The following is a 144,179-nucleotide window of genomic DNA, read 5'->3' as shown; positions in this document are numbered from 1 at the left end:
TTATAAATGGGGATGATTTTCACAGGAGGATTTCAGTTGAGGCTACAGTTACTGGATGTACATAAGCATTTCTGTCAGTTATAATGATTTTCATAGGATGAACTGATGAAGTTCATAACTGTTATTGGATGGCTTACAAGCTATATTTTCAGGTGACTTTCCCACAAGCTATACTTTTTTTCCCATAAACTGTAGCGTATTTAAGTTGATGTCTATGAGAGCATTAGTTGTGAATTTTGGACAAGTTTAGAAGCTATACGTTTTATCAATCATGCTATATGATCAACTAATTAAGCGTTAATTCTGTCTCCATTCTAGAATATTAATTTCCTTACAATTAAAAAGTCAACAAACACTGTTGAAAGCTTCAAACAAGTTCACTCTTGAAGTAATCTCTTTCTTGGACTTGTCTAGTTGATAGTTATGGTCTAGCCATCTTCAAAATAAATTAGCAAATCTGGCCATTGTAGAAGTCATGATTCTTCTTTCATAGTTCTAGAGAAATCAGCTGGAAACATACGGGGAGACTATGTCAATCTTGGACCATATTACCTAGTTGGGAGTCCAGTAGGTGCCATTTTGGCCTTTATTGTATACTCAAGAGTCCTTTAGATTGGATTTAGAGACAGGGTCTATTGTAAAAGCATTTCTACTTGCTCATGGAACAAGTTTCACAAATTGACAAAAGAGGATTATTAGTACCAAAAAGATCTTCCTTTCTACATAGTTGCCCCCCCCCCCCCCCCCCCCTCCTCTCTCTCTCTCTACAACAATTTATTCATATTCAACTTGATCATAAACTTGAATATTCCAAGACTTTTTAACTATTTCAGATTAGAATAACTGGTGTCAAATCTATATTTCATTAGAAATGGTGGCAATTGAAATGTGCTAGGCTCGTAGACTAAACTGGTTTTGAATGCTTAGTTGGATTTTTATAGATGTTTCAGGTGTCAAAAGCTAGAAAAGGGATATTTGAGGGAGATTCTTCTAGCAGATAACATAATACAGAGAGAAATTTGTGTTTGTTTTGAAAAAATAAATTAAAATAATAATAATAATAATAATAATTCTTGGCCTATCTTTTTATCAACATTATGTGACAATGTAAATGATATTATTATGGTGCAAAGTAAATGATGATTAATAAAAGATCTTGCAAGCATTGGTACCTTTCCCAGTTACTTGTAATGAAGCACATATATAAGTGGTGTGACAGAGGGGACTTTTATATATAAGCAGTCACCATGTGGTGATTGAATGATATGAACACTAGTCACTAGATGTCCAAAATGATAGTGAACTATAGCAGTTCAAGTACCTTACAAACTATAGCCATATCAATTAAGCAGTTATCAATGTGCGTATACTAGATTAAGCTGTTTCTCAAAAAAGAAAAAGAAAAAGAAAAAGAAAAAGATTAAGCTAATTAGGAATCATGATAGATTGGAAAGAAATCACTTGCTATCACTTATAACAAGGAGAGGCTAAAGTGGGTTAAAGTGATTTCAGGCCTCTTGATATGGAGAGATTGAAAAAACTATAGCATTGATGTGTAGGAGGTGATCCTAATAGAATTGACGTGTGGGAGGGTCTTTGGATTCGATGGGTCCAGGGATTTAAAGCCAAAACAATTAGTGATTTGGATGAAGTGGCCGAACATGGTTTTGGTTCGGTTGTCTCTCTCCCTTAGCTTCTCTCTTCTTTCTTTTGGTTCAATAGTCTCTCCTTGGATTAGGACTCAGTTCACTATTCTCCTTTTTAACTTTTACTTTTTACTTTCCTTAATTTTTTTCTTAACTTTTTTGAACCGATGGTTGAGATTGAAAGTTGCTTTTTGCAACTATCAATCTCAACCATTCACAGGAATTGCATAGGTATTGCACCTGACCTCAATCCTCTCTTCCTAAAGATTCTCTCTTCTTTCCACATGGGTCTAGAGGATTAATGGTTTCATGTGTATATCACATGTGTTTCCGTTAGTATATTAACGATAGACCAACTAATGTATTAATTCGGTTAAAATAAAAGTTTAGGGGGTGTCCTGGCAACTCTTCTAAAGTTTAGGGTGTGTATAAGTATTTTTCCCTATAATATATATAATTTATTTTCTAAAATATTTTTAAGATCATTTATTAAAATTAGTCAATGTATTTTTCTAATAAAAGTATTTAATTTTAGGTGTATTGAACTATTACTTTAACTAGTCGCAGACCCACGCGATGCGTGGGAATATATAATTATTTTGTAATATGATACAATTCATAATTTATTCTCTAAAATTTATTGAAGATAGTTTTCTCCTAAAAAAATGAACTATTTCTAAAATTATTTTCCAACTCTCTATCTCTACAAATATATCATTATATTATTATTATTATTATTATTATTTAGATATGATATTTGTAACCCAATAATGGAGGGACATGCCAACACAACATTAGATTTCCTATTTTTCTTCCCATGATGAGACTGTATCATATTTTAATTCTACTAAATTTTGAGCTGCAACCTTCGTACCAGTTGCTAAATTCTTAATTCCTAAAAGTAATGTCTAGTTAGTTGCCAATAGAAAAGAATAAGACCACAAAAAAATAAAAAAAATAAAAAATTTAAGTGAAGTTTTATAGGTTAGAATCATCATGTACAAAAACTTATTTACAATAAGGTAAATAAATAAAATACATACTAAACAAACGTTACTTCAGCAAAACAATCAAATTTAATAGACCATCACTTATATCAATTTCCATCAAAGACCAAATTGTCAAATAGTAATGTGCCATTGATTTCACCCATGTCCACTACAGACATTTATCGATGTGTCCATATATAAATCACTCAATTGTCATTGTTTTGAATTCTCAAAGAAAATCAAAATAGTGCGTGTATGAATTGTAAGTAAGTGAGTCACTTGTATTGCCATAACATGGTCAAAGTTGGTGGCAAACTTGCTAAACTCGGCCAATTGTTCTTACCTCGTAGAAGATGTCTATTAACATTCCAGGTTATGAATTTCAAATGGCTACAGAAAGTTATTAGTTTGTATCAGTTGCTATGCCCCAAGAATAGCAACTGCTTCTGCCTTCATTGGAACACATTAGCTATATCATATTGTGTTTAATAAGGAAAGGAATAGTAAAATCCAAAAGAAATAGTATTGTTAAGTTTTGTCTAAAACTCATGTACATAGTATTCTAGATATTCAAGAAGAGAAAATTCTAAAAAGAAAATCAAGTTGTTGAAAAAATAGCATAATTCAAAATTTAAAACTAAAAACCCAATTATTGTTCATGTACACAGTATTATAGATAGGTATTCAAAAATCAAGAACCAATTAGTTTTTCTATCCACACAACAATTAGCATAAAGCTAGGTACTAATGAAATTTAAAAATAATTCAGTTTTTTGAATTTCGTCACTCTTAAAATACCAAAAAATTTCTCCTAAGCTAAACAATCCCCAAAGTTATTCGTCAACCAAATTGGCCAACTAAGGTCCCAAACACAAAAATTTTAGCCACAACACAACAATCTACTTAAGCTAATGTACTTTGAAGAATTAGAGTTTTCTTTAAAAAAATTAAGATAAAAGAATTTAAACTGTTACATCCCAAGTTCCATACACAAAAAAAATTTAAGGTTCAAACTCTACTCTCTTTTCTCTTCCATTTTCCCACAATTTCTGGGACACCAAATAGTCAAATTAAACAATAAACAACAAATTATTAGTATAAGGAAATGAAAATCTAATATAGCTGATGTTTATTGAACCATAAAAAGCAAATTATCAAGAACCACCCAAGAAAAGCAACAAATTTATTCCTCTTTCCTTCAAAAGGTTCTAAGAAAAGAATGGTTACCAATTGATTAGTATGACCTTCAATAGATTAAAAAGCCTCCAGTGGTTGTGAGTCTTGATCATTGACATCTGTCGAGGAATTGACAAACGAAACAGAGATAAAAATGAAATTTAGTTCAGCATATAAGATGACTGGAAAAAGAGAACAATAGCAATTTCTCTTTGATGAAAATGAATAACACTTTTACTATAAAACAAAGACCAAAATTAAAACATCACATTGAAATTAATTATCATACATTGTAGCAAACATATTGAGAGTAACATTTTTACAGTTCAGAGAAGGGCAACCATAAAACAATTTATAACAAACATGATCAAATGCCCAACTCAAATCAATTTAAAATATATATATATATATATATATATTTTAATAGTTTTGAGACCATGAAAACTCAATCTTGTTCATAATGAAATCCCAAAATTGAACCACGTTTTTTTTCTTCCTAGTAATGAGATGGGAATAAATAAATAAAAAGAATAAGAATAATGCAAATAGCATAACTCATTTTGAGTTTATACTCTTTGGACCTGGGCTACCAATGTTCACCTCTCATTTGCTTCAGTTTCGTCTGCAAGCTCTAGAGTTATTGTCTGTCTCTTGCACTCATTTGATTGGGTTTTGGTAGACGAACTTGAGTCATGACCAAAAGAACGGAAAAAACACTCAAGAAACTATCGCATTGAAGGCCATACCAATCAATTTGAAAAAAGAGAACAATTGAAAATTTATAGAAAAAAAAAAAAATGAGAGGTGAGGGGGTGAGGAGGTTGCGATCTATCGGTGACTATAAGAATTCCATATAATAGCAGTATCTCAAGAGTTTGGATTAATGGAAAGACACACAACAGATTTGGAAATAAAGTATCAGTGACTATAAGAATTCTATATAATCGCGGCATCTCAAGAGTCTCTATATAATAGTGGCATCTCAAGAGTCTGGGTTAATAAAGAGACGCGCAATAGATATGGAGATAAAGTAACACCTGAAATTAAGAAGAGACTCAATAAATGGCAATTAGCAAAACAAAAAATAAAAAAGAAAGAAAGAAAATAAATGATGACATGGTGTTGATGTGGCTTGACTGGAGCGTAACAACAATAAATGCTACGCTTCAGCTTTTAGATATATATAGATTATTTACAAAACCTACCAAGAGCACCAATTTTTTTTACTAAAATAAATGATGCTATATTGCTTTCTTTGTCAACTAATGAAAATTTTAGTGTTCGCTAAAAATAAAAAATTATATATAATTTTAATATCTTTCTGTTTAAATTTTTTATATAATCCTATTATATGCCAATAAACTTCAACTTGTGGTCCTAAATTGTGATGCTGTTTTTAATCCCAAACGATTACTGTAGGGATAAGGGCCCAGGATCATGCGTTGGGCCTTGGGCCCTGTCCGAGGACGTTACGGTGATCCGAGGAGAGATGAATAGTTATAAGAAGTTCCAATTTGAAGTATCACAAGGAAGGGACGAATGGAGGGCGGTTCGAGGGTGAATCCCTCCTCGGACCTAATCAACGCAGTTCAAGCGTGTATTCTAGCCACTAAAATAGCCCTCCAGGAAGCTCCATTGATGGGAACGTGTCGCACAAGCACACCAGAGAAAAGGAAATCCAAAATATCTAAGAAAAGGCTGCTACCACCGCATTAAATGCATTAGAGCTACTTTTATGGCTGCATTTATGTGGAGAAGACCTCTGAACAGTGCTACCTTGGCTACCGCAACTCATAGAAAGCTAAAGAAGGTATCTGATAGGACAAGTACTTAAGTAATAACTCAGATGATCAACAAGTGTAAGATCAAGATGGTCCAGGAAGAGTTATATAATGTGAGAGACCTACCACGAAGGAGAGGGAGGAGAAACTCTAGAAAAGACACTGTAGCACTACAATATGTAAGGATACTCAATTCCGATTGATTTTTGTATAAGGAGAACCTCTTCGGACTAGGAACCTATACATATTTGTGTCTATTGTTATATTAAACTTACCTCTTAGAATCATACTAGCCATTGTCCAATTCATAAAGGCCCAGTTCTTCACCCCACTCTCTACAAATTTATTGTTTTGGGCTCGTTGGGTCAGCATACCCCATATTTTCGGGTTTGGGCCACAAACAGAGACCCTACAATTGGCGCCGTCTGTGGGAAGAGCTTGTACATCAGTGAATGCAATGGTTAAACATGGCGGGATCAGGTCCACACCAAGCAGAGCCTGCAGGTTCTCAACTGCAGGACAATTTTCTTAACCATGAACGGGAAAGGGATCGGGATAGATATCGAGAGGGTAGTGTGCGTACTACCCATACAAGTAGAAGCCATTCCAGGGTGGGAAGTCACGTGTCCCAAAGGTAAAACGGTAGTAAAGCCCTACAGCAGGAGATCGATGATTTAAAAAAGAAGTTACGTCGTGCGCAACGGAAGCGGTCCCCTTCTGGTTCTGATACGTCCTCTAATGATGAAGGGACCGACAATTATAGGCAAAGGTCAAGGACTCCACCAAGTGAAACCTTTTCTCATGAAGAAGAGCACCACTATAAACGCAAACATAAAAGCCCGTCTCGTAAAGGCCTAGGAAACAACGCCATGAACGTGGCCTTGGATCGGATCTCTAAGTCACCCTTCACACGCAAGATAGAAGGGGCTAAGCTCCCTCGGCGATTCCATCAACCTACGTTCACAATGTACAATGGCCGAACGGACCCCGTAGAACATGTAAGCTAGTTTAATTAGAAGATGGCCGTCCATTCCAAAGACGAGGCTTTGATGTGCAAGGTATTTCCGTCCAGCTTGGGACCAGTGGCGATGAGATGGTTTGATGGCCTGAAGCCAAATTCCATAGGTTCCTTCAAGCAGCTCACCCAGGCCTTTGTCTCTCGCTTCATCACATGCAGCAGGGTTCCTTGGCCCTTGGATTCTCTGCTGTCCTTGTCCATGCGAGAAGGGAAAACCCTGAAAGCGTACTCGGACAGATACTATGAGATGTACAATGAGATAGAAAGTAATTTTGATGACATCGCTATCAGCACTTTCAAGAGCGGCCTCCCAACCGAGCATGGTTTAAAGGAAATCCCTAACAGGAAAGCCTGTCACCAATCTGCGCTAGCTCATGGATCGGATCGACAAATATAAAAGGGTTGAAGAAGACCAGCAATTGGGTAAAGGTAAAGCAAAGATTGTCCCTTAAGAGAGGAGGGACTTCAGGTCGGACCGTTTTAATAACAATAATCAACCAAAGAGAGACTTTACAGGGCAATCCGGACCTGTTGACGCGCATGCAGTCAATGTCGTGTTCCGAGAGCCAATACATCAGGTTCTGGAGAAGATCAAGAATGAGCCGTACTTCAAATGGCCAAATAAAATGGCAGGAGACCCCATGAGGCGCAACCAAAACTTATATGCCAATACCACCAAGAACTGAGGCACACCACCGAGGACTACAGGAACTTAAGGAATCACTTGGACTAGCTGGTCCGAGAAGGAAAATTAAAGCACCTCTTGCCTCATTCCAGTGGTCAACAAAGACAGGCAAATCCGGAGTCTCGGAGAGACACCTTCTTAAGACCTCCCATAGGCACGATAAATGTCATTCTTACTGCTTTGGGAAGGATCGGTTCTTGTCCTTCTAGCGTGATGTATGTGGCTCGGCCATCCACCGAGGATGACAATCGAGGGTCTAAAAGAGCCAAGAAAGAAGCCCCACCAGTGCTGGGCTTCTTGAACGAAGATAAGGTCGGAACCATCCAACCTCAGGATAGGGGAATATGACGTAAAGAGAGTACTGGTAGATCAGGGCAGTGCTGTGGAGATAATGTACCCCGACCTGTACAAGGGGCTGGGTTTAAAACCTGAGGACCTAACGCCGTACGATTCCCCTTTAGTAAGTTTCGAGGGAAAGACTGTTACTCCAAGAGGTCTAATTAGACTGCCCATACAAACCGGTTCGGATGTGGTGGAAATGGATTTCATTGTGGTGGACGTTTATTCACCTTACACGGCTATTGTGGCTAGACCTTGGCTTCATGCCTTAGGAGTTGTTTCTTTTACCCTACACAAGAAGGTGAAGTATTTGTTAGAGGGCCAAGTTAAAGAGATTGTGGGGGATCAGTCCATGGCCAGACAGTGCATGGTGGCTACCATCTCACACCGACCCATTGCTGAATTCTCGGTCTCTGCTGAATGGGGCTTATAGCAATCAACAACCCCAGCATTGCCAGGTACTGGATCAACTGAGGAAGCGAGATGCGAGAATCTAGAAAAGGTTGCTGTTGGCAATGATCCGAAAAAGTTTTTTCAAGTCGGTTCGGAATTATCACCCCAAGAAAGAGAACAGCTAATTGGGTTCTTCAGAGAAAATGTGGATGTATTTGCGTGGGACGCCTACGAGGCCTCGGGGGTTGACCCGAACTTCATCTGCCACCATCTAAATGTTAACCCATCCATTACTCTCAAGAAACAACCGCCTCGGCTCCGTCGAATGAGCACGCTGACGCCGTCAAAGACGAGGTGATGAAACTTAAAAGAGCAGGAGCTATCAAGGAAGTTTTTTATCTTGAGTGGATGGCCAATACTATAGTAGTAAATAAGAAGAGCGGAAAGTGGCGAGTCTATATAGACTTCATGAATCTGAATAAAGCCTGCCCAAAAGATCCGTTCCCTATGCCTTGGATAGATCAGTTGGTAGATGCGACTGCGGGCCATCCTCGGATGAGTTTCCTGGATGCCTTTCAAGGATATCATCAGATACTACTGGCCGTAGACGACCAAGAAAAGACAGCTTTTGTCACTCCCATTGGAAACTACCATTACAAGGTGATACCTTTTGGTTTGAAAAATGTAGGGTCCACCTACCAGAGGATGATGACCAGAATGTTCGAGCCACAGTTGGGCAAAAACATTGAAGTCTATATAGATGACATGGTAGTGAAGAGTAAGGTGGTGTCCGAGCACGTGAGAGACCTCGGAGACATCTTCGAAATTCTGAGGAGACACAAGCTGCACCTCAACGCTTCCAAATGTTCGTTTGGGGTGGGATCAAGTAAATTCTTAGGCTATATGATAACCCACAGGGGAATCGAGGTCAATCCCAATCAAATCAAAGCTGTCAACAGTCTACAACCGCCTCGGAATCCCAAAGGGGTCCAAAAGCTTACTAGAATGGTTGTTGCCTTAAACCGTTTTATTTCTCGGTCAGCAGATAGGTGCAGACCTTTCTTCCTCTTGATGAATAAATGGAAGGGTTTTGAATGGACCGAGGAATGTGCTTTAGCCTTCCAACAACTTAAAGAATATCTAACTCGGCCACCGATCATGTCCAGTCCCAAGGTCGATGAAGTCTTGTTCACCTACATTGCTGTGGCCCCTCATGCAGTAAGCCTGGTACTAATCCGAGTGGACAGCGGCGTGCAACGATCGGTTTATTACGTGAGCAAATCATTGCATGAAGCCGAGATTCGTTATTTACCACTAGAGAAGGCCATCTTAGCAGTGGTTCAAGCTACACAAAAGCTTCCCTATTACTTCCAAGCACACACAGTAATCGTCCTAACCCAGCTTCCACTCAAATCCATACTTCGGAGTGCTGATTACACAGGGAGAATTGCTAAGTGGGGGACAATTCTGGGGACTTTTGACATCAGGTACATGCCTCGTACCTCCGTCAAAGGCCAGATCCTCGCAGATTTGATGGTCGAATTCGCTGAACCCTCGTTAGAAGAATTAACGGAGACACGAGACATGAATGGAAAATCAGTTGGCACAATCTCTCTGCAAATACCTGCATCCTGGAAAGTATATGTTGATGGGGCAGCGAACTAAAGGGGCTCCGGAGTGGGGCTAGTTCTGGTTTCCCCTAAAAGCATCACCATCGAAAAATCGCTAAGATTGGGCTTCTCGGCCACAAATAATGAGGCCGAATATGAGGCCCTACTGGAGGGGATGTCCATGGTTCAAAAACTGGGCGGAAAAGTAGTAAACATGTTCTCGGACTCAAGACTGGTCGTTGGCCAGGTGAATGGGGAATTAGAAGTAAGAGACGAAAGAATGCAAGGATACCTAAGCCAAGTTAAGCACCTGCAATCGCATTTCGATTCTTTTAACTTATTGCATATCTCTAGAAGTGGAAACACACATGCCGACTCCTTGGCCACACTTGCCACCTCTTCAGCTTAAAGTTTACCATGGGTCATCCTTGTAGAAGACTTATGCAAACCTTCAGTTACGAGGAGAGAAGTGATCAATGTCCACCAAGTCAGGGTAGGGCCTAGCTGGATGGACTCCTTAGTACTGTTTTTGAAGGACGATATCTTGCCCGAGGAGAAGACCAAGGCTGACAAGATATGGAGAAAAGCTTCGCAGTTCTGGCTATCTAAGAACCAGAAGCTGTATAAACGCTCTTTCTCTGGACCATACTTGCTCTGCGTACACCCTGAGCCTCAGAACTAATCCTGGAGGAGCTACACGAAGGGATTTATGGAAACCACACTGGAGGCAAGTCTTTATCTCATAGGGCCTTCACGCAAGGCTACTGGTGGCCAAACATACAGAAAGAAGCACACGAATATGTAATGAAGTGTGACCAATGCCAAAGATTTGCACCAAACATACATCAACCAAGAGGGAACCACAATCTGTTGACCAGCCCTTGGCCGTTTGCTCAATGGGGCTTAGATGTTGTCGAGCCATTTCCCAAGGCAGTAGGGAACAAGAGGTATCTGCTGGTTGGCACCGACTATTTTACTAAATGGGTTGAAGCTGAATCTTTAGCGAACATCAAAGATGTCGACGCTAAAAAGTTTGTCTGGAAGAACATTGTTACTCGATTCGGGGTCCCGCATGCTCTCATTTCGGATAATGGTCTTCAATTTGACAGTAAGGCCTTCAGGAGGTACTGTTGTGAATTGGGAATTACGAATAGATATTCTACCCCAGCGTATCCCCAAGGGAATGAGCAAGCCGAGGCTGTTAACAAGGTTATAGTGAACGGACTCAAGAAGAGGTTGGATGATGCAAATGGAAGATGGGTGGAAGAACTGCCACATGTCCTGTGGGCGTATCGAACCACACCTCGCAGATCAACGGGGGAGAACCCCTTCTCGATAACATACGGAGCCGAGGCTGTTATTCCATTAGAAACGGGTTTTCCCATGCTAAAAACCAGCTCATTTAGTCCGAGCGGCAACGATGAGCTACTAGAAAAGAGTTTAGACCTTATTGAAAAAAGAAGAGAAAACGCAATGGTCCAATTGGCGTGCTATCAACACAAGCTCAAGCAAGGTTATGATGCCAAAGTAAAGCTAAGGCCACTAGTGCCTGATGACTTGGTGTTGAGGAAAATTCTGGACACTGCAAAAAATCCAGCATAGGGGAAGCTAGGACCCAATTGGGAAGGACCATATCGCATTACCTCAGTGGTAGGTATAGGGGCATATTTTCTAGAAGATTTAGATGAGCATGTAATACCATGCCCTTGGAATGTAAACAACCCGAAAAGGTATTATTACTAATAAAAATTTCCTTTATCAATTAGTTCTTTTGTGGTGTAAGGTTATCGTACTTCTTGTCACTCAATCTATTCAAGTATTAAACAGAACCTAAGTCCTGCATGGCTCCTCGGACCACAGGCTTAGGGGAAATTAATTACTTCCAACATCTATTCAAGTATTAAACAAAACCTAAGTCCTGCATGACTCCTCGGACCACAGGCTTGGGGGAAATTAATTACTTCCAACATCTATTTAAGTATTAAACAGAACCTAAGTCCTGCATGGCTCCTCGGACCATAGGCTTGGAGGAAATTAATTATTTCCAACATCTATTCAAGTGTTAAACAGAACCTAATCCCTGCATGGCTCCTCGGACCACAGGTTTGGGGGAAATTAATTACTTCCAACATCTATTCAAGTATTAAACAGAACCTAAGTCCTGCATGGCTCCTCGGACCACAGGCTTAGGGGAAATTAATTACTTCCAACATCTATTCAAGTGTTAAATAGAACCTAACCCCTGCATGGCTCCTCAGACCACAGGCTTAGGGGAAATTAATTACTTCCAACATCTATTCAAGTATTAAACAGAACCTAAGTTCTGCATTGCTCCTCGAACCACAGGCTTTGGGGAAATTAATTACTTCCAACATCTATTCAAGTATTAAACAGAACCTAAGTCCTGCATGGCTCCTCGGACCACAAGCTTAGGGGAAATTAATTACTTCCAGAATCTATTTAAGTATTAAACAGAGCCTAAGCCCTACCTGGCTCCTCGGACCACAGGCTTTGGGGAAATTAATTACTTCCAACATCAATTCAAGCATTAAACAAAACCAAAGTGTTATGTGGCTCTTCGAACCACGAGCACTGGGGAAATTAATAACTTATTGTGTCCATTCATCCTCACATAGTTATCTAACAAAACCTAGGCAATGCCTGGTTCCTCGGATTGCATACTTAGGATAAATTAACACATGTTGACCTCTTCTCTAAGTGTCAAAACTAATCCGAGATGGCATCCAACTCCTAGGACTTATGCAAGTATGGAGTAGGACTCTCTACTGCTGATTCCAAATTCAATTATTAAAGTACCAATGGGGCGTTGTTTCCAATTTGCATTAAGGTTAAAATAGCAACAGCTTCCTTTTTATTCGCTATAGTAATGAGCTCGGAAATATTTAAAGTAAAAACACGATATACAACCAGAAGAGCCTTTTCATTAATCAAAAGAGGGTTCATTACAATCCATGGCAAAGTACCATTACAAAAAAAAAAAAAAAAAGAGGGGAAAGCATGCAAAAGGAAACTCTAAAGCTTATGTCTTCGCCGGTGGAGGGTCTTTTAGATCATCCTAAGATTTCAGCTCCGCGTCCTTGGCTTGCGAGACCACGTCCTTGATTGTGAGGGCATCCTTGGAAAGATTGGCCTTTGCCGAGGGCTGAACTTCCTTATCCACTCCAGCCCCTTTCGAAACTTCACTATCAGGAGGGGGAGCTTGGATGGTAAGGGGTTCCCCAGCTGGGGGACCGTGTTTGTTGTCTCTCGAATGTCTTCTGGGAAAAAGATATTCTCAAGCCTCTTCAGCTCGAAGTCTGTAGGAACACTGACCCGGTCCATGGCAACTCCCCATGATTCCGAGACGTAATCCTTGCACACTACGGCCACCTCCTCGGCCAGACAGGTTTCTGTGTCTGCCACCCCATGATCGTAGGATGCACTCACCGCGGCCTTTGTGGCTTCCCTGGCCACCCGAGCTGCTTCCCTTTCTTTCTGCAGCTCTGCCTTAAGGTCTAGGACAGCTTGCTTCTCGGTGGCCAGATTGATCTCAGTCAAATGCAATTTTTTGCGCTGATCTTCCATTTGCTTCTCCATAGTCTTTAGGCCCGCCTCAGCGCTCAGCCGCGCCTTGTCTGAGTCCTTGAGCTTTTCAAACAGCTTGGCATGCTCTTTCTTCAAGGCTCCTAGAGACTTCTCAACCTCAAGACGGGAGTGGGCTTCGGCATTGATCTAATCATGAGAGTCCTAACCCACTCCTCGGTGACATAAACCTATTAGGTAACATGCGAACCAATAATACAAAGAGTTGTAGGGAATATACACATGTGTGAATAAATGTGCATCAAGATATTTAAGGAAAAGGATTGTTAATTAACTTACCAGTGCAAGGTCCCTCTTCAACGATATGAAGAGGTCAGGTTGCCTAGTGCGCCTAAGAGCCTCCATGTCCCTAGGCAGGAGGAGAGGTTGCTCTATGGCCTCAACGAGAAGGTTGGCATGCCCCCTCTGAGACTTCCAGAGTGTGGCGTCCCATGGAATGGGAGCACCCTCTACCTCCAGCCGAGGAGCCCAGGATCGCTGGCCTCGGCGTAGCTCGACCTCGTCTCGACTCTCGACAGACTTAGTCCTCTTGTCTTTGGGCTCCCTGGCCTTCTTCTGTTGCTTGGCCCCCTTCTGAGGACCTACCTCACCCTCCTCCAAATCCTCGGCTTGCCTCTTCTTCCTCAAATCAGGATTGACCTTTAGTCCAAGGTCAGCAGGGAGCTGTGGGAGAAGAGGGGGAAGACTGGCAAGAACTTGGGCCTTGGGGACCTCCTTTGAGGTCGAACCCTTGTTCCTATTGGCCATTAAACCCCTTAGGCCAGTCCTTGGCTTTAAAACCATGCCTTCTTCTTCTTCTTCTTCTTCTTCTTCTTCTTCTTCTTCTTCCTCCGAGTTAGCACCAACGTTGGCAACGGTTAACTCTGGAAGACGAGCTACTGAAAGATGGTCGGGCTTAGTCTCAGAATCCAATAGCTCTACAGGCCTCTCTACGACTCCTTCTTCGTCTTCAAGACAGAATTGGTCAATCTCGGCCTCAAGGGACAATTGCATGGAGGCTGTCTCCTCTCTCGGAATCGCTACCTCTTGAGGCACATGTCGAATAGGCAGCTGAACGGGCGGAAGGTCTCTCCGAGCCAAGAATCCCGGTTTAGAAACTTCTATGCGAGCTAATCTGGAACTACCCGCCCTTAATGCTTGGCCCACGTCTTGAAAAATACGAGATATTGGCTCGTAGTCCAGAATCAGATGAGCCGCCCTAAGCTGTCCATCTTCACTAATGAATATCTCTGACCTCAGCAAATAGTTGAGCCCAGAAACGTTAACAAGACTAAGCTTCGAAGAGACGTGTTCTTTGTCTGCCAAAATATCCAAGAAGAAAATTATGATTATACAAGCAAAACCGTTATCCGAGGAGGTAAGATGTTAAGACAATTATGAAAAACATATAGTGCGAAAGAAGACCGAAAATCCTTACTAAAGGACCTAATCCTAGGGTATCCAACCGGATCTCTTGCCTGTGTTTGGCAGTGAAGACCGTCACTCCACTCCACAGAGACAATAAGGTAGTCATCCTTCATGCCCTTGTTTGACTTAGGGAGATAGGATATCAGTCTGACGACGTCGGACTGAGACTTGAGATAATACCCCGCGCTGCCGAGCTTGTGGCACTCGTACAAGTGAACCACATCATGCCAAGTAAGCCCCAAGCCCATCTACTCGTTGAGAGCGTCCACACAGCCCAAGACCCTAAATAGGTTGGGGGCGCACTGATGGGAGTCAATCTGTGGTTACGCAGATAATCCCTGGTTATCCTACCCATGGGAAGTGTCATTCCTCCCTTTATAAAAGCAATCATGGGAATGATGACTTCACCCATTCTTCTATCTGTGAGTACTCGGTCTGGGAGACAATATTCTAACACCACCCCTGGTGGGATACGGTATTTAGCCCTAAAACCCTTCATACCAGCCGGAGAATCCACTAATTGCTTGAACCTACCCATCTAAGCAGAAAAAGGTGACACAAAAGGAATATCCTAAAGAACAGAAAGAAGGGTCGAGGAGACTAACCGAGAAGGGGAAGAAAAGTTTAGAGAGATAGAAACTTACAATAGTAGGTACGCTAATCCTGATCCTTTTGAAAGGACCCTAGAAGATTTCTCAGAAAAAAGTTACGGAGATTTAGAAATTTAGAATGCTTTGTGAGTGGGGACGCTGGGTTCTCTGAAGCGCTTAAGAATTTGTGAAGTAAAGAAGAGAAATAGGTTCCTTGGAGGCTTTTTATAGAAGGAGAAAATGAGAGGGAATAATCCCGCTCAAATCTCTAGGAGAAACATCAGCCGTTGGATGGGCGCTTCACCGTTAGATGCGGGAAACATAACGCCACCTGGAGCAATTAATAGCGCCTCGTAGGCTACAAAGCGTCAGTAACAATTATGAGGCATGTAAAACTGCGCCCCCACATGTGTCGATCAAGGAATCAGTTAGTTTTATCTCCTAAGAATCAAAACCCCACTTTTTCTCCTTGGATAAGAGGGAAAAACTGGAATTTTGAGGGGCTATTGTAGGGATAAGGGCCCAAGATCATGTATTGGGCCTTGGGCCCTGTCCAAGGATGTTAGGGTGATCTGAGGAGAGATGAATAGTTATAAGAATATCCAATTTGAAGTCTCACAAGGAAGGGACGAATGGAGGGCGGTCCGAGGGTGAATCCCTCCTCGGACCTAATCAACGCAGTTCAAGCATGTATTCTAGCCACTAAAACAGCCCTCCAGGAAGCTCCATTGATGGGAACGTGCCGCACAAGCACACCAGAGGAAAGGAAACCCAAAATATCTAAGAAAAGGCTGCTACCACCGCATTAAATGCATTACAGCTGCTTTTCTGGCCGCATTTATGTGGAGAAGACCTCTGAATAGTGCTATCTTGGCTACCGCAACTCACAGAAAGCTAAAGAAGGTATCTGATGGGACAAGTACTCAAGTAATAACTCAGATGATCAACAAGTGTAGGATCAAGATAGTCTAGGAAGAGCTATATAATGTGAGAGACCTACCACGAAGGAGAGGGAGGAGAAACTCTAGAAAAGACACTGTAGCATTACAATCTGTAAGGATACTCAATTCCGATTGATTTTTGTATAAGGAGAACCTCCTCGGACTGGGAACCTATACATATTTGTGTCTATTGTTATATTAAACTTACCTCTTAAAATCATACTAGCCGTTGTCCAATTCATAAAGGCCCAATTCTTCACCTCACTCTCTACAAATTTATTGTTTTGGGCTCGTTGGGTCAGCATATCCCATATTTTCGGGTTTGGGCCACAAATAGAGACCCTACAATTACATTATAATCTAATTTTATAGTTTTATTTCCATTATTGAATACATTGCTTAGAGCATTAATTTCTCTCTCCCTCTTTCTCTCTGCTAGACAACCCGTCCTTCTCTCTGCTTCTTGCCGCTCATTGCCACCACCATCTCGATGGTGGTACTTTTCTCTCGGTATCATGGGTTTGCGATTTGGGACTAGATTCTCAACCCTCCTACACGATTTGAAAAGAAAAAAGTGATGTTAGATATTAAAGTTTGACTTGTCATTGGCAAAAAAAAAAAAAAAAAAAAAGAAAAAGAATATTTATTTATTATTTTATTAATGTTGGACTTGATTGAAAAGTAGAGAATTTCAGTGTTTAGAAATTTTAAAACAATAGTCTAAATCTCATAGTGGAAAATCAAGGTCAATAACCTCTCTTGTTTGATGGTTGCCATCTGGATAGTGGAAAATCATTAACTTAAAGATCCACTCTAGTGTCTAGGGATGGCAATTTAAATCCGATCCGTGGATACCCGGTCCGGCCCGATCCTAATGGCCCGGATTTTACCCGGTCCGATAAAGAATAGGGTCGGGTATGGGTTTTAAAAAAAAAACCCGAAGCGGATCTGGGTCAGGTTCGGATTTTATCAAAAAAATCTGAAACTCGACCCGAAACCCAGCCCGGATATGACCCAATTAAAAATGAAATTACCAAAAAAACCCTAGTATATATATAAACTTATAAACCCTAACTTATTCATTCTCTCATTCACCCAGCCCTACCCTAGCCACTCCTCCCACTCTCACTCACTCTCCTCTCATATCTCACGCCGTCGGCCATCGAATGTCAGCCGGCCCTCTCTCATGCTCTCAGCCTCTCGGTCTCACTCTCTTTGCCGAAGAAGACGAAGACGAAGACGAAAATCTAAGATTCTCGCCGCAAAACCTCTCCGATCTCACCTAGTTTCGTTCAATATTGCACCCTATATTTGCTTTGCACCGAGTTTAATGATAGCTGAAGCCAACGACCACAACCACGGTGATTACGGCAATGATTTTTGATGTTCTTCTTCCATTTTTTTTTATTTGATTAGTGGGTTTAGGGATTTAGGTTCTCTTTGTTTAACCTGTGGGTTTGGGATTTAGATTTAGTTGTTAAGATTTGATGTTCCTTGCACGTGCTTGTTTTAGATTTCGATTTCAAATGTATTTGGTTTCTGTGAATAGTTTGATTTTAGCTAGAATAGGTGCTAATCAAGAGGCAAATTTCCTTTTGTTTTCCAGTCCGCCTGTGGACTTGCTTAAGACCTTAGAGGATGACTGTAATGGAGTTTATTTCAACAGACTTTGTACTGATTTGGATGTAGTTGTTTAGTTTAATGATATCGTCCTTTTTAATCAAAAAAAAAAAAAAGTTTGATTTCACATGTATTTGGTTTCTGTGAATAGGAAATTTGAATGGGTATGGTGGATTTGATTTAAGATATACTTGGATTTGTTGTTTGTGCTCCTATGATTTTTTTTCTCAGGAAAACATAATTTATTTTTTTGATTGGGCCCCGGATTGGGCCACTATTAGGGGCTGAAGATTGGGCCCTGAGGTGGCCTGGCTGGGCGGGGCCCGATGTTGCGGGTCTGGGTCCCCGAAAAAAAATCCGTTTAATAAACGGGCCAGGTCTGGGCTGCGGGTCGGGTCCGGGTATGAAAAAACCCAGCCCGAACCCGACCCGTTGTCATTCCTACTAGTGTCTTTTCCAAATATAAAAATAAAGAAGACCATGAGTTCGGAGGTAGGAGGGAACCAGTAAGGGAGTTAATACTATATCGAAGGCTATTTCAATTTGACCTGGAAAACGAAATATTTTGATATCGATTAATATCAATGTACCATTTTGCGATTATTACTTTATATATATGCGTGTGCACACGCGTGTGTGTATTTATTTCGTTATGTCCACCACATTTTTACGATTTACGCCTTGAAAAGAGTTGCATTAATGAAAATAGTTGTAGTACATATTACTTACAAAACTCTCCAAGCTAAGTAGTAATTATGTACTAGAGCTTTTGACTCTTGCTAGCAACCGGTTCCATGAATATTTTCCAAGGGAGTCGATTCCATACCGTACCGGCCGGTACGGTCGGAATATATCGTACCGGTCAGCAATCCGGTATGTTCGACCCCTCTGTTTCGTACCGAAAAAAATACCGGCCGTACCGGCCAATTTCGGGCAATACCGGTCGGTACAGAAAAAAGTTTTTTTTTTTTTTTTTTTTTTTTTTTAAAGTTTTGTAATTTTTGAATTTTTGTTAGGGTAGAATGGTAACTTATTTGCATTAACTTATTAGTATTATTTATTTTCTTAGTATGCAATGGTAACTTTTAAGCTTTTTATTTTTTATATTGTGTTTTTATTTTTTTTTAATTGATACTAAAGTCTAAAATCATGAATAATTAGTTCTGAATTGAGGAAATGTTTTATGGTAAACTTTTATATTTATTATAATACACACACACACACACACACACACACATATATATATATATATATATATTTATTTATTTATCTATAAATATAAAAAATAGCGGTAAATCGGAAACGGTACACCGGTATTGACCGGTATCCGAAATATATCGTACCGCTGGCCAAACCGGTACAACCTCAGATACGGTATTGACTCCCTTCATATTTTCTCCTCATTAGTCTTTGGATTCGCACTTGAGCCTCCAATTGCAAATTACTAGTCTCCTTGGCAAGTTTGGGTTGCTCCAATGTTTTCCAAGCTCCAATCAATACTCAAACTCTTCAACACTTCCTCTCTTGTTCAGACTCCAGATAATACATGTAAATTGGCATGGCACATAAGCTAACAAACAAATGAAACGGACTACAATACCATGTCCGAGAATCAAACCTAAAAGCTTAACTTTCCAAAGTGAAACCAGTAAACAAACACCCAGTCCATCATTATTTAACAATACCATATAATATTGTATATCTTACTCCCATTTATTTTGGAGGCCATAATAAACTTCTACACATACATCAACAATTGCTAAAGAGATAGAAAGTATTGGTGAATAAGACAGAAAAGTAAATGACACAATAGTAAGAGAATCAACAACTCGCAACGCCGCTCTGAGTTACATTGTTTTGGATGGCAATGGAACACACTTGCGGTATTCTGCAAGAGCCCACAATGGGAAAACATTTCTGTATGCTGAATAGTGCAACATACAATTCTTCATGTGGACTCCGGTGGTTTCCTGCCACAACAGAAAGTAATAAATGGTTAGAAAGTACTGGAAGTAAAATTAAAGCATGATATAGAAAGTCACTTTGCCTTTCTCACTTTTCTGTCTGAAAATAGAAAATCATAGATCAATTAGTTGTCTCTCTATGCAACCTAATGTTCAATAGACAAGGCCAAAAATTGTGTTCTATAACACAATAATGAGTTCTGAGAAACACTAGTTTGACCCCAATTATGGCTAATTACCAATTGAAACACACCAGTTAAGATCCCCAATTACCACTAATTACAAGTTTTAAGAAAAATTCAAAATTATCCCCAATTAGCTAATTAGCCAATTGATTAAAATTTTAATATTACTTATATGGGAAATATAAAACTGTCAACAAATCAATGTTTTTTTCCATAAAAAGTTTCTAAAAACATTTCCTAAGTGAATGTTCATAGAAATTCCGTTAACGAAATCCATTGAGTAATTGCAACGATATACTCAACAAAATAGCAAATCCCACAAACTCACAAACCCAAACACCATGAAGTGGGATTTACATAGAGAGAAAAATCCACAATGTGCAAAAAACTCTCTGAGGCCTATAACACCAAAACCAATTTACTAGTAAGAATAGTAGTATACATTACACATACAAAACCTCCAAGTTCTAAGAGTAGAAATACCCAAGCTCCCTGCTCTTGCCAGCAACTGATTGCACCAATCATTTCTCCTTTCTGGCTTTTGGTTCAGAAAGTTTAGCCATCAATCACAAGTCCAAGCTTCCTTGGACATTTCAAGGCATCTTGAAAATCTCTAGAGATTACTCCTATGGTTTCGAGTGTCAAGCTTCAGCAAATATCACTCAAGGAATCTATATGAATGGCTTGGGTCTCCTATATATCTATGGATATGGCAATTTAAGAGATTGAAGGTGTGAGACTACCATAGGTTTTGCATTGAGGAACACTCTTTAATTTAAGAATTCTTAGGGTAATTTCATCGGCACTGCAAGATGTATAAGAGGGGTAACTGGATTGGAGCTTTAGGGAAGGAAAGTAACAATTTTTTCTCAAGTTACAATTTTCAATCAACCAAATTACTCATGCATTTCTCATAAATATTTTTTAAAACTATACTTCCGTTTGAAATTCATCTGACATTCCCATTTTTGCTGTACCAAAATCCTCCAACCAACTCCAATTTTCAGCATTTGACCCTCTGATCTCATATGCGATACAACTTGATTAAAAAAAAAAACATGTAAATGCTTGCACGTACAATAAAAATTGACTCAATATCTGCCTACACTCGAAATTCCGAACAAACTCTATGTTCATGCCATTTTTCGTATTTCTACTTAGTATCATTTTCCTCCATTTTGTTCTTTGAAGCAATGTTAAATAAACAAACCTGTTGAGGAAAATCTCCATCTTCCAATTGGGAATTGATTATCAATTTTGCTGAGCGGTGAAGAGGTGTTGGGTCTCTTTCAGCCTATTACAAGTAAAACATTGTTCTTAGAATTATTAAAACCAAAAAAAAAATCATACAATAACTTGATATGTGATGACAATTTTCTAAACCATAAACTAACCTGTCCAGCATGAATAAGGCCCATCATAGCCCAAGCAATTTGTACCAAATTCGATTGGTTTCCTTCAAGAGGTATGTATTCCTATATAACCCAGCATTGAAAATTTGTTAATTTACTTTTGATCAAAGAATCAACACATCATCCAGAATCTCAAGAAATACAAAGAAAGACATTTCTTTGATTAATTGATCTTCAAAAACTTCATTGAACCAAAAATCATACAGAAATAACTATTGATGCAATGGAAGATGTTGAATATGAGAAGAAAAAAAATCAAAAGGCTTACAACCAATCGATGGTGAAACATTACCATTTTTGGGCATGAAAGATAGCTCTCTCCCCAACCACCATCACCTTTTTGTGTTTTGAGAAGAAAATCAACTCCTTTGCGCATGGCAGGACAATTGTAGTAAGTTTTTCCAGCTGCAGCTAACCCGCCAAGGGCAAACCATGTACCATACAAAAAACAGATTCCCCAGTTTCCATTCCTACGACAAAGACCCGTCATGTGATTGATTCGTAGTAGTACACTATATATAACCATGAAAATAATAATAATAGTAAAAATAATAATATATTCAACATTCAAACTTATTTAGAGTTCATTTGAAAATATATTTTTTTGTGGAAATAAGGCAGTAAAAACTGTACATAAGTAAATAAGTTAAAAATTTCAAAGAAAAGGACTTTGCCAAGCAAACTCCTAGTAAACCAGTAGAAAAACATACCACGAACCATCTAACATTTGCATGTTTTCAATGTATCTGACAGCATTTGTAATGAAATCCTCAATTTCTTTCTTCCTGTGCTCAGGGTACAACGTCTTAAACAAAACTAAAGCTTGGATTGCTGACGCGGTGCATTCAACATATTCATGCTCAATGATAATGTCAGCATAGAATTCTACGGGATTAAGCATCTAAGAGAGACAACGAAAATGTTAAAAATTTTCCACTAATATAAGATAGTTAATATATAATATATATCTATTGATAATTTTCGAGTATTTTCAAAAGAACATGCCAACGCCTATGTTAAGGTACTAACTTCCAACCATTCTTGAGCTCCTGCAGGCTCCCAGGCAGCCAAACCACCATTTTTACTCTGCATTATTGAAATAAACGTAGTGAAATACTAAGGAAAGAAACAAGACCAAAAAAAAAAAAAAAATGAAGAAGAAAGAAAGAAATAAAGAAACATTAACAGAGTTCCTTTAGAGTGAGTATCAAAAGGCTATGAGATGTGATTATCTCTGGATTTGGACAAGTAATTTTCTTGTTAAATATTTATGGATCCACAATAACCAAGGGTAGCATTGACTTCCTATTCTTGCGTACATGTAAAATAAGCAAACATAAAGATACAACCTTATGATGGACAAAATGGTTAAAAATCTCATGTATTGGTTCCTAATTCTTAAAAAAGCTCTAGGTCCACATCTGAGAGGAATGTTAGAATAATGGTTAAATTGTAAAGTTCATCTTTTCTTGAAAGCTTAAGCTTTCACTACAAGTGGTATTTTTTTTTTGATAAGTCACTACAAGTTGTAATTATTATGCTAGGAAAAGTTAATCCTCACCTGTAAATAAAGTATGATATTTACAGCATCAAACAATTGCTCAGGTTCCATTTTCTCACCAACAATCCCAGGTGGCATCCTTGACAAAAGCAAGCAGCACTGTGAAGTATAAGAGAATATATTGTCACAGTGATTATGGACACAAAGCAACACTAAAATTTGAGGAAGCGCTAAACAGAGTTAATTACCCTCAAACATTCTGCAGTGCAATCAGAAACTTGTAATCCATTATCTTGATCAGAGAAAGTCCATGATCCCTTAGAAATGTGACGATACATTCTTTTAAAGTCTCCAAGAGGATTGTCCCTGACCTTTACATTGTTTAAAGGAAATACAATAACTCTAAATGAAAATTGGTTAATGAATTTTTTTAATTAAAAGTGGAGACTTTTTCCATTGCAAAAAGATGATTTAAGGATTGAAAATTGAACCTGAGATTTTTTTAAGAAGTCGTGCCCTCTCGCCAACACAGGGCCAATTTCATTTGTGAGATCACTAGCAATAAGAGCTTGAATAGCCAAACTAGCATCCCACGATTGACTACCAAAACTCTGCAAACAAATTGCATATATCAAAGTCAACATTTCCTTTCTTTTTTCTACATAAATATATAAAGCTAGAAAATCAGAATTCTGGGCTTATACTCAGTTTTAAATGTATCATTTGGTCAAATATATGTAAGTCAACACAGTTCCATCTATATATAACCAAATCTATAAAAAAATTATTTTAAGAAGTATCAACATTAATGGTTCAACATTAACTCAAATTTAAGTATTCAATAGATAGGTAAAAAGTTCCACAATTGTTTTGCAAAACAGGTGTACTAACTTGCATCTTGATTCCATCTTCAGCAACCCATATGTATTCTTTCAACCTAGCAAGATGCTTCTTGAAATAATCCCCATCTGGATCATCAACCCAACAGCAAAGCATAGATATTGCCTGTTCAATGCAAATGGCATTCGAAGTAATGTTAAACATGTCTATTTCTTTTCTTAAGTATTTTAGAATCACATTACCTTTCCAACACCCCCAATGGTAATGTATCTACTAACTTCATCTTCATAATGAATGTGCTCCATTGTTACTTGAAGTGCTTTCTCTCTGACAAACTTATTTAATGGCCAACGAGTAAGAAATGGCTCAGCTAATATGTATAGACTATCCCAAAGCATATCTTGTATCCAAAATTTGGGACAATAGACATCCTCCTGTAAAAATAGTTTTGCACAATCAAGATGACATAGTTTTTCATAAGTATCAACCATGAGGAGAAAATTAAGGTAAGCTCACCTTTGCACATAGATTACGCACTTTTCTCCAATTAACTTCACTGTAAGGTTGAGTGTAGAGTTCTTCCCTTAATTGAAGAATAAGAGATGTGATTGGCCCAACAAACCTTTTCCCGTATAAGTATGAAAAAGGCATGTACACCACCCGACAGTAGACCCACATTTTTGCTACATTTTAGGCACCAAAAAATTGATAAGTTTTATATAAGTAGAATTGGTTGTATTATCCAAAAAAGAAGTAAAACCTCTATAGTGACAGAGGCATCAAATAGAGTTGCAAACCCTGTTTCGACATTGGATTAACTGATTTAAAAAAACATTCCACTATGGAATAAGGAATTGAATACACTAAACTCTATTGATGTTCAACGAAGAAGTATGCAAATGTTGTTATAAACCTGGATGAATGGGAAGAAAGGTGGGAAGGAGCCAAAATTCTGGGGGCATTGGGTTGGTTCCACTCCATTCAAACAAACCAAGTATCTGAAATTTAGGATCATTGCATACTAGCATTAATTCTCAATAAATGGTCATAGTTAATGTGAATTTTTGAAACTTTAAAAATATTCCTTTCCCAACTGGTGAAAGCGATATGATTAGAATCTTCACAAAAAATGGTCATACCGAAAGCCAAGCCTTTCCCCAAGAAGGTATGTGTGTTGCACCACCATGATCAAGGATCCATTTTCGTGCTCTTACACAAGCACTGTCCTGACCACCATCAGGTCCTTCCCCAAGCATACGCATGCAAATGTAGTTGAAAACTGTACAGAACATGATGCTATGGCCTTCTATGTGAAGTCCCCAACCACCGTCTTCATTCTAAATATATAAATTTATAGCATAAGTGCTACACATGAAGTTTGAACTAAAAAAATTTAAAACAAAAGACACAAGTAAAATATTCGTCAAAACTCTAATCCTATTAGTGCAATTGACATGTAGAACTTCCGAGAATAAGTACCTGATGGTTGTATATGTAACGAAGTATTTCTTTTCGATACTCAGCGGGGAAAACCATATTAATATGTCCTGTAATGTACAAACAAAATACCTGCATTTTTTTGAATCAATTACATGACCAGTACTAGTAACATTGAGCTAAAAAAACAAACAACTCACTGGCCACGGACATGCATATTATGAACCAATTATAGTCTATTTTTTTTTTTAATGGATTATTGTCTAGATAATAGTTTTATTTGAGTAATGCTACATTTATAAAATTTTGACAATAATTTTACAACAAATTTTAGGTGGTAAGCTGTTACTGGTCCTAACTAGCGGATGTTCCACACGATGCACATATTCGTTATTAGTTATTTTATAATAATCATATGTGTTATAATGTTTGGAAAATCAATTTTGATTATATATTATATGTCACTAAAATAATGAAGAAAAAAAATTGTAATGCAATATATCCATTAGTAATCATAATTAATTAGACCCTAAAAATGTCACCACATGCCTTTTTTTATTTTATTAGGCGTACATGTATATTTTGTTCTTAGATTTGACATTTTCAATATTTAACATCTTATTATTTCTTTCTCTCTTTCTTAGAAGTATTTCTTTATAATAATAAAAAAGTAAACTTTTGAAGGCTGAAAATCAAAGATTTAAGTTTTTTAATTTTTAAAACTAAATATAAATGTTAAGAGACTTAAAAAATATAACAACAATTGAACAGAGAAATATAAAATTATATTATTTCATATCTCAAGTTTAATTTTACATACATCAGAGTAACTTATTCACTTACAAAGATTAAGCATTTTTCAAAAATATACTAAATAAACACACACAAAAACATGTATAAGGGCTCGATGTCTTTATGCATGCACCCAAAACCAAAGCCAATCTCATACTATTGATATTTTGTGAAATTGAAATATATATAAAATAACATGAAAAGCTAACATTGAATTGAGAAAACCTTTCATTTTTGATATTTGTAAAATTAAAAGTGAAAGAGTTCAAGAAGTTGGAAAAGGGAGTGGAACCAAAATCTTTTAATCTTATGCATTTATGGCTTAAACTGATCACTAATAAGAAAATGGAGGTGAAATGCTAAATGAAAAACTGCTCATACAACTGCTCATATATATTGACTTAGGCTTATCACTGACATCACTTTTTTATCCACCAATAACAATCTACAACCTTGAATTTGTTGTGAAATTTTTTTGAAACTATTGTGAATGTAGCATGACACTTATTACTTGTTTATGTTTCACAAAGAGCTATACTAATATATGCTGGTTTTTTCCTGCACATATTGTCAAAACAATATCTATTTTTATTAAGCATAAGATCACAGTATTTGGAAATGATCACAACGATTTAACTTACAAAGGGAGGATGGAAAAACATTGGGCCAGCATTTTCAGCAGGCCAATGGCCATCACAAGACTGCAAGGCGGCATAGAAATGGACAGCCCTCCTCAATGCACTCGTAGCCTTTTCATATGTGATTTCCTCTTCATCCAAAATCTTTACTGGGGGAACTGTTTGCTTGAAGTTTTTCTCTCTCAAAAACTACAATCATTTCAACAATTTCTAAAGTATTAGCTATTATGGATCCAATTGTTTGGTTGGTTGCTTTAAGGGAACCAATAGCTCCAAATTGATAAATAGACTACATCAGGGAGCTCAAATCTACATGTTAGATTAACTAACTATTTAATCATAAACCAAGAGCCTTGTAACTTAATTGGCACATCTATATCTGCAAAAAGTGCTTGATGATCTAGGGGGGAAAGGGTTCAAGTTACAGTGTTAGCAGTATATTGTAACTATCTAGATAAAATAAGATAAATATTTTCCTATCATCTATTAGTAAAACTAACCATTATTCAAACTAATTTACTTGAATATATCTCTACCATCATTTATCCAATAATCCAAATAAAATAAGCACATAAAATTTGCAAACTCAATTCTAAGAAATTATAATTTTAGTATCAAAAAGTGTAATAGTAATAGAATTTCATCTCCTAAAGCAAATTGCCAAAACAATATTTATAACTTTAGGCACCATATTATGTTAGAAATATAGTCCACTGAACATTGAGCAATGACACTTTTTAATCAGTTCACTTGAACACTAAAATATTCAAGGTTGTGTTTATTTTGGTGTAAAATATTCAAAATGTTCAATTATTTGCAAAACCGCCAGAATGATCAAAATATCATTAGAATATCCAAATGACTAAAATACCCCCAAAACATTCAAAATTATCAACATAGTCCTTGAACCACCAAAATGACCAAGGTAGACTTTTGAACCTCAAAAATGACCAAAATTTAACCGAAGTCTATTAAATGACTAAAATGCCCCTTAAAATGTCCAAATTTATCTAATAAACCCTTGGAAGTTGGAATGAAAAAAATGATCAACATAGCCTTAAAACCTCAAAAATTGCAAAAATACCATGAAATCCTCTAAGACTTGCTATTGGGAATTAAATTAAAATGATCAAAATATCAATTGTATCTAGTCCAAGTAACAATATTATGAAAAAAATTGGATTGGCTAAAAGGTCTCTTTAAGGGACTAAACTAACATGCTTGAAAGAATATAATGAGAATTCACTATAAAATTATTAAGTTTATGTGATCCTTTAAAAATTCTTTGTCCTTTTAGTGGTTCTTGGGCTATTTTAGTAATTTTTGTGATTTTAGAGGTTTTGAGAGTATTTTAGTCGTTTTTAGAGGTTCAAGGAGGTTCTGGTGGTTACAAATGTATTTATTAATTTTTTTTTAAAAAAAAATAGACATTTTAGGAGTATTTTGGTCATTTTCATGGTTTCAGGGGGTATTTGGGTTATTTTGGAGGTTTCAGAGATATTTTGATCATTTAGTTAGCTCCTGAGGTATTTTGGTCATTTAGTGTCTTTAGGGCTATTATGGTCATTTAGTGTCTTTAGGGCTATTATGGTCATTTTACGTAATACTAAAATTGGAAAAAAAAATTCAATGCATTTTTAGGAATGCAACCTAACATTGAAAAATAAAATGTTTTCTTTGAAAATGTTTTCAAACCAAAAAAAATTTTAAGCCAAAACGAAGGTGGCAAAAATGATAGTAAAAAGAAATCTAAATCCAATTTTCCATTTGAATTTCATCTTCGGGTAATGTATGGTGTACTATATGTTTGATTGAGTTTTTTATTTATAACTTTTTAGTCTTTATGTACAATTTTTTAAACCAATATTTTTTCCAGTATAACAGTACTTTAGCCACCTTTCACCAAATAACTAAATTGGGTGTTAATTATATTGTTGAAAAGATCACCATAATGCAAGTCCAAATGAAAGTACAATTAGTGAAAATGTGATGTTAGGGATAATATAAATTTTACTGCGCAATTCTTACAAACTATCCATTTTTAAATTTAAAAAATAATGTAATTAAGAAATTTATTTATTTTATTTTTGATATGGAAACAATCGCTTTTATTGTCACGTCAATTTGTAAACTTTTTAAAAATAAATGTAGTAGTTTAGTTAGAGACGCAATGGGGCGAGACATGGCCGAAGAATGGGGTCTTCACCCCTACCTCACATAATGGAGAGTTTTCCTGTCCCATCCCTACCCCATGGGGCCCTACAAAGTCCCGCTCCACCCCGTAAAACTCTATTTATTAATTTTCCCTACAACTATTACAATTTTTTTTAATAAAACATATTTTATTAATAATTATATACTTGAAATTACAACTAAATTTATCCCATCAAATCAAAATAAATTTTAGCAAAAACTAAACAATATTATCCAAGTGTTTAACAAGACAATATCACAACAAAAACAAAAATTTCATAATATAACATATGACAAAATAGAGGCAGAGAGCCACTTTGAGTAGAATAAAATAAGCTAATATTGATATGTTTGTTTAAATAATAGGAATTTAGGGTATAAAAAAAATTTACAATTATAACTCTTATCAATGAGGGGATAGGGTGGGGTAGGTCTAAAAAGTCTAAACCCATCCTAGCTCTGCCCCATGATGCGAGACTAAAATCTCGTCCTAACCCCGCCCCACCACCTTTGAGAGGTAGGGAAAACCCGCGCTAGATGAAAAAAGGAGGAATTGGTCAAGCGAGGTAAGGCAAAATTGCCATCCCTAGTTTTAGATTTTCCTTAATGTAATATAAGGCATGATCAAAAAATGAAGTAAATCACATTAATTATTGATGAATCACCAACAAAAGAATAAATATATCAATTAAAAAGAAAATTGACATATTACTCAACCAACTAACAAGTTAGGTCATACGAGTTTATGTTTGATTCGCTTAGCTACAAGTCAAATTAGGTATGAGTCAGAAATTTATTGTAGCAAATTGGATTGCTATATCAATGCCTATTGTACGAGTCAAACATTTATTGTAATGAGCCAAGAAAAAACTCAACTCACATTTATGTCATATCCCAAAATAACTAATCTAAGCACAATTGAAGTTCTTTATAGTCAATAAATATATATATATATATATATATATATATATAAGCAGAGACCTCATACAGAAGTGTATAAGGTCTTGTCAAGTAGCGCTCTAATTTTGCATTTAGTATTTTTTTACCTCTTTCATTAATTTTTTTTACCTCTTGCATTTAGCACTCATAAGAAGTTAAATCAAAATCAAACCACAAAAATCATATAAAAATCACCAAATTAGAGTTTAAATTATAATTAAAATTTTAAAAGAAATCTAGGCACAATTGCACAAAAATTCCATGTAACTAAGTCATACTCAAGAGTAATAGACCTTTTTTCCTTTGTATAAATAGGGGGGCCACAATGGGATGGGGGGCTAACAATTTTCTCTCTAAAATATTTATTGTAGGAACATAAAAGTTTTCCATTGTAAACTTTTCACGTTTAAAGAACATGACTTGCCAACTAATCAAACTAGAGTTTTTAATACCTACAACAATTTCACAACATCAAGAACAAACCCCAATGTATATAGTGTCAAATTCCATAGTCTCCTGTTACATCAAATGAGTGTTTAATTTTTCTCACAAATATTGAGTAGTAAAACTTCTGGGCCATAGTCTCAACTACAACTCTCAATCATGTTGGACTTGGATGACACCTTTCCACAACGTATCATTATGAGATGTAGAAAAAATTTGGAGTGTACGCAACGTTTAGTGTGGATGGGAAGAAATTTCATCCTATTCCAATTGGTTAGGCCAGTAAGGGACCTATTCCATTTTAATGATCCTGGAATTTTGTATACAAGTAATAATCAAGGAAACTTTTGCCTAAAATAAGTCGGACTTTTGGCAAGAGAGAAAATTGATGTCTAGACAAATCAAGCTAAGGCCAACCAAAATGGACCATATTCTTAATTTCTTATCTCAATTTGTTCCATGTACAAGACTTACAATCAATGCTTGGTATATAAAAGTTGAACATCTTATCTAATGTCTATCCTCTGAAAGCTTGAGAAAAAATTCATTTAAACCAACACAATATATAAATTATAAAGGAATTAAAGAAAAATTGTCAAAAATAATGAAAATTTAATCCGTGCTTAAATTCTTATAAGGATGAACACAATAGCAATATCCTTTAAAAAAAAAAAAAAAAGATAAAAAAAGAATCTATGCTTATTTTGTACATATGATAAAGTCCTATCACAAAGTTTTTTTAGACTCATGCTGATTAGTGATTGGGAGTTATAAAGGAATAATCATCAATATATATATATATATATATATATATATATATATAAAAGCAGAGATCTCATGCGGGAGTAAATGAGGTCTTGCCAAGTGACGCTCTAATTTTGTATTTAGCATTTTTTTTACCTCTTTAATTAAGTTTTTTTTTTTTTTTTTTTTTTTTTACTGTTACTCAAAAGTTTACATTAACTTATTTTACTGTTATCTCATTAATCTCTCATTTATTGCCTAAGCTTACATCACACATTTCTCTCTTTTTCATGTCTTTTAGCATACCCACCTTTTTAATATTTTTAACAAAAAGCAACAAAAAAAAAAAAAAAAAATTAAGGACTAATAGTAATAACTAACCAGATAAGGCTTTGGAGAGAGATAGAGAGACATAAAAATATTGTGGATTGTTAAATAAACGTATTGTTTCACTACATATTTCCAAAATAAAAGACCTGAGACTAACAAAACATTTGAAAAAGAGAGAAAGAGAAATCTAAGGGGCTACCGCCTCCATCATATTGGCCTCCCACCACCATCAAGACGCCGAAACCCCAATGGGTATTTTTTCTTCTTTTTAAATTAGGGGATTAAATATGATTTAGATTTGGGTCATTTGGTTGGATAATTTTTGTTTTGGGTATATAAGTAGAGAGAATACTTGGTATGCAATGTAAAGTCATATTCTACCATGTTTTTAAATCATCTATAAGACACATGCATACACACTTGCCCACACCATGTTTTAATGTCGCACTATTGATGAGTAAAAGACAATGAAAGGGTTGGACATACTTTTTGTGGGGGCCATTTTTTTTTGGAGTGGAAAACTCTTGTACTCCCATTCTTTTTTTACGTGCGTCCCACATCGAAGAAGACTCCTTCCCCCTTTTGCCTTATAAGTGTGAGCTCAAGAGAAAAAAGTACCATCAATTACCTTTTCACGCTTATAAGGCAGAGGGGGGAAGGAGTCTTCTTCGATGTGGGACGCACGTAAAAAAAGAATGGGAGTACAAGAGTTTTCCACTCCAAAAAAAAAATGGCCCCCACAATAAAAGGAGAAGAAGACTCCTTCCCCCCTCTGCATTATAAGCGTGAGTTGAAGAGAAAGGAATACCATCAGTTATTAACTTCTTCGATGTGAGACACACATAAAAAAAGGATGGGAGTACAAAACTGATGGTAGCTCACGCTTATAAGGCAGAGGGGGGAAGGAGTCTTCTTCGATGTGGGACGCACGTAAAAAAAGGATGGGAGTACAAGAGTTTTCCACTCCAAAACAAAAATGACCCCCACAATAAAAGGAGAAGAAGACTCCTTCCCCCCTCTGCCTTATAAGCGTGAGTTGAAGAGAAAGGAATACCATCAGTTATTAACTTCTTCGATGTGGGACACACGTAAAAAAAAGATAGAAGTACAAGAGTTTCCCACTCCAAAAAAAAACGGCCCCCACACCTTTATTTCATAGTATTAAATTTGTGAACACAACACAAATTAGTTGATTTTCATGGTGCCGTTACTCTTTTGCATTTATTTTTTGTTTCATTATTTAAAAAATAATAATAATCTTACACGATAAATATGCAGTGAAACTACTAAATTAATTTTTAATACCTTAAAATGTATATGTTTCTTTACTCTAATTTAGTTTACCTTTTTTTTTATAATATATGTACAACACTATCCAAAACCGTCTTATATAAAATATTACGAAATTATCTGTGTATCGCATGGACAACTTACTAGTTATTTATAAATCTCGGATTGACCTAGTATATGCTTAATGTGGCACTTAGCACACACATTGGGCATTGGCTTTAACAAATGTTTGACATATTTGTTATGTGACTATTGGAACATTTAAAAACTTTTATGTCAGTTGTAATTTTTAGAAATTTCTTTTAGCTATTGATTTATTGAACATTATATCTGTTAGTTGTAATCTTGGTTTGTCAAGTTTTTTTTTTTGGTTTATGAGAGAATATTCAATGAAATTCATATTTATTACTAAGGGGTGTTTGTATAAGTTGTTGTAAAATGGTGTTTTGAGTTTAAAATGAGTGTTTGTAAAAAGCTAGGAGAAATTATAATTTAAAAACACACTTTTAGGATCCCAAATTGTTTTTCCAAGTGGACTCTAAATCCCTTTTACATGATAATTGTTAAACTTTTGTGTGGCCCTGCACAATTGTAAAGTGAAGTTTCAGGTGTTCAGCTCTTAATTAGGCTTGGGGTGCGAAACTTTTGAACAGGGGAAAGTTTGTGACTATATGACAAGAAAAAGAAAAAAAAAAAAAAAAAATCAATACCTTTTCTGTAGAGAAAGCTATATTAATCGATATAGAAGGAGAAAGAAGAGCTAGTGTAAGAGGGTACCTTCATTCGCCATAGAAGATCACTGCTAGCCCTGACTTGACGTCGATTCTTGTAGAAATTTTGGCGAGCCTCTTCAACTTCAGCTCGCTCTTCTGGGGTACCAGCCTCAGGGTCAAACACCCATGTTTGTCTTCCGGTAAAGTTATTTGTACTAAAGAGGTAAGGGTCATTGCTACCCTCTCCTATCTTCAACCTCCACATTCTTTTTTAGCTTGAATCCAACTGCACAGCAACTAGCTAGTGATCACGACGACTAAGATAATTGATTAATATAGCACTCAACGCTGTATATATATATGTATATATATATATATATATATATATATATAAAAGGCTACCTCTGAGATATTGTGGCCGTGCACTTATCAGTGCTGTAGAACTCAATGCTGAAGAATTGACCTCAAGGCGAACAAAAGGTGTGCTGGGGCGTTGTGGCTTTGCAAGACCTGCGTAGTTTTGTGGTCTTCGACATGCATGTTGAAACTCCCCTTTATATAGAAAAAGCTACACGCACTTGTTACTCTCTCTCTCTCTCTCCCTCGTGGGGTTAAGCTTGTGATCCAGTGCATGAGTGCACGGACACGTTAGACTTGGACACCTGTTTAGTTCACCATGTCCACTGGACACAAGAATGCTGATTAGTTCTCTTTCTCTAAGCAAGCAAAATTAAAATATAATTAGTTACTGTAATCGGAATCCTATGCTTTCGTTTTTTATGCCAAGTCAAATGAGACATTAGATAAAAGTATATTTTAACTAATTAAAAATTAATTAATTAGTATGATTCATATTCTCGAAAGAAGAGTTAGTGTGACGAGGCTCGTTTATGTTTTTAAAGTGCTGTTCAACGTGACACAAAAGAAAAGTATTACTAGGAGGATTTTTTCTAAGAATCGTACCTTATACGATTTTGATAAATAATAAAATTTCATTAAATATTTTTTAAGAATCGTAACTTGGCTAATGAATTATGAGTTTCCAGTCCACCCAAACACCCATAAAGCTATAAAAAAATTTTACATAAAAAACTTTTCACCTGAAAGCCACAGCCACTTCAGCTTTACCCAAACAAGAAAGAGCAAGAAAAAGAAATGTTGATAAGAAGACTTTCTTCTCCCCTCTTCAACTCAATCCACAATCACTAAATTAACTCTCTCGGCCATGGTGGTTCTTTCACAAATCTTGGATGTTTATGTGTAGTTAGATTGCAAGAAAATTTAAATTATCAGTAATTTAAAATATTTTTTTTTTAGAGTTTTTTTTTTTTTACTGGCCTTTTTTTAATTATTAAAATGCTGAGTGGCATTTTTTAATATTATTTTGTAAGTTATGTAAGCTTTAAGTGGGCCAATAATGCACACTACTTGCCACATAAGCATTTTCCGTTAGTGACTAGTGAGTTAACAGTAGGGATCAAATTGAGTACATATTAAAAAAAACAAAGACCAGATTAACTACTACTAAAATGTAATGATCAAATTAACTGTAACTCCAAAATGTAAGAACCAAAATTATATTTTTATCCATTTTTATTTGAGTTTGAGACTTCAAATGTTGCAAATGTTTTACAAATGTCGTCAAGCTACTAAACACAATGCATTTACAAATGTTTTGCAAATGTTTTATGAATGTTTTGCAAATGTTAGAGATCTATAACAATTGATTTGCTAATTGTGATACTTGATTTAGTTTTATTTAAAAAAAAAAAATTATACTCAAATTCTCTAAAAATTGTTAAATTTTTGTTGGATTGTTGTTGGATCATAATGAGATGTTGGCTACTTCTTCATCTTCTTCCTTCATAACCAATCTCAAGCACTTTCTGGCCTTAGACTCTCATGAAGGCTATCTAAATATTTTGAGATTTCATTCTAACTTTCGATATTTAATGTTTCAAAGTTAAGGTTTATGTTGTAGCATTTTAATATTAAATAATTAAAATGAATAAAATTGGCATCTTAAATGTAAAGATATTTGAGTTAATATGAAAGATAAGGAGTTAGTCAAAATATTTAATCCCACGTTGAAAATGAAAAAGACTCTTTTACTGTTTTTAAGTGTGGATATTAATGAGTTAAAATGTATTGGAGCAAATATTGGATTAGATACATTCATATTACATATATTTAAATCATGTATCATAATTACAAATTTGTTCACAAATAAATAATTATATTTAAGATTGATTTATTCAATACTCAATTTCAAGACTAAAACTAGGCTTGAGCTTTACAGCCTTTACTCTTTTGTTTCTTGAGCTAAACATGAAATGTTTAACCTTATACCCCCTCTTTTGTTTCTTGAGCTAAATATGAAATGTTTAACCTTATACAAGTATTCCGTAGTCCGTACATAAATTTAGGACTCACTTGCAAGCTGCATAGGTAAGGTCTACCACTAAGAGAATTTGTAGTCCGAACGAACTTAATAATTTCACCTACTCTCCAATGCTTAAGGAAAAAAGTCACCAAGTCACCCACAAATTACACTTTTCAGCAACTTTTTCATTAAAAATAGGTCCCACAGTACTATTTACACATTTAAAAATTATTTCGCTATAGTGTTTTCAGTTTTAGCAAAAATAAGCTCAATCCAAACGGATTGGAGTGAAACCTGATTTTCATAAATCTCGATAGATAGGTTATCTATCGAGTAGCTGTCGAGCATCGGGAAAAAGCTGCCTTTTAAACCTCGATATATGCTATCTATCAAGTTAGCTTTCGAGCTTTAAAAATCCAATACTTCTTCACTTGTTTTTTGGACAGATTTGCATGGCTTTAACACTTGGACTTGAAACCTTGTTCCTTGAATTATTAAACACATCCTAGATCTACCTAATTACAAGTAAAGCGCGTTTTGTCAAAGGATTAGCCAATTCTACATTGACATATGTTCCTAACATGATTCACATATGTCCTAATATTCCTAATGAAACTCAACCACCTATTTACCATGACCAATAAAACACAAACATTATTTTCATTTTCAAGAACAATTGTGTTTAATTGGGGAATTTAATATGCTATATGAAAGTTTTATCCTTTTAGAAAAAAATATATGAATCCTTTTTCTTTTTTGGATAAAAATGATTTAATCTTCTAAATGGAACTAAAACTAAAAGTTAGAAGAAGTTAATAAAAAGATATGAGATATGGCTAACTATTAAGAGAAGGAATGGAAAAAGACAAATGGTGAAAAATTGTGATTTTTTGGGGATCCAAATTTGGTTGATGTGCTGCAGGAGAGGGGGGGGGGGGGGGGGGGGAGAGCTTTATTATTGTGGGGGCCGGCTATTAAAATAATGGAGTGAAATCTAAACTTACCAACTATCAGAGGGTTTCTAAAAAGATTTGGGGGGAGCCATGCCGCCCCCCCCCCCCCCCCCCCCCCCCCCCAACCCATATTGTACCTCTGCCCCTGTTTATAGGGGACACTTTTTATTATTGAATATTGACGTGGATGGTGATACTTTCTTTTTTGCTTTTATGTTGATGTCTATGATTTCTTAAACATTGTAAAATGTATTTGTCTCTTTTCACTTCTTACAATTCATGACAAAAGATACCAACTTTGGAATCGGAAAAAAATGGCTCGAAAAAATGGCTAGGAACTAGGGTTATGTTTGAATTTAGTTTTATTAGCAAAATTCTAAGATTAATTATGACTAACAATAATAGTATTGATGAACCCAATGGTTTATAGGATAATTTCTTACAATTTTTTGGGGCCTAGGGATTGTTAATTATAATTTCCTAGCCATATGTTAACAATCTCTATACAAAATTCCCCTATTTTTTGGGGCCTTTATTTTACGTGAGGTCTTGTTGAATTTGCTAGCATCTCTTAGTTGTCATATCCAATTTGCTTTTACATGTAAATTTAATATGTTGGGTTATAGATTGACCCCGGTTAATTAATTCAATCATCAAGTTGATTAATTAGGTCAAATTACATGCAAATCGTGGAGGCATCAACAAATCTACAAATAAATTAAATTCAGCGGAAAATAAATTAACACAGTGATTTGTTGACAAATGAAGAAAACCTCTCGCAAGGCAAAAACCCCACCGGGTGAATTCAAGGTCACCACTCCCAATAATCTACTAATAAATAATCAAGTGGTTACAAGTATGAGGAATCTTACCACTACCCTAGCCTATCCCAAAATACTAACCTATAGTTGAACCTTCACTTTAATACCCAATTGAACTTGATCTTGTAGCAGATCTCTTTGCTTTGCACAAAACTCCAATCTATGACTAACTCCTTTGCACGGGTCCTAGTACATGATTAACTCCAGTAACTTGATTGATTGTTATTGGCTGTAAAGTTCTTCATTTCATAAGCATTGAAGATCAGGAAACATTTGGTTACAAAACCCTAAGACGCACAAACGTAGTAGCTTCACACAGAGTATATGAGTTCTAGGTCTCTGATTCCGTACTTAATGACTTTTAAAATAAGCCTTATATATGACTACAATTGTAAAGAGAGAAACTCTAATCATTCAAGTCATCATGGCCCGAAATTCAAATCTGAGAATTCTGAATTCGTAGTTCTCGACAGATCGAGCTTGTGTTGAGTTTTAATGAAACAACTTTTCTTCACTTGTTTCTTGAATCAAAATTCATGTTTTTAATGATACCAATTGATATATTTGAATAACATACTTCTTGATACATTAAACCCAACTTAGATCAACTCAATTATAAATAAAGTGCATTTTGTCAAAGGATTAGTTAATCACATAAAAAATATGACTCTAACATAGTAATTGGGTGTTTCAAGTGTTAGCCTCTTTTGTTGGAAGATTAATATATCTTCAACAATGTGTAAATTCTAAAAATACAACTAAGCTCTTAAAAGTAAAAAAAATCAGTCGATGGAAATTATACCAAAAACACAATTGTTTCTATGTTCTACTACTCTTTTGACAAAGTATTTAAGAGTGGGTTTTAGTTGCAACTTACATTTGGGCTAGCCCATTAGAAGTGTTATGCACACTTGGATGGACTGCCATAGTCACATCTAAAAGCCCAAAACCACCATTCGTTGAACCTGGACACAATCAACAAACAAGCAGCAAAGGCTCTTCACTAATTTTCCCACCAGAGTTCAGAGTAAACAAACAGATTCACAGAAAAACAAACAGAACAGTATAGAAAAGAACAGAGCATAACCATGTCGGAGACATTCTTGGAATTCCAAATCCCACACCAAAAGCTTTTCAACGGAATTCAATTCCCTTTAATTCTATCACCCAACCCCAAGTCCCAGACCCCTCCTTCCTCTCTGTCTCTTTTCACCAAAGCCATCAAAACCGAGAAAACGTTTCTCGACTCTGTGCTTCACAAGTCCGGTGCTGTACTCCTCAGGGGCTTTCCTGTAAATACAGCCTCGGACTTCAACGACGTCGTTGAGGCCTTTGGCTTCGAGGAACTTCCTTACGTGGGTGGAGCTGCCCCTCGGACCAACGTTGTGGGTCGGGTCTTCACCGCCAATGAGTCCCCGCCAGATCAGAAGATTCCTTTTCATCATGAAATGGCTCAGGTATGTTCCGTAATTTCATCCTTTTTTGGGGGGCAATTTGCTAATGACCTTTTATATTGAAGGTGTTGTCGTTTTTATATTAACAACGCTGAGTTTATATTCGGTTTGTCGTTTCACCATGTGGACGACATGTCGTCGTTAACATTAAACTATATCATTTTAGGGTGAGTGTGGTCCAAGGGGTTTGTCATTGCCGTTTTTACGGATTAAAACGGCACATAGTTTTCGTATCACCTTGTGCAAGCAAAAGGCGGTATATAGTGGTGATAGTTACACAGTTGTTAGACACATAGCTAAAATTGTGAAATCGCATTTTCAAAATAGGTTTCAGCTAATGTATAGGATAGTCATGCTTACATGCTGTCAAAGGATAGTCCATATATATTCGATGCATGAGATACCTTCCTACATGTAAAAAGGCATATATATATATATATATACGAGCAATGCTCTGGAGACAACTTTTTACTATCTGTTTTACAACTTGCTAAGGTGGCAAGTTTTCATTGGATAACATCACTTTCGCATAATCCACTACTCTTTTTATTTATTTATTTATTTATTTATTTTAGTTAAATTCATTACGAAAGAAATGGAACACAAGTTCTACAACTCAGTGCAGTTGAGCACCATACAAAACAACACCAAACCATACAGCAGTACAGGACAACAAACCCTCTTCCACACTGCACAATCAGTACAAATAGCAGCTCTAATACTTATTAAAGAAGAACTGCACATAAATTAAAAAATTTAAAAAAAAATCCACAACAGCAAACCATCTTCAGTTCTTGAAAACTTTAGAGGAGATGCGCCAATTTCATAAGACTTTGTTCTGCAGTGACAACTTCACCTTCTTGCAAAACTCAATTCGAGTTTTAACATCCCACTTTATGGAGGTGACAATGGCATCTTCAGATTTAACATGCCCTTTCTATACCCAAGCATTTCTTTGAAGCCAAATATGATAAACAGTAGCAGCCATGATCAGTTTACATAATACAGCCTTTAAGAGAAATTTTTTTTTTTTGTCAACTCTCTAGTACCCCATTCAATCACAGCATCACATTGACACTTTGGGTTCTTAACCAAACACATGCACATTATTACAAAAGGTTATGTATGCAACAAATGTGAAATATTTTGTGTCACTAGATTTATTATACATATGGAATCCTTGAATGTGGGATTTACACGTGAGTGTTGCATACTTCATTGTGTAAGATATTTTTATCAGCATATCTTCTTGAGCTTTGTTTAGGACTTGGGTTTATTAATAGGTTCCTACATTCCCTTCCAAGCTGTTTTTCTTCTGTGAAGTGGAGCCTGGAAGTGGGGGAGAGACTCCTATAGTTCTTAGCCATCTTGTCTATGAAAAGGTGAAAGAGAGACACCCAGAATTTGTTGAACGACTAGACGAGCATGGATTGTTATATACGCGGGTATTAGGTGAAGATGATGACCCGTCATCTCCGATCGGGCGTGGGTGGAAATCAACATTCTTGACCAAAGACAAGAGTGTGGCTGAGGAAAGGTTTGTGATCTGAACTATTGTTTGATATTTGAAATGATTTTTATTCCAAGCATTTGTGCATGACAAGCTGCAGTTCCTTATCTGGTAGTTGATTCTTGTAAAACATGAACAAACCAGACATGCTCCTGTTTTGATTGGGAATACATGCAATGAGATAGGTGAAACAAGTTAAAGCAGAATCTACTTTGGACACAAATTTAGCTCTCATTAATATGATCATAGTTCCTACACTATAACAGCTTATTAATGTTCTTTACAATAGTGTTATTCCAAGACTAGTTGAAAACAACTTCAGTATATGTTTCTTTTGAAATCACAAGTTGTACGGTGATGAGGGATAAAAAGTGTCCATGTTGCAAGCTGTGATGGCATTTTTTCAGCAGAATTATTTGTATATGACCTGCTATATACCTATGATATGCCAATGCTCTAGATTTTATCTTTATGGTGTTCAGGTTCACTGTAATATATGAACAGTATAGGTGAACTTCTTGTGTTCAAACTCATTAGAGCAACAACTATATTGTTGCACACGTTCTATTTGCTGAACTTCTTTTCTTGTATAGCTTCTACTTGATAGATATTAGCAGACTCAATGCCTTGCAAAAAGTATTGCATGAGGCCATTGTTCAGGACATTCAGGACTAATCATCTTATAGATGTCCCATATATTCAATTTAAGTTCTTGCACTATCTGTATAGCTAAGATCATCTTTTCATACGATGGCTTCAAATTAGATTAGTATATACAATTACAGAGCATTAACAGGTATAATATCTATTATTTGGACCTGGAGATAATATGGCTCTTCCAACACATTTGACAGGGCTGCTAATTTGGGGATGAAGCTGGAATGGCTGGAGGATTCAGTGAAAACAATAATGGGTCCAATCCCAGCTATTAAATTCGACAAGACAAGACAGCGCAAGATTTGGTTTAACAGCATGGTTGCTGCTTATACAGGCTGGGAGGATGCCAGGAATGATCCTGTAAAAGCTGTTACCTTTGGAGATGGCAAACCGTTGCCAGCTGATATCATCTATGACTGTCTAAATATCCTTGAAGAGGAAAGTGTAGCCTTTCCTTGGCAGAAAGGTGATGTTCTTTTGCTGGATAATTGGGCTGTCCTTCATGCCCGAAGATCATTCGATCCACCTCGCCGTATACTAGCTTCACTTTGCAAGTAGTGTAGGTGCATCTTCACCCTGCAAATGGTTTTATTGGTCGAAATTATACAATTTCAGGCTGCGTTATGGAGATGTATAAATAAAGTATTGTAATGGCGTACAAACCATATTTGTAGTTTATGCCACGTTTGTGGAGAAGTATCAACAGTACCAGTATACATAAACAAAACAACCTTTCTAGTTAGACCCAAGCCATACGTGAAACTAAATGCATACCCTTTTTTTGTTTGTCTCCACGAATTCTTCTCCTAGGATATATTAAATTGTCTCGGTGCCCTCGTCTCCTTACTTTTTGAAAAAATACTAGTTTTGTGGTCAAATGCACCACCTCATGAGAATTATGGCAGATTTTAGAAAAATGTTTACATCTTAATTTAAGCTGGGCAACCTTCTTTACTTTAAGCTGATATCTTAGTTTAGCTCTCTTTTCGTTATCAGCCTTTGATGCATCTTTTGCATCCCAAAATGCAGATCCAAGCAATGCCTTGCCTCCAACTCCAATGGCATGTTAGCTTCAGTTCTGACTGCAATTGGTGTGAGCTTCTTATAAAATGAGAATATTGGTGAGGTTTTGTCTAATAGCTAGGCTGAACCTCTAGAGAACAATGAAATTCGATTAGGGAACCTTTCAACTTCTCAGCCTTGGATCTAATGCTTCTTGGGTTGTAAGAATTGCGTTTCATCAAGTTGATTATTCGGTTAGAAGCTGTATTTTAATCGTTAGTACAACGGATATTTCCTGATTTCATTAGTATTCCTCAATTTTTGGCTAATAATTTCGGGTTTATTTGTCAGTGTTTGCTGAATGCTTTATTTGATGACCAACGACAGTTTGCAACTGTCATTACTGTATTCCATGGAAAGAAACACTGCACCTAGATATTTAAACTCTATGGAAATTCACTACGGGATAGCTTCTGGCCTTATGCAATATGACCTGAGCAGTTCTTGGTGATTTGAACTAAAAATATGCTTTGACGTATACATGAGTTGTCTTGAACTGTATACTTTTTCTAGTTTCTCTTGGGATGTTGTTTCTAATTTAGTCACCTCAAACAAAGATCACGTAGTTTGAGATCAGACCAGATAAAAAAGCAAGGAGTAAATGGAATAGAGAAAGAGACCAGAAAAATGCCAAAATTTATGAGGTACTGCCCTCGTTCACAAAAAGCACAAAAAGGAAAAAGAGAGCAGACAAGGCCATTCAAAGATACGACAGTCAAAAGAACTTTGACAATTAAGAAGAGGGCTGCGGCAAAAAAGAGTTATACACCAGTGTTGGAGAACACTCGAGACCACAAGAAGAGTTAGTTTTTGGTGGCACGAGTGAGGCGCAGCATCCTGAGCACACAAAGAGTGGAGGAACAGTCTCAGTGTCCTCAATGCCACAACAGCGAGTGTGCTGCCAGACCTCACAAAGATCACATTCCACCATCCTCTCCCCATCATCATCTTGAGCGCCACATTCGCATTTCACAACCCAATTGTTAGCCCCACCTTCATACCTCAGGTGATTCTCCAAGCCTATCCCGGTCCCTCTCACACATAGCTCTGCACCTGACTCAACTGCTCCAAAAAGCAATTCCTCATCCTCCAATTCCCAGCTCTGAAATCTCCATCAACACAAATTCATCTGTTATACAGTACGTGTCCTTTAGTGCATTCTCCACTGCTTGCTTCAATTCTCCAACTGTTGCATGCATTGGAACTACAACGATTTCACCAAATGGTAGCACCATTTCCATTTCAGCTTCTGTGCCACACAATCTTGGAACTAATCGGCAAATAAATCTCAGATATTGATCCTCCGCGTCAACAAACGGCCATTCCTTCGCAAAGTGCTTACTCTCCAGAATAGCCTGAGTAGCCAATTCCACCAGATGTGATCCTCTGTAATCCAACAGAACATTGTTATACAGATATCAACCAAATCATTGTAAACATCAAGACCTGGCACCAGAGATGATACTGTAAGAAGCTTTCGAGGTGCTTCTTTTTGCGGCTCAGAAACGTTAGCCTCATTACCAACCTCACGGATGGAATATTCCAAAATTCGAGTGACTGGGTCACTGTGCGACACACAACGTGATTTCCTACAATCACATTGTTCATTGCTTTTAGAACATGATCCAGCAGACCTGTATTACCTATATGAAGCCGAGCTGCATCTCGCAAATCTTGTCGTGTCATGCCGCCATGTGCTTGATTCTCTTTCAATGCGTCCACAATGACTTCTGCTGTAAATTCCAGTCTTCTTGTAGGCCATCTACTATCCATACACGCAACTACAGTAGAGAACCTCCTATAAGCTGTTGACTTCTCTTTTCTCAAAGGCTTGCTCTGGGTGGAGAGTCTGCTAGGGGGTCTCGTGATGGAAGATGGAGGAGCTGAAGTCACTTTGTTAATTAGCATAGGAGCACGAGATTTTATAGTTAGCATAAACCTGAGTAGATCTTTGATTGTAACTAGCTGGGTTTCACTCATGTCTCTGTAATGACGAATTATCTGCTTGATTTCTCTGCCTTTGTCAGTTTTACCAAAATCTTCAATGATCACTTCAAGTTCCAACGAGCTAAGCAGTTCAATTGCACTGATATAATAGTGCTCTGCCACTCCAAAGCTTCCACGGCAGAATCTGTAGCCCCCACCTACCAAAGCAAGAATGTCCATAAGCAACGCCATAAAGCAATCTAAGATCCATTGACCTTTTCTTTGACACATCCTCGACGATCTTCCCATCGAAATCAACAAGAGCAAGTGTCCGCCGTTACATTATTCATAATATGAAATAGGCCCAAGAATTATGGTGCTTTTGGTTACCTCGCTCGAAGTATTGTGCAAATTCTATCCCATAAATCCATGATTTATCTGCCACATATGTACTTTGAACCGCCTTCAATGCCATTGATGCAGACCAAATGACCAAACCCGTTGCAGTGAATCAGGCCATGCAACAGATGGGTCTGAAGTTCCATAACATCATCATCCAGAGGCTTATTCCACTCATCATCCGTAGGGATTCTCAAATGAGACTTCCGTTTAGACAGAAAATGATTGCTCCAACGTCAACAACGAAAAAACCAAGTCCCATCCTCTTTAAGGAGCTTAGCCCTCTTCTTATCCTAAACCCCCTAGAACTTGTTGAGAAAGTAGCTTTGAAGATGGGCACCCTTTCCTTAGTCTAGGAATTTTTTTTTCAGGGTGGTCATTAAGAAACTTAAATTATATAATATTTAATAAAAAAGATAGTTATATCTCATTATCAATGCTGCAAGCTTATCTCTTTCAAAATTTTTGTTAAATAAAATTTTTCTTGGATTTTTCTTTTTGTTTGTAAATGCCCAATATATTGTTAAAAGGACCAAAGTTTGACTATAAACTTAGTTGTAGCCTAAGACTACAACTTTCACTAAACAAATTAACATGACTACATATTTTGAAATTCTAACGGTTGAATTGTATGTTTTTTATGTTCTTAAAACACATGTCAAGTTTCATGTCAATTGAATGTTATTTACTATTTATCCATAAACTTATTTTTTGCATATAATTTTAGATTACAAAAACTCGAAAATTAAACATTTTGATTGATGACATAAGCTATTTATCTTTAATCTTCTTGAAGTTTTGCAAGCATGGAGGATATAAGAAAAAAAAAATGTAATCTAATTGTGGAATTGTTAAAATTCATATCTAACAAAAAAATATTGAGTGGAGTTGTAGCCTTAATCTACAACCAAGTATGGTTCTAAACTTTGTCCAAAGTTTAATTATATTGGACCTAAAAAAATTGAGGGTGGTCACACATTTCTTTTAAGTAAAAAAAAAATTATAAAATTTTTTAATTTTATATATAATAATGAATTTTTTTTTTCCAGGCCAGGGTGGTCCTGTGACCACCCTGTCTCTAACTTGGAGCCACCAATGCCCACTACACGAATGTGGGCCCTTGTTTCTACAATAAGGACCCTATACCATGCAGCCACACGATTAGTGCTTCCCTTACCTTAAAATGGGGGGCAAAGTCTGCAAAAGAAGGAAAATAGGGTGTTATATTTGCATTTGGATAAGAAACAGATGAAACAGGAGTTAAAATAAGGTTCCTGACTGGTGACATGCACACGCAAGCTCGTGTCTACGTACGTAGAAACCAAGCACACGTATGCAGGTTGGAAACAGCGTACACATGAACTCAAGAACAAATACGCGTATGCATGAATAGGTCCGCATACGCATAAAGCATGGCTACGCACGCATGAATGCAAGCCGCATACGCAGGCTCGAGTCCGCATACGCGTGAACACAGACAGTGGGTCATTCTTCGACATTTTTAAGCATGCTTCAATCAAAACCGATCCTAAACATGTTCCTACCCCTCCTAAGGTATCAAGTTTTCATCTAAATCTATCCCACAGCAAAACCCAAGCATTTACATGTCCAAAAATGGAATAAAATGGAAGATCAAAGAAAAACTCGAAAATGATAAAAGTTTGAAAAACTTACTAATCTGGTCCTTGCACTCTCTGAAAGATGATCTGAGGCCTATATGTCAACGGAGGGGACTCATTTAGCCTCACTACTCCATTCCAACGCGTGAGGTTGAATGCATTGCTAGAAAGCATGTAGGAGGTTTTCTTAGACTTAGGTGCCATGGAGAAAATGAGAGGGCTTGGAGAGGGAGAGAGTTTCATATTTAAGAGAGAAGAATCAAATTGTGAGAGGAAGTGAGAGAGAGGTAAGGAGTTTTGTAGAGAGAAAAGATGGAAGTTAGAGAGTTGGAGAGAATGTGAAGAGAATGAAAAGAAAAGAAACGGTTGGTAATCGTTGGAGAAAAATGAAGAGGCATGAACACATCTGGTGGCTAAACCCCCACTAAACTACGTGTAGTTTAGTAATAAAAAAAATCTCAAATATCTCCAATGGATTCCCAAAAAGTAGGAAGTGAAAAAGAAAATTCAAGAATGCACCAAAATGACATAAATACCCTCAATTGGGTAAAGGACACAAAGACCCTCAGAGGGAATTGAACATGTAGGCACAGTAGAAGAGGTAGAGATAGAGATAAAAACCAAGGTCACCCCGAGGCAAGAGTCTCACTAGAACAGGTAGAGATAGAGATGAAAAAGACAAACTTTATCTAGAGGCGTAAGCCACTCGAAGAGGTTTGAGGCAAAAGCCCCAGATGGACACCACAGATATATATATATAGAGAGAGAGAGAGAGAGAGAGAGAGCACCTTGTTTGTTTGGTTGATGGTTGCGGCCATTGGCCTTGTTTGTTTGTTTTTTCTTTTTTCTTTTTTCTTTTTAAGTGACTCTAGGATAATGATTCACTCGCCTTTTTCTTGCAATTGGCAAAACAAGTTCTGGGATAGTGAACCTATCATTGCTCGTTTCTTGAGCAACAAGGGTGGGAATTCAGACATACGAATCCCACGCGACTCTGCGGAGTTGCACCCCGCCCCATGTATGCATGTTGTGTGCCGTGTGCATGGATTGGGACTGAGCCGTACATCGAGACAAAATTTTGTGTCTCTTATTCTTTTGATTCCATTATTGAAGCTCATGTATCAAAAGAGAGGCATCTATAGACACTGCATTTTGTACCCCTAACGACTCGGGTCCTCGTTCTCCAATGATGCCAAAATTCTAAGGCCCAAGGTTGGTTTAGGGCCCAATCAGATTATCAATTGACTTGAGAGGCGTTAAAATGGAAAATTTAACTTTTTATGAGCAAATAAATCTATTTTTGGAAAATAAAAGGCCAAGAAAACCCTCGGGCTGCATACGTAGGTCTGATGCATACGTACGCTGGCACAGACCTGTGCACGCAAGCACGGGCCTGCGCACGCAACTAAGGTTTGAGAAACCTATGAAAGACAAGTTTTCTGCATTAAAAACTGAGGTTTGGAATGAATCCCACATCGTTTGGGAGCCGTTCCAACCCCCATTTTTCAACTATATAAAGCCTTACATGGTATATTTCAAAAACGCAAAGAAAATCCTAAGGGAAAACCTAAGATTCATTAGAAATTGTGAATCAAAGAGGGATTTTTTTCACAAAACATTCTCAAGTCAATTTTATTTTGATTGGGACCTTTTTTGGTCTTGATCTTCGAGTTTTAAAGTTTACTAATCATTTTTGTTTAATTGTGAATAGATTGACTGAAGGGAACGGTCAAAATCAAACTTGAAAAGCTTCTTGTTTGAGGTATTGAGTTCTAAACTCTTTTCTTGCATTGCTGCTTTAATCTTGTTTTTAATCTTGTTTCCTTGCTTTGTTTATGTTTAGATATGTTTGTTTAGCTTAGTTTTAGTTAGTCTTTATGTTTTAAAGCATGTTAGGTTGTTAGCTTCTTCGTTTTAAGTTCTTGCTCTAATTTTTTTTTTTTTTTTCTGTTCTGGGTTACGGTTTAGGGTTCCTGAGCAAGTCTGCGTACGCATGCTTTCTGCATGCACACGTAGGCTTAAAGTATGCATATGCATACAACTAGCCTACGTACGTAGGCCTACGTATACACACCATATGCTTATAGTTTGTCCTTTTCTTATGCTTTCTAAGTCTCTGGTCCTTTGTTTAGTTGTTTGTTTGTCTTTAACATGCTAAATTAGGGTTTTCTCTTTGTTTTTTACTTTAATACCATGAACATGCATTAATATGATCATGCATTGATGCCATAGGTGTTGTGATGTAGTGAGGTAAGTGAAGATAAGTCATGCATATAAATATGAACATGCATCTTTAAATATGATGATTGGTCTCCTTGATTGATGAATACCATGATGCTAGGTTTGAATGATTGAATATGCTTGATTAAATGCTTTGTTGAAGATACTGTCTGGTGATTTGTTTGCTGCCTTAGATGAGATGACATGTTAGGAGTATGTCAGGGCTTGTAATGAGATGATTTCCATGATAGATGTATGTTAGGGTTTGGAATAAAGTGTCATGGTGTATGCTTAGATGCATGCTAGTATGTGTGTGTGTGTGTGTGTGTGTGTGTGTGTGTGTGTGTGTGTGTGTTTAAGATGCAATGTTGAATGTGCCTTTAATAGGATTAAGACGTAGGACACAATGAGTGGAAACCGACCCATGGGTTGGGCGGTTTTGGGTGCCTAACACCTTCCCAAAATCTTACCTAAACTCCAAACCCATACTCTGGTAGTAAGATCAGTCCTTCCACGTAAGGGCGCTATATTCATGGTTCCTAGACCATAAAACTAGGTGGCGACTCCTTGTTTCTCCACCCCGATCCACTTTGCTAAGGCGTACTCCCCCAAAACACAAAAAAGGTGGCACCAACCGCGCTTTGCGCTCACAAGGGATACAAAAAAGAGGCCCAAGATTAGGGAATTTCATTTTGACTTGTAGAATGTTGGATGCTAAATCCATAGCATACTTGTTACCTTAAGCCCAAGGTTCTTTTTTTCAAATGGCCTTTTGATTTGGGTTTATGATAGCAATTAGGTTATGGTCTTAGGAACCTTTCAAGTTAAGATATACTTTTGGACTTTGGGATAAGCCTCTTATATGTGAGAATTTCTTTTCTTTTATTCCAAACATCTTAGGGTATGCCATAACTTTTGGGTCATCCTTCAATTTTACATTTTTTATCATTATTTGTCCTTTAGAATTAGGTGAACACAAGATATATGGTTGAACAAACAAGAGATATAAAGGGTGCCCTCTTTTTGATAGGATCTAAGACCTCTCTAAGTGTGGATAAGCTCCTTAAAGCTAAATGGACAATTTAATGGGTCACTCACAACTAGATGAGCCATGATTCCAACCAAGGGCCTAAGTGAACCTTTGTAGATTGGTGGCAAACCGTTAACATACTCAAAATCCATCATAGGCAATGACACACATTATGAGTTGGTAGGAAGAACTTCGAAAGATTTTGGCCCGAATGGAGCGTACTCATCACCAACTGAGGTAAAGGGACAAAAGAACCAAGTAAAATGTGTGCAAACAAGTATTGAACAAGCCTTTATTAAGATTAAGAAATATGAGACATTGGAATCAAACTCTTTATCCCTAGTGGAGTCGCCACTGTGGGTGCAACGCATGGTATATGAGGAGTACGCCTTGGCCGAGTGGACCAGGGTGGAGAAAAGGAGTTGCCACCTAGCTTTATGGTCTAGGAACCATGAATATAGTGCCCTCACGTGGAAGGACTGATCTTACTTCCAGAGTATGGGTTCGGAGTTTAGGTACGATTGTGTTAGGCACCTAAAACTGCCCAACTTGTGTATTGGCTTCCACTCATTGCATCTTACGTCTTAATCTCATTAAAGGCATGTTCAATATTATATCTTAAACTCACACACATACACTAGCATACATCTAAGCATACAACATGGCATCAATCATCCCAAAAACCCTAACATACATCTATCATTGCATCTCATCACATTGTAAACCCTAGCATACTTTAATCATGCATATCATATTATCTCATCCAAGGTAGCAAACAAATTAAAGCAAAAACGTAGGCATGGCAACAAGGTATTAATCATCAAATATATCCCAAACATCTAGACATGAAATCAAGCATAAAAAAAACATATTCATCATCAAAATGTATGTTCATGTGAATGTGTGACTTACCTCACTTACCTCACTGCATCACAGCACCCATGGCATCAATGCATGATCATGTTATATGCATGGTCATGGTAAAACAAAGAAAACATAAGAGAAAACCCTAATCTAATCATGTTAAAGGAAAACAAGTAATTAAACAGAGGAACGGAGACTTAAAAAGCATAAAACAGAACCAAACAAAGGCATATGATGTAAAAGAAACAAAGAAACAGAAGTAGAAGACTCAAATTAGGGTTTCTAGGCACGAGTATGTGTGCGCATACATAGGCCTACGTACATAGGCCAGTTGTATGTGTATGCATACTACGAGTCTACATGCGCATACAGAATCATGCGTACACAGACACGCCTAATGAACCCTAACCCAGAAACTTAGAAACGCATAAAACAAAGCAGGACTAAAAACAACAAATCTAGCAACCTAACATGCTTTTAAACATACAAACTACTAAACCCTAGGCTAAACAAACATATCTGAACACAAACAAAGCAAGGAAATAAGATTAAAACAAGATTAAAGTAGAAATGAAAGAAAAGAGTTTAGAACTCAATACCTCAAAACAAAAGCTCCTAAGCTTGATTTTGACCGTTCTCCTTAGTCAAATCTATTCACAATCAAACAAAGAAGTGATTAGTAATCTTAAAACTTAAAGATCAAGGCTAGAAAAGGCCCCAATTAGAAGATATTGACTTGAGGATGTTTTGTGAAAAAACTCTCTCTTTGATTCACTATTTCTAGTGAATCTTATGTTTTCCCTTAGGATTTTCTGTGTTTTTGAAATATACCATGTAAGGCTTTACATAGTTGAAAAATTGGGGTTTGGAATGACTCCCAGACAATGTGGGATTCATTCCAAACCTTAGTCTTTAATGTAAAAACCCTTCCTTTCATAGCTTCTGGAATCCTAGCTACGTATGCAAGTCCGTGCCTGCATATGCATGCATTAGACCTGCGTACGCAGGTCCTTGCCTACGTACACAGGCCGAGGGTTTCCTTGGCCTTTATTTTCCAAAAATAGATTTATTTGCTCATAAAAAGTTATATTTTCCATTTTAACATTTTTCAAGTCAATTTAGAATCTTATTAAGCCTTAAACCAACTTTGAGCCTTAGAATTTTAGCATCATTGGGGAACAGTGGCTCGAGTCGTAAGGGGTACAAAATGAGGTGTCTATAATAATAATAATAATAATAATAATACATTTAACCATTATTATTGATCACAAATCTAGCCTAGAAGGAGAATAGCATCAAATATGTCCTCCCCAAACATGCCCAAAATTGTGGAAGTCCTTGCAAATAATTTGAACCTAACTTACTTAAGCATAACCGAACTTCAAATTCTAATGGATGTGGCTACGACTTATGACCCACAACCTACAATTCTCCCTTTCTCATTTTATTTTTCATTTTTTGTAATACTACTCTTTAAAGAAGTCAACAATAAGTAAAATTAGACAAAGCAAGGAAAAAATATTTAAACCGTTAAATGGTAGGAAGTACAAAGCAACCAAGAAAGAAAATTAAACGGAGACATGTATGGTTCAAATAACCTCACCCTAACTATTGATTTATTTTTAAACATCCAATATATTAATAATCTTCATGAAAAATAAGTATTCTATTAGTCTCCATCATGAAATTCATAAATAAATAACAAAAGCAAGTATACACACAAAACAAATTCAATTTATCCAAGTTATACAGAAAGAATGACTTTTGAGGAGGTTTACAAGATGATCCAAAATCTTTGAGGTCTATTGACTAACTGGTTTGAATGAGTATGAGGAGCGATTTCCATGTGACCGGAATCTTCACATAACTACTGGAATTGTTGCGGTGTTAATTTGTGCAGGATTTGGATTTTCAAAGTGGAACCTTTTCTGGCATGGATAAGCGTCTGCATCAAGGGAAATTCAGTATCTATCAGTTAGCAACCGAAGGGAGTACATACCACACTAAATAAATTTATTCTTCTTGTTCTGCTGAAGAGTGTATTGAGATCTTATGAATTGTACATCTATTCTGGTTTGATTAATTTACCTTAGAAACCATGAGATAATTGTATTCAGATTTGGGAGATTAGGCTGATCTGATTTTGCTGCTTTTATTACTAATACTAGAAATGTTTACATAAATCTTAATAAAGTGTACCCTTCAAGGGATGAAAGCTAAGGAGGGATCATGCAGCAATAGTGAATTACTGCTACTATTGTTTATCTACCTGCAAGATCTCCAGTTTGCTGTTTTATGGGCTTGTTCTTACATTTTAATTTTTTGTTTTTGCTCAATAAACATTTAAAGAAAAAAAAAATCATAATGTATCACTGGGATTATTTGGTTTCTGTATTTAGTGAGAACCTAGTTGGCTTCCTCAAGTTTAAGAACTTGCCACTTGGCTTTCTTTTCAGATTTTGGGTATTCAAACTATCAATCCTAGAGCATTCAACAGAACAAGTCTCAAAACAATATGGTATTTTAATAATGTACTGTTGATTCTCAGTATAGAAGCAGATTTATAGACAATTTCCGGAGCAGCCTAATTACCTAAAGCCATATATTTTTTGCCAAGAAAATGATAGCAGTTGCAACTGAGTAAAGTTATATGTGTGGTTCTTAAGTTCCTAGTTTTTGAGTTTTTCCATTTTTTTCAATGAATTAGATCTTTCATTTAAAACAAAGCACAAGAAACACATTTGTCAATAAAAGTGACTCGATCTGCAAGACTGCAAAGATCTCTGTTTTGAATGGAATTCTAAACCTTCTAGCAGCAAGACTACATTTGACATCTATTTTAAGTGTTAACTACTTGACTTGAAGCAAGCCTTGTACTGTCTTGACCTGCCTTACATTACATATCTATGTAACCAGAGGTGGTATATTGTAGAAGCCCAAGCAAAGTTTACAAAGAATATCTTGAAACTCCTACCTTTTGAAGTATTTTGACACTTTGACAGCCCAATTTAATTCTTCATCCCAGCTTCTGAAAACCAAACATATTTTCAAAAACTCCTTCCAAATTCTCCCACAGTGAGAAAACGTTCAAAAGACAAGCGATCTCTCTCTAGTCTTCAGCTGGCTTTTGCAAAATGCACACAATCAATCCCGCAAATAAGCTTTTTGCATATATGGCATTGGTGTTGGAAATATCAAATTCTTATTTTCTTCATCAAATTTGTTGGCATTTAATTATTAATTATTCCTATATCAATTTTTTCAGCTTAATCATCTGGATTTGAGGGGTGTTGGAACATTTTAATATTGCATTGTTATTTTATTAAATTAATTATTCTTAATTGGCAAATTTAATGAAAAAATATGGGAGTTTTTATGTGGTTACAAGGAGTTAGTGTTAAGTCAAACTAGTCGTAGACTCACACGATACGTAAGAATAAATAATTATTTTATGATTGTAGTATAAAATATAATTTGCTTTCTAAATTTTTTTTGAGGATAATTTTGTTCTCCCAAAAAATTAAACAATTTCTAAAATTATTTCATCTTTCTAACTCTACCAATAAATCATTCTATTATTTTGGGTTGCGTTTGATTGATATTATTCCTTTATGAGGTGGTCCATATTATTCGAAATTATGTTATAATACACTATGTTTTTCTAATCCTTTTTCTTGTGCAATTAAACTTTTTAAGTTTTGAATAAATCATTCAAATTCCTCATTCTCTTAAAGAAGATTTTTTTTTTTTTTTTTTTTGATGAACTTAAAGAAGATTATTATGATAGATACATTCAAATGCATAGCCAAGACTTTTTATTTATTTTTATATAAATTCAAATTCTCATTTACAAAATAACTAAGTAACTCAAACAAAAATCAAACCAAAACTATAAGAGGGAGATAGATTAATTGTGATGGAAAACTCGAAAATATAACACTAAAACATATCAACCCAAAATAAAGTTATAAAAAATACAATGATTCATCAACCTAAAGTAGAGTTGCAAGAAAGAATAAAAAAATTGAGAGAGAGAGAGAGAGATTTATAAAAAATAAGATAAGAACAAAAATAGTAAAAATATAAGATATAGTAATAAACATCAAATTATTCAAGTCATGCTATATAATATAATAATGATATATTTATATATACTATTTTATAATGTAATAAGATGACATCTATTAAATCAAAGAAATTAGCGTTATTAATTGGTATTTGTAGGCGTAGACTTTTTTTATCATCCAAATCCCGTGGAAGGTCTTCCAACCACACATCAATATCTGCAGATAAAACTGCTCTTCTAACAAGGGCATGAGCTAATTTATTACCCCTCCTATTAACATGCAAAAAACTACAACTAATTGTGTAAGACAAAAATCTAATCTCTTCAATAACATGTCCATACAAAGTCTTAAATGGCCTAGTATCACTTTATTACTAGAGTTGGTATTTAGAAAAAAATGTTATGTTAACGAATACCTTAAGACATTGTTAATGTACTATTTCAAGAAAGTTTGAATATGTAAACTATTTCCAAAAACAAAGTTCTAATATCATTTTTATGTAAAATATAAAAAGTAAACAAAAAAATCAATTACTTTTTTTTTCTTAAAAAGTTTCTAAATTTTTTTTTGATGAGAAAAAAGTTTCTAAAATTGGTTTATTAATAAGGGGGAGGTTTGGGTCCAGTGTTCAATGGCACTGGACCCATTGAGATTGTGACACATATATATTTTTGGACACATGTCATCATCCGACCGGGTCCAAAAGCATTGAAACTAATCTGAATCTTATTAATAAATGCTCTTAAGACATCCATTAACATTAACAAAAAAAGTGCTACATTATTTTATTCATAAAGAGAAGTTTCTTAATTTGTAGAATGAAAAATAAGTTACGGTAGAATGACAAGTGGGATGACTTTGATAGAGACAAATGTTGTTGTTGAGGATAATAAATGGTGATGGAGGTACACCAACCAGTCAAAGTGGAGAGACAGCGGAGTGTGATAAAGAGCATTCTAGTGTGTGGAGATCCCAGTTGAAAATAGATCCCAAACTGTTCATATCAGCATCTGAGGCAGAATTTTTTAAATTGTGTTTCATGCACCACAATTTACATTTGAGAGTTTCATAGGTTTGTGGCAGAAATAACTATATAGAAAAGGTCAACATATAAAGATTGAGGTAAAGATGAAAATGCTATCAAAATGAACTACTTAATTAAATAGCTTGTATTACAAAACGACATACACCCTCAGCCACATTTTACATCAAAATTTTCTCACAATAACTTCAAAAAGAATACAACATATGAAAGATTAAAAATGATAGCAGAAGACAAAAAAAGATGATGCATACTGCCATCTTACCACCTTAGTGGGGTACCTCAGCTACTATACACATATAATTAATATGGATATATAGGCCACAAGCTGAAAAAAAGAAAAAAAAAAACATCAAAAGTAGTAAGTGGCACTACAAGAAAGTTTGCTATTTTCAACGGTTGAAAATATCGAAAAAAGTATTAGAAACCGTCGAAAAAAGTATTTTCGACGGTTTAAGTGACCGTTGAGAATCGCCACTAAAAACCATGTCGAAACTTTTTTTCTACACCCTATGTGACCATCGAAAAATGTGATTCACCTTTATCAACAATTATTAAACGTCGAAATATTATTGAAAACTGTTGAAATATATGTTGTCTTGAGATAAATTTCAACTGTTTGAAACCGTTGAAATAAGTATTTTAAATTTTTTTTTTTTTAAACCTAATTTGGATGTAGTTCTTCACTTGATCCAAATTTAATAACCCGATTCAAAATATAAACATAAACACAATTGTGCAATTCCAAATTAAACTCCATTCTCATATAAAAACAAAAGCACCAACCTAATTTTTAAGTATTCAAATAGTTCCAAGTTTTCAAAATGGCTAATTAAAAGAAAAAAAAATTAAAAACCACTGTGCTCCATCAATTATCCTCAAGTAACAGATTTATGGAGAAGTGCCACTTCCTAACAAGAAGGCCCATGACAAAAGCTAGTATCATTGAAAAAAAGATGATGCATCCTTTCTTCATGTACTTCCCCGTAGAGGAGACCCCATCCCTCCAATATTTTCCTTACTCATAAAGCACATACATCCACTTTAACAAGTGCATATCCACCCAAGGACAACCTGTAAACCACATAAAATTGGATAAGACTTAAGTGAGGAGCTACCTAAATTTTATTAACTGTGTGGATCAAAAAGTCAAGGCCCAAAGGTAAAAAATTGAAATTAAGAGTATAGACAAACTAAACACCAATAATATCATAACTTGGCCAAAAGATAAAAACATAAAAAAGGAAGAATTGAAACATCTATCTTTAACATAACTGTCAAGTCCAAGTTAAAAATTGCAACACTTACATAAATGGCACCTAGTGGGTCCTGAACCCATGACCCCACCATCTACAATGCTTTTACAAGAGGAAGTTCCATTTGAGTTAGAGCTCATTGGCATGAACATCCTATTGAATATCAAAGAAACCAATAGGCAAAAGGAAGATGTGATGGAAGCCCATACACGCATGAAAATAAGTTATAGACATTTACTTCAGTATAAATCCATGTATATAACATTGATGCAGACACCATTACAACAAGGGAAACCAAATTAGAGTATTAGATTTCACACACCATTTGGAGCACCCCACCCGCCACCTGCTCTCTTCTTTTATTTTCATGGAACAAATTCCAACCAGTATAAACAATTAAACATTTACTTTTTCTTGTGTGATGTCTTGAAGGCAGAAACTTAAAAAAATTAAATAAAAAATTCAATAAAAAAAAAAAAACAGAGAACTTTAATTCCACCTGGAGTTTAAATACACACCAATTTTTCATCAATCATCATTTTAGATAACGCATTTTGTAAATTACTGCCTACTTCCATTCACAGCATCCTAAATTCACTTTTTTTTAGATAAATTAAATTCACAACTAGTATCTTCATTAAATACATATGCATGGAATCTTACAGTAAAGGCAATAATCTTAAACATCTTAACAAAATGGTAGCTTGCAAACTGTAACACAACGCTCAGACAAGATTCTAATGATCATGCTGGCCACTCTAACAGAAGCAGTGCTCTAAGTTCATATACAGATTGGAAAAGGGCTCATCACAAAGTAAATAACCATTTGCAGGATTATAGACACTAAAATCTTACCTTGGCAAGAAGAGTCTTTCCAGTTCCGGGTGCTCCATTCAAAAGAATTCCCTGCGAATAAGTATGTGTTAGGCTCTGTATTATGAAATTAATCAAGCAAAGATAAACAGAAAAATGCTTACAGATAGATAAAATCAGCAAGATATTACCACTCTTCATACCAAATTTGCATCATCACAACCTTTGACATCTTTAAATGTCTTAACATTCTGCAAGAAAACAAATTGGTCAGGGTGATTAAATAATAAACTTCAAATGCAAGCATACTGCAAGTAAGAGACGCAACTCCCAAGTTCCTTGGAAAATAACTCCCATAAAATATTCAAGAAACCATAATTACAAGAACTGAAGAAACACCTTTTTCTAAACTATTATTGGCAATTTTAGGTGATATCACATCCCTACCTTACCTTTGAACCTTTTTTTTTTTTTTTTTGACAAGTCTTTCAACTAAATATAGGAACTAGAACTACACATTAAAGTCTCCATTTGTTTCTTAAAATGTTTTAGCAAAAAATTTGAAACAAAATTTTCAATACTTGACCAAATTTTCTACATTTGCTTCTCCATATTCACTGGCTTCTGTCTCCAGTGTTCCCCCACCCCCCTGTTTTCCTCTCTTTCCTTGGGAAACAGGGGTGGGGACCCAACCTCAAAGAAATACAAAGACAGCCATTCCATGTCAAAGATCACCAATATCGAAAGTACAGATACCAAATATCTACCTTCTCTGGCATAACTTCTTTAGTTAACTCCTTCCAGGCATAGGAAGAACTAGAGCCAACACCTGATGTTCCTATCCCACCCAAGCTCCCTACATATTTTTGAAGTGCAGCAGCACCCAGTATCCTGAAAAGAAAATCAAGTTTGGAGTGAGTACAACTCAAGTATACAGACAAGCACTAACTACTAGATACTGTGTGTGTGTGTGTGTGTGTGTTGTGTGTGTGTGTGGTGTGTGAAGAGAGAGAGAGAGAGACTTGAGGAACAGAAGGTTCATACCATACTAATCCAAGAGCTATAGTAAATAAGATAGTTGAGATAAGCTCTTGCGTAAAACGTGATTTGTTTGAGACTTTAGGTTCAACCTAGTAGGAAAAACAACTCTTATTAAGTTGAATTTATAATTAAAAGAAGAAAAAAAGTCAGCAAGTATATAATAAATCTCAGACTTTGGCTTTAGTCTCAAATTTGACCCTGAAGTGTCAATTGCATCAGGATCAACCTTATAGTTTCAAATTGTTTCGATCTGGTGAGTCTCATGTTAACAAAAAATAATGGAAGACCACATAAGTTGTACTTAGGACCTATTAGAGCACCACAAAAACACTCCATGTAAATTGAAGGTGGTATTTTGAAGCCAAATGAGCTCACAAATATATCGATGAGTACAAATGTCAAAAGTTTTTTACCGTTCAAATAGGTATTAATTGCACCTTATCTGAGTTTTCATTACTTTCACTGAGTTTCCAAATTGAAACAATCTTGGAACTATCAAGTAAACATTGATGCAACTGAATTTTAGGATTTAATCTGAACCAAGGTCAAACTCTAGGGTTTTATGATATAATTACCCCCCAAAAAAGAAAAAGAATACACACACACATATCAATCTTTCAACAGATAATCAAGGTTTATGCTAAAATCAGCCAATGAGGACCATGTCCTGCCAATATGACTCAAAATTTGAAACTATCATGATCTAAAATCAGCCAAAGATGTTGATGATCTAAACCTTCAAGGGTGGTCTTGGAGTCACAAACAAGAGAGTTTGTGTTTTTTATCACAAGTGTGGGTGCTTGTGTTGCATAGGCCTAGGAAAGAAGTAATCCGTGGACTCGGAACTATCATGGGGTCGTGGTAGTAAGTTTTCTACTCGAGGTAGTAATAACATGTTAGTGGTCTAAGTTCTATTGTACAAACTTCAATTCTTTCATAATGGATCTGTTTTTTACCTTGAGGATAGCTAGGTTAAATCCTCCCAAAATTTTTTACCAGTTAAGTTTTCCTAGGTCATCATGTCATTGTGTTATTTATTTTCCGTTACTTTACATGATATGATTGTTTTGTTTTAACCTAGATCTGAATAATAAACCTAAGTATTCACTTAGTTAATTAATTAGGTTAAACAATCTAGTTTACAGGGATCTAAAAATTAACATTATTAATTGCCACTTTACAATTACACATTCTCCAACATTTACTTACTTTTATCTTTTTATATCCCCACTACTCTATATCTAACCTTACAATTTCTCCATCCCTTCATCTTCCTTTTATTTTGACTCTTCTTCTCTCCTCTTTTTAACTATAAAAACTTGTTATTTTCTCTTCTATTCAATTCATATTTTGCTCACGCACAAAGGTGAATACTCTCTCTCTCTCTCTCTCTATATATATATATATATTCTTTCTTTTGGTGGATGTTTAATTCTTTAGATTGATAAATTTATATGTTTAACTTTATCCCTCTTATAGTTTTGGTTTGAGTTAATTTTTAGATATTTTAGAAGTGAGATGATGATGTATTTGAATGTCTCTATAAAAGCCCATTAGAAGTGTTATGCACACTTGGATGGACTGCCATAGTCATATCTAAAAGCCCAAAACCACCCTTCATTGAACCTGGACACAAGCAACAAACAAGCAGCAAAGGCTCTTCACTAGTTTTCCCACCAGAGTTCACAGAGTAAACAAACAGATTCACAGAAAAACAAATGAACAGAACAGAACAGAGCAGAGCATAACCATGTCGGAGACATTCTTGGAATTCCAAATCCCACACCAAAAGCTTTTCAATGGAATTCAATTCCCTTTAGTTCTATCACCCAACCCCAAGTCCCAGACCCCTCCTTCCTCTCTGTCTCTTTTCACCCAAGCGATCAAAACCGAGAAAACTTTTCTCGACTCTGTTCTCCACAAGTCCGGTGCTATACTCCTCAGGGGCTTTCCTGTAAATACAGCGTCTGACTTCAACGACGTCGTTGAGGCCTTTGGCTTCGAGGAACTTCCTTACGTGGGTGGAGCTGCCCCTCGGAACAAAGTTGTGGGTCGGGTCTTCACCACCAATGACTCCCCGCCAGACCAGAAGATTCCTTTTCACCATGAAATGGCTCAGGTATATTCCGTAATTTCATCCCTTTTCTCGGGGCAATTTGCTATTGAGCTTTTATATTGAAGGTGTTGTCGTTTTTATATTAATACTCCTAGTACAGAGTTTATGTACAGTTTATCGTTTCACCATGTGGTCGACATGTCGTCGTTAAAATTAAATATCATTTTAGGATGAGTGTGGTCCACAGGGTGCCAAAACCCTATCGTTTTTTATGGATGAAAACGGCACATAGTTTTTGTATCACCTGGTTCTAGCAAAAGACGGTATTGAGTGGTGCTAGTTACACGGTGGTATTCGAGTTTTAACTTCATTGTGTAAGATATTTTTATCAGCATATTGTCTTGAGCATTGTTTAAGGCTTACTTGGATTTATTAATAGGTTACTACATTCCCTTCCAAGCTGTTTTTCTTCTGTGAAGTGGAGCCTGGAAGTGGGGGAGAGACTCCTATTGTTCTTAGCCATCTTGTCTATGAAAAGATGAAAGAGAGACACCCAGAATTTCTTGAACGACTAGAAGAGCATGGATTGTTATATACGCGGGTAATAGGGGAAGATGATGACCTGTCATCTCCGATCGGGCGTGGGTGGAAATCAACATTCTTGACTAAAGACAAGAGTGTGGCTGAGGAAAGGTTTGATATTTGAAATGATTTTTATTCCAAGCATTTGTGCATGACAAGCTGCGGTTCCTTATCTGGTAGTTGATTCTTGTAAAACATGAACAAACCAGACATGGTCCTGTTTTGATTGGGAATACATGCAATGAGATAGGTGAAACAAGTTAAATCACAATCTACTTTGGACACAAATTTAGCTCTTATTAATATGATCATAGTTCCTACACCATAACAACTTATTAATGTTCTTGACAATAGTGTTATTCCAAGACTAGTTGAAACCACTTCAGTATATGTTTCTTTTGAAATCACAAGTTGTTCGGTGATGAGGGATAAAAAGTTGCCATGTTGCAAGCTGTGATGGCATTTTTTCAGCAGAATTATTTGCATATGACCTGCTATATACCTATGATATGCCAATGCTCTAGATTTTATCTTTATGGTGCTCAGGTTCACTGTACTATATGATCAGTATAGGTGAACTTCTTGTGTTCAAACTCATTAGAGCAACAACTATATTGTTGCACACGTTCTATTTGCTGAACTGCTTTTCTTGTATAGCTTCTACTTGATAGATATTAGCAGGCTCAATGCCTTGCGAAAAGTAATGCATGAGGCCATTGTTCAGGACATTCAGGACTAATCATCTTATAGATGTCCCATATATTCAATTTAAGTTCTTGCGCTATCTATATAGCTAAGATCATCTTTCCATTCAATGGCTTCAAAGTAGATTAGTATATACAATTACAAAGCGTTTACAGGTATAATATCTATCATTTGGACCTGGAGATAATATGGCTCTACCAACACATTTGACAGGGCTGCTAATTTGGGGACGAAGCTGGAATGGCTGGAGGATTCAGTGAAAACAATAATGGGTCCACTCCCAGCTATTAAATTCGACAAGACAAGACAGCGCAAGATTTGGTTTAACAGCATGGTTTTCGCTTATATAGGCTGGGAGGATGCCAGGAATGATCCTGTAAAAGCTGTTACCTTTGGAGACGGCAAACCCTTGCCAGCTGATATCGTCTATGACTGTCTAAATATCCTTGAAGAGGAAAGTGTAGCCTTTCCTTGGCAGAAAGGTGATGTTCTTTTGCTGGATAATTGGGCTGCCCTTCATGCCCGAAGATCATTCGATCCACCTCGCCGTATACTAGCTTCACTTTGCAAGTAGTGTCGGTGCATCTTCACCCTGCAAATGGTTTTATTGGTTGGTACGAAATTATATAATTTTAGGCTGCGTTATGGAGATGTATAAATGAAGTATTGCAATGGCGTACAAACTATATTTGCAGTTTATGCCACGTTTGTGGAGAAGTATCAACAGTATCAGTATGCATAAACAAAACCTATTACAATAGCTCCACAATAGAAATTTGGTTGAATATTTAACCTACCTGTCTAGTTAGACCCAAACCATACATGAAACTAAATGCATACCCTTTTTTTGTTTGCCTCCACGAATTTTTCTCCTAGGATATATCAAATTATCTCGGTGCCATCACCTCCTTACTTTTTGAAAAAATACTAGTTTTGTGGTCAAATGCACCACCTCATGAGAATTATGGCAAATTTAAATGTTTACATCTTAATGTCGAGCACGGATTATGCAAATTCACTATCAACTTGCTACCTTGAAGAAAGAAAACTCCTCTATAACAGACTATTCTCATCAATTTACCAGCTTTGCCAACACTCTTGCTACTATTGATCAACCACCGAATGATTTTGGGGTTTTTAGTTTCTTATTGGCGTGCCTCGAATCCAAATATGACTCCTTTGTGACTTATGTGTCGCCGTGATTGAAGCCACAAAGCAATCATATTTGTAATTGAGGCCCACCAATAAGAAAGAAAAGGCTCAAAGTCATTGAGCGTTGATTAATAGGGGCAAGACTTGTAAATTGATGAAAATATTCTGCTTAGAGGAGTTTCCCTTGAAGTTGGTAGTGGATCTGCATTATCCTTAGTTGACGCTGAGATGTGAATGTTTTTTCTAATGTCTGCCATGCTTCTCATGAGGTGGTGCATTTGACCACTTGCTAGTATTTTTCAAATAGTGAGGAGATGATAGCACCGAGAATTATTTGATCCTGAATTCATCAAGAATTGATTTTCACCATCTGTTTGAGTCGTGATGGCTTGTGTTGGAATTGGTATTGATCCATCAAGATTGCCATAAAGGTGTTGCACTTTCAAGTCGGGAACAAATTGAGCCTTCCATAGAAGATAGTTGTCTCTGTAGGTTTGATTGAGGGTGAATGGTGTTAAGATTGGTGAGAGAGATATGTATGGAAGAAGAAGAATTGGTGATGCTGATGTTATTGGCGGCAAAAGGAAGAAGTAGCCGTATATCAAACAAAGAAAAAAGAAGAACGAAAGAAAGAAAAAAGAAGAAGCCTTACGTCAATTATTGGCTTGATGCCATGTAAAGATAATAACAAATGTAATATAATGTGCTGCCTTACCAAGAATGATGGTTAAGGCTACTGTATATATAACTCAACGTTGATTAATTTACGGCGGGGAAAACCAAACAATACAAATTTTTGGTCATCAGTTGCGATTGTAACAAATAATTTCTAAAAAAAAACTATTTATGTAATATAGGGTTTTGGATTCCTAATCAAATTTGGTTATTTTTGCCAACCGACATACTTGAAATACAATGGGCTGGATACTCAGGAGTATGATGGGTCGATTGGGTGTGACTCAATGAGCTTGGTTGGGCGTGACTTCAAGCAAATCCATCTGTGGGCTGGGTTGGGTGTGACTTCGAGCAAATCCATCCGTGAAAAGTTGTAATGGTGTAGTGGCTTCGATATACAGAAAATGATGAGAAATTTGGGGGAAACCCAGCCCCAATCTCTCTCCCTCATTATCCCCTCTCTCTTTGCAATACAGTGTTTTGAATTGAAAAGCAAATCGGAGGAAGCTAATGTAGAGAATGGCCTTTGAGGGAAGGGGAAGGAGAATGGTGTTCGGTGTTTCCAGTCTTATTTTAGGATCTGATAAGTAAAAGATGGATTGCAAAATACCTACCATGAGTATGTGGAATGCTTTAAATCTTGAAGCCTCTAATTGAATGATGCTACAGTGCGTTTGGGGCTTCTTTCTAGTGTGTAAAGAGAGATAGTTAGAGGTAGATAGGCGAATATAAGGATCATCCTGTAGAACCGTTTCATTCATTGGTCTACTTTTCGAACATGAGAGAAAGGTAAGGTCTGCAAGAGACAGTTGAAGAGAGAAACAGGATGAAAGTTGAAGGTTTGCTTAGGGAAGGAGAAGGGTAAAGAAGAGAGAGGAGGGGGAGAATTAGAGAAGACAAAGGGGAAGGAGAATGGTGTTTGGCGTTTGGGATTGAGGAAGTAGTATCAGGTTTGATTTTCACAATTGTGGAAAAATTTTCGGGTTTTAGCTTCTTTTTTATAGCTTAAATTTTTGGGTTAGAAATATATTTTATATTGGAAGCTATAAAAAGAGTCAAACATTGGTCAGAGGTTTCGGTTTTATAGTATATATAGATTAGCTAGTTTATTTCTTAGTAGTTAAAGATTAATAGACTTGTTATGTAAGAGAAGAATCAGTTTTTTTTTTTTTTTTTTTAATGTAACTTTAACCTAGTTTCAGAACTGGACAGAAATTTTGTTTCTCCGGTCTCTCTGTAATTTGAATTTTGATTCTTAATTCTAATGCTGATTGTTAAATACTATTATAGGAGGAGAAGATTAAAGTAATAAAATCCCATTACCATTTTTTTTTATATTATATGAAAATCTCATTACCAATTTGGTGTATTGTGTTTAACATAAGAGATATAAGTACATCATTATTGCAGAAATTATGGCTCTTGTTGTCAATAATTCTAATAGTCCCACCAATTATTATTAGAATTTGTAGTGTGTTCAAGCCTACGATTCACTCTGAACGAGAACAATCAATTAATTATGCCTTTTGTGGGTTCCAGTTAACTCAACTGGTAAAGTCTCTGATGGTTGTATAAGAGATCTGGGGTTCAATCCCCGCCTACACCAAAAACTAATTGGTGTCTTGGTCTGATGATAAAGAGCTATCATCAAGAGCGGACACCATAGGTTGAAACTCTCTCTCAAAAAAAAAAAATTTAATTATGCCTTTTTTTTTCCTCCTATATTTTTTTTTTTTTTTTTTTTTTTTTTTTTTTTTTTGAGGAACATCCTAGAAATAGCTAGAAATCTTTGGTTTTGTCTTTTAACTATGTGATGTGAATGCGTTCAAGTTCGTTCTTTATTTATTTACTTGTATTATTGCAACATTTTGATATAACCACCCTCTAGCTACCCTAAGGACAGCCAACCAACCCCTTCCCCTCTTCTCGCGCCCGCCCCCCCCCCCCCCCCCCCCCCCTTCTCAACTTCATCCTTTATTTATTTACTTGTATTATTGCAACTTTTAGATGTAGTCGCCCTATAGCTAGTTATTGCCGTTTTGTATATGTATGTCAGTAAATTTCAATTAAACTCGCATTTGGCATTTCCCTTCCAATTGTACAGAATTAGACGTTCTATCATCTATACGCAACATTCAACTAACTAAAAACATTAAAAGCATAATTGTATAGGAGTCCAAGCAAACACAAAAAAGACTCAAATCTACTATCATCATTTCCCTACCCATTATTCTTTAAAAATTGAAATCAAATGATAGCTCACTCTTTCCAAAGTCACAACACTTATTGTTTATATTTTTCAATCTACCTTCTTCTTCTCTATTTATTATTATTCTATATTTCTATAACTATGTCTTATATATGATTCATTCCCTTATCGCGTAGATTATTCTATTGAATATTTTTTATTAAAATATATAATATTTATCTTATAGTTTTTATACTGCCCCAAAGACTGATATTATGGTAACAAATTTCGTAAAAGAATTTTGAAATAATTTTGAATATATTTTATTCTATTTAATATTCCGTAAGACCATAATTGATACTGAAAATAATTTTAGTACGAATTATTGTATTGAATATCTTTTTTGATTTAATCATGATGATTATGTCAAACTAAATATTTGAGAATTTTCCACTTTATATAAAGATTATTGTATTTATCTTTAAAAAAATAATATAAATCTTACCGTATTTTTTATAGTGAAGTTTTAAAAAATAAACATATTATACCCTTATTATACGCGTACCACTCTTTCCCCATTTTCATACTTTTATGCCAAATTTTTGAAACATAATTTTCATGAAAGATACCGCATAATACTCATCTATATACTTACTGTATTATATGCGTACTGCAATTTACTTACTATACCTTCAATAGTCACCTTCTTTAAATGTTTATTGTTTTTTTTTTTTTTTTTTTAATAACGTATTGGTAAGCTATCCCGCAAAGCGGAAAAGAGAATATAGATTATATAGCCTCTTATATCACATAATCTGCAGAGATTGTAATTATAGCTTATACAACATTATTTGTTTCACTAAGTGTATTCTTTTTTAATCCTCTACTAGAAAACAGCAAAGCAAAATCCGGTACAGGTTTCTTTTTATTTTTATTTTTTGGACAAAATCAAAATAGCTTCAATCATATATACAAAGGTTACAATCTAGAGCATCTCATCACCAATATTAGAATATGTCATTTTCTTACTTTCCAACTTTCATTCATTTGAGTGTAATTAAAATAACTAAATTTTAATAGTGTTTCTTTTTTACAATTACTAATATTTGAGAAACGTATTCAGATTTAAATTGGAAATTTGATATCATGCAAAATTTGTGATTAAATCTAATTCTTTATGTAGAGCCCTTTCTCTTGGGCGTTAATTTTATAATTATCAATGAAGTAGCATATATTCTGTTTATATACTCTCTATTAAGCTAATTTTATAATAATGTATAGTTTGAAGGCATGTACTTGGCAATTTGATATTTGATATGTAAATTTGTAAAATGTTCTGTGTACGATGAAAATTTGAAAGCTTTATAGGGGATACTTTTTTTTTATTAAATATTGACGTGGATGGTGGTACCTTTTTTTTTTTTTCTTTTACGTTGATGTCTACGATTTCTTAAGCATTGTAAAATGTATTTGTCTCTTTTCACTTCTTACAATTCATGACAAAGCACTACATGACAAAATATACCAACTTTGAAAACGGAAAAAATGGCTAGGAACTAGGGTTATGTTTGAATTTAGTTTTACTAGCAAAATTCTAAGATTAATTATGACTAACAATAAGAGTATTGATGATTTGAACCCAATGGATTATAGGATAATTTCTTACAATTTTTTTAAGGACTTAGTTTAGGTCCAGTGCATCCGGTGCATTAGACCTAGTCAAATGGTAACACATATCCAAAAGTGAACACATGTCACCATCTCAATGGGTTCAGTGCTAATAGAACTAAGCCTAACCCTTTTTAAAAAAATTCATTGCAAATCACGTAGAATATCAACTAGTTGTCAATAATTGATGGTGCCATATGTTAACAATCTCTATACAAACTTCCCCCATTTTTCATTTTTGGGGGCTTTTATTTTATGTGAGGTCTTGTTGAATTTGCTAGCATCTCATAGTTGTCATATCCAATTTGCTTTTACATGTAAATTTAATAATAGGGCGCTTCAAGTGTTATTCTCTTTTGTTGGAAGATTAATATATCTTCAACAATGTGAAAATTCTAAAAATACAACTAAGCTCTTAAAAGTAAAAAAAAATCAGTCGATGGAAATTATCCCAAAAACACAATTGTTTCCATGTTCTACTACTCTTATTGACGGGGTATTTAAGAGTGGGTTTCAGTTGCAACTTACATATGGGCTAGCCCATTAGAAGTGTTATGCAAACTTGGATGGACTGCCATAGTCACATCTAAAAGCCCAAAACCACCATTCATTGAACCTGGACACAAGCAACAAACAAGCAGCAAAGGCTCTTCACTAATTTTCCCACCAAATTAAGTCGACAGAGCAAACAAACGGATTCCCAGAAAAACAAACAGAGCATAACCATGTCGGAGACATTCTTGGAATTCCAAATCCCACACCAAAAGCTTTTCAACGGAATTCAATTCCCTTTAGTTCTATCACCCAACCCCAAGTCCCAGACCCCTCCTTCCTCTCTGTCTCTTTTCACCCAAGCGATCAAAACCGAGAAGACATTTCTCGACTCTGTTCTCCACAAGTCCGGTGCTGTACTCCTCAGGGGCTTTCCTGTAAATACAGCCTCGGACTTCAACGACGTCGTTGAGGCCTTTGGCTTCGAGGAACTTCCTTACGTGGGTGGAGCTGCCCCTCGGAACAAAGTTGTGGGTCGGATCTCCACCACCAATGATTCCCCGCCAGACCAGAAGATTCCTTTTCACCATGAAATGGCTCAGGTATATTCCGTAATTTCATCCCTTTTTTGGGAGCAATTTGCTACTGAGCTTTTATATTGAAGGTGTGGTCGTTTTTATATTAATACTCCTAGTACAGAGTTTATATACAATTTGTCGTTTCACCATGTGGACGACATGTCGTTGTTAAAATTAAATACAGTATCATTTTAGGGTGGGTGTGGTCAACAGGGTGCCAAAACCTATCGTTTTTTATGGATGAAAACGGCACATAGTTTTTGTATCACCTGGATCTAGCAAAAGACGGTATTGAGTGGTCATAGTTACACAGTGTTATTCGAGTTTTAACTTCGTTGTGTAAGAATAGCATACCTTCTTGAGCTTTGTTTAGGACTTACTCGGGTTTATTAATAGGTTACTACATTCCCTTCCAAGCTGTTCTTCTTCTGTGAAGTGGAGCCTGGAAGTGGGGGAGAGACTCCTATAGTTCTTAGCCATCTTGTCTATGAAAAGGTGAAAGAGAGACACCCAGAATTTGTTGAACGACTAGAAGAGCATGGATTGTTATATACGCGGGTAATAGGAGAAGATGATGACCCGTCATCTCACATCGGGCGTGGGTGGAAATCAACATTCTTGACCAAAGAGAAGAGTGTGGCTGAGGAAAGGTTTGTGATTTGAACTATTGTTTGATATTTGAAATGATTTTTATTCCAGGCATTTGTGCATGACAAGCTGTGGTTCCTTATCTGGTAGTTGATTCTTGTAACACATGAACAAACCAGACATGGTCCTGTTTTGATTGGGAATACATGCAATGAGATAGGTGAAACAAAATAAAGCACAATCTACTTTGGACACAAATCTAGCTCTCATTAACATGATCATAGTTCCTACACCATAACAACTTGTTAATGTTCTTGACAATAGTGTTATTCCAAGACTTGGTGAAACCACTTCAGTATATGTTTCTTTTGAAATCACAAGTTGTACGGTGATGAGGGATAAAAAGTTGCCATGTTGCAAGCTGTGATGGCATTTTTTCAGCAGAATTAATTGCATATGACCTGCTATATTCCTATGATATGCCAATGCTCTAGATTTTATCTTTATGGTGCTCAGGTTCACTGTAATATATGATCAGTATAGGTGAAACTACTTGTGTTCAAACTCATTAGAGCAACAACTATATTGTTGCACACGTTCTACTTGCTGAACTGCTTTTCTTGTATAGCTTCTACTTGATAGATATTAGCAGGCTCAATGCCTTGCAAAAAGTATTGCATGAGGCCATTGTTCAGGACATTCAGGACTAATCATCTTATAGATGTCCCATATATTCAATTTAAGTTCTTGCGCTATCTGTATAGCTAAGATCATCTTTTCATACGATGGCTTCAAAGTAGATTAGTGTATGCAATTACAAAGCTTTAACAGGTATAATATCTATTATTTGGACCTGGAGATAATATGGCTCTACCAACACATTTGACAGGGCTGCTAATTTGGGGATGAAGCTGGAATGGCTGGAGGATTCAGTGAAAACAATAATGGGTCCAATCCCAGCTATTAAATTTGACAAGACAAGACAGCGCAAAATTTGGTTTAACAGCATGGTTTCTGCTTATACAGGCTGGGAGGATGCCAGGAATGATCCTGTAAAAGCTGTTACCTTTGGAGATGGCAAACCATTGCCAGCTGATATCATCTATGACTGTGTAAATATCCTTGAAGAGGAAAGTGTAGCCTTTCCTTGGCAGAAAGGTGATGTTCTTTTGCTGGATAATTGGGCAGCCCTTCATGCCCGAAGATCATTCGATCCACCTCGCCGTATACTAGCTTCACTTTGCAAGTAGTGTCGGTGCATCTTCACCCTGCAAATGTTTTTATTGGTTGGTACGAAATTATACAATTTTAGGCTGCGTTATGGAGATGTATAAATGAAGTATTGCAATGGCATACAAATTATGTTTGCAGTTTATGGCACAGTTTATGGCACGTTTGTGGAGAAGTATTTGTTGAAGATGATGGTGTTTCTAAATTTGAGAAATCAGAAAAGAGTTTGAAATTAGAGAAGGTTCGAGGAAGAAGATGATTTGGGAGTTACCATTGCGATTTTTGAATGATGATGAAATGCACCATATCACTAAAGGTGCTGTTGTTAAATGCATCGTTTCACTTATATTGGTGGCTGAGTGTAATAGACTGAAAATGGTGTCGTATCATGAGTTCAAAGATCAGTTGGCAGTGGTGCGAAAATCAGTTGAGCTTAGTTGATTTCATTCCTGGTTTTACGGATCTAATCCGCATAATATGGAGATAATTGTTATTCAATTATTGATAGGATTTGTACTATAAATAGAACTCTGAGCTACAAATTGTAATTAAGCAAGAAATTAAATACAAGTTTAGTCAGTTTCATTCTCTTCCTCTCTTTCCCTCTCTCTCAATCTTTGTTCTTAGTTCTTCAATATTCAATCACAGTTTCTCTTTTGTTCTTGCTTCAATACAAGCTACTGCTTCTATAGTTTTTCTTCATGGTATCAGAGCCAACGCTTCCTACTCAGAGTTCATCTACGGCTTCCTCAGGTTCAACAATGGCTTCCTCAAGCTCAACAATGGCTACCTCTTCAACTTCTTCAATTTCTTCAACAAATGTGATGAATCAACCACTCCTTCTTTCAAACATGGCCAATATGATGACTATCAAGTTAGACAACACAAATTACATAATATGGAAGCAACAAATCTCAACGGTTTTGGAAACCTATTCACTCTTTTAATTACTGGAAGAACCTCAATTGATTCCTAAGAAGATCTTGAAAGATCTTTCTGGTGTTACCGCAACAATTCTTAATCCAAATTACTTACTCTGGAGGTCAAAGGAGAAAGCTTTGCTTACATTCATGAGCTCCACTCTATCACCTTCCATCTTGGCTCTTATAGTAGGTTGCTCATCTGCTATGGAGGTCTAGAAAGTCTTGTAGAATAGGTTTTCATCCATTTCCAAATCATACATAATGAATCTCAAAGGTAAATTGCATAACCTCAAGAAAGGAGCAGACACTGTGGATCTTTATTTGCAAAAAATCAAAGTAGTTAGGGATAGACTACTAGCTATTGGTGTGATTATAGATGATGAAGAGCTTCTTTAGATCACAATCAAAGGTCTGCCTAAAGAATATAATGCTTTCAGGTCTGCAATAAGGACCAAGAGCACTCAATTAAGCTTTGATGAGCTTTCAACCATGCTAAATGCAAAAGAGAAATCACTCAATGAAGGTTTGGATGTTAAAGATCCAATCTTTGCTTTGGCAGCTACTTCCACCTCAATGCCTAATGGCAACTACAATCAATACAATAGAGGAAGGGGCAGAGGAAATACAACAACAGAGGTGGAAGAGGAGGTAGAGGCTCGGATAATCAATCACCTCACTTCAATCAATTTTCACAATTTCAGTCAAACAAGTCCAATACAACTGCTGCTAGTCCCAGATCAGGAAGGCCAACTTGTCAGATCTGTGGCAAGCTTGGACATTTAGCCATTAATTGCTATCATAGGATGTATTATGCCTATCAAGGCAAACATCCACCTTCCAAGCTTGTAGCAATGGCTACAACTTCTAATGCTTGCCTTGCACAAGAGCAACCTTGGCTAGTTGATAGTGTAGCCATTGAACATGTCACTGCAAGCCTAAATCAACTCAACTTTCCAAAACCTTATACTAGCCAAGATCACCTCATTGTTGGCAATGGGCAGAATCTACCAATTTGCTCCATAGGTAAAACACTTATCCCTTCTTCATCTTAACAATGTTCTTAGTGTTTCATCAATTTGCTCCAATCTTGCTTCTATTCACAAAATCTGTCATGATAACAAGTGTTGGTGTTATTTTGATGAGAATATCCTTTCAATTCAGGCTTTGGCCACGGGGAAAGTTTTCTACCAGGGCAAGAGTGAAGATGGAGTTTATCCCATCTATCCTCATAAGGCTCCTCAGCTTGCTTTGTCTTCCAAGGCTTGCAACAATGTTGCTAAGTCCACTAGTTTCAATAAAACACTTTGGCACATGAGACTAGGTCATCCTAATGATCAAGTTCTCAAACTTCTTTTTCCTCATTTCAAATCTGTTCTAAATAAATGTACTGATGTACCTCACTCATGTACTCACTGCTTATATGGAAAAATGCATAATCTTCCTTTTCCTAAGTCTCAATTTCTTGCATCTTCTCCTTTTGAATTGATACACTTTGATGTGTGGGGTCCTTCCCCTATGCAATCTGTTGATGGTTTTAGATATTATGTACTGTTTATTGATCAATTTACGTGTTTCACTTGGATTTATCTTCTTAAGTCAAAATCAATCTTTTACAAGTTTATAATGTTTAAAGCCATGATTGAAACACAGTTTTCCTCCAAAATAAAAACACTAAGGTCTGATGGTGGAGGTGAGTATACCTCTTCTGCCTTTAAATCCTATTTTCAACAACATGGCATTACTCATCAACTATCTTGTCCTTATACCCCACAACAAAATGGCCTTGTTGAGAGACAACATAGGCATCTTATTGAAACTACTATAACCATGTTATCTCAAGCTTCTATGTCCACTACCTACTGGTCCTATGCTGCTCTCACAGTAGTTTCTCTCATCAATTTACTACCTACATCTATCCTAGACTTTGTCTCACCTTGGTTCAAGCTTTATTCATCTCACCCAAATTTCTCACAATTGAAGGTTTTTGGTTGTGCCTGCTATCCCCACCTTAGATCTTACCCCACTGACAAGCTTGAACCAAGAACCAAAGAGTGTCTGTTCTTAGGTTATTCCTTCACTTCTAAAAGATATCTTTGTCTTGATGTTCAATCTCAACACTTATACACTTCAAGGCATATCTTATTCAATGAGACTAAGTTTCCTTTCCCTACTCTTAGCAACTCCCTGCACTCTTCATCTTCTCCAACCTTAGCGTTATCTGCTTCTCTTTGGTTGTCAAATCTTATTTATCTTCACTCTTTTAATCAAACATCTCTATTGGATCCTTACACATCTTCAACCACTTCATCAGTTCCTCTCAATTCCTCTATTGCTCAATCTGCACCTCTACAGCCAGATTCTGCACCATTGCCTTCTCCCTCCACACCTGCCAATCCCTCTCAACCTCACCCTATACCTCCATCCATGGCCACTAAACCTTTGCTATAAGCTTCCTTTCTTATCTCAATTCCATCTTCAGTTCCTGCCCTTGCTGCTCCTAATTTGCATCCTATGAAGACTAGGTCCAAAAATGGCATAACTAAGCCTAACACCAAACTATGCTATAAGACAGTCCTAGATTACACCTACACAGAACCTCCTACATACAAAATAGCCTCTAAATATCCTAAATGGTGTGAAGTCATGGATGCTGAATATCAAGCCTTACAAAAGCAGCACACTTAGACTTTGGTTCTAGCTCCTCCTCATGCCAATTTGGTTGGATGTAAGTGGGTTTTCAAGCTTAAGCTAAACAGTGATGGCACCATTGCTCGTTACAAAGCAAGGCTTGTGGCTAAAGGGTTCCATCTGCAGGCAAGTATTGACTATTTTGAGACCTTCAGTCCAATCATCAAACCAGCCACTGTCAGATTTGTCCTTGCTATTGTAGTCAGTTATAATTGGCCTTTGAGACAATTGGATGTATCTAATACTTTCTTACATGGAACCTCAAGGAGGAGGTCTATATGCAGCAACCTCTAGGGTATGTAGATGCTGCTCATCCTTCCTATGTGTGTAAACTACATAAATCACTCTATAGACTCAAACAAGCACCGAGGACATGGTTTGAGAGGTTTACCTTTCATCTCCTTCATCTTGGGTTCACTGCCTCTGTGGCTAATAGTCCTCTATTCATTTTCCATTCCACCAGCACCATCATCTACCTTCTGCTCTATGTAGATGACATTATCATCATTGGGAACAACTCCAAGCATATCTCACATCTCATTGCAGCCTTGAGTGCTATTTTTTATCTTAAAGATCTTGGTTCTCTACATTATTTTTTGGGCATCCAAATCACTAGAACTCAGTTTGGCCTCTCTATCACGCAGTCCAAGTTTGCCTCTTACATCCTTCACAGGTTCCACATGGAGAACTCTAAGCCTACTAAGACTCCATGTTATCCATCCACTAGATTGCTCCCTTATGATGGTGTCTCTTTATCTAATCCCACTGAGTATAGGAGTATGGTTGGGGCACTTCAATAGTTGACCTTCAATAAACCTGATCTTGCCTTTAGTGTGCATCAATTGTGCCAATTCATAAGCAAGCCTACTTCCACTCATTTGGGGGCTGCCAAACGGGTTCTTAGATATATTCGTGGTACTTTACATCATGGCATCTCTTTCACTCCTAACCCTTTCACTCACTGCATTTTCGAATGCAAACTAGGCTAGTGATCCCACAAACCGTTGCTCCACCACTAGTCTTCATGTATTTTTTGGTCCATCCCCCATTTCCTAGTCTGCAAAGAAGCAAGTTATTGTGTCTCGCTCTTCTACTGAGGCTAAATATCGCGCCTTGGCCACCATTGTTGCAGAACTCTCTTGGTTTCACATCTTGTTTAAAGAATTGCAAATCTTTCTCTCTCATGTCCCTGTCATTTGGGGTGATAATGTCTCTGCTATTGCCTTGTCTGTCAATCCAGTTTTTCATTCTCACACAAAACATATTAAGGTCGATTATCACTATGTGCATGAGAAGGTTTTGCGCATAGATTTGTGTATTCGTTTTATTTTTGGTAAAGATAATTTGGCTTACATTTTTACCAAACCCTTGACTGCCCCTTCTTTTCTTCATCAACGATGCAAACTCCTGGTTGATTCCTCCCCCTGTCATTTGAAGGGGGATGTTGAAGATGCTAAATTTGAGAAATTAGAAAAGGGATTGAATTATGTGAAATCAAAGAAGGCTTGAGGAAGAAGATGATTTGGGAGTTACCATTGGGACTTTTAAATGATTATGAAACACATCTTATCACCAAAGGTGTTGTTGTTAATCGCATCATTTCACTTATATTGGTGGCTAAGTGTAATAGACTGAAAACGGTGTCGTATCATGAGTTCAAAGATCAGTTGGTAGTGGCACGAAAATCATTTGAGCTTAGTTGATTTCATTCCTGTTTTTACGAATCTGATCTGCATAATGTGAAGATAATTGTTATTCAATTATTGATAGGATTTGTACTATAAATAGAACTCTGAGCTACAAATTGTAATTAAGCAAGAAATTAAATACAAGTTTATTCAACTTCATTCTCTCTCTCTCTCTCTCTCTCTCTCTCTCTCTCTCTCTCTCTCTCTCTCTCTCTCTCTCTCTCTCTCTCTCTCTCTCTCTCTCTCTCTCAGTTCTTCAATATTCAATCACAATTTCTCTTTTGTTCTTGCTTCAATACAAGCTACTACTTCTATAGTTTTTCTTCAATATCAATATGCATAAACAAAACCTATTACAAAAGCTCCACAATAGATATTTGGGTGAAAATTTAACCTACCTGTCTAGTTAGACCCAAGCCATACATGAAACTAAATGCATTCCCTTTTTTTGTTTGCCTCCACAAATTCTTCTCATAGGATATATCAAATTATCTTGATGCCATCACCTCCTTACTTTTCGGGAAAAAAAAAATACTAGTTTTGTGGTCAAATTCACCACCTCATGAGAATTATGGAAGATTTTAGAAAAATGTTTAAATCTTAATGTCGAGCACGAATTATGCAAATTCACTACCAACTTGCTACCTTGAAGAAAGGAAACTCCTCTATAACAGACTATTCTCATCAATTTACCAGTTTTGCCAACACTCTTGCTACTATTGATCAACCACTCAATGATTTTGGGGTTTTTGGTTTCTTATTGGCTGGCCTCGAATCCGAATATGACTCCTTTATGACTTAAGCGTCGCTGTAATTGGTTCATAGCATAACAAATATTTGAGATTATATATAAAGTATTACAAAAGGTCTAAATATTTGTCTAAACATTTGTTCAAAAGGTTAGATTTGAACACAAAAAAGATATCTAAAATTACTCGATGTCTAAAATTAAGTATTAATTTATATAAAGTATTACAAAATGTTAGATCTGAACACAAAAAATTGTCTCTGTAATTGGGTCGCTAAAATCAAGTTTTTAAGTGGTAGCCACATGAACCCAAATAAGAATTCACCAAATAAAATCCAAAAAAAAAATTAACAAAAAGTAGCACTAACAATACCCAACAACAGTATTAGCAAAATAACTGAATAGAAAATCAAAATATTACTTACACAATTTATAATTAGAATTATAAAGAAAGCAATAAAAATTTCAGAAAAGATGAATGAAAAATCTCACTTTGGTTACCAAACAATACAAATTTTCAGTCGTGAGTTGCGATTGTAACAAATATTCTCTAAAAATATACTATTTATATAATATAGGGTTCTGGATTCCTAATCAAATTTGTTTACCTTTGCCGACTAACATATTTGAAATATAATGGGCTGGATACTCGAGAGTATGATAGGCCGATTGGGTGTGACTCAATGGGCTAGGTTGGGCGTGACTTCGCGCAAATCCATCTGTGGGTTGGGTTAGGTGTGACTTCGAGCAAATCCATCCGTGGAGAGTTGTGATGGTGTAGCGGCATCGATACATAGAAAATGGTGAGAAATTTGGGGGAAACGCAGCCCTAATCTCTCTCTGTCATTATCCCCTCTCTTTTTGTGATACGGTGTTTTGAATTGAAAAACAAATCAGACGAAGCTAATGTAGAGAAGGGGAAGGAGAATGGCGTTTGGTGTTTCCAATCATATTTTAGGATCTAATAAGCAAAAGATGGATTTCAAAATACCTACCATGTGTATGTGGAATGCTGTAAATCTTGAAGCCTCTAATTGAATGATGCTACAGTGCGTTAGGGGCTTCTTTCCTATGTGTAAAGAGAGATAGTTAGAGGCAGATAGGCAAATATAAGGATCATTCTGTAGAATCATTTCATTCATCGGTCTACTTTTCAAACTTGAGAGAAAGGTAGGGTCTGCAAGAGGCAGTTGAAGAGAGAAACAAGATGACAGTCGAAGTTTTGCTTAGGGAAGGAGAAGGGTGGAGAAGAGAGAAGAGGGGGAGAAATAAAGAAGAGAGAGAAGAAGGAGAATGGCGTTTGGTGTTTGGGATTGAGGAAGGAGTATCGGGTTTTATTTTCACAATTGTGGAGAAATTTTCGGGTTTGAGCTTCTTTTTTTAGCTGAAATTTTTGGGTTAGAAATAGTTTTTTTTTTTTTTTAATAATGCAGATGTGTAAAAATGTGGGAGCTCTAAAAAAAGTCAAACATTGGTCAGGAGCTTCGGTTTTATAGTATATATAGATTAACTAGTTTATTTCTTAGTAATTAAAGATTATAAATAAGCTTGTTATGTAAGAGAAGAATAAGTTTTTTTAATGTAAATTTAACCTAGTTTCAAACCTGGACGAAAATTCTGTTTCTCCGATCTCTCATGTAATTCCAATTTTGATTCTTAATTCTAAAGCTGATTGCTGAATACTATTATAGGAGAAGTAAATTAAAATAATAAAATCTCATTACTATTTTTTTTTTTTTTTGTTATGTGAAAATCTCATTACCAATTGGGTGTATTGTGTTTAATATAAGAGATATAAGTACATTATTATTATTGCAGAAATTGTGGCTCTTGTTGTCAATAATTCTAACAGTCCACCAATTATTATTAGAATCTGTAATGTATTCAATATAACCACCCTTTAGCTACCTTAGGATAGATAGCCAACCCAAACACCCCCCCCCCCCAAAAAAAAACTAGGGATGGCAAAATGTACCCAGCCCAACCCGATCGTAATGGGTCGGGTTTTACCCGACCCGTTTAACATTAGGGTTAGGTCTGGGTTTTCATTAAAAAACCTGAAGCAAGTTCGAGTCGGGTCTAGGTATTAGGTATACCCGGCCCGAACCCAACCCGTATATATAATATTAAAAAAATAAAAATAAAAACCCCTAAGTATAAATCCTCACTTTTCCAACCCTAAATCCCTCAGACCCATTCTCTCCCTCACCCTCACTCTCACTCTCACTCTCACTCTCACTTGAGCAAGACCGCTGCTCACTTCGCCAACGCCGCTGCTCCTTGCATACCTCACCTCGCTGATGCTGCTCCATTCCTCCACCTCGCTGGTTTTTCCTCCCTGCCTCCTTCACTTTACCGCAGCCTGCAGATGCCGCTGCTCCTCCCTCACCTCGTCAGGCCCTCCTCCACCTCACAAGGCTATAACTTTCTCATCTCCCACACCTCGTTGTGAACCCAAGCTTTTGCAATGAAAATTGTTCTTTTTGTTCAAAGAATCAAATTTGTAATTTCTAGTTTTAGTGCTATTTTGGTTGAATAGGATCGGCTTGTTTGATTTGATTTTGTAGGGTCTTATTGTTTAGACCTAGGGTTTGTATGTTAATTCTTGTTTTTACTTTTGATGTGGGAAAATATTGTAATGAAAAAAAAAAAGGGTTTCCGATCTGTTGGTTGCTGAGAAAATAATGGGTTTTCTTGAGTTTTCTTTTTCCCCTCCTGTTTTGTTTGGTTGCTGAAAAAATCAATATCAGGCAAACATTTTTTTTTTTTTTTTTTTTATTGGACCACAGAATGGACCCTGAAGTACCACGGCCCAACGGGGCCCGTGGAGCCCGCGGGGCCTGGCAGGGGCGGGTCCAGACCCTAAAAAAAATCTGTCTAGTAAATGGGCCGGGTCCGGGCCACGAGTCTTGACCCACGGGTCAGATTTGAATATGAAAAAACCCGGCCCAAATCTAACCCGTTGCCATTCCTTACAAAAAACACACTCAGGTTCATCCTTTATTTATTTGCTTGCACTATTGCAACTTTTTGATGTATAAACTATAAAGCATTATTTGTTTCACCGATTGAATTCTAAAAGCCCAGAACCACTATTCATTGAACCTGGACACAAGCAACAAGCAAACAGCAAAGGCTCTTCACTAATTTTCCCACCAGAGTTCACAGAGTAAACAAACAGATTCACAGAAAAACAAACAGAACAGAGCATAACCATGTCGGAGACATTCTTGGAATTCCAAATCCCACACCAAAAGCTTTTCAACGGAATTCAATTCCCTTCAGTTCTATCACCCAACCCCAAGTCCCACACCCCTCCTTCCTCTCTGTCTCTTTTCACCCAAGCGATCAAAACCGAGAAAACGTTTCTCGACTCTGTTCTCCACAAGTCCGGTGCTGTACTCTTCAGGGGCTTTCCTGTAAATACAGCCTCGGACTTCAACGACGTCGTTGAGGCCTTTGGCTTCGAAGAACTTCCTTACGTTGGTGGAGCTGCCCCTCGGAGCAACGTTGTGGGTCGGGTCTTCACCACCAATGATTCCCCGCCAGACCAGAAGATTCCTTTTCACCATGAAATGGCTCAGGTATATTCCGTAATTTCATCCCTTTTTTTGGGGCAATTTGCTATTGAGCTTTTATATTGAAGGTGTTGTCGTTTTTATATTCATACGTACTAGTACAGAGTTTATATACAGTTTGTCGTTTCACCATGTGGACGACATGTCGTCATTAAAATTAAACTTTATCATTTTAGGGTGAGTGTGGTCCAAGGGGTGTGTCATTGCCGTTTTTACGGATGAAAACGGCACATAGTTTTTGTATCACCTTGTGCAAGCAAAAGGCGGTATTTAGTGGTGAAGTTACACAGTAGTTAGACACATAGCTAAAATTGTGAAATTGTGTTTTCACTTTTCAAAATACGTTTCGGCTAATGTGTATGATAGTCGAGTTTACCTATGAAGCACGGGTCCGTTTCCAGATTCGGGTGTGGGACACGGAAATTTTTGAAAAAATAAGGTGCAAGTACGGCAATTAAAAAATTATTTAAAATATTTTTATTTATATTTTCTTTATATTACTAAGCATACTTTTTTTTTTTTTCTATATATTGCTAAACATTATATATTGACAAATATATATAATAACTAAATAAACTATCAAACCCAAGTCACAGCTCCCAAGTTCACAACATTACACTATTACAGGCAGCTTACATAAAGTCATAAAGAAATATTTAATATGTTTATATGGTCAAACAAGTAATTCACAATTTATTGACGTAATAAAAATAATAATTTCAATAGGGAGTCTAGATTAAAAAAAAAAAAAAAGTGAGACCAAGATTTCAATAGGGAGTCTAGATAAAAATATTGTTCACGGAACAGTGTGTGAACTGAATGGTGAGTACAATAAATAAATAAATAAAAAAGTGTGATAATCATTGTTCTAAAAGGAAGCTTTGATACCTGAGTTGAGAGTTGGGTGACTTGGGTCGGTGAGATTGGGAGTTGGGAGTTGAAATCAAGTGGACATTTTGAAGCTTGAGTTGAAACTGAGACCGAGATTTTGAAGGCTTGAAGCTTGAGTTGATTCAGTTGAAACGGTGAGAGAGAGGGGAGTGATGCGTCTATGAGAGAGAGGGGAGACGGAGACACGACAGAGCCGAGAGGTAGAGAGGGGCTGAGCAAATGATTCACAAATGACTTAGGGTTTTCGATTTTGAAGGTTAGTTTGAGTTGAAACGGTGCGTTTCGCACCTTTTTTTTTAAACTTGAATTTCGGCCTGTATCGTATCGGCCTGTTTTAGCGGTTTCGCCCAATATGGACCGATACGGCCCGAGTCGGCACGAATCAGCCCGATTCAGCGCGAATCAGCCCGAGTTTGCGCCGCTTCGTGCGAGTCGTAAAAAAATAAATAAAAAATAAATAAATAAATAAAAAATAAAAAAAAAACTGGACGCAGCACCAATGCGCAAGCAGCAGCGTCCCTCGCGCGTTGCCGCGTCAGGCCGCATCGGACATGGGTGCGACTCCTCTGGCATCGCGTCCGTGCTTCCCAGGAGTTTACATGCTGTTAGAGGAATGGTCCATATATTCTATGCATGAGATACCTTCCTACATGTAAAAGGGCATATATATGGGATCCAAGAGAGGGGACATGTATATGAGCAATGCTATGGAGACACAACTTTTTACTATCTGTTTCACAACTTGCTAGGGTGGCAAGTTTTCATTGGATAACATCACTTTCACATAATCCACTACTCTTTTTTCATTAGAGCAGCCACATCAGTCCGTGTAAAATATTCCATCCATTTTAGCATAAGAACCTACTTTTTCTATTATATACAATCATTTTTGCAAAACACCCATATCAGTTTATCTATTTTACAAGTCCTGCAAAAAAAAAGTTTATCTATTTTACAAGATATTTCAATAAAATATTCATTCTTCATCAATTTTTTATTATTTTCCGTAATGGTCATACTTTTTTAATTTAAACTTATATTTTAAGTAAACTACCAACACCAGTGGCTTCGCCAATGGAGCCGCTTGTGGTAGAGGTCCGATGGCCGAACCGCCAAAATAGTGGCTCCGACGAACACCGCCGGATTGGTCTCGCCACCCACCGTACCGCTGAATAATGACCCACCGGTGGGTGGATTGTTAAAATAGTGGAATTCATTCTCAACTTCAAGCAAATCTCGTCGAGCATCTATGGCAACTACAAGACCAGTCGTAGGAATTTGGAATTCTAAATTTCTAAGTATTACTACTTTCATTTAATGTGAACCTTCATTGGAATTTGAAATTTTCTAAGTTAAATATCAGAATAAAATTTTATAATTGCATTCCTTTGATGTTCTATGAGATTATTTATCTGAATTAGCGAAATGAAGGAAGATAGCAATTTCCTACTGTATCAGATAGTCCAGCCTCATGTTTCAAATCTGTTTCCTCTCCCATATTGACGATAATCTCCTACTGTATCACTACCTTTCATGAAGAAAAACCACACACCTTTTACGTAGCATCTAGTGCAATCCAGTTCAAATAAGATGTAATATCTTAGGAGCTCGACTAAGAATTTGAGCCTTAGACGGATTCCAATACGGCAGATTCAATGCAGATTCCAATAAGGCAATATGCTAGTACTGAAATTTATAGCTTGACTTAGAATTGAAATGCACAAATTTAATGCAGATTCCACTAAGGCAAATTTAATCACAAACCCTGCTTCACCCAGAACAGAATGACAAAAACAGAGACATTGCTATTATCCAAGTGCTATTATCCTTGCACAAATTATCTTGTATAGAATGACAAAAACAGAGATATTGCTTCAACCAAAACAGAATCACAAGACCAGAATCACAAATTAAATTGAATAACCAAGTGCTACTGTCCATGCACAATACAAAATTTACAACATTGCTATTTTCCTTGCACAAGTGAAGACTACAAAAATATATCTAACATGATTAGAGATTGAATAATTATGCTCCCTGTACAAGTAAATACTACAAAAGAGATGTCTAACATCAAATCATCCACGTCAACCATGTGCTAGTATCTTTGCACTATACAAAAATTACTTGATTAGATATTATCAATAATAATATTCAAATTATGAAATTTAGACCTTAACCTCTTCAATATTTCCAAACGACGTAGACGAATATATTCTTTTTGCTAAGGATCCCTGGTTCTTGTATCTTTCATCATAATTTCATCTTCCACTTTTCTCTTTTCTACTTCATTTTTCTCTTCCTTGATATGAATCAACTCTCTTCGTTCTTTGGATGCAATGCGCATTAACTCTCTTCGTTCTTCTAATGCAATGCGCATACTTTCCTTTTTCTCCTCATGCATTCTCCTCTTTTCTTCCTTAATTTCATCCAATTGGGAGGAAAGTATTGGGACCACATCATCGCTATTTTTTCTTTTCTTTAATTTCTCCTTTTCGGCCTTCTTGCCTATGGGTCTCTCCAAGGTTTCACCGGAGTTCATCTCATCATTATCTTTATCTAGATTTATTGAGCTTGCAAAAATAAGACAAAATTGTGTGGTTGGTTGTCTTATGCGAACCTTCACATTATCTCTTAGATTCAACCACTTAGCTTCATTTCTCAAAATTCTCCAACAAAGTTCCAATTGAAATGCATTTTTACCATTACTTTTGTACATAGTTTTTGCATCATTAATCTACAAAAGTAAAAAAATTGAAAATAATGAGAATCATAAAACTAAAAGTGCATTGATGTATAATTCATATTAGATGTCAAGTCAAAATACCTTGTCATGCTCAGTTTTACCACTTTCATTCCAGTTGTCAATTTGGGCCAAGTATCCACAAAACTTGGTCTCCCTTTGAATTGTTGACTACCGACTACTTAAAGAGTCCTTGAAGTGGTTAAATTTCTTGTCATTGTGGAAGGTGAACCAAATTCTATTCCAAAATGTTGTGTTTTTGGTCCGTCAATGTCACGGCATCTAAGCTAACATTAAGCCACACTAGCTTAATGTCTTCATCTACGGTAAAATTGTTTCCCGTTGCTTTTCTTATTAATTGATTTTTTTGCAATGGGGGGTGCAAACTGTCCCATTTCAACTTGAGGTGGAGATTGATGGACATTCACGTCTGAATGTGAAGTGGACATCAAAATTCTATTGTCAAAACCTTGTTCCTTGTCCTGTAAAATGTCAAGGAAGAAGGGATTTTGCGAGTCCATCACCTAACAAACACCAAAGTAATTCAGAAGCAGCACTAACATAAGCAACCAAAGTAATTTGGGATACTATCTGATGCTAAAACTGAAAATTCTATCAAGTGCAAGATAAGATCAAGTCATTGCCAACTATCTAATAACACAACTCTATCAAGCGCGAGATAAGCACAGCAGCCAAGAAAGTCAAGCAGAGCAGCCAAGAAGGTCAAGCATAGCAGCCAAGAAGGCACAAATCTATTCACCAAATAATAAAAACATCATTACTTTAATTGAAAGTCCATATAAAAAATGTCCTGGCTTTTTCAATTTTGCGTTAAGACATTAAACTACAGCCACCAACTCATGGATCTGAATTAAAATTCTTGATGTTTCAACAAAACAAGAGCCACAATTAATGGATAAGAGAGCAATGAAGAAACCACATGAAGGTGATAACATAGATAACGGTTATGATCAAGTGATAAAATAGAATACAAGATACAAATCCTAACAACTCTAGGATTGTGATAACTGATAAGATAGGATAGAGTTGTTTCCATTTCAAATACCTTTGCATTTCACAGTACTCTTGTATTTTAAACACCTTGTATTTCAAATTTTGTATCTATACAAATTCTATTAAAAAAAAAAAAAACTTGAATGAATTCTATTACAAATTCTATTATAAATAAAAAGACTTGAACCGTATCTATACAAATCCTAACCTTTTTTTTTTTTTTTCATTAAAGAGGATTTTATTGATAGCTAATAAATGTTTAGCATAGAGACAAACAGAGTCATAACAAACCACAACTACCAGAACAAAACAATAAGATAGAGTCATAACACACTACAAACAAAATCCCTCTGCGTCCCAAAATTAACACTTTCATGCCCTAACTTGAATTATCAGTTCACGTTATTGAGTTCCTGGAACTCAAAATTTTAGAGTAGAACAATCTTTTAATTTACATTGTATTTTAAGGCTTGAACTAACAGTAAACCCATTTAGAGAAACTCCCAAGAATCTTGCTCTAAACCAAAGAAAAAAAAAAAAAACCCTGAAATCTCAATGAGAAAAACCCATACCTTTTTGGAGAAATTTGCCCCAAAATCTGTCAATAGAGATAACTCCAAGCTGATCCACCCTCCTCATGGGGCTGCAAAACCCCCAAACTGGTCACATTCTTTCCCGTGGTGATGAGAATGAGCAAGAGCAAGAGCTGAGAGAAGCAGACGAAGAGAGAAGATGAGAGGAAGAGGTCAGGAATGAAACAGGGAGAGAGTACTGAGACGCGTTGGTGTTGCTCAAGTGATAGGAGAGAGAAAAAAAAGAGTGAAATAGGTTTTTATAATATATAAAGATAATATTAAAATAATGTATACAAGAGTTACAGTAACCATGCATATATGCTCGGTTACTATAACACTTTCACATATATGCACAATTTTGCACCCATTGATGTGGGTGTTTTTTGGTTAAAATGTGTAAAATTAACCACTTTTTTTGTATTTTGCAAAATTTTGCAACCACTGATGCGGTTGCTCTTAGGGTGAGTGTGGTCCATAGGGTGCCAAAACAGCAAGACCTATCGTATTTTATGGATGAAAACGGCACATAGTTTTTGTATCACCTGGTGCTAGCAAAACACGGTATTTAGCAATGATAGTTACACAGTTGTTAAGACTCTCTGGACACAGCTAAAATTGTGAAATCGTGTTTTCAAAATACATTTCAGCTAAATTTTTTATAATCTGTTTTACAACTTGCTAAGGTGGCAAGTTTTCACTGGATAACATCACTTTCACATAATCCACTACTCTTTTTTTTTTTTTCTTTTTTCCTTTTTTCTTTTTTGTGTGTAGTTAAATTCATTACGAAAGGAATGGAATACAAGTTCTACAACACTGTGCAGTTGAGCACCATACAAAACAACACCAAACCACACAGCAGTACAGGACAACAAACCCTCCTCTACACTGCACAATCGGTACAAATAGCAGCTCTATCACTTATTATAGAAGAACTGCACATATATTTAAAAAAATAAATAAATAAACAAAACCCACAACAGCAAACCATCTTCAGTTCTCGAAAACTTTAGAGGAGATGCTCCAATTTGCACATAAGACTTTGTTCTGCAGTGACAACTTCACCTTCTTGCAAAACTCAATTAGAGTTTTAAGATCCCACTTGATGGAGTTGACAATGGCATCTTCAGATTTAACATGCCCTCTGTATACCCGAGCATTTCATTGAAGGCAAATATGATAAACAGTAGCAGCCATGACCAGTTTACATAATACAGCCTTTAAGAGAACTTTTTTTTGGCAACTCTCTAGTACCCCATTCAATCACAGCATCACATTGACACTTTGGGTTCTTAACCAAACACATGCACATTATTACAAAAGGTTATGTCAGCAACAAATGTGAAATATTTTGTGTCACTAGATTTATTATGCATATGGAATCCTCGAATGTGGATTTACACGAGTGTTGCACACCTCATTGTGTAAGATATTTTTATCAACATATCTTCTTGAGCTTTGTTTAAGACTTGGGTTTATTAATAGGTTACTACATTCCCTTCCAAGCTGTTTTTCTTCTGTGAAGTGGAGCCTGGAAGTGGGGGAGAGACTCCTATAGTTCTTAGCCATCTTGTCTATGAAAAGATGAAAGAGAGACACCCAGAATTTGTTGAACGACTAGAAGAGCATGGATTGTTATATACGCGGGTAATAGGAGAAGATGATGACCTGTCATCTCCGATCGGGCGTGGGTGGAAATCAACATTCTTGACCAAAGACAAGAGTGTGGCTGAGGAAAGGTTTGTGATTTGAACTATTGTTTGATATTTGAAATGATTTTTATTCCAAGCATTTGTGCATGACAAGCTGCAGTTTCTTATCTGGTAGTTGATTCTTGTAAAACATGAACAAACCAGACATGGTCCTGTTTTGATTGGAAATACATGCAACGAGATAGGTGAAACAAGTTAAAGCACAGTCTACTTTGGATACAAATTTAGCTCTCATTAATATGATCATAGTTCCTACACCCAGACTAGTTGAAACCACTTCAGTATATGTTTCTTTTGAAATCACAAGTTGTACGGTGATGAGGGATAAAAAGTTGCCATGTTGCAAGCTGTGATGGCATTTTTTCAGCAGAATTATTTGCATATGACCTGCTATATACCTATGATATGCCAATGCTCTAGATTTTATCTTTATGGTGCTCAGGTTCACTGTAATATATGATCAGTATAGGTGAACTTCTTGTGTTCAAACTCATAACAGCAACAACTATATTTTTGCACACGTTCTATTTGCTGAACTGCTTTTCTTGTATGGCTTCTACTTGATAGATATTAGCAGGCTCAATGCCTTGCAAAAAGTATTGCATGAGGCCATTGTTCAGGACATTCAGGACTAATCATCTTATAGATGTCCCATATATTCAATTTAAGTTCTTGTGCTATCTATATAGCTAAGATCATCTTTTCATTCGATGGCTTCAAAGTAGATTAGTATATACAATTACAAAGCGTTAACAGGTATAATATGGCTCTACCAACACATTTGACAGGGCAGCTAATGTGGGGACGAAGCTGGAATGGCTGGAGGATTCAGTGAAAACAATAATGGGTCCAATCCCTGCTATTAAATTCGACAAGACAAGACAGCGCAAGATTTGGTTTAACAGCATGGTTATCGCTTATATAGGCTGGGAGGATGCCAGGAATGATCCTGTAAAGGCTGTTACCTTTGGAGATGGCAAACCATTGCCAGCTGATATCGTCTATGACTGTCTAAATATCCTTGAAGAGGAAAGTGTAGCCTTTCCTTGGCAGAAAGGTGATGTTCTTTTGCTGGATAATTGGGCTGCCCTTCATGCCCGAAAATCATTCGATCCACCTCGCCGTATACTAGCTTCACTTTGCAAGTAGTGTCAGTGAATCTTCACCCTGCAATATTTTATTGGTTGGTACGAAATTATATAATTTTAGGCTGCGTTATGGAGATGTATAAATGAAGTATTGCAATGGCGTACAAAGTTTATGCCACGTTTGTGGAGAAGTATCAACAGTATCAGTATGCATAAACAAAACCTATTACAATAGCTCCACAATAGAAATTTGGTTGAACATTTAACCTACCTGTCTAGTTAGACCCAAGCCATACATGAAACTAAATGCATACCCTTTTTTTGTTTGCCTCCACGAATTCTTCTCCTAGGATATATCAAATTATCACGGTGTTATCACCTCCTTACTTTTTGAAAAAATACTAGTTTTGTGGATTGTGGTCAAATGCACCACCCCATGAGAATTATGGCAGATTTTAGAAAAATGTTTACATCTTAATGTCGAGCATGGATTATGCAAATTCACCACCAACTTGCTACCTTGAAGAAAGAAAACTCCTCTATAACAGACTATTCTCATCAATTTACCAGTTTTGCCAACACTCTTGCTACTATTGATCAACCACTCAATGATTTTGGGGTTTTTAGTTTCGTATTGGCTGGCCTCGAATCCAAATATGACTCCTTTGTGACTTAAGCGTCGCCGTGATTGAAGCCACAAGCAATCATATTTGTAATTGAGGCCAGCCAATAAGAAAGAAACGGCTCAAAGTCATTGAGCGGTTGATCAATAGGGGCAAGACTTGTAAATTGATGAAAATATTCTACTTAGAGGAGTTTCCCTTTCTTCGAGGTAATAAGTTGGTAGTGGATCTGCATTATCCTTACTTGACACTGAGATGTGAATGCTTTTTCTAATGTCTGCCATGCTTCTCATGAGGTGGTGCATTTGACCACTTGCTAGTATTTTTTTAAAAAGTGAGGAGATGATAGCACCGAGAATTATTTCATCCTGAATTCATCAAGAATTGATTTTCACCATCTGTTTGAGTAGTGATGGCTTGTGGTGGAATTGGTGTTGATCCATCAAGGTAGCCATAAAGGTGTTGCACTTTCAAGTAGGGAACAAGTTGAGCCTTCCATAGAAGATAGTTGTCTCTGTAGGTTTGATTGAGGGTGAATGTTGTTAAGATTGGTGAGAGAGATGTTTGTGGAAGATGAAGAATTGGTGATGCTGATGTTATTGGAGGCAAAAGGAAGAAGTAAAGAAAAAATTATTGGCTTGATACCATGTAAAGATAATAACAAATGTAATATAATGTGCTGCCTTACCAAGAATGATGGTTAAGGCTACTGTATATATAACTCAACGTTGATTAATTTACGGCAATTGGATAACAACTGTACATATTATAAAATTGAATTTAAACAATAAGATCAGTAGAGATAATTTCAACTAGGATTTATCCTCAGATTTCTGTATGCCTTCTCTTCCATTTGAATGTGATTATGATCCCTTAGTCTTTGAATTTGAGTGTGCCGACTTAACATTATCTTTTGTGGGCTACTCGTTATCATTATCTGTAACAGTTATAAACCTACGCAGCCTGACTTGGCAAGGTCCAGTTATAAATGAATAAAGGAATTAAGCTGGCAATGGAATTGAGAAATATTAAAAAGTTCAAATAAATCATGCATTCAAATCCAAAGTGATGGCTAAGTCCTATCCCTTCTCATTGGTTTTGTTTTTGGTTGTTCTCCTTTCTTTTGTAATAGAATGTCTTATTCAGCCAAAAAAGAGATAATAGTCCCGATAACCTTGACTAAAGCACAACAGAATATTCTGTAACTATGCTTTGTGATAACTCAAACTTTGCATCAACCAGTCAAAGTGGAGAGACAGCATTTTAGACGACGGTATAAGTATGAGGAGATCCCTGTTCATATCAGCATCTTTGAGGCAGAATGTTTTAAATTGTTTCATCCAACACAATTTACATTTGAAAGTTTCATAAGTTTGTGGCAGAAATAACTATGTAGAAAAGGTCAAAATATAAAGATTGATGTAAAGATGAAAATGCTGTCAAAATGAACTACTTAAATAGTTTGTATTACAGAACACATACACCCTCAGCCACATTTTACATCAAAATTTTCTCACGGTAACTTCAAAAAGAATACAACATTTGAAAGATTAAAAATGATAGCAGAAGACAAAAAAAGATGATGCATACTGCCATCTTTACCACTTTACTGGGCTACCTCGGCTACTATACACAAATAATTAATATGGATATGTAGGCCACAAGCTGAATAAAGAAAAGAAAAGAATACATCAAAAGTAGTACGTGGGCTGAAAAGAAACTTGCTCCACTATGCACTATCTTCCTTGGACAAGGCCACTGAATACTTGGCTGTTCCCAGCAAGAGTTGCTTCCCACTCCACAGAGGACAGGAGAATCTGAGACAGAGATATCACAACTTGCTTCATGTCAGGACGAAGAATAGGATCCTCATCCACACATTGCTTTGCCAGCATGGCCAACTATGCAAAGAGAAGCACAATCAGGAACAAAATAATGATGAGGTAAATCACTATATAGTGCAACTTCCTAGGCAATTTTAAAAAATCAATGAAAGGGCTTATTTCCTAATAGAGACAATAATGAGAATTTCTTTGACTGCAAGTTGGTAATATAGACATCAACACCCAGGTTTCCTTATCATGATATCTAGATATAGAAATAAAGCTTAGGATCATATAGGCTTGGTTCCAAACTATTGAAGATATGTTGAATCACCAAGGGTATATAGACTGATGCCTCTTTCTTGGGTGGGATATCATGTGAAAAAATACCACCAGAAGTCCCATATTCCAATTGCTTGGCGGATTTATACAGGCCAATATCACTTTATTGGTATAGATCATGCTTCCCCTTTGCTTCTATCCAAAGAGAGAGTAAGGGCTTCTTTCTTGTACAAATCAACATATCAATGTACTTCATACATAAAAATATTATCAATTAGTAAGAATTTTCCTTTTTGATCATTTCTTCGTCGGCTTCCCCCAACACCCCCATCCAAAAAAGAATCATTTCCTTGTAGTGGACAAGGTTTAACTATAACCGAGTATTGTCCCAAAAATGCTGTGGAAAAACTTTTAAGACTCTTATTGTTAAGGCAAATAATAATAGATAAAATCAAACATCTGCAATAAACATACAATAAAAGAGATCAAAAGGTGATTATAGATTACCTTAAATAGGCAGTCATGAGGATAAAGATCCATCATATTTGGATCAATGTAATCCTTCATGCTTGACATATTCATGGAGTCAGGGGAGTTCCTTAGAGCTCCTAACATCTGCAATTTCAGGAAAGCTTTAGAAAAGCAGCACCCAACATGCATGCTTGCACAAGAAAGCAGTTCCAACATAAAAACACAGCCTACGGAGCACCAAATGATAATTAATACAGGAAGAGAATTGGTGTGCAAGAAATTAAAGCAAAAAGTGAACCATTCACAGGTTTACAGATTGTGTGAATCAAAGTGAAGCATAAGATAAATATGCATGAAGAATTACCCCAATTTATCTTATTGTTTTTGTTTTTTTGTTTTTTTAACACAATGTTTAAGCCCTTAGTTTGGAATTGAAGTATCTCCTAGATATGATAGTTCTAATGCATGAAGAAATGGGAGCAATATGGTTGGGGAATATTTACTTTTTACTGGAAAACTATGCAATCACCCTTCTCAAGTCTTAATCTTTACCAAAAGAATTGAAAACTCCTCAACCCACTTCAACGTAAGTGGTAAGCATAGGATTCGGATTACAGAACCAAGAATTGAATTATTCATGAGGGAATTCTCAAGCAAGCCTACTGCATACCCTATCACCAGATATTCCAGATTTGGTAGAACTAGTCACATACCCACGCGTTGGGCATGATAATTTTTTTAGGATGATCTCATTAAATATTTTATTAATACTATAATTTTAGTTATTAACCATTGGTTTTTCATTAGTTTTTAAGTTAATAAAAACCTTAAATATACCTTTTTTTTTTACCTTTAAACACACACACACATATAGTGAATCTTTACACATACCTTTAAAAAAACTCTATATATTCCACTTTTTTGGATGCGTAAAATTATAGACTACCAATCCATAATGATAGTGGCTAATTAATTTTATATATTTTTTTAGTGATTTCATTTGTAACGCTTCTTACCATTATCATATATTTATTAACTGATGATTTGCATAACAAAGACGATAAAAGAGAGATAGTATTGTTCATTAGATTTTCGAAAATAATAGTGTATGAAAATTTTATATATATACATGTATATATATATTATAAATAAGGTTAAATGAAATGTCAAAAAATGGATTTTTAAATTTTCTAACTTTATTTCTTTTGTAATTTCTACTACTATCACATAACATCTCTTTTTTAGTTTTGATTAATATGGTTTCCATAGTTAGAGTTTGATTAGTTTTAAATTTAAATTTAGTACTATGATTGTATTTAATTGTTGATTGTTGATTTAATTTTTTAAGTGAATTTAACGGTTTATGTTACTACACTGTAAAATTTTTAATGTTCTACACACGGTAATCTCTATTTTATTTTTTACTTCTCCTTACAACCTCTTTGTTTTCCAATCAACGATTACTAATTGACTCTCTCTCTCTCTCTCTCTCTCTCTCTCTCTCTCTCTCTCTCTCTCTCTCTCTCTCTCTCTCTCTCTCTCTCTCTCTCTCCATTGGCAACCTATTGTTTTCCAAAATTTGACAATGATTCTATGACATTAAATATGCACTATTAGTTTTTTTTTTTTAGTGTTTCTTACTTGATTTGTTTTGTATTTCATTCTTCCTTTGATGCATTGGGTGTAAGAATGAGTGTTTCCTTAGCATTACTCCACTTAATGTGAACAATTTTATTTATTTAATTCAGGCAAAATATTATATTTTAAATTTTTTTAAATAAAAAAGGAGTGGAAATATAAATAATTTAATGATATATACGAGGGATGTGGCTGAATTTAAATGTTAAATAAAATGATATGAGAAAAAAAAATATAAATAAAATACGTAACAATAAACACTAACTTATAATAATAGTACATTCTTATATACTATTTTTAATTATTTATAATGCAATACGATAATATTTAACAATCAAAGTCATAAAAAAATAAAAACTTAAAACACAAAACTAAATCCCATCAACCAAAATAGAGTTCTAAAGAATACAAAACTTTATCAAGCTAAAATAGAGATGCAAGAAAAATAAAAATAAAAATCCACCAAAAAAATGAGGGAGAAAGAGTGGGAAATAACCACTTTTTTGTAAGAGAAAATTATGTAAAGAATGGAAGAGTGAATGACAAATTTATACTAAGAGAATGATAATAAAAATAATCAAAATAAAAGAAGATAAAAGGAAAGAGGAAGAGTGATATCAAGGTAGAATGTTTGAGATGAAAAGGTAAAGAGAAGGAGAAAGGTTGGAAAAAGTGTAAATGTTAAAAAAATGAGTACAATTTGATGAGTACAATTTTCTTTTATTTGAATTTAAGTAAAATATTACATTTTTTATTTTTTTTAAAACAAAAAGAGAGAGAATATAAATAATTTAATGATAAGGAGGATGTGGTTGAATTTCAACATTGAGTAAAATAGAAGAGAAGAAAAAAATAAGAAAAATTAAAAGATATAACAATAAACACTAAATTATCCAAATTAAGCTATGTAATGGAATACTATTTTATTTTTATCTACTATCTTTAATTTTTTATAATGTAATAGATAAAATTTAACAATCAAAGAGCAAAATAATAATAATAATAACTTAAAACGCAAAACTAAATCATATCAACCTAAATTAGAGTTCTTAAAAACACAAAAATTTATCAACCTAAAGCGAAGATGAAATAAAAAATAAAAATCCACCAAAACATTGAGAGAGAGAGAGAACCTTTTTGTAAAAGAAAACTATGCATAGAATGGAAAAGAGTGACAAATTTATAGTAAAAGGGAAGAGATAAGAAAAGACAAATAAAGAAAGATGAAGGGAAAGATGAATGGCAATATTAAAGTAGAGGGTAGTGAGGAGATGAAAAGGTAAGGGAAGAAGAAAGGTTGAAGAAAGTGTAAATATTTAAAAAATAAGTGAATGTAAAAAAAATTATAGGAAAATTGGAAATAAAAAATATATATATGGATGTTAAAACTAACAAAGATGAATATGAAAAGTCAATAATCTATTTATATTTTTTTTTTGTAAGTCAATAATCTATTTTTTTTTTTTTGTAAAAAAAATAGGAATAAATAATAAATAATAATTATGTGGCGAATGACTTGGCGCAACAGGAGCTCAGCAGCAATAAATGGCATGTTTCAGCTTTTAGTAATATATAGATATAGATGAGCACCTCAAATACATAAAACATTAATTTTATAGGAGAAAACCATTTCATGAATCAAGACAATATTATGTATTGGACAAATGTTGTCACATTGGCAGAACTTACAATGGATGCCAGTGAGCGTCTTTCAGGATTTTTCATCATCATGCCTTCCGTTCGTATAATCGCCTCCTTTCCAGATATAAGCTCAAAAAGAACAACACCATATGCATAGACATCACTTTTGGTTGTGGCAAGACCATTACTCAAGTATCTGTATCAAAACAAGAAAACAATTTATCCTAGATGAACTACTTGTTAAGGACCATAGTAGCCAGCTATAAGTAGTCACTTACTCTGGAGCCAGATAACCGTATGTGCCAACAACTTTGGTTGTCGATGCTTCTCCCTCACCTTTTTTTCCAACAAGTTTTGCCAATCCAAAATCTGAAATCTAGATGCAGAGAGGGGATAAAAACATATTTAGCAAGATGGATTACATGTATACAAAGAATATACATATTACATCAATGAGATGCACTATGTTTGAACCTTTGCCCTGAAGCTACTATCAAGTAAGATGTTGCTTGTCTTGATATCTCGATGTACATAATGACTTTTGGTGTGCTCATGGATGTATTCAAGACCTCTAGCAGCATCAAGGGCAATCTGAACTCTCATGATCCAAGAAAGTGACGTATGATCTGCAAGTGAATTGAACCATACACAGATTTAATTAATATATACCCATGCATATATGTCTTATCATATACGGCATCATATTGCAAATTCGAAGTACAAAGACCAAGACTTATGCCTTGACCTTTTAAAGATGCCAGGTTCACCGAAAGGGCATGGACCAGGAAGTTCATTGAGAGATTGTGCAATTATTTTAATTTCAATTCATATACTTTCCATTTTATTGAGATGCAAAGGGTTGGCAACTGTTGTGATCATGCCTGCAGAAGGCTCAACAACTTCAAGTGGACTTGGATGCAATCCCACTCATTTTCAGGTTTTGGCTGGTGCTGGTAACCTTCAAACACAAAAACTTAAGCTACTAGAAAGTGAGCCCACAAGCTATATTTATCTTACTTACACACCAACACTAAAATTCTCTCACATGTAGGCTTGACCAATAAAACTGAACCAACTGCAGGCCTTAAACATACAGACAGAGGAAATGAACAGAATGGGGGCTACCAGGACTTGAACCAAGGACCTCATAGACTAGGCTACAATACCATGTTGGATAACAAACAATTCTAAACACTTAAGTTATTACGAAAGCGCTGTTTATCAAGCTAACAGATGTGTAACAGTCTTACACTAACACCTAACCAAGCCTAGCACATAGAAACTTTTGCTAAGCTTGAACCTGGACTGAAGGTAATACATTTTACGTCATAATCAACATTTTAATAACTTAAACATAAACTTTGCTAGATAACAGCCCACCATCAGGCTAAATTTTTTTAATTTATTACCAATAAATTATTTTTTAAAGACAAAGTTTAACTACAAACTTGGTTGTTGCCATTGGCTACAACTCCACTCAATATAATTTTATTGGATGTGAATTTTGAAAAATCCACCTTTGAATTACATTTTCTTCTTGTATTCTTCATGCTTGCAAAATTTCCAGGAAATCAAAAATCAATAGCTATCTCATCAATCAAATGCTTAAATTCAATTTTTTGTACTCTAAAATTATGCATAAAAAATGATTTATGGATCAAATAGTAAATAACATCCGATTGGCACAAAATTTGACGTGTGTGTTAAGAACATAAAGAACATACAATCCAATGGTTAGATTTTCCAATATGTAGCCATGTTATTTTTTTTAGTGGGAGTTGTAACCATTGACTACAACCAAGTTTGTAGCCAAACTTTTTCCTTTTTTAAATAACCACAATCAGGCCAGCTTGGGCCTTAATCTCCTATACAAATCCTGCGAAAAAAGGTCAATATATTGTCAGGCCTGACTTCATAGAACTTTAGGCCCAGGCTAAGCTTGGTTCTAAAACCAGGTGTGCTTGGATAGTTGGTTGGCCCAAGCCTAAAATTGCCACCACTAATCACAACATCAGTATGATGAACATTAAATCCTAGAGCAATAAGAAAAGCAGTTTCTCATTTTTGAACATCATCATAAGTTAAAAGCAAAAGATTATTATTAATCATCTTTAATTCATATTATTATCACACTAACTCATTATCATAATTGGTCAACGAATGAGAGAAAAACATATTTAATCAAAGTTTTATGTTCCCCGTTTAGTGTTCTTATTTTACAGTCATATAAATCCTATCACAACTAACAAAATGCACTGATTAGTTATTTATTAATTCTCACATAAGAAATCATTTTATCAATTTTTAGAAAGATAAGACTTTTAAAATTAGTAAGTCAGGACAACAAGATCCTTACAGACAAGTACTAAATGATACATTCAAAGAAAGCATCAACGTGTATTCTTACCCTTGCTCTGAGGATCATGTAAATGGCTTCTAAGGGAACCCTTTTGGGCAAATTCGTATATAAGGAAGAATTCATCATCAGTAGCCGCATAACCAATCAATTCTACCTTGACAAAATTAATTCAAAACAGGCGTCAAAACTTTGAATTGCTAAAAGCTACAAACTCCAAGTTAACAAATACTTTTTGATTACTCAATATACAAAGAGAATTACCAGATTTGTATGATGAACCTTGCACAAGACTTTCATCTCAACCATAAATTCTTTAGTTTTTGTCGCCGTCATTCTTTTAATAGCAACTTCCTAAAAATTTTGAAATCCATTACTGATGGTCCAATGTGGAAGCTTACTTTATATAATCAGGAAATCTAAGTAATTATAATAGAAGTAGGCAGCTGCAAACCTGGTCATGAAGGTGGGCAAAATACACAGAACCATAAGTTCCATGCCCAAGAAGACTTGAGTCAGAGAATCCATCAGTTGAGGAAAAAATTTCTTCATATGTGAAAACCGTGGGCTTTTCCATGTCAAAGACATCAGTCCCTAGAGCTGCAACAAACAAGATAATAATACCAGTCAGACATCTTACACTTAATGAACATAATATAATTACCATATTGTATTTGTCCAGAAGAAGAATGGATCATTGGAGCAGAACAGCTCAACATCTTCCCAACTAATAAAATTTCACTAATCTATTATTGAGATAAATGTTTATACACAATTTACAATTATGGATTAGCCATTACGTAAAAAGAGATTTTAACTTCTTTTTGTGATGCAAACACACAGAAAATACAAGATCAGCATTTCTCTGAGACTTTTCCAAATCCCATGAGGCAAATAGTTTCTGTCATTCTTACAAAACCCAGAGGCAAATATACACACATTTATGTACACATGGTTATACCAATCAGAGTAATATGTTTCCCTGCTACAGAAGTACACATTACAAATGATTGGACAGCATTACTTAAAGCTGAAATTTCATGAACTAGAAACAATTTCAAGTCTAATAAAATAGTTTGGAAATGATACCTTTGGGAATAGTAGTCTGGTGGTTGCTAGGTTCCCCATTGGTTTGCTTCCAATCCCCAGACTTGCAGCAAACATACCTTCCTGAACCACAACAGAAACTTGGCTTTCGTAGAATTTGAAACTTATGAGAAACTTTGCCATCAGAATCTTTTGTGTGACTATTTCGGGCTTCAGAAAAGCATTTTGATGACCTCAAGGAAAGAAAAACAACTGCGCTTAATATAATCAATGCAAGACCAATCCCTAAACCCCCAATAATCCATCCATATGGTATGTGAGCCTTATGGTTCTCTTGATGTACTGCAAACAAATAGCACACAATGCCTTATATTTCTCATAAGAAATAACTCTGGCAGCATGGCACATAGGCATGATTAAAAAGCTCATTTGGAAAAATAGAACCAGCAGGAAGTAATAAATCAAAATAGGAAACTAGGAATTACACAAAACCAAATAAATTCTAAACCACATTCTCAAAAAGGAAATGCATTACTCGAATATCACTAACATGATGTTCTCTGCCATAAATGAAACATCCAAAGTAACTGCTTATAATTTAATACATGTCATTCTTCATAGCTAATATCTACTTCCCTCTAAATGGATCTGTATGCAGTTTTGCAGAAGAAATTCACTTTGTTTCTAATCAGTTTACAATGCAAATTTCAATTAACATAAAAATCTGCAATGCATACTTGAATATAGATCTCTCAGAATAATCTAGCTAGTTATGTTATGTTTACTTTTAGACAACATGGCTCTGCCTCTTTGGAGTTTCTCCGTCTCACTTGAGATGAACTTTGATCAGAACATTCTCTAATAATATTTAAAGCAACAAATTGCTAACTTTTCGTATTAGCACCATAAAGGAATTTGCCATTTCTGTGAAAAAAAAATTAATTTCTTTAGCAAAGATATATTCATTAATTCATACCTGAGATATCGTCTACCGATGGAGCAGGAGCAGGAGCAGGAGGGATATCAATCGTCGAAGGATAAGGCTCACCAGGGACTAAAAAAATAAATCAATCAATCAATGAAATGGAACCAAATAAGGGAAGTCTAACAATGATTACATTCTTAAGAAAATGGTCATAATATCAAGTCTATTTTGCACCCCCAATATGTAAAGAACATAAATAAAATTGATACTTCATAAAGAACTAACATAGCCAATCAAATCTGCAAGCCAATTGCAGATGTACTTTCCAGCTGATTTAATCAATGGGATTTTTCCCTCTAAGGCTCCACATACAAAATATTAAATTAATAGTAAAATTCATGACAAGTTACAAATGAGCAACAAATTTACTTGGTGGCTTTTGATTCACTACTTCTTCAGTTCTCCTGACAAGTAATGCCAACTTCCGCAATTTACATAACTTAGCATCCATCCTTTCACAAGGTAACCTTTAATACATATAACCTCAATAAAAATCCAGATCCAGAATAGAATTTTACCAAATTGAAGCACAACCCAAAATTCAGTCCTTGACTTGTTACTGAACAACCCACCATTACCTACCATTCTTGATGCAAAAAAAACCTAATGACCACTGCATGTTCTCCCAATGAACCCAATTCCAATTCCAATTCCACTCACCCAATCCAAAAAGAGCAACCTTATAGGAACTGAGAAGTTTAATCATATGTATCAAATTCTAACAAAAAAAATTCAATTTTTACAATTTCGTGCTAATCTTTAACACTTTCCCCAACAATTGTAAAAAATTACTCAACCTCATTTAACCAAAAACCAAACAAAACCCATTAAAGATTCCAAAACCTCATAACTCAAAAGCAATAACAAAAATACCAAAAAAGAGCAAAGAAACCAAACCTGAATTCAAAGGAATATAATACAAAGCACCCACAGTGACATTATCAGGATTGTCAATCCCATTCACTTGCTCAATACTCTCCATAGTGACACCAAAACGACTTGCCAAAGACTCCACACTATCCCCATCTCTCATCACATAACTCATGAAGTAATTCCACAACCCACTGGAGCAGCCACAGAAGAGCCTCAACGAAACGACAGCCCCAACCCTGGCCTTACGTGTCGTATTGGGCAAATTGAAAGCCAACCCATCATAGGCCTCCAACGCTATGTCGTTCACAAACCCCACGTTGGATCTCACCGTGAAAGTTGTGTTTGTGGCGTACTCTCTCGGGGTGTATAAACAAGAACAGTTTTTCCTGATGAAAAGGTAGTTGAATTTAAAGCCGCTGTGACCGTTGTCAAGGCTGTTGCTTGGTTCAACTGTTATGTCGTTTGGGAGAACATCAAACATAGACTGGATCACATCCAGTGTCTGGTTTGGTTCAGGCTTGAAGGCCAAAAACGAAGTGCAGAGTCGTGTCGTGTCAGTACAGTTCATTGGGGTTGTTGTTGTGTTTGAAAAAACAGAGTTTACTTGAAAAATAAGAAGAAAGAGAAAGAAACAAATGGGTTGTGTCCGTACAGCATTCATGGTTTTGAGAGAGAAGAGAAGCTAAGTTCTGAGGTGAAAAGTGTGGATTTTGAGAGCTAGAAATGAGAGAGAAGAGAGAGGAGTTTGACAAAGAGAAAAGGGTAGGTGAGTATTGAAGAAAAGGGAGTGAATTGGTGTGGTGTACTGAGGAAGAAAGGAATGATGAGAAGAAGAACAGAGCATGTTAGGACTTAGGAGCGTTTTTGTTTTGGGTTTTGTTTTGTTTTGTTTTGTTTTGGGTTGGTTTGGTTTGGTTTTTTGATGAGTGATTATGGTTTCTGAAGAGTAAACTGTGAAGTGGCTTATTATTACACAAAGACAGTAAAAAGAGAAAGCGACTTGTTGCAGAGTGGACAAAAGAGAAAGCTTGCAGAGCCACCCACCTGGAGATATTTGGTGGGACTTTTCGTTTTTGTTTTTTCTCTTTTACTAAATTAACCTTTTTTTAAAAAAAATTGTAAATACTAAAAATGGAAGAATGAATATTTGAACACATAAACCTTATATATCACTTTTGGAAACATTACTAAAAAAAAAGGGTTTTTTTGTGTTATAAAACTCTCGGCTTGAAGAGTAGGATAAGCGGTTAATTTTGATTTAGTTTTGCTTTCACAATTCATTATATTTGAAAACATTGAGTTTATTATTATTATTATTATTAGCTTGGTGAATATCATCGACTTTTTTTGCTAAATATTATGCTTTTGTAAAAAAATTTAAAAATATATATATTGAGAAGCCTCCCCAAACTTATTCAGTTATGTATTACTTTTTTGGAACTCGAGTTCCTAGAATTATGACAAAAAAAGTGCTACATAAATAAAAAAGTTTCAAAATAAGTCAAACTTGAATTTGGAACTCGAGTTTCACTCCGAAGTTGGAACTTGAATTTAGCGAACTCGAATTCAAAAAAATGCGCTACATAACTAAATAAATTTGGACTAATGCTTTTTTGTAAAAAAAATAAATAAATAATCTAAAAACATGGTATTTGGCACACAAAAAAATGCCTTGAATTATGTTCAGTTTTCATTGAATTTTTTTTTAAGGGGTATCTAATTAGCTTAATTGATTGAGTTTTTTTATCATGAATAAGAAGATTGAATTGTATGTTGCGCCCTACACAAATATATAAATATATATATATATATATAAGATTGAACTTTGTAGTATCTAGTCCATTATAATTTCTCTTTACCGTCATGTTAATATATAAATTAATTTTTTTTATATAGTTAAACTTCCAAAGGTTTAAAGTTCAAACATAGATCCTGTGGGGGCCCAAGAATCTACGGGCTCGGCTCGCTCACTTATAGGGAATCCACAGGCCCCCAAACTAAAGGAGGCCAGGTCCCAAGCCCGAAAATAGTGAGCTCGATATGGCCAAAAGACACGTCCGAGGACCACTCCGTCCTCGGAAAGCCCAGGACCCCATTGACGAAAATGGGATACAGGCGAGCTTGAGAGGTCAGAAAATATCTCATGGAAATAGTCCTTAATACCCTTCCTTGACATAACACTGCCCCTAACAAAGCCGGGATCTTAGGCTTTATGGATCATCTACAGCAAATTTGGGACTAGACTGATGGGACAGATATCTGTCCCGGAAAGATCGACCCTACACGTGGACGAAGGACAACTAACGTAGGCTAGTATAAAAGAGAATGTTATGTGACCAAAGAGGGACTCCCATCTGGCTTCTGGAGAAAGACTTGATGAAAGTGAGGGTCTGGATAAGACACGCCGGACATCACCTAAAATCCCACCGATGGGTGACCGGGAACAGCGCCCTCACGCCTCGGATCATATCCGAGGAGCCAAATCCTCCTAGATACAAGATTGAAGGGCCTGAATATCCAGCCCGAAGCTCTTCCTCATGTCGGTATGCCTGTAGTCCGGCCCGAGATGCCGCCCCGCGACCCAACGCTGGCCTTTTGTTAAGCCCACTCTCTACAAATATCATTGTGAGGGATTTTCCTTGCGCGAGCCCAACAACGTTGATGGGCCGCTGAAGATTTTGTGTCCCTACAGATCCAATTGAGTTAATTGGAGTCCAAGTGAATATGAGAGTCCAATTTAATCAATACTAGTATGTAGTCCCGTGCTACCGCACGGGAATAGATATATTATTAATCATGAGTTTATTCATATTTAAAAGGCTCAGTTAAGTCTAAATTCATATTATTAACCAGAAATTTTCATTAACAAAACTTAGCAATATATATATATTTTACACAAAAAGATGAACCTTCGTGACAATGTTTATCCAAAAGATCCATTCACGCTTTTGAATCTTTAATCTCTATTGGTGATTGAAATTTTCGCAGCTTTAAAAATTTAAAATAAAAAAAAAAAAAAAAAAAAAAAAAAAACCCTCAGAGTTGTACTCATTTTGTAGTTTTACGATGGGTCATTTTGTAACATGATGGGCATTTGTGTGAAGAAAAAATCTCTGAAGTTCCATGGCTGATAAAAGAAATTCTCTCCAATCTCTTTTTATAGAGAGAGGGGTTTGTGCGTATTTTTATACATCCTTCATAGTTGTATTATCACGAAACAGGTCCAATGGATTTAGATTGGTACTACCGATTCTCAAAGCATGAGTGTTTAATGTGTTATTAATTTCATCTCATTGGCTTCTGCACATGACAGCAAAATTAAAAATAATTAGATTGTACACATGTATAGTAAAATTAGACTCCAATTTCAGATTCTAATTGAACAATTAGAATGATAATATATGATAGTAACAACAATAGGAAATTCAAATAAAATTTCGAATTAAATTGTAACAATCTGAATAAAAAATTCCAGTAGAAAGACAGGGTGGAGTGATCCACTCCAAGAAGGCGACCAAACTTACATAAATATAGAATAATAAATTTCTCTCTGGAAAATTTACATTGTTCATAACATTTACCTTCATTGAACATTTTAAAAATATAGTGACTCACATCTGCCATCCAGACATCTACAGCCGGGCCCTCTCCAATTCGCGTGAGATTCCATTGATCACTACGTTCTTTTGCAGACTGCAAAAAGTATCATCCATCGGTCCACAGCAGTGCTTTCTTCATTGTTATAGGTGTCAAACCTGAACAAAAACCCAAATATAAGGATAGTGAATTTTAGGCATAATGTGCATCTAATCACATATTAGCAATTTATAACAAATGTAAAGATGCAAACTTTGTAAGTGAATAGTAAAAAAAACTCAGTGCCAGAACCAGGAAGAAAACACTTTAATCCGAAACTCAGTGCAAATGTAAAGATGCAAACTTTGTAAGCAATTTATAACAAAGATGCAAACTCTGGCTTTGCTATCTTTTTGGAAATTATGCAATATACCCAAACCAAATTTTTATCACTGATATTAATCTCTTTGGTTTTCACGTTTGACTACAAAATCAAGAAAAAACTTAATTAGCACAGTAACTCACTTGACACGATATATAGAAGTGGTTTTAATGAGAATGAGACCATATACATTTAGCCACATGATGCAAAATTCAACTTCAATTTCAATTTCAGATTCTAGACACATGGCACAAAATTAGAGTTCTAATTTGGAATTCAATTTCACACTCTCTCTGCTTTACCTATTATTTTATATATAGATTAGAAATGTTTTATATTAGAGCTCTTTAAATACTTCATCCAAATGGATTAATAGCATACTGTAATAAATGTAGATAATGTGTGCGTTTGGATACAGTTTATTTTGCTGAAAACTGAAAATAATAAAAAATCATTTTTCTGTTACTGTTCACTTTTAAAATTACTGTTCATAAGCCTAAATACACTGTTCATGTCCCATGAACAGTGCACTAGGCGCTAGAATAAAAAATAAATAAATAAATAAAAACATCCAAAAACGCGTCTGCGCTAGACGCAATCCAAACAAAGCTAATATCTTCTGAAAAAACTAATCTCATAAAAACTCAACTGATTTTGAATATTTGTATTTATAGTTGCCAATGGTCTTATGACATGGTGATATCTTCCTTCATGTAGAATTTAGTTCCATGATCAAAACCCTTTGTTTGAATTGAGGTGAAAAAGTGCATTTACAATCTAAAATCTAAAATATAATATTGCCTACTTAATATGAAACTTTCTTTTAACATTTGAGAGAATGAAGATGAGCAAAATAATAAATTTCAATATCTTTTACACATAACAAACAATACAGCACACAATAAATCACAAAAGCATATGAATTTTGCAATTAGAAATATCCTTCTTGCTGTAAAGTTGACAACTAAAAGCATACCAGTCATCCAAACAAACCACTTTAATCAGGACCAACTTTTTGTTACCAATTAATAATTGAAAAACTTTTGTTAACTTATCCTACATGGAAAATTTTATTTTCTATTTATTTTTTTCTCAAGAAAACATTTTAAGGAATCTCATCCCAATAATTCCCACAGAATGGAAAGGTTTTCCCAAGTTGTTGAAGTAAATCCATCAAAACAATAACAATAAGTTTATTCCAAATACAATTTTTTTTTATAAATAAATAAATGATATCAATATTTGAGTGGCATAAAATATTTATGTTTTCCAGGAAAATCAGTTGTAAGGCCAAATTGGGAAAAGAAATTCACGGGATTGGTAAAGGGTTAATGAAGGGTGGTTGCTTATGGGAAAAAGGGTGGGCACAAGTTGCGAAGAGCTGGCAATGGGCAAAAGAGAAGAGAAGGGGACAGTTGGGCTGGGTCCCACAAAAGACCCTCCAATATCTCCAAAAATTCGCCGATGAATTGATAGAGTTTAACACTACTCGTACTCGTGCGTCCACTCTCGACTCTGAAAACCCGTTGACTCGAATGGCTTTAACCTTATAGTAACCGACACTTACACATGCCGTTGAGCCTCGATTGAGTATACGCTACTCACACTCACAGACTCACTGCATTATTGTTTTGTAAAACAAAAGCTATTCTCTCCTTCTTTTTTTCTTTTTCATTTTTTTTTTGGGGAGAGTGAAATCAAAAGGCATTCATTGGAAGGTAAAGTGAACCTATTGGTTTTGGGGTGAAGCTTCTCTACAGTGCATCATAGGACATGATACAACGCGGACACAAATCTTTTTTGGTGGATTCCTCTTGTTCCGCATAGTATCATATCTCAGTACACAGATGCACTGTATAGAAGCCAGATCAATGGTTTTTACTACTCGTTTAACAGTGGATGATTTAAGAGAGGATCTAGGAAGAAAATGGGAGGAGAGATTGGTGTTACGATTGGTAAGTGTGGGGGTCAAAAACACTTGATAGATGTCCTAAATAAGAATTCTTGATCAACACAACTAATTTCTAAAAAGTGGGAGAGAAGAATCAATAATGAAAAGAATAAACGGTTAGTTAAAGACAAAAAAAAAAAAATCTGAATTATACGTTTATATATGAAGAAATGATGTTCCTGTGGTACAAAAAGGGATCCTAAGTGTTAGATACAAATGAAAAGTTCCAACTCTCTTTGTATATCTTGTTCTAGCTCAAGTCCTCTTTTTCTTTTGGATCCCTTTTCCTATTGTTATCCTCCTCCTTTTATAGCCATTTCCCTTCATTTTCTAGTTGTCCAACTCTTAGCTAAATTTGGGGGGACATGTGTCTCATCAACCTCTTACCTTGCCATTTCTTGATCATGATGGACTTTTGGAAGTATTTTCACTATTTGAGCCAGACATTCAGTATTTAATGTGACTGACATTAGGTAGGGGGAGCTCATTAATATGGAGGTAACTATTACATTGGGTTCGGTGTTTCCCTTGACGTGTTCCTCAAGAAAAGGGTGAACGACGAGTGGCCCCTAGTTAAGAGGAAAGTCGTTTCTTAGATAGTCTTCATGTCCTCAAGAAAGTAGCGTTTCTCAGATTACCTAGGTAGTGAGTCCAAATGGGCCTCAAGAAAGTACTTTGCCTCGATTATGGGCCAAAATGGTCTCTTCCCATCAGAAGTCCCTTTTATTTCTTGTTGCACTCCAGGTCAGATCCATTCTTCGAATTTCCTCCTCGAGTCAAAGTTCTCAGGCTGGATTTAGGTCCACCCCCCCCCCCCCCTCCAAGTAAGATAAGAATGAAAAATAGTGGAAAATAAGACAAAAAGAGTGTCGTTAAGCTAAAAGAATAAATGGGTGTTTCTATTTAGGCTTACACTTTTTTATCTATGCCAAAATAAGAGAAAAATAAGGAATAACTTTTGTCACTCCCTTGCATAAGTAGAATTTCTTTGATTTCCATTTTTTTTTAATAAGAAAATTATCATTGATGTCTCAATTGTGATATCGAAGACTAGAGAATTTAGAATAGGTGTGTACTCATCTAGAAGTGGACTTACAATTTAAATGTTTTCATCAGTTACCTATTTCGTTTTTAGTTATCCTAAGTTTATGGTGGGCTCGGTAACTAGTTAACTAACGACAAGCGCTACATCCACAACAGTTTTTCACAATATTTTCACAAAAAATTCTAAGAAGCAAATTATTACAATTTTTTTTATTTGAATCTACTACTAAAATTACTTTCTTACTTATCAGTAACAACCTTAGTGAACTTATTTAAAAATTATTATGGACATAACATTTTTCTTAACTAATATGCATTTTGTAATTTTTAGTTTTCTTTTTTCCACCTTTCGCGTACATATAGACACCATTTTATTCTTTCTAGAAAAGACAACATGTAACGAAAACATCTCATATTTTATGCATGTTATTCGGTGCGTTTATTTGTTTTATTCTCAAATCTAATCATAAATTATTATTAATTTATAAATTGTTAAATTTTAGGAGTTTTTAGGATTCCAAGAACATGATATTTTATAATCTCTTTCTCTCAAACATTAATAGGGTTTATTTTCTTTTGGGAGATAGAGAGGGGTGGGAGGTTATATTCATAGATGTGACAACGGTTTAAAAATTATTTATTGTCCTAATTTTTAATTATTTAATATATATATATATACACACACAATTCTAAATGTTTTCATTTGAAATACTAAGAAATGTTAATCAATTAAGTTATAACAACGGTTTCATAAATTTTTTTTTTCGGGTGATCATTAAAAGATTTAAATAAAAAAAAAAACTTGAATATATTGACTTCATAAATAAATAAAAAAACAAATGCAAATACATAAAGTTTAGGATTAAATCAACGTAATACTCCACTAATTTCTTTTTGAGGGAAATTATGGCCAAGAGATTGGAAAAAGCCTCTTTGTAAATATACTATTTTTATTTCATCTTGGTCATTAATAGGAAAAGATGAGACATTTTCTCATAGCCTAGGATCTAAAAGAAGATTATTCAAGTCAATACTAATTTTTATGAATATGAATCTTGCAATATAAGTTATTTCCTTATAAGAAATTTGCCCATAGTGCTAGCAAAAGAATAAAAGATAAACTATAAATTCGTTCAACATATTCAACTTAGGCATTCAACTGTTATATTGTTCATGTTCAATAACATATTCAAGTATTATTTTAGTGCATATACGTATGTACAAAATGTATCACATAATTCAACAAATTCAACTAAAGACTAAACCAAGTACTAACAAACTAGCTATTTGAAAATGTGCATTTTAAAAAAATAATGATTTTAAAATATGCCCTTAGAAAACAAAATTTTAAAAAAATCAAAATAAAACATTTAATTTGGGCTTTTAGGCTAATTTTGTTTTTTTGGGTAATTTTTTATAAGTGTTACGCCCACACATTTTCACAACACTTTAACAACGAAACTTATATGGCAAGTTGTTTATTGGTTAAAATATAATCTTACCATTGAAATTACTTTTTTGTCCACTTGTAACAACCTGTTACTTAGGATTTGTTATGAAATTAATGTAAAAGTATTGTGAAAATATTATAAACATAGCAATTTTTGTTTCAACCTTCAATGGACCGAAATTTTGGAGAGGTTAAATTTTTATTTAGGGTGATCAAGTTTTTTTTTTAGAGTGATCAAGTTTGTTTTCTAGGGTGGTCATCAACTCATGTTAATTTAAAATTCAATTTTTGTAATGTATATATAAAAATAAATAAAAAAATTTAAAGTCAGGGTGGTCAAGTGACCACCTTGAGTAAGACATGGTGCTGCTATAAGTCTCTTGGTCAAAAAAATTAGGGTAAATTGCAAAATACACCCCTAACGTTTGGGGATGATTGGATTTTACACCCCAACGTTTCGGAACTTTGATTTTACACCCTTATGTTTGGTTCCGTTAGCAAATCACCCCCTCAGTTAGTTTTTTGCTGTTAACTGCCATGTCATCTTGCTGACGTGTTTTTTTTATTGCCAAATAAGCTTCAAAACGACACAGTTTGGCAATGAAGTGATGACCTGGCACATACAAAACGGTGTCATTTGCCCAAAGAAAAAAAAAAATCTGCAACTTCACCGTTTCCCCACCAAACAGAAAATCTCAAAGTTGATCCTCATCAACTTTTTCCTTAACAGGAATGGCAAAGAGCTTAGCCCAAATGATAGCGCCACGAATAGCAGTAGAAACCTCCTTGCTGTTATCTCAAAAAAAAAAACCTCCTTGCTACACTTGACACCGAGCCCGACGTGGCCGTTGTTATCACCAACGATGACGAAGGCCTTGAAGCAAGTTCTCTAATCAGCACGGGTCTATTTTTGAACGGGCAAGATCTTCATGACCTCGTCCTTGAGACCAAGGCAAAGCTTGTCCACGATCTGGTGCTCCTTGATTGTTAGCGAGTGGAGGTAGATCTGCTCCAGGGATTTTATCTTATCGGAATGGACGAGGCGTCCAAGCTTTGTGACTGGCACCCACTTCTCCTCCTCCTTGCGTCTCCCATGGCGGCGTCCACCAAGTCCGCTGTCGCCTCTGGGGCGTCTTCCACAAAAGCCTCTGTCGAAGCCTCCACACTCCCCTCCTGCTCCACCGCGCTCAGCCATGATTAGGATAGGGAGCTAAGGGCTGGGTTTTGTTTGGTGGGGAAACGGGGAAGTTGCAGATTTTTTTTTTTTTGGTTTTCTCTTTGGGCAAACGGCACCGTTTTGTATGTGCCAGGTCATCACTTCATTGCTATTGAAACTGTGTCGTTTTGAGGCTTATTTGGCCAAAAAAAAAACACGTCAGCAAGATGACATGGCAGTTAACAGCAAAAAACTAACCGGGTAGTGATTTGCTAACGGAACCAAACATTAGGGTGTAAAATCAAAGTTTCGAAACGTTGGGGTGTAAAATCCAATCACCCCTAAACGTTAGGGGTGTATTTTGCAATTTATCCAAAAAATTATTATTCTTAATATGGTTTATTTACAAGTTCATAGCTTATCATCATTAAAGATCTATGTCAGGAGTCATATAATTAAGTAGTAAAGTTTATTCTCATTTATAAGAAAAATTAGGGTTTTAACTCCCTCTTCCTATTGTTGAATTATCGAATTACCAAAACAAAACAAAACAAAAAAGGCCCATCCCATCTATCCATGCCAGATCTCTTCTTCAATTTCTTGCTACATTTGAGTTCAATTATAAACTAATTTTACATATGCAATAATTTCATAACAATTCTTAAGGGAGAGGATAAAATTAATGAGTAAAAAAAAAAAAATTGTTAACGAGCACCTTATGATACTTATTAAAATTTCCCTAATATGGGTCTTATGTAATAAAAAAAATTAAATAAATAAAAGTGGGAAAAAAAAAAAACATGAAAGTATTTATAAAATTGAAGAAATGACATAAAGTTGAAAAAAAGATTAAAAAACTCAAAAAAAAGTCAAAAAAGTTATTGTTAACTGCCATCTTCTGATGCCGTTAACACAACCCAAAAATATCCGTGATCAATTCAGATCAGAACCAGTAAGATTTGTTGTGCGGTATTGTTGATGTAATGTTACTCGCCAGTTACACATGCATGCACACTGAGTCACTGACACACCCAATAGCATAAAGTATTCTGTTTGGTTTAATACATGTCTCTAGTTCACTGGCTGAGAGTTTGAGGCCTTATTTGCCGTAAATACACTAATACTATATAGGATATGTAGCAAATAGGCCCCCATGGGCCATGGCTTCATTGGCTTGCCGTCACCGATACATTGTCATTGAGCGGCACTGGAAAAATTAATTAGAGACTTGCTTGACTGGGAACTGGGTAGGCCCGCACGTGGGCAGGAGACAACTGTAAAAATATACTTACAATCTAGGAGACACATAAAATCTAAAACCTGCGGCAAACGCCAAGAGAACAAACCCCAAAAAAAATATATATATATATATTTATGAATTTTTTATTACTCAAAGTTACATACATAATCATTTTTTACTTTTTTTTTTTTTTTTCAATCCCTTTGGAATACAATTATTAACAGAATAATAAAATAAAAAATCATTCTCCACTGGTATCTTTTTTTTTAGTTCTTCTAAAACTTTATTGTCACTGTTCACAGAATTTTAAAATGTAAAATCGTTGTAAAAGAAATAAACTAAGATATGAGGGACATAAGTGTTAACTATTATAGAATACAATATTACAAACAATACTAACTCAATATATTATACAAAATTGTGGTCCATAGTATCTATAACATGCACTCCTATAATATTCTTACATTCTTCTTCAAACTCAATACGAAAGCTTAGGCGTAGGAGCCTTCCTTCTCACCCAGGGTGAGCTTTCCTTACCCTACTCCCTCCAAGAGTGGGGACCATGGATTCTGACTTCATTAAAAGGCTGCAAAAAATCTCACTAACAGAAGAGGAGGAAGGAGCTATAGCTATTTGAGGAAGCCATCGTAAGCATGTTCTCGACGAATGTTCCTTGAGCCTATTGGGTCGCTTCCTGAGCGTCAAACAACTAAATCTCCGAGTAGCAAAGAACCTCCTACGTTCAATGTGGAGGCTAGGGAACGACCTGAAAATCGTGGAGGTGGGGGACGGACTACTCTAGTTTATGTTTTCTCTAAACAGCTAATTGAGATGGGTTCTCGATAATGGCCTGTGGTGCTTTGATAATCAACTTCTGGTGCTCCGGCAGTGGGAGAAAGGGATGACGGCGATCAACGTCACATTTCCGAAGATCCAACTTTGGGTACAAGTCTGGGGGTTGCCATTTGATCTGATGAACGAGGAGGCAAGCAGGGAGATTTGTGGAAGTCTAAGTGAGGTCTAGGACGTGGACACCAAAGCCATTGCCTCGAAACAGGCAAGATTTCTCGGGATTAGAGTTGATATACCGCTGAGCAAACCCTTACGACGGGGAGCCCTAGTAATTAGCCCAGAGGGGGACAAAACATGGGTGGCTTTTAAGTACAAAAGAATCGTGGGTCTATGCTACTTGTGTGGACATCTAGGGCATGAAATGAAGTTTTGCCCCCACCATGGTTCAAATAGTAACAATATTGAGACTGCCAACCTCCCTTATGGTGACTGGTTAAAAGCGGGTGATCGGCGATGGATGGATGAACCTTAGGCTAGTGAAAACAAGCAGGCGGCACGGAATGAACATGCCGGCGGTGGAACACTAAGTAAGGGTCCTCCAAACCATGAAAACCCTAGTATGATGACTGATAAGGATAAAAGGAGTCTAGCCTCAGACCGACGGTTCTGTGCGACCTTCCATACATAAGCAGACGGAGCCATAGCAGACGGTCTCCAAGTGTGACGGTCTTAATAGTTGACGCCTTAAAAGCTAAAGGAAATGAATTGATGCTGACGGACCAAGTAATATGACTTGTTCCCCACGCTACAAGTAAGGGATTGACTTGTTTCCCACGCTATAGAATATTCAAGAAACCCCTATAAGGAAAGGATCCCGAAAAATACGCCCAAAAGGACTCCTATAAGGAAAAGACTTCTACTCCAAGGGAAAAGGGGATGACCCTTGCTACTATAAAAACCTTAACACCCTCGTGATCCAAGGTACGCATAATTTTACCCTCTCTAGCACTCTAGAGCAGTGAGAATAGTTCTAACTTGACCTTCGGAGGGTATTTGGCCGGTACCACACCGGTACACTCTGCTAGGTTATTCCTTTTCGTTGTGCAGGTGTCATTTGCGATTGTACGAGGGACGTGTGACTCACTGGTGGTATTCTTTTCGGCATCATCAGTTGGCGCCGTCTGTGGGAAACGCTTTAACACGTTCTCACTCCCAAGACAAAAGAGTTACATGGTACTCACTCGCTCAATGGCGACCACCAACGACGTTCAACAAGAAGAAACCCCTATAACTGCGCTGGAAAGACAGGTGAGGACGCTCGCCGCCGCCGTAGAGCGCCTCACAAAACAAAACCACGACCTAGAAGAGCAACTGAGACAGAAAAATGCAGCTCCTAACAACCAAGGAGCAGATCAAGAAGGAACCAGCGTCGACAGGAGAAACTAGGAAGGACCCCAGGCCAGCAACGCCCCGAGTAGACCAGAACGGCAGAACACGAGCATCCCCTCCCTCGCGGAAACCACTCCGCCACTTGTTCTCGCGGAGATGCAAGCCATGAAGGAACAAATGGAGGTTATGATGAATGCTCTCAAGGGACGAGTATCAAGCGACCTTGACGACCTTGTCAACCGAACTGACTCGCCGTTCACCGCCACCGTCAACTCCTACCCTTTACCAAGTAAATTCCGCATGCCGCAGATAGACAGTTATGACGGGGTCAAGGACCCACTAGGGAAGTGTACTATCCCGACTGGTTAGCAAATGTAGTAATGGTGAAGAAAGCGAGCGGGAAATGGCGAATGTGTGTGGACTTCACCGACCTTAACAAGGCCTGCCCCAAGGACAGCTACCCCCTTCCCAGGGTTGATGTCCTAGTAGACTCTACGGCCCGACATCAGTTGCTGAGCTTCATGGATGCTTTCTCGGGATACAACCAAATCCGGATGCACGAAGCCGACCAGGAAAAAACGTCGTTCGTGACCAGCCAAGGCCTATTCTGCTACAAGGTCATGCCCTTCGGCCTGAAGAACGCGGGTGCAACGTACCAAAGGCTCATGAACAAAATGTTTGCGCAACAGATTGGGAGGAATGTCCAGGTCTACGTAGACGACATGCTAGTCAAAAGCCGAAGGGAGGAAGATCATCTAGGAGATCTCAAAGAAACATTCGACACCCTTCACTCCTACAACATGAAGCTCAATCCGGGGAAATGTGCCTTTGGAGTAACGGCAGGAAAATTCTTGGGATTCATGGTGTCTCAAAGGGGAATCGAGGCAAACCCGGACAAGATCCGGGCCATTATGGATATGGCACCACCAAGAAATGTGAAGGAGGTGCAAAGCCTCAATGGAAAGATAGCGGCGCTGAATAGGTTCGTGTCAAGGGCGACGGACAAGTGCTTGCCCTTCTTCCGAACATTGAAGAAATCCTTCGAGTGGACTGACGAATGCCAACAAGCATTCGAAGGATTGAAGGCTTACCTCTCCTCCCCGCCATTGCTGAGCCCGTCGCAGCCAGGAGAAGAACTTTTCCTCTATCTAGCCGTCTCCCCCGCAGCCATTAGCGCGGCCTTGGTCAGAGAAGAAGAGAAGGTGCAAAAACCCGTGTACTACGCAAGCCGAGCGCTTCAAGGTGCCGAAGAAAGATACCCGCCCATGGAGAAACTTGCCTTCGCATTGATTACGGCAGCCCGTAAGCTCAAGCCATACTTCCAAGCTCATACTGTAAACGTCCTAACTGACAAGCCCTTACGACGGGCGATGAGCAGCCCTGAGGCGGCGGGACGATTGGCGCTGTGGGCCATAGAACTGAGCGAATTTGACATTCAATATCGCCCGCGAACCGCCATCAAGGGACAAATCGTCGCCGACTTTATAGCTGAGTTCACTCATGGGGAAGATAAGGGGGCAACAGAGTCCCCTCAATGGAGCATATATACGGACGGATCGTCCAACAGGCAAGCCGCAGGGGCCGGCATCGTGCTGCTATCGCCCGAAGGAGACACCATCGAATGTATGGTCCGTTTCGACTTCCCTGCCACCAACAATGAATCGGAGTATGAGGCTCTGATAGCAGGGCTTGACCTTGCCAAAGCAGCAGGAGCCGCCAGGGTAGTCATCTACTGCGATTCACAGATCATCACTAACCAAATAAACGGAGACTACGATTGCAAGGACGAAAAGATGAAAAGGTACCTTGACGAAGTAAAGACAAGGGTGGGAGACCTAGAAGCCAAAGTCGTCCAGATTCCCAGAGAAGAGAACGAGAGAGCCGACCGTCTCGCGAAGGCCGCTTCAGCTGAACAAATGGTCATCCCTGGTAATGTACTCTCTTTTGTACAGCTTTCCCCGCTAATAGATCTCAGCAACATGCAGGAAATATGCTTCGACAGCAGCTGGGCAGCATCGTTAGTTTCGTACTTAAAAAACGGGGTCTTACCAGACGAGAAGGAAGCCGCAAGGAAACTTAAAGTCCAGGCGGCGAGGTTCGTCCTGATAAAAGACGTCCTGTATAAGAGAGGTTTCTCCCGACCGTATCTGAGATGCTTGGGTACGGAAGAGGCAGACTACGTCATGAGAGAAGTACATGAAGGAATCTGCGGAAACCACTCAGGGTCCAGATCGTTGGTACACAAGCTTGTGCGAGCAGGTTACTATTGGCCCACTATGCAGAAGGACGCCGAAGCCTACGTCAGGGCCTGTGACAAGTGCCAAAGGTTCAGCAATATCATTAGACAACCAACCGAAGAGCTGACCCCGATGACGGCCCCGTGGCCGTTTGCACAATGGGGATTAGATATTATGGGACCATTCCCTACAGCCGTGCGTCAGCTGAAATTCATGGTAGTAGGCATCGACTATTTCATGAAATGGGTGGAAGCTGAAGCTTTAGCCACGATTACAGAGAAGAACGTACGGAGCTTCGTCTGGAGATGCATCATATGCAGGTTTGGCATCCCTAGAGTCTTTGTCTCGGACAACGGGAGGCAGTTTGACAACGACCATTTCCGGGATTTTTGCTCACAGTTGGGAATCAAGAACCACTACTCCTCCCCCGCCCACCCTCAAGCTAACGGACAGGTCGAAGTCACGAACCGATCCTTGCTCAAGATTATCAAGACTCGGCTCGAGGGGGCAAAGGGCATATGGCCCGAAGAATTGCCAAGTATACTATGGGCATACAGGACGACGGCAAGGACATCCACGGGAGAGACACCGTTCCGACTGACGTACGGGGGCGAAGCAGTTATCCCAGCCGAAGTTGGACTCACAAGCTACAGGGTGCACAACCATGATGAGAACAAAAACGACGAGGCTATGCGACTACAACTTGACTTGGTGGACGAGATCAGAGCAGCAGCAGAACAAAGGCTCGCCAGGTACCAGGACCGCATGGCCAAACACTACAACTCTCGAGTCCGACATAGAGACTTCCAAGTTGGAGACCTTGTTCTTAGAAAGGTCATGGGTACCGCCAGGGACCCTACTCAAGGGAAACTCGGCCCCAACTGGGAAGGACCTTACCGAGTTACATCGTGGCAGAGAAAAGGTACTTACCACCTAGAGACATTGGAATGACAGAAGCTACCACACCCATGGAACGCCGAACACCTACGGAAGTATTACCAATAGGAGCGGCAGCATGAAGACCAACCTCTTTTTATTTTTCAGCAAATTATAGTTTAACTCCTCAGATTTATCATTTACTTTAGTTTTTTTTCGCAACAATACTTTTTAGCCCAAGGGGCAGGATTTGGTTTTAATTACTTTTATTTAAATGCATGGCAATAAGGGGAGTTTTATTCAGAAATTACTGAAGTGTGTTTTTTCGACGGTCCACTAAGTTTGCAACCCAAAAGCGACTAAGTCCATAACACACGGACTAAAGAAAAAACTGACGGACCAATGAAGGTTTCAAGAGACATCAAGGCTAAAATAGCCAAGGAAACAACGGTCCGAAAAGGCTAAGAAGCCGACAGTCCAATAGATGAAGCTATCATCATACGGCCCAGGCCTTAAAAACTGACGGACCAATGAAGGTGTCAAAAGACATCAAGGCTAAAATAGCCAAGAAAATAATGATCCGGGAAAGCTAAAGCCAAAAAATTGACGATCATCTAATGGGACATACCCAAAAAACTAACAAGGCCAAGGCCAAGTGCGTGACGGTCCGAAAAGGCCAACACTGTAAAGCTGACGGTCCAATGGATGAAAATATTATCAAAATAAAGGATTTATATGATAAACGGTCAAATTGTTGACGGTCTTACCAAAAAGTGAGACTACTTACAAATAAGTTTCTCCAGCCAACAAGCCTGTAAAGATGACGAGCTAATCGAAAAAGGCTAAATAAAAAAAAATAAAAATAAAAAGATAACGGTCTCATTAAAATTAGCCAGAATCAATGTATATGTTTAAAGTGACGGACAACGGGGAGTAAATAGAGTTACAAGTAAAAAGCCCAACAAACATAAGGGCACTTAAAAACATTGTTCAAAAATTACAATTAACAGCAAGGATTAAGCGGCAGGAACGTCCTTGGAGACCCCGTCAGCTTTATCCTTAGCAATCTGATCTGAAGACTCAACGGGAGTAGGAGCAGCAGGCTGGGCCAAAACGACCCCAGCATCGTTAAGCAAAAAATCCAAACTGAGGGGTTCGTCATCTCTGTCAGCAGCAGGAGTCATTGGCACGGAGGCATCCATGGTGATTCTAGATAGATCCAGCTCCGGATAAGCTGACGCTACTTGCTTCAGACAATCATCAAAACCTGTGCCGTAATAGTCAGCACAGGAATCAATGAAGGACTGGGTGGTCTTGAATTTTTCCACTGCGTCAGTCCCAGCCGTCAGTACTTGCGCGCGCAGAGACGCAACCTCCTCCTCAAGTTTCTTTTGCTGGCCCTCAGCTTCTCCTAATTTCTCCTTCACATCCTTCAGCTCTGTGTTTAGGAGACGGACGGCCTCCTTGTATTGCGCCTGCTGATCCATCAGGTTGGAATTGTGCCTCCTCACCCGAGAAACGACGCCTTCTTTGGCCACGCACCGGTCTTGAAGTGCTTTAACACGAACCAAGGCCTGAAGGTAACACAACCGTCAGCTATTAAGCAAGATAAAGATCAAATTGTTCAAAGTAGGAAACATACCCGTGCAATATCGAAAAAGGCTGACGCTCCAAGGTCCTCCGTACCAAGCTGAGCACAAGGATCCAGATCCGTCTGTTTAATGAGGGATTCCACCCCCTCGACAGCGTAATCCTTGTGAGTCAACAAGGAACGGGGGCCCTCAATGACGGGGCCAGAAGAGGTCATCACCCCTTTCCCAGCACCATGGCCAGACTTGGGGGGCGACTTCTTGGAAGGGACGTCCATAGGACTGACGGTTGCCTTCTTGGAAGGAGGATCATCTTTTCCGTCAGCCTTCCTCTTGATCGGACCCTTCAAAGAAGAATGAGGGGTTGACGTTCCCTCTTTTCCCTTGGCTTTGTCTTCTTCCTTCTTACGGGCAGCAGCGGCCCTCACCCTCTGCTTCGCAGCTTCCATCTTTGCACGAAGTAAGGTGACGGATAAGTAATAGCAGACGGAATAAAATACCAACGGATTAAAATAATACATTTACTTACGTTTTCTTGAAAATTCTTCCAACTTCCGAGCTTCGACCGTCGACTCAGGACCACCACAATACAAATGTAGAGTGTCTAGGGTTATCAAATCCCTACACTTACGTTGCTCAAGTGGGATGGTGAGTATCCGACGGATGAATTCTCTTTGTTCGTCAGACACCTCCGGACGAGCGATGGCTGAAACAAAAGAGAATAGACGGTGTTAAAAGAGACGGTGAAAGTTCCCTGAAAAATGGAAAGCGACGGTAAAAAGAAAGAGACGGGGGCAACCTGACTCCCTAATATAAGCCCATGTGTTATCAAAATAACCCCCGGGCAACTTATCCCATTCATCCGGGCGACACACCCAGTCCGTCCCTTTAACAAAGAAAAATCTATTCTTCCAATTCCTATTCGAATCCGGCATATCAAACACTAATCTTAAGTTCTTTTCACGAGGTGCAAAGTGATATGTCCCCTTGGCGGATACTTTATGCTGAGGTCTGTAGCAGTAAAAGAACTCGTCTAGCGAAAGTTGACGGTTCCCCCCACTCAAGCGACCCCAAAGAACCTCAGCTCCAATAAAGATCCTCCAGGCATTCGGAGAGATCTGGCTGACGGACAATCCTAAGAAATCCGCCAGCTGACGGTGTAAAGCCATCAGTGGGAGTCTAAGGCCAGCTGCGAACATGGCATCATACATCCCCACATCAGCCGTCCTCCCTGTATAACACTTCTCATTCTTTTTAGGGAAACGGAGGGGAATGTGATCTGGGATCTGGAAACGAATACGCAACTCAGAAAAAACTCTGTTGCTCATCTTTGGGAGAAATTTATTGACGGCCCACTCCTCTGGAAGGATGAAGGGACGATTACCTCCAGAACTCCCTGAAGTTCCCTCACTGGACTCTTCGTCATCCTCATCCTCATTACCGTCACTACTAACCTCGCTACCGTCATCCCTATCTCCGTCACTATCGATCTCTTCGTCACCTTCCTCCCAGTTCCCGTCATCAACAACTTCCTCATCGATCCCCTTGACCTCAACCTCACTTAACACCTTTTCCCTAACTCCCTCAACACGGTCCTCTACGTCAATACTAAGGGATTGGGCGGACGTTTCTTTTCCTGACGACTCCAAAAAGCCGTCGGACTCTTGACCTGAGCCAAAGACTTCGTCGTAGCCTGCTTCGTCGCGGACTGACGACTGATCACTCAACGCGTCACTTGACATCTGACTACCTACAAGTGACGGATACACCCTAAGTTCCTAGACTGACGTTCTCAATAAAAGAGAAATTCTTGGGCAAAAATAAAAATAAAAAGGAAGCAAAAAGAAAGGAAGAGGAACTTACAGGTGAAATAGATCTTGAATAAATGAAACAAAGTGTGACGGTATTGGTAAGAGCTGACGGAGCGAATCGTGAGTAAGAGCGACGGGTTCTCTCTTAAAAAGATCTGCGAAGTTAAAATGACAAAATGAAGCAAGGCGTGATATTTATATAAGGGGAAAAAACGCACGGAATGCGAGGCGACGTCCGTGCCCAGAAACGAGGCCAACGACCGCTCGCCACGTGACCTTGCATTAAATAGCTCACGGCTCGAGGAGGCATTCATAATTCGTTTTCTCTTTCAAAAATAACTCAACATGCTGACGGTTGTAAGCGTCGAACATGTAGAGTAGGGGGCGACTGATAAGGATAAAAGGAGTCTAGCCTCAGACCGACGGTTCTGTGCGACCTTCCATACATAAGCAGACGGAGCCATAGCAGACGGTCTCCAAGTGTGACGGTCTTAATAGTTGACGCCCTAAAAGCTGAAGGAAATGAATTGATGCTAACGAACCAAGTAATATGACTTGTTCCCCACGCTACAAGTAAGGGATTGACTTGTTTCCCACGCTATAGAATATTCAAGAAACCCCTATAAGGAAAGGATCCCGAAAAATACGCCCAAAAGGACTCCTATAAGGAAAAGACTTCTACTCCAAGGGAAAAGGGGATGACCCTTGCTACTATAAAAACCTTAACACCCTCGTGATCCAAGGTACGCATAATTTTACCCTCTCTAGCACTCTAGAGCAGTGAGAATAGTTCTAACTTGACCTTCGGAGGGTATTTGGCCGGTACCACACCGGTACACTCTGCTAGGTTATTCCTTTTCGTTGTGCAGGTGTCATTTGCGATCGTACGAGGGACGTGTGACTCACTGGTGGTATTCTTTTCGGCATCATCAATGACTAGGACGAAAGACAGGGAGGCATAAATTACGGCGGATATTACAGAGGGTATTGGGCAACATAGCGTGAATTCCAGGATCTTAGAGCAGACGGGTTTGAAAACGCAATTAGTGGAGGTTGATTTAATGCAAAGTAACGTATCCGAATTTGGTGGAAAAGAAGTCGTTGAAACTGACATGGTCTCTCCCTTGAAGGCCACCTATATTAATGAGGAGATAGTGGACGTGCATGGATTGAGTGACATGACATATGACAAGAGTGGGGACAACAATACTTCTGGGCTAAATAACATGAGCACCCATGCCACTTCAAGTACTAAGCAACCTACATGGACAAGAAAAACTAGACATCAGACCTATGAGAGTACGAAGAAGCAAGGCGGGCAAATACAAAAAGTGGGCGAAAAAAGGGAGTTTGAGGAGAGTGAAATGACAACAGGGCTAGAAGCTCTAAAGGATGGAAAAAGGATTAAATAGGCAGTGTACAATGCTCAACCCAACATATCAACGGTGGAGGTTGCCTTGCAGCCCCGTTGAGAACAATGATCATTATAAGTTGGAACTATCAGAGGCATGGGAAACAACGAGCAGTGAACGTACTCATTGAAATGGTGAGAAGTAAAGGACCCACCGTTTTGTTTCTTATGGAGACGAAGCAGTCTATCACAGAAATGCGTAAAATTTGCTACGACCTAAATTTTCAACCAGTCCTAGCTATCCCGAATGATGGCCAAAGTGGAGGTTTGGGACTTCTCTGGAAGGCGGAGTGTGATCTTGATATTCAAACCTTCTCTCCTAACCATATTGATGCACACATCATGACAGAGGATAAACCACCTTGGCACCTAACAAGTTTCTACAAACGACCAAAAGGACATCGAAAGCATGAATCATGGAGATTACTTAGACACTTGCATGCACGAGCCTCCTTGTCGTGGGTTTGTCTAGGTTACTACAATGAAATCCTCAATTTTGGAGAGCAAGGTGGTATCCCGAAAGCTTTGGTTCCCATGTTAGCTTTCAAGGAAACCTTGCTGTATTGTGGATTGGAAGACCTAGGGTACCACGAGTACCCATTCACGTGGCGCAATAGCCGATCGGGAGAAGCTTTCGTCGAAATACGATTGGATAGGACATATGCTTCTACGAAATGGAAAGGCCAATTCCCTTTGGCTAAAGTCTCTCACATGTGGGTAACTTATTCTAATCATGACCCTATTTGGTTGAATACTCAAGTCTATGCTCAACAAGGACGAACTAGACGAAAACACCTCCACCGCTTTGAGGAACATTGGCTGGCCCACCAGGGGTGTGAAAATATGATTAGGGTAGCATGGACCTACCACCCACCCAATGGGAGCCCAATGTTTAGACTATTCAAGAAGATTAAGCGGTGTTGTATGAGATTGGTGGCATGGAGTCGAGAGGTGTTCGGAAACACTAGAACCTGTCTGGAGGAAAAACAAGCCACACTCATGGACTTGTCCAACATCGGGTATGGTAGCAACCTAGCCCAGATTAACACACTAAGGGAGGAAATAAATGAATTGCTGCACCAAGAAGAGGTGTTTTGGAGACAAAGGTCCAAAGCTATATGGCTCCCTGTGGGCGATAAGAACACTAAGTTCTTTCATAAACGGGCAAGCCAATGGTAAAGGAAAAATCAAATCGATGGGTTGATAGATGAAGATCATATATGAAGGACGGATGAGCAGGGGGTGTTCGTGATAGAAAAGGAGTATTTTTTTTAAAAAAAAATTGCTATGTCCAACCCCGGTAATGTGGATGAGGTTCTAAATGTGGTGGATGGTGTAGTGACAGAGGAAATGAACTAGTCTCTACTTCATCCTTTTGTCGGTGAGGAGGTGTGGCAAGCTTTATTCCAAATGCACCCGTCGAAGATACCAAGTCCGGATGGTATGTCTCCCTTCTTTTTCCAAAAATATTGGCACGTGGTAGGTGGAGATGTAACAGAGGCAGTGCTCTCCGAACTAAACTTAGGTCATGTCCTAACGAAGATGAATTTTACCCATATTGTGCTTATACCTAAAAGGAAAGACCCACAAACTATGTTGGATTATCGCCCCATCAACTGGAGTATCGTGGTCAGTAGGGTGGTATCAAAAGTGCTGGCTAATAGAGTGAAGAATAGCCTACCGAATATTATTTCGAATGCCTAGAGTGCATTCATTCCAGATTGACTCATCACCAACAATACTGCGATAGCATATAAGATGCTCCATAGGCTAAGAAATAGAAGAAAAGGAAAGGCTGGGCACATGACGATTAAATTGGATATCAGTAAAGCTTATGACTGTGTGGAGTGGGAGTTTTTACGAAAGATAATGCTGAAGATGGGGTTTTCGGCTATGTGGGTGGACCTAGTCATGCAAGCTACATGGTGCTGATCAATGGTGAGACTCGAGGCTCTATCTCCCCAACACATGGCATTAGACAAGATGACCCACTGTCACCATACTTGTTCCTGCTCTGTGCGGAGGGATTATCCGCTCTACTCTGAAAAAGCTATCGAATCACAGCATGTACAGGGAATCACGTCCTGTCGTAATGGTGTATGTATCTCCCACCCACTCTTTGCTGACGACAGCCTATTATTTTGCCCGGCCACCCCCTTGGAATGCACACATCTTTTTAACATATTGACTACCTACGAGCAGGCATCGGGGCAAGCCATCAACCAGCAAAAAACAACCATTTTTTTCAACCCAAACACCAAACCAGAGATAAGGGAGGAGATTTGAAGAATGTTCAAAGCCCAGGTGGTGACTGCATTTGAGAAATACCTAGGTTTGCCGATGGTTGGAGGCAAAAACAAAGTGAACACGTTCAAAGATCTTCGGGAAAGAATAGCTAAGCAGATTACTAGATGGAAGGAGAAGTTTATTTCAAAAGCAGGAAGGGAGGTCCTTATTAAAACAGTAGTGCAGGCGATACCAACATACTCGATGAGCTTATTTCAACTGCCGAAAGCTTTGTGTAGCAACATCAACTCCATCATGGCAAAATATTGGTTGGGGCAGACGAGTAATGAAAGAAAAATACACTGGATTAATTGAAAGCGACTATGTGATCCGAAGAAAGCTGGAGGAATGGGCTTTCGTGACATCCACGCATTTAATTTGGCCATGTTGGCAAAACAAGCATGGAGGCTACTCAACCACCAAAACTCTCTATTTTTCAGAGTTTATAAAGCTAGGTATTTTCCTAATGTCTCCTTCTTGAAAGCTGAATTAGGAAGCAACCCGTCATATGTATGGAGAAGCTTACTGAAAGCAAGGGAAATCATACTAGCAGGAGCTAAATGGAAGGTGGGTAGTGGAACTTTAATAAATATAATGGGTCATCAATGGCTGCCAAAACCGCCATGTCTTCGTAGAGAGGGACCTGGACCGCTGAAAGTAAGGGAACTGAACTGGACAGTGGAATAGAGCTACGATAACCTACTGGTTTGAGCCGCATACATGTGCTGATATATTAAGTGTACCCTTGCCCAACGTGCAGGCAAATGATGCACTAGTATGGAAGGAGAACAAATCCAATACTTTCTCTGTTAAATCGGCGTACTCGGTGGCCTTGAGGATGCTACACCATTCGAGTGGGGACCACTTTAACGCAACTACTGATAGAAGAACATGGAAGGCAGTATGGTCCCTCAACACTCCCCCAAAAGTATGAACATTCCTCTAGCGCGCTTGCTCTAATATCTTGCCAACCCGTGACAACCTCCACGCAAAGAGAGTGCAGCTAGATCTGACTTGTCTCATGTGTAAACAGCAAAGCGAAACAGTTGGACATATCCTGTGGGAGTGCCCGTTTGCACGTAGTGTATAGGCATTGGCTAAAGGGAAAATCCAAAAGAGCTTAACTAGTGCACCAGATTTCTTCCTCTTAACTCGGACTATGGTGCAGCGTTTGAATTGGACTGAGTTGGAACAACGGGTTGTGATAGCATGCATGGGGTATATGGAATGCTCGAAATAAGCTTTGTTTTGAGAACACTCATGCTCACCCAGGGATTACTCTACGTGGTGCAATGTCTTTTTTGAATGAATACCAAAATCTAATAGCCAATCAGCGGACATGCTAGTGCTACCCTATCAGCTTACTAGATTTTCCCCCATTAGTTTATTAGTTGTTTTGGCAAGGCTATCCTATTCCTGTCCTAGCCAAGGCTAGCGTGTAGGCCTGAATGGCTCAGGACCTTTTATTATACCTTTGTACTTTCGCCTTTTTATAATAATATCAATTCTATCTTCTTTCATAAATTAAAAAAAGAAAAAGAAAAAAAAAGCTTAAACATTACTTAAGTTTGGGAAAAAAAAAATCCACTATAATGGGTCAATTAATTAACTCATTACAATAATTTTTTTTTTCATTGTTGATGAATCACACCCCATATACTCAACACATGACTTGTAAGAGAAATGGTATGGTACCAGAACTCCCAAACTCAGGTAACCGAAGGTCGGGCTTGGGAGTTCACAGGACATTGTTTGAGGGAAGAGAAGCTCTGTTGAAGCTAAGTGTGTTGCAAATATTTTAGTGAATAAAGAAATTTTGTTACAATAGATAATAACCCGAATAATATGCAAAAATGTAAAATAAAAATAAGTTTAGAACGACCTTACAATGCTATAGAATCACGCTACAAAAGTATTGACCTTAAAGGTTGATTAGTGTCACTCGAAGTAAAACTCATTGCGACTAGTTCTCTTGGCCAAATAACCCCCTAGGGTTATACTATAGTGTCAACCTTCGTGATGAACATATTTCTATTCACAGAGATTCAAGAACAACCTTCTAATGCATTTCCTTAAAATAAATATAGATTGTAAAAAAATATGTGGGAGAGAAAGAAAATAGAAAAAGACTAATAAGAAAGGGTGTTATGATAGGTATTATATAGGCTACTTATGACAATAATAGCTTATGGTTATTGGTTACTAATAACTTATAAAAGTCCAACGACAAGTTTACCAATTATTGCCTAACGACTAATTTTCTCATAATTGACCAACGGTTATTTTACCCACCTTTGCTCAACAGTTAGTTTACTCATTAATTCTCTACGGCTAAGAAAAAAGTGAATAATAAAAGTTCTTGGAACACACACCCTCACCAACAAGGTATAGTTAGGGTTCTACACAAAAAGGGCATAATGTTGTGCTAGGTGGCAATGATCACTCTAAAACTCAAGTCGGCTACTAATTTTGGGAAGAGAAGAGTTGAAGTGAAGATCTTGAGTTATGGCTTACTTCCTTCCAACAGAGAGGGTGTATTTATACCCTTTACAGCACGTGTGGCATGGTAAGGGGCATTATTGCCGTACAAAGCTACTTTTGACTAATGGGACAACCTCTTAACAGGAAAATTTGATGAGACGAGGTAAGTTGGCCACATCTAGTGTGCTCATGATAATCTCAAGCCGGTCTTGATGCATAGTTTTGGGCTGGTCTTGATGCACAAAATCTTGGACTAGACTTAATGCATAGAGCCTGGGCTAGTCCTATCTAGAGTGAATTCCTCCTTATACCATTATGTTGATTTGGCTATCTATCACAAGGAAAATGTTTCTCTCCAAACTAGTATGGAGAGAAAACCTTCAAACTCCACTACAAAAAAACAGGGCTATCCCAGCGTTTTCAAAACCGCTGGGATAGCCCCAGAAAGCGCTGGGATAGGGTCAAAATTCCTATCCCGGCGTTTTTTTTCCCAGCGCTTCAAACCGCCGCGCAGTGAATGTGGGTATAGGGTCGAAGGACCTGTCCCGGCGCTTTTCAAAAGCGCTGGGAAAGGCATATGCCCTATACCAGCGCTTTTGAAGCGCTGGTATAGGCCTTTTAAATCATATTGATTCAAGACCTATACCAGCGCTTTTGAAAGCGCTGGAATAGGTACTACCTATGCCAGCGCTTTCAAAAGCGCTGGTATAGGTCTTAAATCAATATAATTTAAAAGGCCTATACCAGCGCTTTTGAAAGCGCTGGTATAGACTATACCTATTCTAGCGCTCACAAAAGCGCTGTTATAGGTCGTGAATCAGTATAATTTGAAAGGACCTATGCCAGCGCTTTCAAAAGCGCTGGTATAGGTCCTTTTTAAAAAAAAAAATTTTAGCACCTGTAATGTACCTAAAATACATATTTTTCAATACTTATTTTATAACACCTGTAATGAATCATAATTCGTATTTTCCAATAGCAAATACAATACCACATTAAACCAACAAATTAAATATATCTACTTATAATTATTTACAATAGCAAATGCAATACTTATTAATGATGAAAAATCTTCAAATGTTGAAAAATCTGAACTTAATCATGGGTAATAATCAAGAATATCTTCAAATGGTGGCTATAATGAAGAGCCATAATTTTGTTCAAACTCAGACCACATATTCTTGGATTTCATTTTTTGGAGCAAATATATATCCATGTCCTCACTTTCTAACTCATCCAACTCAATCTTCCCCTCATCAAACCCACCTCTAGCCCTCAATCTCTCATCAAGGGCATTAAGTAATTGTCCTTGTACCATAAATTGCCATGCCCATGCTTCCAAAGGAGCCATACATATACTTATCGATGATGAAAAATCTGAACTTAATCATGGGTAATAATCAAGAATGCCTTGAATTTGACTCCATAGCTTATGTTGAAAAAGCTTTAAGATGCTAGACCACTCCAATCACCTAGGAACCTAGTGTTCACGAAACTAAAAAATATAAGTCTAAGTCAAGTTAGATCCATACTTGGTTTGCCTAGGGCTAATCACTGAACACACCAATGCATGAGTATTACTCAAGTAGCAATAGATAAAAAGTAAACTTAGATGATCACATAAAAGGTAGAATTATTAAGGAAATTCCAGCAAGAATGACTAAGTTCATTATCAATAATTATTGCACAATAGGAACAACACAATCAACACTCCCAAAATAAAATACACTATCTTATATCTTCGTGCAAACAACCCGCTTGCTCCAAATCAACAACCTACCACAGTAGAATATTTGAATTTACTAAGAGGAGATAAAATAAATTCACACATAGTTGAACAATAATATCACAATATTCACAAGACAATCAACACTCCCAATAATGAAAAGTAAACCACCTTATATCACCGTGCAAGCCACCCACTTGCTCCAAATCAACAACTCATCACAACAAAAAATTTGACATATAATTATATACTAATAGGGTATTTTGAAGTAGATTTTACTCTCCCTTGAGCAATTCATTGGTTTGCTCCCAGAAAGAGGAACTCAAACTTACAATGAGCTGCTAATCTTACAAAATCTAAGTCTAAATTATAGACTACTAAGATCACTTAAAAGACGTAAATTAGGTGACTTCACGTCCAAAATCATGTAAAAAGAGAAGAAACTACTAAACTAAGTACATTGAGAGAACAAACTATAAACTAAAATAGGGAGAGGTGTACAAAGATATACAAACTAGAAGATAAGCTCCAATATTTTGCTAGTTTGCATTTGTTCCACAGTAAACATGAGCTATTTAATAATTTAATCATACGTAGTCAGAGAATGAGAGGTTAACTTACTAGTTGCTACCTTGCTTTGCTCCATAGGGGATGCTAAAGATATTGCAGTAGCCACCAAATGTTTAATCTAGCAATTTAACAAATCCAACAGTCAGAATTGAGTTGTTTTTTATTTTAATAAAAAATACAATGACAAAGTAAAATAAAATTATCAACTAAATTGAGTGGAAAGATTAATACATAGAAGCATTGTTAAAGGCACTTGCTTGATTCATGTTTGAAATATTGATAAATTAGATGTGCCATAATAGACTTGTAGTTCTAGTTGTAGTTGTAGCTCTCTCTCTCTTTCTCTCTTGGGATATATATTGATAGATGATGTATCTAAAATCTTGCACTCTCTTACACTATGCAAGTATTTTTAGTATAAAAAAAAATTTAAAAAAAAAAAGATTGCAAGAAGTCAAGAGCAAAACTCACTCATCAATTCAAAAGGAATAAAAATGGTAGAAATTATTTAATTGTCAAATTGCAAAGGCATGTTACATATTAAATAATAGTATTTATACATTATTGTCATTCAGGTCAATTTAGATTGTTATTTGGAACTAGCTGTTTGTAAATGTTAGCTATATTTTTAGTACTAGTATACTTGGTCAATGCTACATTAAGCACTCAAAAAATAAAATTCAATGAGTTGGGTCCACTTCAGACGAAATGGTTGGCTAAGAAACCAGACATGAATTGACATAGATGAATGAAAGCCTTCAGTTTGACAAAAATGCCCTGCAAAGTACCATGTTGGCAAAAAACAGGGGGGGGGGGAATATACATATATATATATATATAACGTAGCCAAGTCTAGATACTCAATAAGGATGGTGAGACAAGGACATTTGACCCATAACCTAAAAATCTACTAATAAAAGAAACGGCCACATTTTAGGCCATGAAATGAAAGGACCAAAATCAGAAAACCGTTCAGTTATTAGTACTGAATGCATTAGCCTTTTCACATCTCAATTACATCAAGATGTAACTAAAAATCATTGAAAGAACTCTTATAAGAAGACCATACCATAATCGAATAGAATAACAGGCTTCAATTTTACCTCTTCTTCCTGAAAAACAATCAACAAATAAAAACTAAATAATTGGTAAAATTAAATGACTAAAACAAGATTGTAGTTAAGGGTTAAAAAAAACTTCACACTAAACTTGCAAAAGAAATACAACAATAGCAATAATACAAATGAACTTAGTAATATCATAAATAAGGGTGAAAAGTACCAACTCATCACTCATACCTTCACCCTCAGTTTCTTGGCTAGCTTAGATACATGACATTGAGAAAGCTCCCTACTTTGTTGATCCTAAACACAAGTAAAACTATAGAGGTAAAGAAATAAAATTTGTAGGCATAACTAAAGTGGACATCACTTAGAAATTTTTCATGTGATTAAGAAATTCTCACAATTAAATCAAGGTATAAAAGTGTCAAAGACCGCTGCATGAATAGACAAGCTCTTAAAGCAAGCACTAAAAAAAAAATAGTTTGTTTCTCAAATGTGTTTAATGTAAGACCCAATGAAGACATCCCTCATATTTAGCATTGCAAAAAAAAAAAAAAAAAAAACTTGTATATGATAATTAAAAAAAATTAATAAAGCATATATATATACACACAAACCTAGTAAATTTCGATCCCCTACCAGCAGTTTTCCCATAATGAAAATAGTATGAACCGGCAGCCCTAGTCCAAACTCAGCTTCCTCCACATACTTCCAAAACTTCCATTCTCCACCATCAATTACCTCAAACCCCACTTGTTCCAATACCTATAAATATCCCAAAATTCACTACTATAAAATTCAAAGTAACTCACATTTTCTCTGCATTGTTAAAAAATCAAATACAACTAAATTTTACACACTTAAGGTTTAACTTCTCACTAAATACTAACCCAAATTCATTATTAGGAAAAAAAAATACAAATGGCTTTAAATGGCTTTATTAGAATCGTAAACTCAAAATAAAAAAATTACATGGTTACAATCTGATTCGCATATGGTGAAAATATAACATTTCGAACATAGTTTCCAAATAAAATTAAAAAAAAAAAATAGAAAAGGAAAAAGGGTATACCTTTGTGAGAGCAGAATGGAGATCGAAGTTGGTGCAAATTGATTCCATTTCTATTAAAAATCAAAATTCCTTCTCACTTTATAAGATTGTCAAGCTCTTCTTAAGCATCAAGCTAATAGCCTTAAGTGACAAGCATCTATAGCTAAGCCAAACATATGATTATAGTCCAACCCAAAAAGACAATTCAATTTTCATTCCCAAGAAATTTGAAAGCAAGCACCAGAAGGTTTGTTGCACCATAACTTATACCCATTCTTTTGCAGTTTTAAGAAAAATTCCATTGGAAGTGTTATAATTCTATGAAGATAAAAAAGGGAGCAGGAGCTAGGATGCAAGAGAGAAGAAGAAAGCTCTAGTTAATAATTCTATGTACACCCTTGCTAAATCTTGTGTCCAAAGTTCTAGTTACTTAAATTTTAAGATTTTAAAATATATCAATTTTGACGAAATTATTGCTCAAAAGTCTTGCCTCCATGTAACATATCAAAAAGATTTGCAAGCAGTTCCCACTCCCTAGATACAACTAACTCAACTATCTAACTATATATTTAGGAAATAAGAAAGTTTTGCAAGCCGTCCCCACTCTTTTTATTGCTTTGATTAATGAAATCAATAGTAAATAGCCCGGTAACATTAATATGATTGTTGATCTTGGTAATATATAATCAATACAAATATCAATTCCCATATTAACGATTTAAAAATGTGCTTTGACTAATCAAATCAACAAGAAATGGCCTAGTAAAGTTAGTAAGATTTGTTAATCTTGGCAATATATAATCAATACAAATATCAATTCCTATTAATGATTTAAAAACATTTAACAATGAATCGTTTAATAAGGAAATATATACAAGCAATTGATAGTTTTAGAATCTCACTAACATTTGAAAAAGTTTTCTAATTACTAAAAAACCAGAAATTTAACATCAAATATATATACAAATATTGCTACAAAATAGAAATGAGAGCTAGAGAGACTTACCTTGCTTTGGGTAAACTTTAATCAAAACCAAATCCAAAACTGAAACCCACACAATCAACCAATAGTTACACAAAAATATACACATAACCCAAACCAAACTTCAACCAAAATCAAAACCCACACAATCAACCAATAGTTACCCAAAAAAATACACATAACCCAAACCAAACTTCAACCAAAATCAAAACTAAAAAACCAGAAATTTAACAACAAATATATATACAAATATTGCTACAAAATAGAAATGAGAGCTAGAGAGACTTACCTTGCTTTGGGTAAACTTTAACCAAAACCAAATCCAAAACTAAAACCCACACAATCAACCAATAGTTACACAAAAATATACACATAACCCAAACCAAACTTCAACCAAAATCAAAACTAAAAAACTAGAAATTTAACAACAAATATATATACAAATATTGCTACGAAATATAAATGAGAGCTAGAGAGACTTACCTTGCTTTGGATAGGGTCTGTGGTTTTGGGTAGTATTTTTGTGCTTAAAATTTTGGAAAAGAAATGGTGGGTTTTGAGTAAAGAAGAAGAGAGGAGGAGGGGAAGTGGGTTAAGGAAGAGGGAGAGGGAGAAAAAATGTGGGTGAGAGGAAAACAGCTGAACTAAAGAAGTGGGAGACCAAAAATGAGAGACCAAAATGGTGGGAAGGTGAAAAAAATAAGTGGGAAGTCTGAAAATTTTTAAGTGGTACGAGGGACCTATCCCAGCGTTTTTGGAGACCTATCCCAGCACTTTTGGAAGCGCTGGAATAGGGTCCACCTATTCCAGCGCTTTCAAAAGCGCTGGAACAGGTCTATCCCCATAAAAGAATAAGTGATCCTATCCCGGCGCTTTTGAAAGCGCTGGAATAAGGTCCACCTATTCCAGCGCTTCCAAAAGCGCTGGGACAGGTCCCTCCATTCCTTCATGGAGAGAGGCCTATCCCAGCGCTTTTTGAAGCGCTGGAATAAGGTCCACCTATTCCAGCGCTTTCAAAAGCGCTGGGACAGGTCTCTCCATTCCCTTATGTAGAGAGGCCTATCCCAGCGCTTTTTAAAGCGTTGGAATAGGTTGATCCTATTCCAACGCTTTTAAAAGCGCTGGGATAGGTCTTTCCATTAGCATTTTCTTGATTAATAAAAATTATATTAATTAATAAAAATATTTTTTAATAAATTAATAAAATAAATTATATTAATCAATAAAAATATTTTTTAATAATTCAATTTAACAAAATTGAATTTAATAATTCAAACTAATTTAATATATTTTAATTTAATACTTCAAATTAATAAAATATAATTCCTCACTAAAAATTACTAAAATATAATGTGATAGCTAAAAAAAATTTGTAAGATGTGACTCGAGGACCAACAATATTAAAATATAACCATGAAACCTACTAAATAACCAAAATACCCCAAAAACCAAAAAAAATGACCAAAATATCCCCAAAATAAAAAAATGACCAAAATATCCCAAAAACCCAAAAAAAGACCAAAATAACTCCCAAAAACCAAAATTTGACAAAAATACCCCCCAAAACCTTAAAATGACCAAAATACCCGCCAAAAACCAAAAAAAGACCAAAAATACCCTTAAAACCTTTAAAATGACTAAAATACCCCCAAAACCAAAAAATACCCAAAATAATCATGAAACCTACAAAATGACAAAAATACCCCTAAAACCTAAAAATGACCAAAATATCCCCGAAACCCAAAAAACGACCAGGGGTATTTTGGTCATTTTATGGACTTCAGGGGTATTTCGATCATTTTTTAGGTTTTGGGGGTATTCTGGTAATTTTTAGGTTTTGAGGGTATTTTGGTCATTTTTTGGACTTTAGGGATATTTTGGTCATTTTTTGGACTTTGGGGGTATTTTGGTCATTTTTTGGGTTTTGGAAGTATTTTGTTCGTTTTTTTGGTTTCAGGGAGTATTTTAGTCATTTTTTTATGTTTCGGGGGTATTTTATTTTTAGGTTTTAGAGGTATTTTGGTAATTTTTTGGGTTTCGGGGTTATTTTGTTATTTTTTTTTTAGGGTATCTTGGTCATTTTTTATGTTTAAGGGGTATTTTGTTCATTTTAGTGGTTTTGGGGTATTTTAAAGTTGGTTGATTTGTAGAAATGATACTTGGATCATAATTAGGTACCCATTTAAAACGCAATAAACATTAATATTAATTGGGTTTAATTGGGTTAATACTCATTTCACCCAATTAATAATTGAGTGGGTTTGAGTCTCATTTAAGTAGGCGGGTTTGGGTGGGCAAATGGATTTAGGTTGATTTTGCCACCCCTAGTGTTATTCAAATAATCAAGGGGGTTTTCCACCTTTTATATGCATGGGGGGTGCTTTTGTCATTTTCTAGTTTTTAGGATTCATTTCAATGTTTTGGGGATATTTCGGTCATTTTTTATGTTTCGGGGGTGTATCAATCCTTTTATGGGTGTCAGGCGTGTTTTGGACATTTTTTGTCTTTCTAGGGGCATTTTGGTCATTTATTTGACTTATAGGGGTATTTTGTTCTTATTTAAGTAATCGAGGGTATTTTGGCTAGTTTTAGACACAAGGGGTACTCTAGTCATTTTTAATGCCTTAGGGGGTGCTTAGGTCATTTTTGATGTTTTGGGGTTATTTTAGTCATTTATTAGGTTTCGGGGGTATATTATTCTTTTTCTAGGTATCGGGGTGTTTTTGCTCTTTTTCAATGTTTTGGGGGGTACTTTGGTCTTTTTTTAGGTTTAGGAAAGTATTGGTCATTTGATAATTAACAAATCCCTCCACAAGTATAAGTGTTTGTGGGATGTGAGGGGCAAGTGTCGGGGTTCAAATCTCCAGGAGGAAATTCCATACACATATACATTTAAATTAGGCTATAGTAGAAATTCTATCTTGTGTTAAAAAAAAAAAAAAATTTAAAAAAACCTATAGGTGACCTATTCCAGCGCTTTTAGAAGCGCTGGGATAGGTCCTTCCATTCCTTTAGGGAGAAAGACCTATCCCAGTGCTTTTGGAAGCGCTGGAATAGGTCAACCTATTCCAGCGCTTCAAAAAGCGCTGGGATAGGTCTTTCTCCCTAAAGGAATGGAAGGACCTGTCCCAGCGCTTTCAAAAGCGCTGGAATAAGGTCGACCCTATTCCAACGCTTCCAAAAGCGCTGGTATAGGTCTTTCTCCATAAGGGAATGAGGGACCTGTTCCTGCGCTTTTGAAAGCGCTGGGATAGGTGACCCTATTCCAGCGCTTTCAAAAGCGCAGGAACAGGTCCCTCATTCCCTTATGGGAAAAGACCTATCCCAGCGCTTTTTGAAGCGCTGGAATAGGGTCGACCTTATTCCAGCGCTTTTAGAAGCGTTGGGATAGGTCTTTCTCCATAAGGGAACGTAGGGACTTGTCCCAGCGCTTTTGAAAGCGCTGGAATAGGGTCCACCTATCCCAGCGCTTTCAAAAGCGCAGGGAGAGGTCCCTCATTCCCTTATGGGGAAAGACCTATCCCAGCGCTTTTTGAAGCACTGGAATAGGGTCGACCTTATTCCAGCGCTTTTAGAAGCGCTGGGATAGGTTTTTCCCCCTAAGGGAAATCAGTAACCTTATCCCAACGTTTTTGGGCTTCCTATAACAGCGTTTTTGAAAAATGCCACTATAGGCCTCCTATTGCAGCGCTTTATAAAGCGCTGGTTTTGAGCCGCCGTAATAGGATTTCCTATACCAACGTTTTCAAAAAGCGCTGGTACAGACTTATCTATTACGGCGGTTTGTAAAAACGCTGGGAAAAAAACGCTGGGACAGAACGATTTTTTTGTAGTGCTCCTTCTATATCATTTTATTACATGTGAATTTTGAAAATCTAACCATTGGATTGCATGCTCTTGTTATATCCTTCATGCTTACAAAATTTCAAGAACATCAAAGACCAATAGCTATATCATCAAATAAATGTTTAAATTTCAAGTTTTTGTGATTTAAAATTATGCGTAAAAAAATAAGTTTATTGACAATATAGTATAAAAACATTGGAAAACTCAATTAGTGTGAAAACGTTAGTGCTTGTTTAGGCCCCCAATTTTAAATTACGGCTTAATTGCTATTACTCTAACTTATCTAAGTGCGGAACAAGAGTACATGAAGTGCAATAAACCAAAACACTACTCTAAAGCAAAAGCACATACAATAAGTGATAAATGTAAAGCTTAAAGAGTAGGGAAGAGAGATGCAAATACAAGATAATACCGAGACGTGTTATCGAAGAGGAAACCGAAGTACTCGACGAAAAACCTCTTCGCAGCCCTCCAAGCCGAAATCAATCTACCAGTGAATAAGTTAGAGTACACGAATATCAAAAAGACCCTCCAATCCTAATTTACCCAATGTACTTGAACCCTTCAAGCTCTTGCTACCAACGAACTTCTCGGAGTCTTGTCTTCACTAGTTATCTGGATCCTGCAATTCCGCCCAATTGCATCCACCACTCAATGGCTCCTTCCAATGCTTCCCATAGGCATCAAAACTTCTTTCAACACTCAGAATGGGTGAGGTAAGCGTTTGGGCTAAGAACCTCTCAACGATGTGTAGGTGGAGAGGTAGGTGTAAATGGAAAATCTAGAGAAATGATGTAGAGGATTGTGGGTAAACAATCTCTAGCTCTCAAGTGTTTGGCTAGAGTTTTCTCTCTCAAAAGTTTCTTATGAATACTCCTTTAGCTTTTTACATTTCGTGGGTAATGGGGGTTTTTATAGTGTTGGTAAAGGAATGAGAAAAGACACACTAAAAAATAATCAAATAGAGAGTTTTGCGGGTCACTCATGACTTGGCCTGAGTCGTGCATGACTCGCGAAATCCAGCCTATCAAAGACTCTTCAAATTCCAACATGTGCTTCTCACGTGGCCCGTTTCGCGGGTCAGCAATTGCGAGTCAATCACGAGCTAGTCGCGAAATCCTCATCTTCACAAGTTCTTCACCAAATTCTCGTACACAACCCTTGTATTAAATCCCACAAAAATACAGGGAAATGATTGAATAGAATTACAATCAAATTTGACATGGAATTAAAACCAACATAAAACATAGTTGTAAATCACAACTTTACAACATCTTATTTGAAGGAAATTTTATATGAATGTTAAGAACATAAAGAACATATAATTCGATTGTTAGATTTTCAAAATTCACATCAAATAAAAATATATAAAAATAGTTTGAAAATATTATCTCCAAACTAGATTGGAAAGAAACATTGTCCCCTCCTCCCACAACCACTGAGAGAATAATGGATAATGGATGCTTGACCAAAAATAGGAGTATGGATTTTACCTATGTAGGCATCCGGTGTTTGAAGTTCTGATGCCTTCAAGGGTTGTGTAGATGTAGATCAATATCTATATATACAAAATTTGTTAAGGGTGATCATTGATGAACTAGTAATTAAGGACTCCAATAGTTGAAGTATTTCTGAAGGCATTTTATCCAAATTGAATAGTTATGATTTACGTTAAGTTATGTTTGTTTAAGGGGAAAATATTTTCTGAAAAATTAACCCACTTCTTTATATGTTTAATCATTTCATGAGACAAAAAAACTAGCTTGTAGTTATAGGTTAATGAGTGAGTACTACTCAGAATTTTTCTTTCCTTCATGATGAAAAATATGTGACATGTCAAAACATGCAAAAAGGAAAAGTTGGTGTAGAAGTAGAACAGAATTTTTAGACAGATTTATATGAATTTATGAACTCAGTCTTAGCAGGATGGTGGGGCCTCAATTGGTCACAGTAGGAGCACATGGAATTTGTTGGAACTTCAATTATGTGACCCAAGATAACGTTAACGTTTACATCGTCTAATAGTTAATTATTTGTTTTTGGACCTTGGTCTCATATATGATAAGATGTTAAGTGGCATGGTGGTATTAATTTTGTTTGTTTATTTGTTCTAATTGTTTTTTTTTTTAAGTAAGTAATCAATATCATCCAGACTGGACTGCCCGTACTGAATATGCTAATTAAAGGGTGCACTAGCCTTTTTAATTTGATGCATTATTCTTTGATCGAGGCCCCACAACCCTTGGATCTTGTCTGTGTGTATGGCTTTTTTTTTACATATTTCATATTTGGAAGGACCAAGGTGGCCCCTTTTGTTAACCTAATTAATCAGGATACGATGCAAGGTTTGATGGTGAAATGAATTAATGACCATACTTTAGCCTTTATAGTAGTCAAAAGGTTTGGTTATTGAGTGGTACATAGATCATTTAATTCATCGTACGAACTTTTAGAACAACATTCATAATTATTTATATATATCTTTTATAGAAATTTATGACGTTCATTTCATGATGATTATTCTTTATTGTTTGACCAAATACTATGAGCTGTTTTTACTAAAAGGGATTTGAATCTAAATTTTTTGTTCGATAGTAATCCTACACAAGTGTTTATGCAACTCAAAATTCATAAATGGTAACATGTCACAATGGTGTTGTCTTTTGATAGTTGTATCAAAAGTCAGAGCACAAAAAAAAAACTAAGGCCTCTAAAATCTGAACTTTATATTCTTATATAGTAAGATCTTTTATAAAGTCAAGACACTTCTGAATTGTTTCCAGTTTTTTTTTTTTAAACAACTTGGTACTATAAAAAGTTAAAATAGATGGAGAATGAACCATATCAAAATTTATGTACTATTGAAGGGGAAAAAATGGGAGTCTTACTAGATAGTGTGCAATAGCATAAAAGTCCAGCAGGTTTTAGTGAATTTTACTCCTTTTTTTTCATTGTTTATTTCTTAAGTGAGCATGAATTCAGTCACTTCTCACATCCAACCAACCCTTCAAACACTTATCGGATTGAAAGATTGTTTCAATACAAAATAACTTAATAAGTGAATGAAGTCAATGAATTCCTGAGAGAGAGAGAGAGAGAGAGAGAGAGAGAGAGAGAGAGAGAGAGAGAGGGAGAGGCAGTACCCAGTACCCATTATTGTCAGTGTATGTGTTTTGATAACAGCTATTCTTTGTAGTTGAAATAGCAATTTGGAAGATCAAAGTTACAAACTTTTAGTGGCTTTTCCCTTCAAGGATCATTTTCATTTGCAATCATCATGAGAATAAGGTTAAACTAGAGCCCAAGATATAATCCTAGCAGTTCAAAAAGTTAAAAAAGAAAGAAAAAGAAAAAAGATATGTATAATCCAAGCAAGCAGTGAAGCATTTGCGGAGCACGAAGGATGCTATTTGTTGTTACATATCCTCAATGGCATGTTTGGATCTCAACCAGACTTTCCTGGAAACCCAATCAGCATCACCTGTCTATTCATGACCAAGAAAAAAGATTACAACGCATATGGGTGGGGCTGAAATTTGAAGTGCAAAATCAGATTCAGATGAGGTGCAAAGTGGTTATGTTTTGTTTTCTTCCCTACGCTTTGGGGCAAATAAAATTATCAGAGATATGCATTATCATGACCTTGGCCCATCTATGTTAAAATTTGACCTTCTATAAAGAATGAAAACAAAAGCAATAGCCCAATTACCTAAGCCCGGCCAATTAATCTATTAAGGTGGTTTAAGTTTGCTTCTTCTTTTATAAATAACAATGATAAGAATAAGTGAGTAATATAATGTATCCAAATATATGGGTGTATGATTTGCTTCTATAAGAGAATTGTAGGGACACAAAATCTTCAGCGGCCCATCAACGTTGTTGGGCTCGCGCAAGGAAAATCCCTCACAATGATATTTGTAGAGAGTGGGCTTAACAAAAGGCCAGCGTTGGGTCGCGGGGCGGCATCTCGGGCCGGACTACAGGCATACCGACATGAGGAAGAGCTTCGGGCTGGATATTCAGGCCCTTCAATCTTGTATCTAGGAGGATTTGGCTCCTCGGATATGATCCGAGGCGTGAGGGCGCTGTTCCCGGTCACCCATCGGTGGGATTTTAGGTGATGTCCGGCGTGTCTTATCCAGACCCTCACTTTCATCAAGTCTTTCTCCAGAAGCCAGATGGGAGTCCCTCTTTGGTCACATAACATTCTCTTTTATACTAGCCTACGTTAGTTGTCCTTCGTCCACGTGTAGGGTCGATCTTTCCGGGACAGATATCTGTCCCATCAGTCTAGTCCCAAATTTGCTGTAGATGATCCATAAAGCCTAAGATCCCGGCTTTGTTAGGGGCAGTGTTATGTCAAGGAAGGGTATTAAGGACTATTTCCATGAGATATTTTCTGACCTCTCAAGCTCGCCTGTATCCCATTTTCGTCAGTGGGGTCCTGGGCTTTCCGAGGACGGAGTGGTCCTCGGACGTGTCTTTTGGCCATATCGAGCTCACTACTTTCGGGCTTGGGACCTGGCCTCCTTTAGTTTGGGGGCCTGTGGATTCCCTATAAGTGAGCGAGCCGAGCCCGTAGATTCTTGGGCCCCCACAATAGCCCCTCGAAACCCTGCTGTCCAACGTCCTGGTTGGAGAGGTGGGTTTCGGTAATTCCGAGCCTTAACTGCGGCTCATTTAATTTCGGCCCTTGATCAACGTTGGTGACTCTTCACCTCCCCGAGGAATGCGCCGGTCTACGAGTCGTTTTTCCTAGATTTACGTACGCTGCCGTTATGCCGCGTGGTTATCCGCAACGTGCCTTTAATCCCTTGCCATTTACGAGACCTTCCAGATGTAACGGTTACTGATGGTGTGGGAGAACGAAGCGACGCGTCGTACTCTGGATTTCCTTGAGGGTCCGAATGTGTCACATACCCTCTTCTTCGTCCTCTATATAAAGAGAGAAAACAGGGGGTGACCTTTTCATATCAGAATCCCTCACGTTCTTCCCAGAGTCCATTTCCTCCTTCTGGTTGCTCCCTCTTCTATAATACTTATTTCTCAGTAATCCACCATGAACAAATCCTTCTTTTCCCAGAAACGCCATATCCCAACAAAACTCGAGATGGCTCGGTCTGGGCAAGGATGGCGGAGGCTTAAGACTGGCTTCCCTATTCTTTTAGCCAAAATCCGAAGCAGGGACTCGTCACACCCCAGTTCTGGTGTGACTGAGTCGAAAACTTCCCTTGTCATCTCCATCTGCTCTCTCACGAGCATACCTAATAAGGCTCCCCTTCTCCCTCTTTTGCTCCTTTTATTTTCTTTTCATTGCTTCACTCTTCTTCTCCTCCTTCCCGCTCATATCCTCCATTTTCTTTTGCCCTTGCATTCTTCAGTAACAAGAGCTTGCTGAAGTGCTTCCATGTGTTCCAATTCTTCTTCCTTCTCCTTCATTATTTTTGTATAAGGATCTTCCCCTGATAGGAGCAGTACCGAGGCATAGATTTCAGAAAGACTTTGAAGACGAATGCAGAAGGCACCTGATGGTTTACTTATTTGTATTACGGATATTGTTACTGTTTTAACAGTAAAAAATTTTTTTATATAGGCTTGTTTGAGCCCTTCTTTGTACGTTGTAACAAATTTTCATAGTAATAAAAGTTAGTGTTACTCTATTTCTTATGTCTTATTTGTATATTCTAACAAGTGTGAAAGCGCTACTCGGCATAATAGTATAGCATTTCAATCTATAATAACTAAGGCCAAAGCAATCCTTGATAAAAAGATGCCACGATAACTTTAAAGAGATTACTATTCATCATAACAATCCAACCAGCGAAGAATGAGACTTATCTTAAAGTTAGCAGTGATGGGTGTTGAATGCTCGATAAAGTGTGAGAAGTATTTTTCCGAGGACATGTTACCCCTCGGATGAATGGCCCCCTTAGGTTGACGATCATTAGGTTGGCCTGCCATCTTCCTGACATGCGAGCCTTAACCTTTTCCAGTGTTTAAACCGAGAAATTTCTTCATTCGGGCAGTCGATTTCCCGCGAAGCCTGAGTCCGAGGACTTTGCAAGACCTGGGTTTTGTCCATGACTTATGCGTTTTATCTTATGTGCTTGATTTTTCCCTTTGGCTTGAGTCCGATACTTGTGTCTTTATCGGTACTTGGTTTTCCCTTTTAGCTTGAGTCCGAGGACCATGCAAGCCTTAGATTCTGTCCGAGACCAATGTCTGCATCAGCACTTGGTTTTCCCTTTTAGCTTGAGTCCGAGGACCATGCAAGCCTTAGGTTCTGTCCGAGACCAATGTCTGCATCAGCACTTGGTTTTCCCTTTTAGCTTGAGTCCGAGGACCATGCAAGCCTTAGGTTCTGTCCGAGACCAATGTCTGCATCAGTACTTGGTTTTCCCTTTTAGCTTGAGTCCGGGGACCATGCAAGCCTTAGGTTCTGTCCGAGACCAATGTCTGCATCAGTACTTGGTTTTCCCTTTTAGCTTGAGTCCGGGGACCATGCAAGCCTTAGGTTCTGTCCGAGACCAATGTCTGCATCAGTACTTGGTTTTCCCTTTTAGCTTGAGTCCGAGGACCATGCAAGCCTTAGGTTCTGTCCGAGACCAATGTCTGCATCAGTACTTGGTTTTCCCTTTTAGCTTGAGTCCGAGGACCATGCAAGCCTTAGGTTCTGTCCAAGACTTTGAGTTCAGATCTTCCCTTTCATTGAGCATTTCCCGAGGTGCCAAACAGGGTGTCCCTAGGCCTTCACGCCAAGAACCCGCGGATCAAGATACATTTCTGCAAACTCTGGCCACGCAGTACTTCTCTGACGCCCCAGGGATCGAGGCGCGCCTTCACGAGGCTTCTTGAGTCTCTAGACTGCAGTTGACGTTGGAAGTTGAGCCAAAGCCACTTTGTCTGTAGTGTTCCCTGGGACACCGCGTGAGTTGACTGCCATCATCTTGTCTTTTCAAATAAATAGGAGGGAGAGAGGGTTGCTTTATATATACACCCATCCTTTTATTTTTCTCTCATATCACGCTCCCCATATCCGTAGCTCTCCTTTCTTGGCATAACATGTGGAAAGCGAGGGTTGGGAAGAAAGAACCTTCTCCGCCGCAGAAGCGCCGCGTCCTCATGAGGCTTATAACAGTAAGGTATGGGCACAGGAAGCACAAGTTCAGAAGAGTACTCCATCTCCACCGAGGGGGAACGGCGTCTCTCCCTCTTTTAGTCAAAATCCGAAGCAGGCTCTGTTCATGCCAGCACTTTGGTATGTCAGAAGAAAGATTCTCCGCCATCAGCGCCTCTGCTTAGCAGCAGGCGAATATTTAGAGAAAGCCCCTCAGTTTCCCACTCCCTGCATCTTTCCTTCAACGGTGCCAGGCTCAAGTTGGGTTTCTTTGGCTGCCTGAGTTATGGGCATGTAGGAGCGCGGGGGAAGAATAAGGTCTCGGAGCTGTAGCCAACCTTTCCTCCGACATACCTCCTCGGCTTTCTCCAGCTTTCTTGTATTTTTCTTTTTCTTGCTTCTGTAGTAAGCTTTGACGTAGGCTGATTCCAGCTTTTCATTGTACTCTGTACTATTTCTTCGTTGTAATAAAAATGGAAATTGACTTACATGTTTTAAGCGTTGATCTATTGGGCAATACCACTTTGTGAACGAATGTGCTCTATGTATGCGTTGTTTTGAAAATATTTGTAACAAAGCTATTTTGAAGTATAATCTAACCAACTCTCATCTACCAGCACTATCAGGTATTACATCGATAATTTGTAATAAATCGAACTTAGGAAACTGACCGAGATATCAGTTGTGTATTCTGTGATGAGCGCATGAATATCGTCCAAGGCTGATGATTTCTAAGCAATCCATCTGAGCAATTGACTGGGACATAGGGGACTCCGATGACGCTTTCTTGTATTCGGTTTCCCCATAGGCTTCGGTCCGAGGACCATGCAAGGCCTTGGTTCTGTCCATTACTTTTAAGATGTCCTCTTTGTACTTGGTTTCCCCACAGGCTTGGGTCCGAGGACCATGCAAGGCCTTGGTTCTGTCCATTACTTTTAAGATGTCCTCTTTGTACTTGGTTTCCCCACAGGCTTGGGTCCGAGGACCATGCAAGGCCTTGGTTCTGTCCATTACTTTTAAGATGTCCTCTTTGTACTTGGTTTCCCCACAGGCTTGGGTCCGAGGACCATGCAAGGCCTTGGTTCTGTCCATTACTTGTAAGAGTTCTTCGTTGTACTTGGTTTCCCCACAGGCTTGGGTCCGAGGACCATGCAAGGCCTTGGTTCTGTCCATTACTTATAAGATGTCCTCTTTGTACTTGGTTTCCCCACAGGCTTGGGTCCGAGGACCATGCAAGGCCTTGGTTCTGTCCATTACTTATAAGAGTTCTTCGTTGTACTTGGTTTCCCCACAGGCTTGGGTCCGAGGACCATGCAAGGCCTTGGTTCTGTCCATTACTTTTAAGATGTCCTCTTTGTACTTGGTTTCCCCACAGGCTTGGGTCCGAGGACCATGCAAGGCCTTGGTTCTGTCCATTACTTATAAGAGTTCTTCGTTGTACTTGGTTTCCCCACAGGCTTGGGTCCGAGGACCATGCAAGGCCTTGGTTCTGTCCATTACTTATAAGATGTCCTCTTTGTACTTGGTTTCCCCACAGGCTTGGGTCCGAGGACCATGCAAGGCCTTGGTTCTGTCCATTACTTATAAGAGTTCTTCGTTGTACTTGGTTTCCCCACAGGCTTGGGTCCGAGGACCATGCAAGGCCTTGGTTCTGTCCATTACTTATAAGATGTCCTCTTTGTACTTGGTTTCCCCACAGGCTTGGGTCCGAGGACCATGCAAGGCCTTGGTTCTGTCCATTACTTATAAGAGTTCTTCGTTGTACTTGGTTTCCCCACAGGCTTGGGTCCGAGGACCATGCAAGGCCTTGGTTCTGTCCATTACTTTTAAGATGTCCTCTTTGTACTTGGTTTCCCCACAGGCTTGGGTCCGAGGACCATGCAAGGCCTTGGTTCTGTCCATTACTTATAAGAGTTCTTCGTTGTACTTGGTTTCCCCACAGGCTTGGGTCCGAGGACCATGCAAGGCCTTGGTTCTGTCCATTACTTATAAGATGTCCTCTTTGTACTTGGTTTCCCCACAGGCTTGGGTCCGAGGACCATGCAAGGCCTTGGTTCTGTCCATTACTTATAAGAGTTCTTCGTTGTACTTGGTTTCCCCACAGGCTTGGGTCCGAGGACCATGCAAGGCCTTGGTTCTGTCCATTACTTATAAGATGTCCTCTTTGTACTTGGTTTCCCCACAGGCTTGGGTCCGAGGACCATGCAAGGCCTTGGTTCTGTCCATTACTTATAAGAGTTCTTCGTTGTACTTGGTTTCCCCACAGGCTTGGGTCCGAGGACCATGCAAGGCCTTGGTTCTGTCCATTACTTATAAGAGTTCTTCGTTGTACTTGGTTTCCCCACAGGCTTGGGTCCGAGGACCATGCAAGGCCTTGGTTCTGTCCATTACTTTTAAGATGTCCTCTTTGTACTTGGTTTCCCCACAGGCTTGGGTCCGAGGACCATGCAAGGCCTTGGTTCTGTCCATTACTTATAAGAGTTCTTCGTTGTACTTGGTTTCCCCACAGGCTTG

General features: G+C 37.1%; 4 protein-coding genes, 2 long non-coding RNA genes and 2 pseudogenes across 12 annotated transcripts; 2 read left to right on the top strand and 6 right to left on the bottom strand.

Annotated features, from left to right (window-relative positions):
• Window positions 1-19,447: 19,447 nt before the first annotated feature.
• LOC126725356 (beta-amyrin synthase-like) lies at window positions 19,448-33,501 on the bottom strand. Its single transcript, XM_050430024.1, has 17 exons — window positions 33,285-33,501; window positions 26,571-26,756; window positions 25,180-25,269; window positions 24,840-25,037; window positions 24,614-24,698; window positions 24,217-24,383; window positions 23,943-24,134; window positions 23,752-23,865; window positions 23,352-23,471; window positions 23,109-23,231; window positions 22,921-23,019; window positions 22,389-22,445; window positions 22,070-22,260; window positions 21,652-21,829; window positions 21,342-21,422; window positions 21,158-21,241; window positions 19,448-19,768 (listed from the first exon to the last, which is right to left on the bottom strand). The coding sequence occupies exons 1-17, from the start codon at window positions 33,483-33,485 to the stop codon at window positions 19,646-19,648; spliced, it is 2,289 nt and encodes a 762-aa protein (XP_050285981.1). The 5' UTR covers window positions 33,486-33,501; the 3' UTR covers window positions 19,448-19,645.
• Window positions 33,502-38,337: 4,836 nt separating this feature from the next.
• LOC126725350 (clavaminate synthase-like protein At3g21360) lies at window positions 38,338-41,790 on the top strand. The gene is made up of 3 exons (XM_050430018.1): window positions 38,338-38,834; window positions 40,115-40,368; window positions 41,196-41,790. The coding sequence occupies exons 1-3, from the start codon at window positions 38,466-38,468 to the stop codon at window positions 41,554-41,556; spliced, it is 984 nt and encodes a 327-aa protein (XP_050285975.1). The 5' UTR covers window positions 38,338-38,465; the 3' UTR covers window positions 41,557-41,790.
• A 150-nt stretch (window positions 41,791-41,940) lies between these two features.
• Window positions 41,941-44,320, bottom strand: LOC126725352 (PHD finger protein MALE MEIOCYTE DEATH 1-like; annotated as a pseudogene).
• Window positions 44,321-55,961: 11,641 nt separating this feature from the next.
• LOC126725354 (uncharacterized) lies at window positions 55,962-58,989 on the bottom strand. 3 transcript variants are annotated; one of them, XR_007655435.1, is made up of 6 exons: window positions 58,341-58,987; window positions 58,064-58,187; window positions 57,461-57,547; window positions 57,339-57,389; window positions 56,536-56,636; window positions 55,962-56,301 (listed from the first exon to the last, which is right to left on the bottom strand). It is a non-coding gene; the product is annotated as an uncharacterized LOC126725354 (long non-coding RNA). The 3 variants fall into 3 exon arrangements; XR_007655436.1 differs by having other exon boundaries at window positions 57,500-57,547; window positions 58,341-58,986; XR_007655434.1 differs by having other exon boundaries at window positions 57,339-57,547; window positions 58,341-58,989.
• Window positions 58,990-59,918: 929 nt separating this feature from the next.
• On the top strand, window positions 59,919-88,165 carry LOC126725351 (clavaminate synthase-like protein At3g21360). Of its 5 annotated transcripts, none has more exons than XM_050430022.1 (3): window positions 59,919-60,456; window positions 86,585-86,838; window positions 87,600-88,165. In XM_050430022.1, exons 1-3 carry the CDS (start codon window positions 60,088-60,090, stop codon window positions 87,958-87,960), a joined length of 984 nt encoding a protein of 327 aa, XP_050285979.1. In that variant the 5' UTR covers window positions 59,919-60,087; the 3' UTR covers window positions 87,961-88,165. The 5 variants fall into 5 exon arrangements, with proteins under 5 accessions (XP_050285979.1, XP_050285976.1, XP_050285980.1 ...); XM_050430019.1 differs by lacking the exons at window positions 86,585-86,838; window positions 87,600-88,165 and adding exons at window positions 60,833-61,086; window positions 61,894-62,472 and having other exon boundaries at window positions 59,927-60,456; XM_050430023.1 differs by lacking the exons at window positions 59,919-60,456; window positions 86,585-86,838; window positions 87,600-88,165 and adding exons at window positions 67,926-68,457; window positions 68,830-69,083; window positions 69,911-70,841.
• On the bottom strand, window positions 82,722-85,335 carry LOC126725355 (uncharacterized). The gene is made up of 3 exons (XR_007655437.1): window positions 85,097-85,335; window positions 83,595-83,992; window positions 82,722-83,504 (listed from the first exon to the last, which is right to left on the bottom strand). It is a non-coding gene; the product is annotated as an uncharacterized LOC126725355 (long non-coding RNA).
• A 1,779-nt stretch (window positions 88,166-89,944) lies between the features above and the next one.
• On the bottom strand, window positions 89,945-100,582 carry LOC126725349 (lysM domain receptor-like kinase 3). The gene is made up of 11 exons (XM_050430017.1): window positions 99,663-100,582; window positions 98,757-98,834; window positions 97,823-98,122; window positions 97,188-97,333; window positions 96,998-97,087; window positions 96,785-96,890; window positions 94,852-95,003; window positions 94,656-94,753; window positions 94,426-94,573; window positions 91,135-91,242; window positions 89,945-90,423 (listed from the first exon to the last, which is right to left on the bottom strand). The coding sequence occupies exons 1-11, from the start codon at window positions 100,297-100,299 to the stop codon at window positions 90,259-90,261; spliced, it is 2,028 nt and encodes a 675-aa protein (XP_050285974.1). The 5' UTR covers window positions 100,300-100,582; the 3' UTR covers window positions 89,945-90,258.
• Window positions 100,583-108,736: 8,154 nt separating this feature from the next.
• Window positions 108,737-109,236, bottom strand: LOC126727930 (40S ribosomal protein S2-3-like; annotated as a pseudogene).
• Window positions 109,237-144,179: the final 34,943 nt, after the last annotated feature.

Source organism: Quercus robur, chromosome 5 (genome assembly GCF_932294415.1).
Source record: "Quercus robur chromosome 5, dhQueRobu3.1, whole genome shotgun sequence".
NCBI classification, from domain to species: Eukaryota; Viridiplantae; Streptophyta; class Magnoliopsida; order Fagales; family Fagaceae; genus Quercus; species Quercus robur.
Note: the sequence above shows the minus strand (reverse complement) of the source record. Positions and strands in the feature narration are given on the sequence as shown.

Bases quoted from the DNA above. Each gene is read 5' to 3' on its own strand.
- LOC126725350 (XM_050430018.1), top strand. From the start codon at position 38,466: ATGTCGGAGACATTCTTGGAATTCCAAATCCCACACCAAAAGCTTTTC. The intron at 38,835-40,114 runs GTATGTTCCGTA...GTTTATTAATAG, and splicing joins TTCATCATGAAATGGCTCAG to GTTCCTACATTCCCTTCCAA. The intron at 40,369-41,195 runs GTTTGTGATCTG...CACATTTGACAG, and splicing joins AAGAGTGTGGCTGAGGAAAG to GGCTGCTAATTTGGGGATGA.
- LOC126725356 (XM_050430024.1), bottom strand. From the start codon at position 33,485: ATGTGGAGGTTGAAGATAGGAGAGGGTAGCAATGACCCTTACCTCTTT. The intron at 23,020-23,108 runs GTAATTAACTCT...TATACTTCACAG, and splicing joins GCACTGCAGAATGTTTGAGG to TGCTGCTTGCTTTTGTCAAG. The intron at 22,446-22,920 runs GTGAGGATTAAC...TCAATAATGCAG, and splicing joins ATATCATACTTTATTTACAG to AGTAAAAATGGTGGTTTGGC.
- LOC126725349 (XM_050430017.1), bottom strand. From the start codon at position 100,299: ATGAATGCTGTACGGACACAACCCATTTGTTTCTTTCTCTTTCTTCTT. The intron at 98,835-99,662 runs GTTTGGTTTCTT...TTATTTTTTTAG, and splicing joins TTATATTCCTTTGAATTCAG to TCCCTGGTGAGCCTTATCCT. The intron at 96,891-96,997 runs GTAATTCTCTTT...AATTTTGTCAAG, and splicing joins AGGTTCATCATACAAATCTG to GTAGAATTGATTGGTTATGC.
- LOC126725351 (XM_050430022.1), top strand. From the start codon at position 60,088: ATGTCGGAGACATTCTTGGAATTCCAAATCCCACACCAAAAGCTTTTC. The intron at 60,457-86,584 runs GTATATTCCGTA...GTTTATTAATAG, and splicing joins TTCACCATGAAATGGCTCAG to GTTACTACATTCCCTTCCAA. The intron at 86,839-87,599 runs GTTTGTGATTTG...CACATTTGACAG, and splicing joins AAGAGTGTGGCTGAGGAAAG to GGCAGCTAATGTGGGGACGA.